The following is a 118,062-nucleotide window of genomic DNA, read 5'->3' as shown; positions in this document are numbered from 1 at the left end:
GAGCTTTTAACAAAAGCCAGTGCAGCCACTGTGCTCATGCTGCTCTGGGCATTCATTGGAGCTGAGATGTCTGAGGGTGTAGGGCTGCAACAGCCCCATCCAGCCTGTCCTCCAGCTGCACCAGGTGCTGCCAAGGACACTGCACAGCTAATTAGCACATCGTCTTGGGCAAAGTAGCTTGACAAAGCCTGTGCTGTGACTAGCTGAGGGTGGATTGTTATTCACTGTTTTCACCTTCCCCTCAGCAGAGTACAATGCTGTACTTGGCACCAGGCTCCTGTTCTGCTTCCTGAGCTTTAAGCCAGAGGGAGTCTTCTAAGGGGAGGTCCAAGGGAGGAGGAGGCAGCTCTCCCAGACCAAATCCTAATGCAGCAGCTGCATCTAATAGGGAAGAGGGCAGTGCCCCATATAGAAGGTTAGACTTTTTCCCAGAGCTGTGCTGCTGTTGTAAGAGCCCTGTCCCACACCCCTGCAAGGATGCAAGGAACCTGCAAGAAAGGCTTTTATGTCTGAAAACTGGTGAAGTTTTTGCTGTGGAAGAAAACAGCTCACCTTTCTCAGACAGACCTTATCTTGCCTCTCTCTTTAGCACACACCCACCCTGCAAAGCTGTGCATTATACACCCCATGAAAATCCCTGAGCATTACTAGAAGGTGAGGGTACTACTGAGTGTCTTCCTTTGGCCCCACACTGTTCTTACTGCCCTGGAGCAAGGAGGAGCAGAGGAAAGAGCTGGGCACTGAGCCAGGCAGGCCCAGGAAATGCTGCCATATACGGTGGGGATTCAGTTGAGAGCAACAGCCCCAAATGACCATGACAGCATGTAAATTACCAAGGGCCACAGCCACCCCATGGAAAGATCTCTGCTAAGGGGAACAATTGGAGGAAGGGAAAGCAGAGCACATGCAGGGAACAGCCCCTTTTAAAAGGCCAAGCAGAAGTAGTTCAAAAGTGTTGTTACTATTTTGGGCAAAAGCAAAGACAGGGCCATGTTTACCAAAAGCCAGCTGAGGGAGGGGAAGGCTTGATGGGAAAAGCTCCATCTTCAGCTGGACTGTCACCTACAGCTCCTGGAGAGGGCTTCTGAGCACCTAACTAGGGTTACACATCCCTTCACCAGGGACCAGAACCAGCGTTCCTGACAGCTCCTGCCCAGAGCAGCAACTGAGACACCACTACACAGTGCAGCAGCCAGACCCAGTTTAAGGCTTCATATGTACAAGAGCACTGAGCCCCTTAAAATGTGGTGATGCCCACATGCAGTTTGGTTTATTTGGTCCCACCAGTTCAGGTCAGTTGATGTCTTCCTATGTTTTGGCGCATGAGTATAGCATATGGTAGCTCAGGCACAGTCAGCAAAGCTTTCCCTCACATCCAGCCCTGCTCTAGGTCCAGCATTGACTGGACAGCCACTAAAGCTCTCCCCCCACCCCAACAAATGTATAGTGAAACTCAGCTTTCCTCCTGGCCACAAGCTACCCACCCCTCTGCCCAGGCTTAACTCAGCACCTAGGTTAGCCTTTCACAACAGCATGGGGAAGGCAGCACTGCACCCCAGCAGCCCTGTGGGGAAGCCAGACTGCCTCAGATGGTAGAAACAAGAGAGCCCAGCGAAGGCATGGTGCACTGCTGTAGCAAGAGGAAGACAGCAGGAACACAAACCTCCCTCTGACTGACCTGAGCTACATTCTGCACAGATCCAAACTGCAGGGGCAGTCACAGCTGGCAGCAGCTTTGGCTTCAGCAGATGCAGAAGGCAAACTGCTTTTTTCCAGGGTCTTTACTCCCCACTCCACCATACCTCAGCTCCCTGTGATGTCTGAAAAGCAGCAGCACCTCCTGGGCCAGTGCCCAGGTCCCAGAACACACCCCTGCTCCACCCCAGCCATTCTTTGACAGGGCAGAGCCACTTTCACAACAGGAGCTTTGACGCATTTCCTGCCATGAGCACTGCTCTACCAGCACACTTGGGAACAATCTGCCATCTGCTTCATCAGCAGACTGCTACCGCCCTCTCCCCCCAACACGAAAACTTGCTACACCAGCTGCTGCTCCCAGCCCAGCCTCAACCCCACTGCGCAGCACCAAGCACCTGGAACAGCTTCTGAGGACAGCAAGCCAGGAAAAAAAAAGGGCTGAGCCATTTCTCCTTCTGTCTGTTTATTTGTGATAGAAGAGCAGCCCAATCTGATAGGGCCTGGCTCCTTCACCTCAACCTCAAGGCCATCAGCACGGTTTTGGTTACAGCCTGAGCAAGTGATGGGCACCAGGAAAAGGAGAGCTGCTGCACTGCCCTGCTGGTAGGGCAGGGCACACCTTCAGATGCACAGGGGCAAGATGTGTTCACATACACCACAGCAGTGCAGGCTACAACAGTCCTGTGCTGTGCTCACACTGGGCCCAAGCAGGAAAGCCCAAGAGCTGATTCTAGGGGCAATTATTGCTCAAATCTTGAGTATGCAGGAATGGAAGTGGTCCAAGGCAAGGCTGAGCTTGACCTCCCCCAGTCTGGAGCAAGGCACCAGCTGCCATACAGGATCACGTAAGTGTGGCTGAAGCACACACCGAGCACCTAGCTCAGGCACAGAAAGGCAAGGCAACCTGGGCTTAGGGTGTGGGAGAGGCTCTTCAGGCCATCGCAACCCCCGCTACATAGTAGGCATAGGGCATGTGTACTGTACTGGGCAGGTCTGGACCCTTGAGTTCCATATACACCACCACGACATTCTCCACCGCTACACCTGAGCACAGCTATGCCAGGGCAGGACTTCCCACCCTGGGCACACAGGGATTAAAAGGGACATGCAGCACTGTGGCATGGAACAAAGTGGCACAAGGCACTGTAGAGCAGGAGCACTCACGCTGGAGCTGGCAGCAGCAAGCAGCCAGGGACAAGCCTGCTCATCCACACAGGCTCTCATGAGACAGGGAAGAAGGGGCACCAGGACAGGGAGCAGTCTCTTCTTTTGGTCCTACTCAGAAGGAAATGGCCCCCAGGCAGAAGGGCCAGATGTAGGCACTTGGGGAAGTTCCTTTGGAAACACTGGAATGGGACAGCAGCCCCACAGCTGTGATGTAGGCAGCTGCTTCTCTGCTCAGCAACACTGAGAAACAGCACAAGCCCTCCAAGGAGAAGTTGCCCATGGCTGCTCAGAGCAGAGGGGCTGGGCATGCAGACAGAGGACAGCAGGGCTTGGGCACAGGGGTACACAGTCTGTAGGCACTTGACTTGGCTAGTGGCACCCAGGAGCAGGGGAAAAGGTCCCAGCTGCCTCTGCCCCGGGGCTCTCATTGGCTCTGGGAGGGCCTTGCCCTCTAGTTGGCTTTGACCTTGCCATTGGTGACAGTGCCATTCTCGTGGATGCTGCTACCGTTGTGCTGGGCTGCTTGCTGAGCCACCCTAGGCAACCGTTTGCCCTTTGTGTAGGACTGGTACCAGAAGTTGGAGAAGAGGATGAAGAAGATGGTCCCATAAATCCAGATGAGGTGGACGAAGATGGGAAACTGGTACTGACAGCTGGGCATGAAGTAATACTGAGAGATGTGGACAGAGACAATCACAAACTGTGCCTGGGAACAAGGTAGAGCAGGGATAAGTTATTCATGGGGCAGGGACACTCCTCACCCCCAACCCCCCAGAGACCTTTCTAAATTAAACCAATAGGCTCCCTTCCCACTCTGCAGTAGAGTGTGTGCCTCCTTATGTTGAGGCACAGTCAGCAGCTGGACAAGGCAGGCACAAGCCTCAAGGCAGCACATGTCTCTCACCCTCCCAGTGTGAATGAATCCAGGGACAGCAGACTGAGCAGCACCCACACCCTAAACAGGTTGGTAGGGTTGTTAGAGGTCTCAGAGCTGTAAGAAACCCAGAGAAGCTACAGAAGAGACAGCTACAGCTGCTGCCTGCACCTTTCACAGGTACAGGGGCTGGCCTGCCCCCCACAGAAGAGGATGAAGGAACATGCTCTCTTCCACAGCAGACTCACCAGCTGGATGGCAGTGATGTGCTTCTTCCACCACAGATACTTTTGGAAGGCAGGTCCCGCTGCTGAGAGCCCATAGTACAGGTACATGACAACATGCACCATGGAATTGATCATGGCATGGAATGAGCCCATTCCCCCTGTTTAGAAAGACTTTCATTAGCATAAGTCAGTCATCTGCAGCAGTCAGTGCTAAAGAAGTTTCTAAGAGCCCAACAGGGCCAAAACCCTTGTCAGCATGCTACGGCTAAATGCAACCTTTCCCCAAGCTGTGCACCCCTACAGTTTCCATCTTACCTGGACCAAATCTTGCTCCCCACCACCAGCTCCAAGGCAGAACAGAATGGTGGAAGAGGTGCAAAAATGTGACCTGTTCATTCTTCTTCCGCAGGACAAAGATCACCTGCAATGAGAATCCAATAACATCAAGGACCTGCAGCCCTGGGAGCTGGGCCAATAATTCAGTGTCTGATCTCAGTGACAGTTCCCCTTCCCCCCCACCCCGTCAAGCTCATTGCCACTACCCACAGGTCATTCCACAGCTTCCAGAGCTATAACATGCCAAGAGTGTTCTCTGCAATAGTCCAGCATGGCTTTTTAGGTAATAAAGCCAGGGAGAAGCACTATCAGGTCAGACTGGAAGGGCTGAAGTACACACCAATCCCAAGTACACTGGGCCCCAAGTCCCTGCCCAGAAAGCAGTGACGAGGCTTTCTCACAGCAACTTACTCACCGTGTCTGTCAGTTCAATGAACTTTGAGAAGACAAAGAGCCAAGCAACACTGACCATCTGTAACAGAACATGTTAATATTAGAGACTCACCTAGAGTTGAAATGCCCATTGACCACAAATGCCCATACTGTAACCCTAGGGTGAAACCAAGAGCCAGAGACTAAGTCCTCTGCCTCAGGAAAGGCAGGTAGCCATGGCCTTGCTGTCCAAACAGAAGTACTAAAGACCATCCTCACTACTGGGAGAGAGACAAGAACTTACCCTGAGGGCCTTGGGGTCCTGTGAGAAGTCCACAGGGTCACATCTCCAGGTGTACCCAGTAAGCCACCCTGCCATCAGGAACTGCAACAAGAACATCACCAGGGTGAGGCCCCACACATCACCCACTGCACTTCCCAAGCCCTGCACAGAAGCACAGGCAATAGCCTGCAGAAGGACTCCCCACCACCTATGCAGCCTGCATGCAGGTTTTCATATGCCAAAGCCTGCCATCAACAACTCACCTCATAGACTATGTAAAGAGAGAGGCCCACCAGAAAGAAGTTGTATAGCACCATGAACTTCTTTAGGTTTAAAGGCTTCCTGTTGGCCATTAGTCGGGGACCCAAGGATAGTACAAAGTAGACATATGCCAGGAGGATGCCCATCACAAGGAACGGGGACTGCATCAGTGGATAATCAGCGATGCGGGGGTCTGCAGAGAAAGCCACAGCGCAGAGTGGTTAGCATCCTCACCCCAGGCTGCTGCCAGCAATGCTGCTGCTGGGGTGGACATAAGGAATGGCAATTCTGTTCCCCTGGAACAGGAGTGCAGGTACAGGTGGGCAGTCTGGGAACGGAGGCTGGTAAAGCCAACCAAACTCAGTAAAGTACAAGGGCACGAGTGCCCCAAAACAGCCTGCACACAGGCCCTGAGGCAAAACAGCCCGACAGGCTGCCCAAAAAAAACCCAGAGCTGCATCTACACAAGGGAAGAGGCAAGATGTAGCCAGACCCAGACTACTTCAGGGGTGACAGCCAACCCCCCACTGCCTGTAGCAGGAAGGCACAAGCTGGACAGAGCTGAACACTTACCTGCTTTCTTCATGAAGTCCTGATACATGGTCACAATCTCCTCCATGGTGGTGGCAGTATCTGTGGAAAGAAGGGCAGATCAGGCAACTGTTTTTCCAGGAGGCTGCCTGTAGAGCACAGGCCTGTGGATCAGAAGATCTCAAGTACAGCTTCAGCGATACAGTCATGTGTATCCGGCCAGCATTGCTCTCAACTGATCATGTACCATCATCTACTTCCCAGTGGAGCCACATGCTCCCCACTTCTCACTAATCCTGGCCCTGCCTCCTGAGCTCTGCTGGGAACACATCATCCCCTACCAGCAGTCCTTCCAAGGCAGATTCTAACCATTTCAAGCTAGCTAGGACAGCTTCCAACCTCAGCACTGTATCTCCAGCCCCTTAGTCTTGCTCCTACTGTACAGGCTCAAGCATTATTGCCCATAACCACAATGTTGCTCCCAGCCTTGCCTCCCATACCCACCTGCACAATGCTCTCTGCCTGACCCTGGTGCAAGGTCTTCAAGGGAGATGCAGAGCTGGCCCACAGCTTCCACAGAGCAGTGCTTTTACAATCAGCTTTGAGCTCCTGACCACTGACTGCTGCCAGAGAAGCCACACAGCATCACTGGCAGACCCATTGCATGAGGAAGGAAAGCCATCAGTTCAGAAGCACACATTTCTGGTGCCAGAGTTCCTGGTTTCACATCCTTGCACAAAACTCTCCTGACATGAACTACCAACCCATAAGCCAGCACTTCAGAGGCGAGGTGCAGCTACTTGGCAACGACATTTCCACTCCCCTTTCCAGACAGGGGACAGTATCTGTGGTGGAAAGGATACAAGGCTGCAGAGAGATAGTCTGGTTCTCCCCATACTTGCTCATCCTCACTCTAAGCACACACCAGTGATCCAGACAGATGCTCTCTATAAAAGCAGGAAAGGCGCAGGCTCTTGCTGCTGCAGGCAGGCTTCAAACACATTCACCCAGCCCCCTGTGCTCCCCAGCACAGAGAGCAGCAGAAGGAAGGTAGAGCACAGGCCTTACCTGACTCACCCTGCTGCAAGGGAGGCATCCCTACAGCTGCTCCCAGACCTCCAAAAGGCTGTACAGGAACCACTGCCCAGACTGGCCCAGGGAAACAGTTCTCAGCCCAGTCCCCTCAGGAAGTTTGTTGCTGCCACCACCAGGAAGCATGGAGCCTCTCCCAGACCAGCAGCCAGAGGAATCTCCTTCCCAGTAAGGTCCCAGCTGGGAGCATCCAGCAGCTATTGCTACCCTCAAGCCCCCATCAGCCAGCACCAGCATCACTCTTTCAGCTTCACTCCAAGAGTAAGACCTCAGTAAAGTCCTCCTTGTTCTAGCTGGGACGCAGACAGCAGCAGCAAACACTACCAAGCACCTACATGACAGGCTTTGCTGGCAGCAGTCTTCACAGGCACCTGGCACACAGCATTCTGCATCACCATTCCCTGCACCTCTCAAGTGCAGCAACAGTGCTAGCTCTGTGCCTGCCCAGTCATATCCTCTGTGCTCCTCAAAATGAGTGCCACCAACCTCTACAACAGCACTGGAGTGGAACAGGTCTTCTCCTTCACACCCACACTTCCCAAAGTACCCATTCTTCCAAGCAAGGCTCCAGAGCAGCCTGCACAGCCACACACCCCAGGGATAGAGCCTAAGAAGTTTTGCTGTGCTTCAAAAACACAGAAAGCGATTCCTCATGTCACCATGGAAGCAGCTGGAACCCTAGGGCAAAGCCCACTCAGAACTGACCCCCACACCTCATGGACATCAGCAGCAGAATAGATGCTCATCTTCCTAGCCCAGTGTTTAAAAGGGTTTAACAGCAAGTAATACTCACTTGTAGTAAGTAATACTTAAGGTCCTGGGCACTGCCAAGGTTATCCACTCTCCAAATGCATCAGGGGCCAGTAAAGTGTAGCAGGAACTACAGCATCCTTGAGAGCCACTCAAAGCTCCAGCTGTGGGAAATGCAATACATACAAGTCCTGAAAGCTGCTGAGCTTTATGTTGCTTTAATAGCTAAGAGCAAGGTCCAAACTTGTCCATCTAGTTTCAGCTTTCAACCACTACATCCAGCTACACCTTTGTTTGCTAGATGGAGGAGCCCTCAAGAGTTAGTTCCCAGCACAGGTACCTGACTACTCAAGCTCATTGTTTATCTTATCAAGCTGAATGAGTCACCTTTACTACAGGTCCAGGGCAGACAGAACTCTTGCAGAGTGCGTGCCTATTTTAGGCAGGCTGGTATAAGAAGATGGTATCAGTCACCCAGGAGCTCAGAGCTACATCTCACTTGAGGGAAGCACCTGAGCTCAGGCACTAGAGGTTACTGTACTGACTGCGATGCCAGCAGGGCTCCAGCACCACTGGCCAATGAAGACCCCAAGTCAAAACAACTCGGGCAGACTTGAATGAGAAGACTCACACCGACAGACCTGCTGAAGGCTGCACAGAGCACACAGCAGACAAGGGTCATCCTGGCAGCAGCCCTGAACCCAGACAAGTATCGCACCCAAGCACACACACCCAGTGCGGAAGCAGCCTGCTTCCACACAGCACTAGCACAGATGTTCCCACCAATATGAACAGAAGCAAGTCTCCCCTACTACTGTTTCATGAAGCGCCTCCAGCACTCTATGCATGCCAGGCAATCAACCTGACCTGACCATGGGCTCTGGGCAAGCACCAGGACCTCTACCAGGGCAGAACTAATAGATTCACACTGCAGGCCCTTATGAAAAGCACCTGTGCATGTTTCACAGCTTCCCTAGGCAGGACACCCTGCTGTATGCAGCTGACAGAGCTGCCACATCTTCAGGGAACCCCCAAGGTTCTTGAGTCTTTGCAGGGGCTGGTGTCCACAATGGCATGCTACACAGTCCTGCATTAGACAGAGGCTGAAGTGTGCCTTGCTCAGTCAGTGGATGCAAATATGTCTCACCCTCCTCTGTCTCCCAAGGGAGAGCCACTGGCCTTGGGGTGTTGGCAGTCAAGCTGCAAAGGGGGAGTTGTAAAGCAGGCCTAAGCATTACCTTCACTAAGCAGAAGGATAAGCCTGCTCGTCTGCCTGAGCCATGATGGCTCCACACCAGCCTTTTTGCTGCAGACAGGGTTTTCCACCACAAGCATTTTGGGAACCTCAACTCACCTCTGCCATTTCCTCTGTGCACATCAGCACTTGATGCCCCTCTGCTCTTGAAGAGGGGTTCACCATCCAGCCAAGCATCAGCTCTTACTGCCCTCCACACTACAGATGTTTACAGCTCAGTGGTTGGCATTTGTCCTCTTTGTACAGGGGAGACACTCTCCTTTGACTCCTCCTGGATCCTGATCCTCTTGGGCAAGGAGTTGGGAAGATATGGGGAAACCAAACCTGAGTCTTGAACAGCTGAACTCAAGCCAACAGGCCCAAGCATCCCAAAGCACCAGGAACCCTTGGGGCCCAAACACACCCTGCACAATACCTAGAGACCTTGCAACACAACTCCTTCCACTTCTTAGCAACAGAGAATCACTTCCCCATCTCACAAGTTCCCACTATTTGCAAACCAGAGCATCAGGCCCTACTCTGCCACAGCAACCAAGGCTTAGATACTTGGTTACACCAAGCAGTGCATACACTGCACATTCCCAACAAGCTATACAGCTATTAGTGCAACCTCAGCAAGAATAACGAGGCCCTTTATAACCAGCCCCAGCAGCCAGACAACATTGAGAGCCATGACAGAAAGCAGAGCTCAACCCAATTAGTTTTGTCAATAGCCCCACAGGGCACATCTCTCCATACAGCAGCTATCAGCAAGCAACACTCAGCCCCAGCCACGCAACACTCCTGCCTCCCCATCAGCTTTCGAGTCCGAAATCAGTCCTCTAATAAGTGTGAAACAAGCACCCTCATCTCCCACTACTTTAATTACAGGCAGCACCAAAACAGTCTGGTAGATGGCCACAGAGCTACCACCGCAGGGTAAGCTGGCACAGGGCCCTTGCTGAACTGGCTAAAGCAGGGCTGGTCCCTGCAGGTGTCCCAAGGGAGTAGCAATCCTCAGAAGTCAAGAGATAAGCAGATATCAAGCTAACTCACATCCCTGACCCACAGGTGGGCAGCAAGGCTTGACACAGCTCTGAGAAAGATGCATCCTCCTCCCCCAGCTCCCCATCACAGCACATTTCTGGAGCTCCAGAACACCACTGTCAGGTCCAGCAAGGCCCACATGCAGCTCCAGGTATCCAGCGAATGTTTCCCAGCAGAGATATGGGGACCTGTGCTTCAGAAGTATCTGCCAGCAGCTGCTGCTGCTGCTGCAGAAGGAATAGGATTGATCAACCCAGGGTCTGATGGCCCCAGACAAGGCACAGACAGGGCTGTGCACAGCACACACTGAGGCCAGCACCTCAAACTATCACCGGGAGCTGTCAGTCACAGCTGCAGGAGACACCTCCTGGAAGCTCATGCACAAATGAATCCAACAAGATGAGGAACAAAAAGCCGTATTGTCCTCAACAAGACACAAGCAGCAAGGCAGTCAGAGCAAGACAAGAGTGAAAACAAGGCCAGCCAAGCAAAACCTTCTCTATCAGCTGCAGTGGGATCACTAAAACTAAAGTTTATCATGAAACAGAAAAGCAGATTTGGCTTTCCTCCTGCTGCTGCTGCTCTGTGCCCAAGTGAAAAGGAGAGGAGACTATAACCAGAGAGTGCATGCTTGCTTCACATCAGGCCACCAGTTCAGGCACATGCAGCAGAGAGCTGTATTGAGGTACACTGAATTACTGCTAACCATTTTGGCCATCTTATTAAAGATTTCATTAAGTTACTGTTGTCCATATAGTACCAAAGTAACATTCCCCCCACACTCCCCAGAGATCACAGCCTAGAGATGCCTGTGCACCAGCCCACAGGGTGCGTAAGACAAGGCTGGAAGGAAAACAGGAGCTTCTGCATTTCAAGTGCAGAACACCATCCCAGCAGAGCAGAGCCAGAAAGTAGCCCCCCTAGCTTGGCACCTTGGCTTTGAGAACTTAGAAAAGAACCTGTTGGAGTTTGAGGACAACCAGCTCCAGAACTCTCAGCCCACAACTGAACTACAAAGCCTACAAGAAAACTTCATGCTAACACCACCAGAGAAGTTTTCCTATTTGAAACACATCCATTTGTTACTTCCTCTGGCTTGGCTACTTCATGCTCAGTATCAAAGGACACAGCTAACAGCCTGGTACCATATGCTCTGCATCAGCATACTTGGAAGCCAGTACAGGAGGACTGTGCTCACAAGACAAGGGATGCAAGCTCTCAAAACCTTGATATGCAACAGCTCTTGCAAGAGCTGCCACTGCAAGTGGTGCAGGAGTTACACTGGCTTGTGCCACTCCCGGCACACAGGCTTCAAGCAGCAGGAAGTGACCTGTCTGAAGCCAAGGAGTTTCTCCATCTTCACCAAGTGTGTGTTAATACCCTACCACTATCTCACACTGTGTCTGTCGAACCCTGAGGCCTTTGGGTAGCATGCTACAAACAGATTAGGCTCTCTGCTTCCCATGGAAAGCTGGAAGCAGGGAGACTCCCAGATTAGCAGGCAAGCTCTGCAGAGCCTGGGCAGTCAGAGTGGCACCTCACAAGCTCTCAGGGGAAGAAAGTCCATTGCAATAGGATATAGTAACCTTGTACAAGAGGCAAGGCAGGTCATCAGACTTCAAGGTCCCACAAGAGCATGCAGTAAAAGATCTGTACACACAGCACAGTGGTTTTCAGGGATAGCACTTCCCCCAGCTGATCAGGCAAGCTCTTAGAGTAGGCTTACTCCTTATCACATTCCACACTGATGGCTGCATGTGCAGGGCACTGGTATCAGTACAGATGAGAGCAGTTGGGGAAAAGGCAATACTAGGCAAGAAGTCCAACATAGCAAGGAACAAAGGATAAAAAAAAAATGAGAAAAGAAACAAAGGGCGAGATACCTGCAGAACAGGAAAATAAGGTACTTCCTTCCTATGCTAACAACACTGAGCTAAGTCAGCTCCCTCATGCTGGGAAGGAGATAGCTGGGCTCCTCTCCGAGGGGATGGCACCCAGCAGCCCCCCAGGGTGCACAGGGGAGTACACCCAGGAAGGACAGAACTATGCAGGCAGGGCTGAGCCAAGCCAGCTCCTAACACCCACTTCAAGAAATAGGTCAAGCCTTCCAAAGCCCTCCAGCACAGGAATACAGAACATCCCTATCTGGAGGTGGAACAGACTGTACCAAAGCATTCATCTCTGGTTTTAATCATTATGCAAGTGTCTCACTACAAGGCTTCACCTCTGTTCCCACAGCAGTGTCTGTAATCATTACAGTGTAATGATTACATTGCTCTGTCCCATCCAGGCCTGTGCATTAATTGGAGAGGCGCACCGAGACAAGATGGATATTAAAAGTCTACAGAGCAAGATGCAGAAAGACTAAATTCCTTCCAACAGCTTTATCCAGATGATTCAAGAAACCCAATTGTGAACCCAGAGCCACTTCTCATTGAGACAATGGACCACTGCCTGGAACTTGCCCTGACATCAGCATTGGGCCACCCATATCCTCCACACCAAGGCAGCAGAACACTCGCACAGCCACCTTCTAACGAAAGAAAGGCATGTTCTCTGACAACACTACATATGTTACACTCCAGGAGCACAGTATATGCACCACAGATTCACCAAAGTGTAAGGCTTAATAGATACCACCTTTAACTGGGTTCAGATCCCTCCACACACAAAGAAAGCAGTACTGGGCCTGATTACCTCCACAAAGTATACATTGACCACTCAAAGCCAGGGCTCTTGTTGCTACTACTGGTCCTATACAGAAAGGGAAAGCCTCTTAGGGTTAAGCAGAAGCAGAACAAAATATAGATCTATACACAGAACAATGCTATAAACAAACTGTGAGAGCAAGTTATGGGATCTGATCCACAGAGTAAGAGCGCTCCTTGCAGCAAGCCTGCAGACTTGCTGCCACAGTGACAGCTTACAACCCCGACCAATCCCACAGGACAGAATCAGCCAGAAATTAAATACCCTGTGAGACTAAGGGAAATCAAGCACCATTAGATTCAGTTACCACCTCCACAATCCCCAAGCCACTTAAGTCTCAGAGCATCCAGACACAGGCCCCCTGATAGGGAGCCAGCTGGGGCAGCTTGTCATCTCTGAGCAACAACAGCCCCACAAGTCCTGCAGGGAAGAACTCTGTCTCCTGGGGACCAGCTCCTCCCTGCAGAGCCCAGGCTGCCTCACCTGTTTGACTGGCAAGAACCAGACTTTCCAGCCCACGTACTCCCACCATCTGACAGCCAGCAGGACACACGCTAGCATAAATCCAATACAAAAGCACAGGAATACAGAAGATCACTTGGGCCATCACAGGCACCACTCCCAGTATCTCCTGTAATCTTCTTCCTAAAGGAAAGATCTCAGCCTGGGTGTTGACTGCCCTGTAACCCCAACAGGAAAGGGGAAAGCATTCACTGCAACCTTCAAGGACAGTGCCAAGCCAAGCATGCAGCAGTGCACCTGCTTCTGATGCCAGCTTCAGGGCTTCCTAGGGATGCAAAGCTTTTTTCCACCAGGAGAAAAAGGAGATACTATGCACCTTGAACAAGCACACTCACCTCCACCTTCAAAAGATAGTATGACGCTTCTAGATCAGAGTGAGTTTCTCCTCCCCTTACTTAGTTTTAACAGTACTTTCATATTACATTTCCACCATCAAGTACCATAAAATCCCTCCCCCACCCCCACCTTTCAGGAAGCAGAGGTGACAATACAGAGGGCAGGACTGCAGAGGCCCAGGCTGTGTGGGTGGCATGGCTTAATCCCCACAGCGAGATGCTGCAAGTAGATGCTGCAACACCTGGCACCATGCTGCTTCCCATAGGAACAGGCTGTCAGGAGCTGCCCACACCCATGAGCTAGAGGGGGGCTTCCTAAGAAACAGACAAGATACAGCAGCCTCAGTCAAACCCGAAGGGTTCTGCCAACTGACTCTCTAAGCCATCCTCAAGAAGCTGCCCAGCAGGTCTGGTGGGAAGGTCAGCTCCATCCAGCTAGGAATCTGCCCTGGCTGCATTCTGGCAGAAGAGAAGAGGGTCAATCTGGGGCAGCACAGGATGGATGCGCTGCTGCACAGGCAATCCTGGACTCCAGGAGGGGAAGAGATGCTCTGAGGGAATGCACTAGCAAGGAAAGCAGCCAGTGTTATCCCACACTATGCCAAATGAGCACAGGAAGGGGTATTTACCCCACTTCTTCCTGTCCTTAGAACTCCAGAGGGAAGGTGGTCTGGAAAGCACCTGACAGTACCACTGCAGGAAACAGCCTGAGCACCAAGGCATACAGACCATCACCCCCAAAGCTTCCCTCCTGTCCCAGTGCTCTCTCATTCAGCCCGTTACAGAGATCAAAAAGCATCAGTTTTACCAGCTGTCACTTTATTACAACAGAAGAACAGGCCCACATAAAATACAGAGAGCAAACCCAGCACTGCCTGAGGAAGAGAAGATGAGCCATTTGACCATGGTTACTAAATCTGCAGTTGCCCAGCAAGCGCAGACCCCATGTACAACCACACACCAGTCCGAGATGAGCTTGCAGCCGGGGCTACTGCTGCCACCAGGAGGGTGACAGCGACCTCCTCCTCCTACCAGCGTTCCAGAGCAAGGGCCAAGCACCTACACGAGCCGGCACTCAAAGCTAACATTGTGTCGCAGCGGCGGGGGAGGCCTGGTACTGCCACCCTGCCCGGAGGAGGAGGGAAGAGCCATCTCAATGGTACATTGATGCTGAGGGATGTGTAGGAGAAAGATCTCCGGCCACCAGCGCCACTGCTGAAGGCTGTGGATAAGTCCTAACGCAGAGAAACCCCAGCAGACCACAGCCCTTCTCAGCTGTTTAACATCCCGCAGCTTTCACACGGCCGAACTCAGTGGCCGCTCCAGGGCGGAGAGTGTCCGAGAGCTGAGCGGGGTCCCAGAACAGCCCTAGGAGGGCGGCTCCGGCACAGGCCCCCGCCCCGCATCCCGCTGCTGTGCCCGGCAGGGAACCCCCACCTGGGAGAGGGAAGCGCTGCCGGCTCCCGGCACGGCCGCGGGGTGTGGCGCCGCCGGGGCCTACCGCCGCTCCGGGCCCCGGAAGCACGGTGCCGCGGCCCGGCCGAGCGCCGGCATCACCGCCAGCGGGGCCTGTGCGGCAGGGGATGGGGAAGGGCCGCTGCGGGGTCCAGGGCGGTGACTGGGGTGAAGCCACCTCCCAGCGAGCCCCGGCCGAGGCCTGCCCGGCTCCTGCAGTCCGGGAGCGAGGACGGCAGCTGCCCCAGCACCACCGCAAGTATCGACTGCGCGATGCCGATCCCCTTCCCCGACGCTGTGCAGCCACCAGACCTCGGCCCGGAGAGGCAACGAGCCCCTGGCACAGGGCCCGCCACCGCCAGCAGAAGAGGGGCAGCCTCGGCACTGCCGGGACCATGACCCCAGTATGGCCGCAGGGCAAAGACCTGCAGGGGCAGAGGCCCGGGTGCTTGTGCCCTGGCACACAACCAGCGGGGAGGGACAATCCTTCCCCCTGGCAGGCTGGGAAGCATCCCAAGCACCGCACCAAGATGGTGCGGAGGAGGCCGCTCTGGCATAGGACTGCCCCAGAGGGCAGCCCAGCTGTGGGAGGGGAATTGCACCCTTCTCCGGGCACCAGGGACCAGACCGTGAGACAGGGACCACCATGAGGACTCAGCTGCTCTTACAAACTTCAACAGCCCCACTTGGACCCCGCTTATCTCCCTCCTCCTGACACAGGCAGGTTTGTACACTGCTGGCCTGCCACACGCACCCACGCTGCTGCTGTGGTTATCTCCCCCTCCAGCAGAGTGACAGCCTCACTAGCGCCTTCCTGCCCGGTGGCCACCGCACCCAGCCTCACCCCCTGCCAAAGGCATGCCACAACACCCATCCCGCCCATCAGGCCATGGTCTCTCCAGACTCATCCCTCTACCCCCTCAGTGAGGGGGGCATCACCCGCCTCCTTCCATGACCCGGTGCATCCCGGGTGACAGGGACACAGGCACACACACGCTAGCCTCCTCCGGCCTCTTCCCCCCTGTTGAGCAGGTGCCAAGCGGGCACATGGCCTCACCAGGGCAGGGCCCACCAGCCTCAGCAAGCAAAGCTTCAACCCCAAAGCAGCTAAACCCCGCTCAGGCAAAACTTCAACCCCAAAGCTGGCCTCAGCACTCCCCTGCTCTGCAACGACCTTCACCGATCAGCCATGGAACACCCCAAAAACCACTTCCCAACCCACCAGCAAGTTCAGACAGCTTTCCGCCTCAAAAAAAAACCCCTGAAAGGGCCCTGGGATCGAAGAGGCACCCCCAGCACAGCCCCACCGGGCAGGGCAGCAGCCAGCACCCACCGCCCCACCGGGGACCCTTCCCCCCACGTGCGCACAGCACGCCCAACCACACACTCACCAATGGCCGCACCCCACTCTGCCCGCCACCACGGCTGCCCCCGCCCTTAAAAAGCGCTGCCCTACCCCCTTAGTCTCTGCTGATTGGTCCCGGGAGCTGAGCTCCGCCCCTCGAGGGCGAATTGAGGGGAGGAGCTCACCCCCTGGACCAATCAGCAGCGACGCCACAGCCCGCCCATGCCATAGCCGAGCCCAGGCCGGCAGCTCCTTGCGGGCTGTGGCTGCGCAGCGCCCTGACATTGGGGGGGCGCTGGGTTTTGGGCGGGTTTAGCTGATTCCTAGGGAAGGGGCAGCTCTCTGGGGAAGCCGAGGGAGCGGAGAGCAGCAAGAGGGAGGAAACGGTGGAAAATGGGCTGGGAAAAGGGTCAGGCAGGGTGGCATGTGGAGAGTTGATGTGAGGGTGGCGGTGAGGGCATGAGGGCGATCAATACAGATCGATAAACAAGTAGCACATATGGTCATGTTTTTTATGAGTGACAGCACAGCAGCTACCACAAGCATACGGAAACAGGGCAGGACACTGCAGAAAGGTTACATGGGTCTGCATTCTATTCCCAGCACCACTTCACCCTATGATATCCTCACAGACTTGAAACGGTCAAAAACGGCTTGATCTGAAGCTGGTTTCAGAACTCACTGCTCTAATTATTAATAATCACCCCATTTCCAGCTTAATTTGATGCACAGCAATCCATTAATATCAATTTTCTTCTGTGCAGCATTGTCTTTTATCTCACATAGGTCCTTGTCTTGGTATTTATGCTCCAATATATCTGTAGACAGCAGTCATCTCCCTCCCAGCTATTACATGGAAGACTAAACAAGTTTTTCCAGCATTTTCCTACTAGCCGGGCTGTCCCTGCTCCTGATGCCCTGGTAACTCTTCTGGCCATGTGGCTGCTCGGGTTCCTCTCCTGAAGGCAGGTGACCAGGAGTGGTCACAGACACTGCTCACCTGGTGAGAATTCCCTGTCTGGATACAGCCCGGGCTGCATTTGCTTCTCTGTCCAGCTTTCCAGTGACAGCTCAGAGTCACTCTGTGGCTGGTTACTCCTTTTCTCCTCTTCTTCAGGTGCTCGCAGCTCACAAAGTCCCCCAAATGAAGTAAGGGAAGAACTGTGCTCCTGGTGACCTAAATGCCTTCTTTTTGGTAGTACAGCATTCCTTAACACTCCCCTACAGTGCTAATGCACCACAACATAATGATTTCAGCAGATCACACCTAATATTTGTGCCAGTCCTTAAGGAGATCAGTTTATAAGAAAATCCACAAAGTACCTTAGTAGTAACCTTCTGCATGTCCTGATATGCTCCCTTTCACCAGGCTCTGCTTTCATCTTGACCTTAACAACTCCTTCCCACATGTAATTCCTGTGTTCATTTCAGCCCCAATATCTACTGAGGTTCCCAATTGGTTCTAAGGTTCCTAGCTGCTTCCCTGAAGCCCACAAAGGGCCTATAGCTTCATAGAATGGGTTTTTTTAATTGCCAGGTTAGTCAGACATACTAAGCTATATTTTACACCACTTTCCATTTCCTGTCCATGTGCTGCATTACTCTTTAACTGAATACTATTAACATCAGACTGGCAGGCCTGCAGCTGTCTGGATCACTCTTTCTCCCTTGTTAAGTGTAGGCATCAGTCTTGTTTGCTATTCTTCCCTTCTTTTTGTCCTCCTTTTATTTTGCTCCATTACTCTATTTTTGTTTCATAGACGCATTCAGTGGAAATCTTGCCATGTTGTTTGTCATGATATGAGAGTTCACCAGTGGATTCCTTTGCACTCCCTACTAGACACTTTTCCACCTTGTATCCACATCTCATATCTTTCTCCGAGCATTCCTTCTCTCCTCTGGATCCACCCTCGCTGGCAGGCATGTCAGGCTCTAACTATAAGCCCCAAATTGCACAGCCCAGATACTTCTTGCTATTGGAATGGTTATCCAGGTCATTCTATTTTCTTCCACTCTGAATTCAATTTGTTTCTCCTCTCTCTCAGTCTTGGACTCTACTTCCCTGTCACATCTGCCATCTCCACCATTAACCCTGTGCAGTATTTTCCTTTCAGTTCTCCCTTGCTACCACATCTTGTGTTTCTCTCTTAATTCTCCAACACATCAAATGTATTTTTCCATTTCATTTCTCCTCTATTAGTTGTTTTTTTCTTTTCACGCTCACTTGTTTTGATGGGTCACCTTTGTCTGTGTGTCTGCCTGGCTTTCACTTCTCACGCTCAGTGGGTGTCTGCAGTTCTGTTCCCCCTTCCCACCATGTCCTGGAAGCAGCAGCAGCCTGGGCAGGAGCTCCAGCAGGTGCAAGGACCTTGGTCTGGTGATGTGATGGAGAGTCCCCTTCTAACCCTGGGGACAGGGCTCCAGCAAGGACTTTATAAATCTCCTGTGTGCTGTGGATCTGGGTTTCTGTCTTCTATTTTCTCCAGAACTTTTTTAGGAGTGGTAAATGCCCCATCCCTGGCAGTGTTCAAGGCCAGGCTGGCAGAGCCTTGGGTGACATAGTCTAGAGTGAGATGTCCCTATCCATGGCAGGGGGGTTGGAACTGGGTGATCCTAAGGTCCTTTCCAACCCAAACCATTCTGTGATTCTTTGGAAGCAGGGTAGCACAAGCATACATAGCAAAGAAAACCCCTCAAAAATAAGGGAGATGGGGGTGTGGAAGACAAGGCCAGAGTGATGTGACCCATTGTGTACAGCCTGATGGTCCCAAAGTGTCTGCAGAGATTATTTTCATAAACAGGTAACATTCTTCATCCATGTTGAACCCTGCCTGTGTGACATGAACTCTGGGACAGAAGCTGTTTGCAGCCAGCCGAGCGTGTCACTCTGACAGCAGCCTGGACTGCTTTCCCAGAGATGATCATGTCACATGCCTGCACAAGGGTGTCTTGCCTGCAACAACCCTTCCTGCAGCGGGCAAAGCCCTGCAAGTCGTTAGCTCTTCACCTGCAGCTCATGAAACAGCCTGGCTGTTGTGCTCTTGGTGGCAGCAGTCTGAGCTGCACCAGGCTCCAGACTGGGAGAACTTAAGTTCCTTCCTCCATTGCTTATTCTGAAGAACAACAGACCATTTCCACCGTAGCTTTGGTGAGGTCTTACTGATCCTTCTCAATGTGGACATCTGACCTGTTGCAGGTGAGTCTCTGCACTCCTCCTTTCTGATGTTCTCTTTATCAGTCTCTCTCTCCTGCTTTCTCCTTGCTTCTTGCAGAGCCAAGTGCACCTCTTTCTCCCTGTTGCTCTGTCTTGGTGCAAAAAGCAGGTGTGCACTAATGGAACTTGCTGAAAGCACAAAGATGGAAGCCATCATAAGCATACAGGATTATCTGCAGACTATCAAATGGGAAGGTCCAGAGAAACTAAGCAATGAAAAAGGTTCAGTGAAAGGTTATGACCTTAGGGATTAGTAATGATCATTTCTTCTGCATGTGATGAGAGATGCTGGTGCAGTTTTCTCAGTGTTGCGTGTGCCTTTTCTAGTGCCATTCTTAGGAATGTCTTGGGATCACCATCAGTGATGGTGATCAAGGGGGGGTTCAGCCTCTCCAGATACCAAGTTTCTCAGTTTTTATGGCAGAGATAGAAATTCTCAAAATTCTGGCTTTCTGGGGAGCTGAAATATCTTTTTGATCACATCTGGTTTGTATTCTCTAATTCACTGAATTTATAACTGTGAAGTTAGTTTTTAAATACTGAAAAATTGAATTGTGGGATTTTTATGTGCCAAAACCACTGACATTGTTCAACTTGAAAAAGCTAAAAGATAATAAAAAGACCAAATTAATTTAGTGAAATTAAACACATGTGCCCTGTAATATTTTAGTAATGTATTTGACATACATAGTTAACAAATTCACCTGCCTTATTATGCTTGGGGTGTGAAAAGATTTCCAGATCCTCCCATGCTTTTCTTTTTAATCCTGGAAAGCCAGCAATTTTGCAGGTGATCAGATAAAAACACCGAATGTAAATTGTCTCTCTAATGTTGTTTATGCCTTTCTCCTGAGATTGGACCTTAAAGCACTATCAACCACACATCACTGCTGCTTCTCTGTGACTCCATGACAAAAAAATGACAAGTTGGTTATGCTGGCAACTGCAAAGCATCCAAGAAATGCTCCTTCACCACCTCTGTCTGTACTGGGAGAATAAAACAAGGCTTTCATAGCCACTAAACGTGGAGACAGATGGCACTACTCAGAGCCTGAAGGAGCATTAAATGCCATAATGCCAAGTTTGTGATTTCAGCAAATGGAGATGGGCAGACAGGCCGTGCCTGAGCGAGCCTGCTTTGGTAAGCTCAGGCTGATGCGCTGCTTCCTTCCATGGCTGGTATCAACATCAAGTGACTCATCTTGTGCATACTTTTGTCTGTTATTTGTGCTGATTACATCACGCTGACAGTAGAGGCCGGTTACCCCATCACTGTCAGTGTTGCTGTCTTCCTCCTCAGCCAGAAGAAATACCTTCACTTCAGTCCTGGAATCTAAAGTCCCTAGAAGCCCCTCAAGCTACCAGGAAACAACTCACAACATTTCTGTAGCCAGCAGGCATGAAGTGACTCCGCTGGAATCCCTGCTGTAACATGAAACTGTAGTTTTACTCTAAAACATGACTTGAAAAAGGCTTATCGTGAGATAAAAGGAAAGGTTGTAGCCTCAGCCAGAAGCTTGGTGGTGGTGCGCTGGAGTGCAGACTTTCACCCTGGTGTGTTTAACTGCTGGACCTTGCTTGCAAGCCAGACTGGGCAGCATCCATGACTGAGGTTTCCTGATGGGATGGGAATCCTTTATCAGCTGCATAAAAGCCAGCGGTCTCTCCAGTGAACCTTGACAGCCACCTCTGCAGGCTGGCAACATCACCCCAGCAATGTGTAACACTCTGGGGTCTCTAGAGACATGTCAGAAGTCTCAGCCCACTCAGGACCTGCTAAACCATCCCTGTTTGTTCCTGTGGCCTATAGGATAACCTTATGGATAATGATGCTTGTTCAAAATACACACAAATATTGGGTGAAGAACAGGCAGCAAGAGGCTGGAGCAAGGTGCGTGAGGAGACTAAAAGCTTGGAGAAGCTGTTCTTCAGTGCCCCTGCATGGCAGCAGGGACAGCAGGGCCAGCTCATGATGTAGAATGGACTGATGGGAGGCTGGAAAGGGTCAGGAGGTTTGAGGGCTTCAACACATGCAGCACAACAGGAGTCCTTGCTACCAGTGCAAGCGTTTGTGACTGTCCATATGCAGCAGGATATGGAAGAAGACCACAGCAGCTTTGTGAGCTCTGTCTCTGGTAGAGGCTTGAAAACTGCCCCTGCTCAGGGAGCTTTCAAGGCTGTTGCATGGGTATGCATGCTGCTGAAGAGAGAAAATGCAGGCGATGGGAAAGGCCTCATCCTACTCATCCCCACAATCTCCCTGAAGCCATTTCATTTATCTCTGTGTTTTAAAGCTCACAGGAGTTGATCAGCTTTGGCAACCTGGCCCAGACTGCCTGGAGCCTGAAGAGAGCAGCTTGGCAAAGCCAGGTGACTTCTCCAACCCATAGCAGGCAGTTGGAATTAGAGTCAGATTTGGTGACCTGACACCCACATGCCACACTCCATAACTGCGTCCCATGGCTGCCCTCCTGGCATGTGGTGCAGCGGCTCCGTGGTGCGAATAAAGCCAGAAGAAAAACCCCTCCCAGGTGCTCCAGGCTTTGCTGGCCTCTTTCCTGGGAAGGCTTTGCCTTGACCTGAAGTGGCCACCAAGTCCCAAGCAGAGGATGCCCAGGGCAGGGCTCTCAGGTGCTACACCTCAGCCATGGGGCAGCAGGGCTGTGGGCAGGCGCTGGTGCGAGCTGCCAGGCATCAGGCTGAGCACACTGCTGGTGGCTCTGCAGGACTAAGCCACAGAAAGGACATTGTCAGAGCAAAGGATTGTTCTGGGAGAACAGGCTGCACAAAGAGGGATTGTTTCACAGTGAAATGAGGCCGTGTTTTAGCTCCATCCGGGGCTGGGCTTTCCCTGCCCATCAGGGCTGCAGGCTGGTGGGAGACCCTGCCTGCTCCCAAGTCACTGCTGTCCTGCCTGGCATCTTCTCTGCTTCTGAGGTTCTTCACCAGTGCAGGTCCTGCTGTGGGCCCACACACCTGCCCATGTCCAAGGAGCTTGGGGGAAAGGGAGAGCAGCAGTGGGGCAGCTCCCACTGTGAGGGGCTGCACTGTTTCTCCTGGATACCTAGGGGCTACTGTCCTCCCTTTAAGGGACAGATATAACCAGGAGGGAAACAGATATGCAGTAAACTGCTCCAAGATGGTGGGCAGAGATAGTGGCCTCCTTTCTGCAAATATTTACCTCTCCAAAAATTGGTTTTGATGGTGAACATCACATCCTCCATGGATGCCCTCATGCCTGCACTCTACTGGGACAAGCATCTCGCACCCAAGCTCCAGCAGGGAACCGCAGGGAGCACAAGACACAAAAAAGCAGCATGCTCGAAATATGGATTGAAGCATTCCTGTTCATTCCTATTTTCTCATTCCCTGTGTCAGTGAATACAAACAGTTAAGAGTGACTGTGGGCACACCCACAGAACCTTCATGTGACTCATCCCTGGTTTGGCAGCTGCTGGGCTTCAGCAACTCAGGGCTTCAGGTCCTGCTGCCTGACTCCTCCTGCTCTCAGACCCGTGCTGCCCAGCTCCATGCCCAGCCCCAATCCTGCGGTGTGAGGCTGACATGATGGGTGCCCCCAAAGAGTCCCATGCAATCAAGTCATGAGCTGTTGCATGGTTCCACTGACTGGAGCAAAACAGATTGCAGTACGATGATGACGACGACTGTGGTTGTTTCTATCGCTGTGATGCCCATGGGAGCCTAAATACACATGGGAGCCAAAATTACGGCTCCTCAGCCCCACTTATGCAGAATGCTTTTCTCAGGGGGGATATAAACTGGTCCTGTGTTAGCTATTGCCATTAGCACTTTGCTTTGAAGTCCCACCATGCTGCTGCAGCGGAGCAGGAGACAAAAGCTGTCTCTCCCATCCCACACAGCAGGATCCCGGCTTCAGAACTGCATCAGTACCAAAAATAAACCCCATGTAAACATCCACCACAAGCTCCAAAGCCCGGTTCCTGCGGAAGCAGCACACCTCTGTGCTGCGTGCTGGGGTGGGCAGAGCCCAGGACTGGCACACGACAGGGGGAGGCAGGCAGGTCCCACCAAGGCCACCTGGCAATAGGCATGGAAGGGGGATGCCTGGGCCCAGGAGAGGAATATACTGGGAAATGCTGCAGCTTCAAAACAGCACCCACAGACAGCAGTGATGCCCAAAGCATGGACAGCAAGCACTCAATGGAAAAAGTGCAAAATAGTGCAAAAGTACCCTGGGGTACGGTCATTGCTCATAGAATCATAGAATGCTTTGGGTTGGAGGGGATCTTAGAGACGACCTAGTTCCAACCCCCTGCTTGGACATGATGGAAGCAAAGGGAGAAGCCTTATGGCAAGCGGGTAAATCAGTGACAGAATCTGAGCAGCAGTGACAAGATAACCACAGCAGGAACCACAGCTCTTGATCCCCTTGGAAAGTATGTGTCTCAGACAAAAAACAGGCAGTAATTTCCTTTCTTTAAAAACACACACCCCAAAAAAATAAACCAAAGAGAAGACAAAAGCTTCTCCTCCTGAGGAGCCAGCCGGCTCACTTTGCATTGCTCCTGTGTGCTTCCTCATGGACAGGCTTACCCCTGAGCAAACTGCAAGAGGTTTTCATTAATTTCTAAGTGCAGGTTTCCACCAAGGCAATGTTCATGGATTGAGCCAGAGAGATGCTGTATCATAAGGACAATAAATGAGCTGTGGAATCCCATCACACTGAACTATTTTTGTGGCATGTATTACAAATACATCCAAACATCCTATCTCTTGAGCATGTACTTTTACTACTGCAGCATCTATGTGAGGTACAAAGTGGTAACATTTTACTTCCAAGACAGATGAAGATTCATTGCACTTGGAAGATTTATTGCTATTGGGAGGAAGAACTCAATGGGATTTTTCCAGAGCACCTGTATATTAATTTGTAGGCACCAGCTGTTGTGTAGACATGTTCTGGCTCTCCTGGAGCCACCAAGCTCATGGGGGGAGCTCAGGGGAAAGCAGAGAGTGACCTAGGGTTTCTGCTTCCATCACTTGGCTGTTTTCCCTCTATTTGTGCCTTAGATTTTCAAGCAGTTTCGGAGCTTTTCAATGGCCAGAGGCACGTTTTGCTGCTGACTCCATGTATTTGTCTCTCCTGTCTGAGCTGCAGGTGAAGCTGCTTTGGGAGTGATGCATATGCAAAACTTACCATCTTTTGGTAGCACACACCCTATAGTGTTGCTTCTTAGCTTATAAAAGCACTCAGGCTCCCTCAACCCAACCACCAGAATGCTTCTCCCTTGGTCCCAGGTGGTTCTGTTGGAAAGGCCCCATCCTAGCAGGAGGATGGAGGACAGCCCCCCAGCCCATGCTGGGGCCCTGCCTTAGCTGTGGTCTGGAGAGTGAAGAAGTGCCTCAGGTGACCCCCTGATCTTTTTCAACCCCACCTCCCCTCACACCTGATGTACTTCACCTCCAGTGTAAGGGCTTAATGACACACACTTCAAAGACCTGCAGCTTAGCAAAACAAACAAAAGTGCTATGTTTTTCTTTTTTAAGCAGAAGAAGACACCTGTGTGCACATCTCCACATGGGGAGAGGACAAGAGAACAAACACATGGCAGATGTTAGCCGTGATGGTCAGTGGATGCAAGAGGGAAGTGGTGGCACCACGCCAAACTTCACCTTCACAGCTTTCAGAGGCAAATCAGCCCAGGGCAGCAGCAGGACAGGCTGTGGGCACCACCCAGCATGGCTGGGAATGGTGGGACTGTGGATAGCTGGGCAGGAAGGAAAGGCAATAAATACCTTGCTCCTGCCTTTGGGAAGAAGCCAGATGAAGCATTCCTGTCACAAAGGTGAAATGTTTTTCAGTCTAACAGTAACTCAGGAAGATGTTTCACAGCAGTTGCATATGGCAAATGTTAAAATCTCAGCAGTGCAGGTATCCTGCATCTCAACATCTTAAAAAGAAAATGAAATTGAAATCTGTTTTTAACGACCCAACAGGATAATGCTGACATTCAGCAAGACAAGGCAGCCTGGAGGAGCTCCAGAAAACAAGCAAGCTGATGCTATGCCAGCATTTTAAAAAGTAAACAGGATGGCCTTGTAAACAGGTGTGTCTGTTCAGCAGTCACCCCATGCAAAATAATGACTGCAAAATATGTGATTGTATCGATACTTGAAGCAGAGAAATATAAATACCAATCATCAGGGATTACAGACGAAAAACCAGTCAAACTAACACATCAATTTTTGTGGTATACTCTTCAGTGTCAGAGTGAGCTGGCCAGTACAGCAGTGTGTGTGATCCGGGAACAGGAGTGCTGGAGACCTGGCCAAGTGTGAGGCAGCAGAGGAGATACTCCCCAGGGGGCTGACACTGAGGATATGTTTCTAGCAGGGAGTGCTAAATAGTGTAAAGCTGACGACCTGGAAGGAAATGAAGTGATGGAGCATGCTGTCCCAAGGAACTGGAGGCATGTCAGTGAGCTGGAGCCCATGGGATCTCTTGGGCAGTGGGGCTGCATGGAGAAAGATGTCCATCCTTTGTACCAGAACCTGACTGGTTCCAAGGGGGATGTTGTGTGCCAAGAACAAACCAGCGCCTGTGCTTGTGCTCTCCATCATATTCCCACACCCCAACTGGGGTCCAGACAGCCCGGCAGCACCTTCTGTGCTGGGACTGAGCCTCCTCCCTGCCAAAATTATATTACTAAGGAGGGACAGGTTCCAAAAGGGGTTGGAAAAGGCAAGGAACAAACCCCTGAGGGCTCAGGGTAGCAGCACAGCCCATGCTCACATGGAGAGTGTGTTTCCCTGATTGCCTGCTTGGTCCCTGCCTCAGCAGGGAACAGACTAAGCCTTTGCCCTGACCCAGCAGGGCTGTGCTTTTATTCTGTCACAGCGCACAGGGAATGGTGAATCCCTGTTGGACTTACAGGCCACAGTGGCAAGCAGTGGACCATGAATTTCCACCTTTATTTTACCGGTAAAAGGCCTGTTCCTGTTTAAACATTCAAGCGCTGGCGGTGACTGGATAAGAGATTATAAAGTCGCTCTGCATTTGAAATTCTCATTCCCACAATTAGAATAACATGTCCTAGTCCAGTGTCCCAAAGGACACAAAAGCACAAGGAGATTTGGATGTGAGCCAAGAGTGAAAAATGGAAAATATGCCTTAAAGCAAAAGGGACTTCCATCAGTTCAGTTTGTGGTGAAAAAAAGTTACCAGGAAAGCTGGATCATCACATCCGACTGCTCTCTCTGGGACTAACAACTCCCTGGCTGAGGAGATCCAGGGACTTGAAGGGAATTAAAGAAATGCAGCCTTGATATAAAGGTACAATAAAAAAATTAACTGTAGGACAACGTCCAGCCACTGTAGCAGAGATGTGTCAGTTCAAGCAATTGTTTTCCTACCAACAGCGCTCTAATTTACACAAGAACTAATTCAGGGCAGCCTGTGTCATGCAGGAAGTTACGCTGGGAGCCGAGCCGGCCTCCCTGGCTCTATAATCTACGGAAAAAAGCCCTGCCTGTATTTCCCTTCCTCCCGTCCAAGTGTGTGAAAGGTCTGGCTCTCCCCATTTTCGGGAGAGCCAGGTTAGCACGGGTAGCAGGCAGCCACGCTGGCCCCAGCGCTGACACATTTTAGCTTTATAAGGAAGCCAGTGAGGGAAGATGCAGTGAAGCAGCATCCTGGAGCTCAGACTCCATGGATGACAGTGCCAGGGATCTGACACACATTCCTCAAACAGCTTTCTGCCTTCCTGTCCAGCCAAAGCAGGAACATGAGATAGAGCAGGGAACAGCAGCCCAGCAGTGCTCAGCCCATTACAGGGCATAGCCCTGCAGGCTCTGACTCCCCAGCTTCAGGCATTGATCAAACCCTTCCCTGCCTCCACACCAGTTCCCCAGCTGCAGTGAGTGGTTCCAGGAGTGATTCCATTAGGAGTAAAACAGGATCCCATCAATCTGGCTGGGCTGGTGTCACTGCAGACACTTCACTGGACTCATTCACAGTGGAGAATGCCTTTGCTTATCAGGGAAGCTGCTTGTGCTTCCAGCTCAACTTTCTGCTTCCCAGCTCAGTGCTTTTCAAAGGCCCATACATGAAAATGGGTCAATAACTGCCCTAGTCACAGCTTTGTGGATTTTGTTTTGGGCCACAGCCTCCACAAATAAGCTGGATCTGATTACCTCACAGGCAAGCAGCACAGGAGCAGCTGCAGGCTCTATCTGCTGAGTGGAGATTTCCTCACCCATAAGATTGCTGGCAGATGCTGTTGAGTAAAATACAGTGCTGCCTTTCACAAGCCAAAAGGGAAGTCCAGGGAAGCACAGCAAGAGGCATGACAGTTGCATTCAGGGAAGCACTGGGTGTACTCACATGCTCTTTGGGAATCTTTCCTTAGGCAGGTTGTATGTTACAGCTCAAGGGCAGAAAGTAAAACAGGGGTATGGTTTCACAATGACCAGTCACAATGAGAAATGGGCCAGACCTCACAGCCTGGCTAATTCAGAAGTACCACAGTCCTGAGCAGATTTAAATACCTCTCTGAAGTGACAAATGAATCCTGAAGTAGCTAAGAAACTCCATAGAAAACAGCAGCAGAGAACTATGGAAGTGAAATCAGATCCAGCTGGGATTTGTAACAGCATCAGAATACCAAAGCTCTGTGCTTCTGTTCCTGAAATGCTGCCTTCTTGCTGCAGGCTTTGTAATAGTCTTCCCTGTAATAGACTTTCCCAGTATTTTGCTTTCTGGGGAATAGTCATAATGGTTTTACAGCAAACAAGATGTTGACTGCTTATGTTTGTACCCTGCTGACTCACTTTATTATAGGTCTTTATGCATAAACCTGCAGCTCCAGCACTTAAGCCTCCAACATTTTCTGTGTATTTTAGACTGGAGCTGCTCTGTAGCCTTACCTAAAGGGTAATCAGAATCCTTATGACCCAAGAGATGGACACCAGTGTCTCACAGTGTACATAACAAGACCTTTATTCAACAAGAGGGAGTAAAGAAATCATTGCAAGTGAACAAGCAGAAACGAGGAGCAGAGTGCTCCATGCAGCTCTTCAGGTTCTGTATCAAGAAAGGGTAGCTGTTCTCCAGGCCAGACCTGAAGAAAATAGGATCAATACCAGAAGCAAAGTCCTCTGCTCTGACTGAACAGAGAAGTAGTTGTATCCAGGAGACATGGCCTCTAGCAGCTCCACACAAGCCAGGTGTGGTGGCTGCAGCAGGAACAATGCTGGTAACGGCTGTTCCCCAGGCCTGGTTCTTCTCAGCTCATCTCTGATACGGATGCATTGAGGCAGATTTGATGTTTGTCTTTATGCCAGTTGGCATTTTTCCTAGAGAGTGAAAAAGCAAAATCAGCTGTATGAGAGGACATGTGCTCAGGAGCATGCAGGACTCACAACAACCCTGTATGGGCTTTTCCTGTTCCACTCCAGGTACCATAATAGGCTTTCCTGCTACAGCATCTTCCAGCTTCTGACCTAACAGTCAAACTCTTCTACAAATTGGCATCTTTCTCCATTAAGAAATCTCCCTGACAATTCCTGTGTCCACCTGCTATCCTCTCAAATTCTATCCTTGTTCCATTTTACACAACTATGTCCTTCTCTTTGTTAGGAAGTTCCTACAGGAGTGTGGGACCTGTTCAGTCTCACAGACGTTGCTAGCGGCAGCACTCTCAGAAGAATCCAGACTGATTTCCACTTCCATTTCAGAGAGGCAAACACAAGAGCCTGTATCCCCTTCCATTTAGCATTATTTATAGTCAGGGTGTGTATTTCAATTACTCAGCCTCTCTCAGATCTGCTATTTCTCTTAACCAGGTCCACCTCTTGGGCATTATTCCTCTTTGCTGATACCAATCACACATGGGAGTGTGTTCAAAGACATCGTGCTAGCCGCTTACAATGAGTGCACAGTGCTAGACAAAACTGAAATGATCAGAAGAATATACAAAAAGGGATTAAAGAGCAGCAAGAGAGATATTCAAAGAATACTCATTCAGAAAGTGGAATGTGTGTTCAAATTAGAACATAAATAAAGGACAGCTTCTGAAAATGAAAACTGTGGTGCAGGAGGACATGGAAAGATTCGATGAGCAAATGGCTAAAAGAATAAAGATTACTAAACTTTCTCAAACGTATCCAAAGAGGGTCATTGCCTGCAATGAACTGGCAGGAGATCCCATGTCACTCCAGTGCTAAAAATTAGCAGATAAATACTGTTGGGACATTACTCCCAAAAGAAGAGTGACCAGGACTGTATGGTTTACCCACACCTGCAATACTGTGAGTGGTTCTGGTGTTCTCAGTCTTGAAAACAACCAGAAAAGGTGCAGGTAAGAGTGACAAGTCCGAGACATAATACAATTTTCACACAAGGACATATTAAACAGAATAGGACTCCATAGCTGGGAAGAAGAATGATGGCCAGAGGGAGGAGGCATGACAGACTTCCAAAAAATGAAAACCACTCTGGAATAATTAAGGAATGATTACTCCCCATTTCTCACAACATAAACAGGAAGGTAAAAAGGAAGCATGCAATAAAATTACCAAGCAAAAGGTTTAAATATAAAAAGGATTTTTTTTTAACAAAATATGCGTAAAGCTGTGGCAGAAATGCTGCAGGTGCTGTAGAAGTCAAAATCATAATTCAAAAAGGAATTGCTGCTACACCCAACAGTCTCAAACCCTGGCTTAAAATCCCTAAACAACAACTGCTGTCAGTATAAGGTTTGTTCTTAAATTCCTTCAGGCTTGGCCATGGGCACTGTCATCAGCAGGACAGCGGGACTGACCTTTGGTGAAATGCAGGATAGCTGCTCTCATCAAAAGGGAACCTCCAGGTAACAGAGGCTGGACAAGTGCTCTTGTTACCAGTGCACTCGGCTTGGTGTACACAAGTGACTGTTGTCCCATCCTGGAGACTGTGTTCATGGGAATGCAGCCAGACATCACAGGGGCTGCCTTTGTTTCCAAATCATAGTGGAAATTGCTTTCTAATTCTTACACAAACACATAATTAACTTAGGATTAATACTGTTGCTCAAGTTCACTTCTGAACAACAGTCATTACCAGTCAAGAAAACACCAATGAGGATACCAATATCCATAATCTCAATTAACATGACCTGGAGGTTCCCCAGGCCAAACCCATTCCTGACAGCAAAGGACATACATGGAAGAATACCAGAACAGGGCAAGCCTACAGTGATACCTCTGCAGAATACCTCTTATACTAACATACTGTGGCTCAGGGACTTGGAGTCAGGGATGGTAACTTCAGGATTAGCAGCTGACTGCTGTGATCTCCCTCCATATTGATTCCTATGCTCACCAAGTCTATTATTAAAATGGTATTGCAGTGTGAATTAAGAAGCTGAAGCTGGATGTCTGGGATCCATTTCAATCTCCAATCCAATTTAAACCAGTGTTATTCCACTCTTATAACCTGACCTGAAGGCCAGAAAGGAACATCTTACTCAGTTTTATCTAAAAGGTGACTCAGGAAGACCCTCTACACCTGCATTTCTCTTTCTTGTTCCCTGCATTTCAACTGATCTCAGATATGCAACTTATTTACCTGGCTGTCCTGTTTGTGCCATCTGCACTCCTGCCAGCATTGGCTGCTGCTGAGCTGGTGCACCTGACATTGGGACCTGCTGCATGCCTGAGGCACCAGCAATGATGGCACCAGCTCCCGGTTGGCCTGACTGGACAGATCCTCCAGAGCCAGGGGGCCTCCGGTTTGACAGTCCTTTCCCAAAGGCCACAGCTGCTACCAGTGCATTGGTATCTGCAGGGTTGAAAGTCTGCTTGTTCTGCCTTAAACCTACAGAAGAAAAAGTTGGTTTGGAGCATTTTTGCAATCAAGCTTAAAAACTTGCATCCTGAATTTACTTTTCTACTATTCTGGTGCATGTAACAGGGATCAGCTTCTAACAAGCTGTCTTACAAGAGTCTCAGCAACGTCAAAAAAGCTGCAAACTCCAAAGACAGTGGTGATCCAAGAGCTTCTCCACTGAGAGCAGAGCATATGCTACCAAGGGAAGAGGGAGCCAACTCCTTCATGCCCATGAGAATGTTCCCACTAAAGGCTTTTCCATGCTGGATCCAATCGCAGGTAACAAGCACTGTGTTTTAGATAAACAATGTCAACATCCTCTTTTGGAGGCTCATAAGCAGCATGGTGTCTGTAACTTTTTCTGCCACACACCTGCCCACTTATACTATTAATCCTGGAAAGCAGACAGAACCTGTGCCTGGATCTCTGCTTACACTGTTTCTGTCAAAGATGACAAAAAAACCCTCACAAAAAACCCAGTACCTTTGAGAGTTGTACACAGCACTCCCAGAAATAGAGAACAGGTGATGGCAGAGACCAATAAAATAAGGATGTCCAGAATCAGAGTCAGAACCAAAAAAGGTTGACTGTGAGTCTGAAGAAGCTATTATCTACAGGACATCACACAAACATATTGTGGATTCCTTCAGAACATAGTTAAGGGGTTTCCCATTCACTGCCAATGTATTTTCACAGTTATTTTTATCAATCCAATTTGATTGGGATATTTTCTTGGTAAACAGTTACCACCTCCTCAAAAGGAGTATCACAAAGGGTTGGAATGACCTCCAGATTTGTCTATTCTGCCATTAGTCTCTCAAGCCTGCTGTTTGGACCCTGCACCCCACTTCCACCTCAGTGACATACCTCCACTTTCAGATTCACGCTCCTCCTTACTGATTTTCTCCAGCAGATTTGAGCACATTTTGTTCAGACTTTGGATCTGTTTCTGCAAAATGAAAACCATCAGAAACCACCAGGACACTCCAACACAGAACAAGTCAGTAAGCTAAGCAAACAAGCTTTCTCCTTCCAGGGTCTGTGTAGCCAAACAAGCATTTTGATGGCAGAGCCTACAGTGATAATGTAGACTGGGCACTATGGGGATGGGATAGCTTTTGCTTTTCTCTGACTGTTCTGATGTGTTCACCTCCTGTGTGACTAGCCAGTGGGCTGAATACCCTCTGTTTGTGAAACTGTGGAGGAAACCAAACTTCAGCCAGGGTGAGCTGGAGAAACCTCAGACAGATAAGGGCACAGCAAAAAAGAACACTGTCAAGTGGAAGGGTGAAGGAAGCAGAGTTACAGGGCATCTTGTGCCCGAGGACTAAGAGGCAAAAGTATTAAACTCTTCTTCACCTACCTGTGCCACATCAGGGCTAATTCGAGCTGCATCTGTGATCAGCTGTTTCTCCTGCTCCTCCACTTCTGGGTCAGGCTTAGTTCGAAGATGGTCAGGCACTACCTCATGGCTGAACACTGGCACACGCCCCTCTGTCTGCCGCTGCAATATTTGGACAAGCCTCAGAGTGAGTGACAAGACACTCAAAGCCTCCTCCTCCAGCTCCACACCAGAGCACAGGCCACGGCGCTGGAACAAGGCTAGGAGCATGCGTTGTGGAAACCTTGATCTGGGCAGAATTAGGAGGTTTTAACAATTTGTGTAAGCATTTGTACTGTGCCTGTTTAGTGAGAGCAAACCATGGGGGTCTGCAGTGCAATGCCACCAGCATGGCCATCATCACTTGAAACGTTTTCTCATTCAAGCAGACAGTAAATGTTGCCAGCACACACATTAGATTATGTAACACATCTCATGTTGGTCAGATTACAAACTGTGCACATTTAGATGTAGATATCTGACAGCAGCACAGCTAGGGCCAAGAAAACCAGGAGCTTGTAAAGAGACATCCCAGTTACACAGCCCCATGATGATGAAAATAACATTTATTAACACGAACACCTCCTGTAAAGTGTATCTAGTACATTTGTAGGTGAAAGCAAAGCAACTCACAGGCAGAACTACTCATCACCTTCTCTTTCTCTACATCCAGAGCTGAAGAATGGCAAACCAGGGCAGATCACAAGTACCTTTTGATACTCCAGGACCAACACTCAGAGGAAAGTTTCTTACCATGATCTCCTCATCACGGTCTGGAGACAGCACCAGGGGTATGATAACCTGGTTTCGCAATAGTGGAGTCTTCTCATGCTTTAGCACTTTGTTCAAGGTGTTCAGCTGCCCAGAGAGCAATGCAAAGCTGTCCAGAACTGAAGGCCTGGGAGAACAAATAAAGAGGACAGAACATGAAAAGGGATGCCACAGATGGCTTTTCTCTCTTCTTTACTCAAATGGTTGCGAAGTGAGGAAATAATGCTATTATTCCTCAAATCAGTTTATTCCAGACAGTATCACCACCCCTACTGCAAATAGCTCAAATGCTACAAATAGCTCAAAGATATCACAAGCAGTACACTGGAAGTCACAGTTTTGGTATTTCAGTAACTTATGTCGTTTGCATGGCAGTGTTTTGGTAGCAGGGGTGCTACAGGGGTGGCTTCTGCGAGCAGCTGCTAAAAGCTTCCCTTATGTCCAATAGGACCAATGCAGCCGGCTCCAAGACAGATCCACTGCTTGCCAAGGCTGAGCCCATCAGTGATAGCGGTAGCATCTCTGGGACAATGTGTTTAAGAGGGGAAAAAAACTATGCAACAGCAATTGCAGCCAGAGAGAGGAATTGGAATATGTGAGAGAAGCAGCTCTGCAGACCCCAAAGTCAGTGAAGGAGGGGAAGAGGTGCTCCAGTTACTGGAGCAGAGATTCCTCTGTAGCTTGTGGTGTAGACCTTGGTGAGGCAGGCTGTGCCCCTGCAGCCCATGGAGGTCCATGCTGGAGCAGATATCAACCTGCAGCCCATGAAGGAGCCCATATCGGAGCAGGGGAATGCCCAAAGAAGACTGTGACCCCATGGGAAGCCCACACTAGAGCAGGCTCCTGGCAGGATCTGTGGCCTTGTGGAGAAGGACCCCATGCCAGAGCAGAGGAAGAGTTTGAGGAATCCTTTCTCTTGAGGATGGAGCAGCAGAGACAACATGTAATGAACTGATCACAACCTTCTGTCCTCCCTTTGCCACTCAGGGGAAAAGTTAAGAGAACTTGGGAGTAAAGGTAAGCCTGGGAAGAAGGAAGGGTTGGGGGAAAGGTGTTCCAAGATTTATTTTTTTCTTGTTAACTTATCTGATTTGACAGGTAATAAATTAAACTAATTTCCCCAAGTTGAGTCTGGTTTGCCTGTGACAGTAATTGGTGAATGATCTCTTCCTGTCCTTATCTTAACCCATGAGCCTTTCATTATATTTCCTTTCCTCTGTCCAGCTGAGGAAGGGAATGGTAAGAGCGGCTTTGGTGGGCATCTGGCATCCAGCCAGGATCAACTCATCCCAGTAACACACAGAAGCAATGCTTTCCTTATCTCTTACTCTCACAGTGCAATTCTAGAGCAAAGTCTGGGAACAATATAACTCCTAAGCAGTACAGCCAAGAGAGACAATATTTATAGCTTGGCTATCCAGACTAAGCAATAATGAAGCAAAATAACTGGTAATCTTGTCAAGGAGGTCCCTCCCCTTCAGCTTTCTCTCTCTGGAATATTCATCCTCTCTCCTGCCTTCTGCAACATTAACTACAAAAACTGATTGCCTGTGAAGCTCTGCTGCAGTGGCAGATCATGTTCAGGATACTGTATAGTTCATTAAGCTGTAGCTATAACACCTTTATGGTCTATCAGGAAGAGAATGCCACCTTGCAAATCTCTCAAACTGTCTGGTAAAACACAGAGAACCAGCAAAAGAGAGCCAGAAAAGGCCAGAAAGGTCACGAAATGCAGAAAGAACCATTGCTCATTTTATAGTGTGCATGTGGGACTCCCAAGATAATTTGTCCAAGAAGTTTCCAGTCACTGCAGATGCAAGTCTAGTTTTCATAAAATGTCTATAGACCAAAAGGTGTTAGCATGACTCTATACACCATGAAACCAGTGGATTTCAACTGCTTTTCTGGTGGAAGATGTGTGGTGGTTCCTCCAGCAAGAATGTGAAAAGCAAATTTAAACTTATTGACAACAGGCTGATGTTTTTTAATTATAGTTTTCATCCTTTGAGCCAAGTCTGGAACAGCTTCAGCAGTGATCAGCAGTGCCCCCTGTTCTGTGGGACGCCTTACTTACCAAGTGAGTCGATCGTACTCGTTCTCCAACTTGTAGATAAAACTGACTAAAGAGTTCTTCAGGTCGGCCACCTGACTGATGAGTGCCTCCAGGGTCAGCTCCAGCTGCTTCTCTTCTCTCTGAAAAAAGGGATGAGAACAAAGCTTTACACCTTCCCCAGGTGCTGTGGATCCAATCTCTCCTATAGAGAACCTTCTTTTCCAGGGCAGCAAACACCAGACTCTGCAGGTAAAAATCCTGTGGTTTCATACTGACCCCTTAGGTCAGAACACTTAGTCAAGAGACTTGTGCTAGCTGTCCTCTTTAAGATCTAGATGAGTGAAGATATTACTGCTTACATCTGCTTTTCACCACATCAGGCAGTCAAAGTTAGCTCATACCACTTTTGTAAGTCACTTAAACTAATGCAGCTCAAAGTACATTCACATCTCTCAGCCTTTACTGACAGTAGATGTGGGCACAGCGATGTCATCATCCAAACCAGCCCTGTGCAGAGCGAGTATCAGGTCCATGGCCTAAAGATTTCAGTTTCTGCGCTTCACCTCCTTTGCTCTCTTCCTGCTCAAGTGCCCCTTCCAGGTGCCAAAGAAACCTGCAGGTCCTCTTCTACTTGTGCCTCACCAGCTGCAGGAGGCCCTGCTGTGACAGCACACACCAACACAAGCACACATCACCCCCTGCCTTTTGCTCTGATTCCATTGTTTAAATAACCTTTTCCACTGACATCTGCAGGTGAGGGAGGACAGTGACAAAGTCTCAGGGCAGGGGATCTGTTGCCAAAGACACCAAGGCAAATCCTCATCTCTTGCAAAAGCCCTCCAAAATCTTATCTATTCTCACTTATTAACACTACAGCATTGCACAAAATATAATTAAAGTTCCAACCCTAATGAACTGTTCATGTCAGTCAAGAACTGTACAATAATCATCCATGAGGAGGGTGGGACAAAGCAATCAAATAACAGAAAGGGAATGCCGACTGGGAAAGCAGATAGCGTGACTCAGGCTGCTGGCATGCTTGCTATTGCATTTGTTGTTGTTCTGTTTAAATACACCAGACAAGTGGGAGCTTCACTGGCGAGATTATCTGGTATCTGCCATGTTCATGAGAACAATAGATTTTTCTATTTTATTTATAGACTGACAAGACTATAAAGGCTTTTTTTAGCAATCATTCATCAGACTTCACTCAACCACCTACAAAGAAATGGCTAAGTCAACTTTGATGAAATCCAATCTCCCATCCATGGAGTGGATGGACAGAGTGGATAGCCGGGTATTCCACCTCCAGATAAGGGCACTCTCCTCCATCTTGCAATGGGACTAAGTCAGTTCCTATGTAATTACGAAATGAGTCTACAACTGTGTGCACACTGTGCTTGTGCAAGATTAATTAATGCCTGCATTACAAGTTAGGCTGGTAGCCAGTGGTCTGCTGCAAGGGTGCCAGGTATATGCACCCAGACAATTCACCTGGCCCGTTGCCTGTGCTTATCCAAGCAGCCCTCAGGAGGGTGAATGAAACCCTGCTGCAGAGGTGTTGCTCTTGCTGCAGCAGCATGCTCCAAGCCTCCTTCTTTTGTTGATTCTCTCCAAAGCCACTAAGAGCTGGAAGCAGATGTCAGCATTGCAAAGCACGCATGCAGTAAGACCAGATGGTGTTTCCAAAGAATACTATGCCTCTCCCAGGCATATGCTATAGATAAACAGTGCTTTATGGACTTTGTTAGCAATACTAAACTGGCCTGAGGTAGTAAAGACAAATTTTATGGGATGGGTTGCTGAAAGACCTCCTGATACAGAGCAACTGAGAGGTAAAGGTGGAATTCAGAATAGGTAAACATAAAACAGCGCACATGGCAAAACAAAGCAGGGGGACATGACCCAATCCTGACTTTCTGTACACAATGACATTCTCTGAGCTGATAATGTTGTCACTCAGAAACAGATCTCGTGATTATCTGAGGTGGACTATAAAAACACCTGCCCAAGGCTCAAAAAGTAGGGGAAGTAAAAGCAGTAATAGGATTTATTAGGAAAGCAAGCGAAAACTAAGCATCATTACATCACTGTATAAACGCATGCCTCACGCATCTCAAATATTATGTGTCACTATTGTCCTTCCAACTGAAAAGCGATATAGGAGGAATACATACAAATAAAGGCAAATAAAGGATGATCATGAATATTCATCAGTTCCATAGATGCAGCAGTTAAAAACAGAAAGGGGACTGGTATATGAGAGTGGCTGAAATGAGGAGAGGCAATACAGCCAGCCCTATAGATGAGGAATTGGCAGGACAATCCACTTTCACTCTCTTTTCTGGGAGGATAACCAGGAGACTTGCATGAAGCCACTAGGTAGTGGTTGCAAGCAAACCAAAGGAGGTGATCTTCACAGCCTGCTAACCTGCCATTAACCTCTGCAATTCCTTTCCAATGGACATTACAGAGGCTAAAAGTTCACAGTACTTCAAAGAATACCTAGAACCTTCTTCCATCAATGAAAATTCATTCAATGCTATTAAACACCAGGGATGTGGTAACAATAGTTTATACAGAATCATAGAATGGTTTGGGTTGGAAAGGACCTCAAGATCATCCAGTTCCAGCCCCTCTGCCATAAGCAGGGACATCTTCCACTAGACCAGGCTGCCCAAAGGCCTTGTCCAACCTGGCCTAAGGTCTCCAGGCAGCCTTCTCTTCTCCAGGCTAAACAGCCTCAGTTTTCTTAGCCTGCCTTTGTATGGGACTCGGTAGCTTAATTTGCCCTCACACCTTCTTTTGGGCATTGGCTTCTTCACTAATGGCAAAGCCAAGCTGCGGGGCAGGTGGACTTCTGGTGTGATAACCCTCATCAAGGGCTGGGTGGAAGCAGTGCACCCAGATACCCCACCCGCAGTCGTGCAGCAAGAGAAGGGTGTTACACAGCAAAGCATTGTACCCGCTGCTCCAGCTCAGTCTGCTCCAGCCCGGGCTGGGTTTAACCCCTGGGGAGCAGGCAGACGGGCCGGGTACAGAGCCGCAGCTGGCGGCCACAGGCCCCTCCAGGGCCAGACCGAAGGCAGCAGCAGCGCTGGTTGCCCAGCCCCAAAGAACTCCGGGCGTCCGCGGCAGGAGGCACCGCAACACAAGGCCCGGCCACGAAGCGGCTCCGTATGCGGCGCTGGCCGCCCGGGCGGGCCTACAGCACGGCCCCGATCCCCGCGGCCCCAGAACCGCCCCACGGCCCAGTGCTCCCGGCCGGGCCGCAGTCGCGCTCAACAGCGACCCGGCCACCCCTCACCTGCATGGCTGTACCGCCCCATGGCACGGGACAGCGGCGCTTCCGGGTCAGAGGACGCGGGGCGGGGCGCGCCGGACATGGCGGCTGCCGAGAGGCCCGACTCGGAGGTGGGATTGCGTTGTGGGAGCCGGGGCTGGGCCGGGGGACAGGGCTGATCTGGGGAGGGGTAGTGGGGAGCTGGCGGCAGGAGTGAGGTGAGGGGTGGCTGCGATGGGGAGCGGAGGGGCTGTCCGGGCCTGTGAGGGAAGGGGAGAGGTGGGAGTGCGGGGCTGAAGCAGCCTGGGGATGAGCGGCAAGGCGGGATGCGGGCTGGGATCCCCTTCTGCGTGCCCTCCTGGGGTGCCCCCGAGCGGCGGCGTGACCTGGACTGCTGTGGTCCTGCTGCAGGTGGAGGAGGCAGGGCATGTCTTCCTCCTGATGAAGAAAGACTATCGCATCTCCCGCAACGTGCGTCTCGCCTGGGTCCTCAGCCGGCTCCACCAGGTCATCTGGGCTGTGCCCGAGCCGGAGCTGGTGAGTTGGTGTCTGGGGCTGGAGGGTGTCACCATGGCCTGATGCAGTGGAGCGGCTCTGTGCCGCTCCTGAGCAGCTGGACCCTGCGGAAGGCTTTAACTCAGTTCCTTTTCCTGATTTTTTTTTCCTTTGGCTTGTCTTGACATTCTGTCATGTGCCCGTTATTTGTTCTTGTAGGTGAAGTCAGAAAATGAGCTTGATGTTCTCAGCATCCTGCCCAACGGGTGGCAGCCTGATGAGCCTGTCCAGCCAAGGCCCTATCTCCTGGTGCCCTCTACACGGGTCACCTTCCTGGCCCGACAGTACCGATTTGTGATTGAACTTGATCTGAGCCCTTCCACAGGGATTGTGGTAAGTGCAGAAACCACCTCCTTCAGGGTGTTAGGTGTGTTAAAAGGCCAGTCCCATTTCGGTTTGATAAGGTTTATTCCACTGTGTTAGTCTTAAATTTGCAGAAGCCTTGCTTTTCCCAGGGGAAAAGTGCTCCCTATGCTCCCAGCTAGGAAGTTTAAGTAAGGGCAGATTGTGCTTGTCCACGAGATGTTCAACATGTGACTTTTGTTACAGGGATTTGTCACTTTAATCCAGTTGCTATTGGAGAAGGGTGTTTGCTGTTGGCTCTGCATGGTGGGGCCGCCAGCCATGAGACACAAAGTCATAGAAGATGAAAAAGCTGTTCCCTTTCTCCATTTCTGTAGGATGACTCAACAGGGGAGATAATCTTTGATGAAGTGTTTCATGCCCTTTCCCGATGCTTGGTGGGGTTGTTAAGACCCTTTCGTATCCCTGGGTCAGACATCATCTACCAGCCAGAGATCTTTGTCACCATCCAGGCGTATTCCTCCATCATCGGCCTGCAGTCCCATCAGGTAAAGTTCAGCTCTTGGAGTGACTCAGTGTGTGAGCAGCTCCCTGGATGGCTTCCTGTGAACACAGAGGAAAACCAGGGCATGGGGTAGCTGTTATCTGTGATGCTGCAGACTTGTGTCATTACAATGTGCAGCCTGGTGTGGTGAGGAAGTGTATGTGAGCAACTTCTCCTTTCTGGGCAGGAAGCAGAGGTTTCTCCTGGGGGTGTGGGGCTCAGCAGAGAACACTACCTGTAGGCATGGTCTCAGAGTTGGGCCACAGGGAGCATTTCTCATGTTAACTTAATTCTTTTTAGCCGGTTATAATTATCTTGAAGCATTCAAGAAGAGCTGATGTGCCCAAAAGCTTGTTTACCTGCTCCAACTGTGTAGCAGTGGTTTATTCAAAGATATTGCCTCTTCCTACAAACTTTGCTGCCTTTTTGCACTGTTTCTTCTTGTTGGAGGGAGCAGCCAGCCCTAGTGTTGAGATTATCAACTAGATTTACTTAAGCCAAGGGAGGTCTGTTTAATAAATTGAAGTTTGGTTTATGGTGGCAGTGTGTTTTTTCTTTTTAAATATATCTTCATTCCCTTCCAAGTGACAGTGTTTTCACATTTCTGAGGGTGACTGCATCCTTTACCTAATACCAGGGAAAGTGGGTGGTGACAAGAAGAGCCTGTTAGTCTATGCCGGTTCCTTCCTTCTCTCCCCAACCTGCCTTTGCCCAAGCCTTCTGGCAGGTTGCAGCTTTTACTTGTCTGCATGGTGTTTGAAGAGTGAAGCACTCACTTTGGTCTGTTCTTGGGTCTTACGAAAGCAAACATAGCAGGAATTTCTCCATCTGACAATGACATTTTGTATGTCATCTTGCCCAGCTATTCTGCAGACACCATCATGCTTTGCCTCAGTATCTTCTGTATTTACACTAATTTGAGCACTCTAAAGTTGCTATGTTTTTCTTCTTTGGAAATCCTTAAAGGTCTGTATGAGGGCAGGAACTGTAGCCTCTGGGTACAGCTGGATAAGCTATGTTCCTTTTATGGAGGGAAAGGCATATATGTTTATCACTTGTCTAGGAAAGCCTGTCTATATTGTAATCATTTACTTTTCCTATGTCACTATGAAGTCTTGCCTATCTGAGGTTGCAGGAACATGGATAACACGCAGCATCCCACCTGGATGTTGAGTTCTTTGTCTACACGTTGTATCTCCTTTGCCTCCTGCTTGTGGATATTGTCTGAGCAATGATGGTGTTTGTAAACATAAGTGTCTTGCCTGTTTGCCTGGGGAGTTTCTGTGGTGGCAGTGTCACTCTGGCACATCACTCAGCCCCTCGTGATGTCTAATACTTTATTTTCTTCATTTCAATTTGTTCTTTTATCCAACCACTTATTGGAAGATAATGAGATCAGTCTGTGGTTGAGTTAGAAAAAATTAGAACAAAGAGGCCTTCCTTAGAAACGTCAGACCAGAGTTAATGGCTTCTAATAAGGATCCTATTGCTTTCTCCTGACAACTGTTTTTTCTGGAAGAAGGAAAATGAAGTAGGAATTTCTTGCACAAGAAGGAGATTTTTTTTTCTAAAGAGTGATGTGAGCATCTGCTGTGGAGTGCACTGCAGACATTGCTGCTCACAAGGCAGTTGGCCCTGAGCACGAGTAGTGAGAACAGGCCTCTGCTGTATCCATGCTTTGTTAGGGACATGTCTGACACCATGCAGAACTCTGTTCCTGTGTACTGTTTTGGGGGCTGGTGCTATAAAACCTGAACTTGAAGACTGACATGCATACCCTTGGGGCAGGTACTGTTCCAGGGCTGTCAGCTGGATGAGACGAAGCGAGAAGCCTTTCTGCACCAGGTTTACACGCAGCTATGTGCTTTTGAGAACAAAGTGGCAGAGATGCTGCAGCAACAGTATGAACCCAAACCACAGGTAAGGAGGGCAGAGGTAACTGGGATCTCTTGGCTCCCTGGAGATTTGCCCTTTTGTGGTGGAGTGGCAAGAGGAACAGTGGTGCAGGTCTGGAGAAGGAATGGCTAATGAGTTTGTAATGTAACTTTGTAGGATCTAGTAATCAGACAAACACTGAGGAGAGCAGAACCAGTAAGTGTTCAGAAGGACTGATAAGAATAGTTACCTGCCCCAATGTTCTCCTGCAATAGAGCACCCAGACTTCTTGCACATGATGGGATGAGCTGTAGGAAGTGGCTTCTCTCTAAACAAGGTGGTGGGATAGGTGATTACACCAATATAATTAATCTATAAATAGCTGTGAATATGCCCTTGACCCTTGTTACATTTCTTGAATGAAAATACTTGACCATGAAACTGAATAAATAGCCAGTGCAGTTTCTGACTCCTTGAAACCTCTGGCAGATGCTGTGTAGTAGCCATGGGTATAGGTATCAGCAAGTTCATGAAAGAACTATAAAACACAGCTTAGGACAAAATTAAAAGTGAGACTCTAGTGATTTAGAATGGATTTCTCATTGAGATCTCTTCTGATCTTGGAAATGAAGCACAGAAAGGTTACATTGTGATACATATGCATGTTGCAGTAACAATTGTATCTATGGGCACCTTTCTTGCAGACAAAGCCATTATTTGACTGGCAGAGGTTGTTTAGTCCTTATTTAGTATTAGTTGATAGAGCTTGGGCAAGAAGAAAAGTCTCAAGATAGCATGAGCAAGAGGCTACTGGTGATCTATTGCAGATCTATATCTTCTATATTTGAAGTGATTCAAATCGCATATTCTAGCTGAAATTTGTATCTTTGAGTGCTAAGACTGTCAGTCCTAGAACAGAAAGAAGATTGCAGGAAGTAAATACCTTTGCCAGTGTGTCCAACTGGTGTTTTTGCAGTGCTTCATATGCATTCCTGCTTGATGTAATATTTCTCTCACTGTAAACTACCCTACACCTTTTTCCATGCAAATGGGGGAAGGAGACGCGCTTGCAGGCTAGAGGGACTGGTGAGTCCTGCCACAGGCCATGGGGTGGATGTGGGAGCCTGCAGGGGAAGGGCAGGGACTGAAACTTTTTTTACTTTTGAAGTTGTATTAGCTGCATCGCTGTTAGCAAGTGTCTGAATGTAAGGCATCTGGCAAATTAAAGTGATGGATACTCAGGGTTTTTGCTCACAGCCACAGACTGCTCCCATTAGTGCAATAACAAAAGTTTAGTTAGTTCTCATTTTCGTTTCCCAGCTCCCAGTCATCTGTAGCTTTGCAGGGGAGGGTTTCACTCAGTTTCTGTATTAGCAGTAAAAATGAAGCAATAGTTTATTACAGGGCTGAACTGTCAGAGCCTCTCAAGATGAGGGGACTATAAATGCAGTAGATTCCTCAAAGTGTAATTATACAAATTTTAGGCTTTGCCTGGGGGATATTTTTCACAGGAGATGGAGGAGAAGCCTACTTGGATTTGCTTATATCAGCACTGCATAATGAGTGCTGTTTGAACAGAGTTGAATGTATAGGCACAAGGCTCCTTACACCCTCTGCTGCAGGGTAAGTGAGATGGGTGTCTTTGCCTCTCCAGCTTTTCTGGGCTTTACTTGAGTAGATGCTGAATAGCTGCAGCTTCTACTAAATGACAAGTTAAAAAATAGGTGGTCACCCTCTCTTTAAGTGGGAACTGCTTTGTTCTGCAGAAGAGCTTTAGTGACCCCAAAGTGTCTCATCTTTCTCCTTCTGTCAGAAATCAGCTTATAAAAAAGCTCTGATCATGTTATCCCCTTCTTCCACCCCTCAGGCAGCTTTGTCTAGCTGTTCTATGAGGGCCCAAGTGACCAGGACTTAGAGATCACATAAAAACTAAAGCTAGAAATTAAATCTGATGAAGTGCTCCAGGACTGTAGTAGCATGGAGCTGCTAAACTTAAGGCTGTTTGGGAGAGTGAGAACTAGAGCTAGGCTGAAGTCTGCCCCATGGGGCCTTGTGGGTTTTCTTTTTTACTTTTCCAGATGGATTTGTCTCCCCTGAGCCAAGAGAGCCCTGGTGATGTGCAGGAGTCATCCGGGCGGAAGCCCAGTGTGTCTGTTGTCACTGCTGATGTTGGCCTGGTCAGCATGGTGCGGCAGGGGATTTTGGCACTGCAGCTGCTGCCCTCCAACTCCAGTGCAGGTTGGCCTCGTCCTTCAGGTTAAGGTTTGCTCAGCTGTTTGCAAAGGGTTGTATTTCTCCTGCCTTAGGCTGAGATTAATTTTATAAGGGCTGGTGCAAGGACCCTTCTGTTAGGGATGAAAGTTCAACAAGAGCTTTTGCTCTGCGCTCTGTGGGTGAACTGGGGAGGTGGGAATGGAGAGAACAAAACTGAGCCACATGCCTTATGTCAGTGTTAGGGAGTTTGTGAAGAAGCACGGCTGTGACTGCTGCTTGAGACAGTCCAGGGTGTGCAGAGCGTGTCCTGCCTTAGTGCTTTGCTATCCTAAATGGGAAGTTTGCCAGCTCCAGAACACCTTGGAAGCTCTAAACCAAGCTTGGGATTTTCCTTTCTGCTTCTGCCCTGCCTGAATTTTCTCTCTGGTGGGTACACTGGGAGAATGGTAGCTGTTTAAGATAGAAGATGCACTGAGATACTGCCTTGTTTGCAGGTATAATAATAATTACAGATGGTGTGACCAGTGTCCCTGATGTGGCTGTGTGCGAGACTTTACTCAACCAGCTCCGCAGTGGCACAGTGGCCTGCTCCTTTGTACAGGTATGTCTGCTGCTAGCAGGAGGGGATGCTGCTGCCAACCAGAGAGGGGAAGGGGGATTGGTGGTGGTGGCATTCATCTCCAGAGGCTGAGAGAGGACTTCTCTACCTGTCTGAGGCCTTTGCCAGTCCTCTGCCTTGTCTTCAGCCCTACTATACTCTCTCAGGTATCTTCTTTATCCATCTTGTAGGTGGGAGGTGTCTACTCGTACGATTGCAGCTTTGGCCACGTTCCCAATGTGGAACTGATGAAATTTATTGCCATGGCCACTTTTGGTGCTTACCTCTCCACATGCCCTGAGCTGGATCCCCTAAGCCTGGATCTGAACGTGTATCACAAGGCATTTCTGCTGTACTCTTTTCTGCGTACTGGGGAGTCCCTGAATCCAGAATACTACTGTGGTGAGGAATGTGAATGCCCTACTTTCAGCAAATGAATGTGTTGCAGCACCTCTCTTTGGGGTGACATTCCCAGGCTTGGTTATGCTGATACTCTTCCCTTGTCCCCTCTGAGTCATGCCTCCTGTAGGCTCTGGGCACTATTGGGCCATGCCACCTCATTGGTAACTCCCCTTCTAGTTCCAGGAGTTGGATGGATCAGGGAAAACTAATGTCCCGTCTTTCACCATTCCCCTTTTTGTGGTCTTCACTCAGCACTTAGGCTGTGTTGGAACTTGGAGGGAATAAGCTTTCGTCCAGCCTTTCCTGCACACTGGGTAGCTCACAGATGGGGACTTGCTGGAGAGCATGTCCTAATCAGGCTTGCAGTAGCAGTTTAGATTGAAAAACTAGATCCCTGAGAACTGTCCCAAATGCCTCTCTTGGTTATTCTTATTTGTAACTGTTAGTGACTGAGAGTATGCCAGGAGAGATTAGTTACCAGTAAAACATGGAAACACCCTTTCATGCCCTGGTGGCATGCTGGTGCCTTCTATGCTTTCTGTAACTTAGCAGAAGAAGCTGCAGACAGTAGCAGGTTTGGAGAGAGGTGGCCTGGGACTTGGAAATGTTGAATCTTAAAAGGATCAGGTATTAGTGGTTTAAACTCAAGGCTTCCACATCCAGATACCTTTTACAAAGCACCTGGGAATTCAGAGTATTGCAGGAAAAGGGGTAAAAGCCAAAAGCTGGCTGTGTGGCTGTTGGAACAGCTGTGCAGTTTCTGCCTGTCTCTGCTAAATGTGTGACTTCAGTGCATGCCTTGTCACAAAGACTGTCCCAGAGGAAGCAGGGCCTTGCACCCCACCCTGCCCCTTTTCTGAGCCTCTTGGCCATGCTAGTGGACCTGTTTGCTGCATTGCAGAATCAGGAGTGGGTGTAAGTGGTGCCTGAAGGATGTACTGTTCTTCAGGCCAGCAAGTGTTTCTGGCAGCTTTTGTGAAGCAATTTGGGAGGGCTGTTGCTGTAGGATGAGGAGCAGGGGACCTGCTCTCTCATGTACCCCATCTCTGCTGTTTGCAGTGTCCCAGCACAGACTATTCAATGAGCACTTGGTGTCTGCAAGCAGCAACCCTGCTCTGGCGATGAGGAGGAAGAAGCACACGGAGAAGGAGGTGCACGCTGACCTTGTGAGCATTGTTTCAGTCCGGCTCCGCGAGGGCTACAGCATCCGTGAGGTCAACATCACGAAAGGTGACTGTGCTGCGATGGGGACTTGGAAAGGGCTCTGTTCTCAACTGTTTAAAGTGAAGGGTCTGCCATCTCAGCAGAATGACTTTACTGGGGAGGAAGGAGACGTTTTCTCTAAACTCTTAAGTTTGTATTTGTGAGTAATTGCCTTCATTATTGGGGTGCTCTTCTCAGACTTATCTATCCTCTGTGTCTTTACATGCCAGGGGTTGGATAGATTGTGACCCTCTGTATCTTGGAAATGAGTCTCCACAATTGCAGGGAAACTAATGGCAGAGCTGATGGTTTTGCAGTTTTCTGCGTTTCCTCTGCATTTCTCTTTTTTTTGCATCCCTTTCTAGTCCTTTTCTAGATGCACTCCAAAATACGCGAAGTTGAGCCCTTTGGTACAATAGATTTAATGCCTCCAAACTGGAGTCTTCCAAAGGAAGAAACTGAGGGAAAGGAGCATATTGTTAGGTGAAAATGCCAGATCAGTCAGGACCATGACCAGTGCTAGAGGAAAATTAAAATAAACTATCCAGTGGTCCTTTTCTCTCATCTGACTTACTAGTGATTATGGCACCTGGATCATGGGAGCTAGCTGCTGACTTGGGTTTTGAGTATCCCAGGGAGTGCCAGTAAACCTTGCCTAACTTTCCATCTCCAGCTGTGACTAGTGGAAGTGCTTTAACTGAAGGGGACATGAAAAAAATCCAAAGGCAAGTTAAGAATTACAAGCAAGAGAAGACATTATTTTTGACTGATAGATATCCTGGAGGGCGGGATTCTTAAAACACGTTGTAAACATTTACAACACATGGTGATCTAGGGTCTTCACTATTCATTTTCAGAGAATCACAGAATCCCAAGGGTTGGAAGGGACCTCGAAAGATCATCCAGTCCAACCCCCCTGCAAGAGCAGGGAAACCTAGAGTACATCACACAGGAACTTGTCCAGGCGGGCCTTGAATATCTCCAACATAGGACACTCCACAACCCCCCTGGGCAACCTGTTTGGGTTATTAGTGCACAGAATATTATCAGAGTCTGTGATATAACTCCAAAATCATTCCAAACTTGCTATATGATGTTTTCTATGTGGTTTGTCTTACAACCATGTAAATATCTTATGCTACTGCTCTGCTTTGAAGATTGTCCCAGAGCTTCACTACTCTTTCCCTTGCTTCCTTTCTAAACTCACTGACACCAAATTAGTCCTTTATTATCCTTAATTAAGTTTATCCTCCTTCTCAGGCATTGCACAAGCTTATTTAAGAACAATGCCTTTCTCCTTGTAACCTCCCTTTTGGCAGGTTAAGCAAGCCAATATTTCAACCTCCTTTTGTAAGGGCAGGCTTTCTGCTCTGTTTATTCATCTTAATAGCACTTCTCTCCCACCCCCCTTCATTTGTTCATTTTTCACAGTTGGTCTTGTATTTCTTTAAACAGTTATAAGGGTGTTGTAAATGTGGTTTTGTTAGTGCCTTGTTCAGTAAGGCTAATACTTCCCTGCTTCTGAAGTAAAAAAAAAGATACCTGATAGACCAGAGCCATATGAGCTTTCTCCACGATTGCATTGCATTGTTAGTACAGAAATCCCTGCGTCTTTCACACACCTTTGCTTCCAGCTGATGAGTCCTTAGGGGTGTTTTATTGGGCTTTCTTTGTTTAGTAGTCCCTGAATGTGCTGTTCTTCATGTAACAGTACTCTTAAGTTCATCTTGCTTAGTTCATCTCGCTATTCCTGTGTCATGACTGAGAACTGCAGTTCTTTTGGCTTGATGCTTCTTACAAACTGAATTAATCTAAACCAACTTTTTGGGGAAGGTTGATAACAACTGTATTAGGTGGGATAGTTTCTGAATCTGGTTTTCCAGGAATATCCCTGATTTCTTGTTTAAGGAGTTTTCTGTTAAAAGTCTGCTAAGGTTTCCTATTGAGACAGCGCTTCTAGTAATGTCTGCAGATTGCTTTCACTAATCTCCTACAGGTGTGGCATGAGATATTTCCTTAAATCCAGGCAGACTAGGTCCATTGCACTCACCTTGACTAGAAATGCCTATTAAACAGTCTGACAAGTCAGTTCCTGTCCCAGCTGGGCTCAGTATGATCTCTTTTATCCTTCTATGCACCAGTTTACTTACAGCTTGAACAGCACTGGAGAAAGAGCCTTTCTTTAATCTGGCAGCAAAGGCAAAGTTCTCTTGGTGACTCTGAAGTCCTATATAGAAATGCTGGAAGATGTAGTATGTGTGGATACTTCAGAAAATAATCAAGCAAGTTTATATTACAGCTTTTTGCACAAAGGTGTAGCTACAACCTCTGGCTCAGGATATCATAAAGTACCAAATTTCTGGACTCGGGAGGAATATATCAGAAATATCACATGTGCACCATGCTCCCTGCACTTTCCTCTAGGTATCTTCCTTTTAGCCCTTGGAATGCTAAATAGATCCATCTTCTGTTTTCACAAAAGCAGATAGCAGAAGAGCAGCTGCACTGAGTTCTGTGGTGAAGAGCTAAGAGCAGGTTCATAGGCAAGAGTTAAGAACAGGGTGAAGGTACATCATACCTCCTTCCTCATTTCCTCTTTTCATGCCCTTTGAGCACTCTCTAGCTCTTTGCAGCTCAGGGGCTCCATGAGCCAGAAATATTTTCTGTGTATTTTGATTAAGTTTTTTCAGAAGGAATTTAAAACATGAAAAGTCTGAGCTATCAAAAATACAGTGTGTATTTCTATGCCAGCCTTCAGAATAGCGGCAGATAATGTTACTTATATATTGCAAAGGCTAAATGCTCTGGCATATTGCTGGCTGTGAGCAGAAAAATTGTTGAACTAACAACTGAAAGTGGAATTTAAAAAAGATCAAGACATTTAGATATTCAGCACTGCCTCTTGCTAAGGAAAAACATGTTTGGCTAATCAGGGCTCTCTAGCCTGTTCTGTAGATAAGTGTATAACAAAGAACAGTTAATTAACCTGGATTGCCAAAAGCTTTTGCCAAAACTTGCAAGCTAAATGGTGTTAAGGAGCCAGCTGGCTGTGAAGCAAGAGGAAAGGGTGCAGTTGTGGACTTTGACACTGTCACTTTTCTGCTTATTTTGCCAAAGGCGAAATAGAATAAATAGTTAGCTTTGTGCGCAGGGTTGCCTGGAGAGGTTGTTTGTGATGTTTATAAGTGCTCTGGTTACCCTCACTGTTTGGTTTTTACCTATTTGGGCATTTAGAAGGCTACTATGGTTAGTTAGGAATGCAGAAGTGCTCACAGAAGGGGAGGATTGAAGAGTATGGAAGGAAGAGAAGCTGTGTTCAGCTGTTTTCCTGTTTCTTTCTGGGACAGTGTCAGAGGATTGCTCTCTGTAACAACAACAAAAAAATCTCGCTGACCATTTTGTGTTGCTGTGTGCTGAGGGAAGCCCAGAGGGCATTTTTCAATACCTTATCTTCCTTTGTGAATCAGTCCAGCACTAAAAGTGGCTGGGCAGGAGCTGGGCAGTGAGAGTGGCTGCTCCCAGTGGCAGGAGCTGGGAAGACAAAGTTAGTGGTTTAAAAACCAGAGCTTTAAGAAAGAAATCAAAGCAAAAAAAAAACCCCTTTCATTAGCTATAAAGCCAAGAACCAGAAATAGATTGTTTTGCAGAAAGAACAAGCTAAAGATTCATCTAGGTATGACTTCAAACTAAGTAAATATTTTTGCCAGTGTTTTTAGTGTTCCTTGTTGGATGGTTGGAGTTGGGTAGTAGGAGTGAGGCCAGGATGACTAATGGAAACAGAGGTGGAAGTAGGAAATATTTTCATTAATGAGCTAGGCAAAAAATGTAGGAATTTACTTATCATGCTTGCTGTTGATGAAATAGAAAGGCTTTGTTATGAGAAACAAATACTGTGTAGAAAGCGGAGGATGAGTACTAAAGCAGTGAGATGACAGTATGAAATGGAAAGAGACACATCTATGCATTCTTACTTAGCCTCTTTGATAAACAATATTTACACGGAAGCAACAGATGGTACAACCCTGGGAAAAGCATTTACAGTAATGCAAAGCACCCATTGTGGAAAGTAGTAGTGACCTGAAATAAAACCCTAGTAATCCTTCAGATGAATTACATCTGAGATACAGTATGCATCTTTGATCATCTTTGTTCAGGAAAGATGAATTCTTGAGGTGCAGGAAGGTCTGGGACTGTTAGGGGAATGGATATTCTGTTGTAGGCTGAAGATCAAGGCTGGTTTAATCTGCACAGTAACAGCTAAAACTGAGGAAGGATTTCTTCCTGTAGTGCACATTCCCTGACAGTGTTATGAAAATGAAGCTTCTCAGAATAAAAATGGTTTAATCAAAAGAAAGACCGAGCATGAATTTGGCATGGACTCTGGGAGGCTTTTCTAAACACTGATGGGGAAGAGTGCTCTGAGGGAGCCTCCCAGCAGGGACTGTGGGAGCGAGAAGCAAGATGGCTTTAAAATGGAGTGTAATCAGCCTGTGAAAGGGATGCCATGATATGCCTATGATAGCAGCAAATGCAGCTCTGCAGGAAACATAGGATCCAGGCTGATGACCTGTTCGGACAGTTTCCAGCACATCCAATCACTTATCTCACAAATGCTACAGGTCTGGCAAACTGTAGAGTAGGCTAGACATCAGAACAGATGATTGAGCAGTCAAAAGAGCAGCGTGGCACTGTTACAGAAAGTCATGTGTTGCCCTGGGTTGTTTTGGTACAGATACACATGCACAGTCAGCAGGAGTGTGACAGTTTTCTGCTCTTCTGGCTCAGTGAGGCTTGCTGTCAGGGTTTGCGTTAATCTTGCTAGAGATGCAATACCTGCTTAAAGAAAAAGGTAAAAACTTGCAGTTTGAAGAACAGGTGAATATTCATTCCTAACTTTGGGAACAGAAGAGGGTGAGAATATGGTGAGAACCTTTTGTTATTTAAAATTCTAGATTGCATCAAATACTGTCTGTGCAGGAGGAACATGGAGTTTAATTCGAGAATTGGACCTCACCTTCCAGGTTGTTTATGATTTGGGCCCATCGTGTCCAAATGCCTGTATTTCTGCACCAGGATAAATTAACTCTGTAGAATGGAGATGAGAAAGTTTCAGAGCTTAAAGGCTCTGCTCATCTGTGCAAAGGGACAGTTTTATTAAAAACAAATACGAGGTTGTGAAGAAGAGTGGCCCCTGCAAATGTTAGCACCTCCTCTGAGTTTCAGTTGCCTTCTCTAGTATACATACTACATGTATGTTTGAAGAACTGTTCACTGAATGCTACTGTGTGAGCAAAGCTTTCCTGTTTTGAGGAGGAGAGAGAATGACTTCATCTAGAGCAAACAGTTGTTAGAAAACTTTGTCCTCCTCATAGGGATCAAACAGTCTCTTCGTACTCATGAGTCCCTGCTCAGAGATAAAGCTCAGATGTGTACTAAACAAGCACTTAAACTTATTCCTCTGTTCCCACACAGGTGGGTCTCAGCTGGAGGTGAAATTAGTGCTGCTTTGGAAGCATAACATGAGGATAGAGTACTTAGCTGTGACACCCTGGCCTCTGGACCCATCAAAGCGCAGCACATGGGTGGAGGTGACGATGGAGGGAAGCTATGACATCTTGCACGACATCAGTTGCACCATGAGGAAGCCTATCACCAGTCTGTACCGCACTACAGTCATCCGACGCTTCTGGAACACCTTACAGAGGTGAGCTGAACCATTCCCAGCAATTCCCACTGTCTGATGTAATGAAGGAATTCCTTCCTTAGCATGCTGGGGCATAGATTATGCAGGTGACCATCTTAATCCAGGGTCCCAAATGGATAAGAGGCATGACTGGCAGCAGACTTGCCATCTTGCCAAGGAAAAGACTCAAACTGGCCTGTGACCTAGTTTGTAAGATTGCTTCATGGTGAAGGTGTTGCTGCCCCTGAGCCCTGATCCTGTGATGCAAACCCTAACTCTGACTGCCATCCCATGGAGGTGCTATGTTCTTACAGGACAACATTGCAGCTATGCTGCATGGTCACGCTAGGAGCAACACCTCATGTCTCTACGGGTTGAAGTCCCTGTGGGTTATAACCACTTCCTGGCCAGGGTGACCGTTAGTCCCTGCTATTTGTCCTATTCCTTTTCTAGCATTTCATTCCCAACTCTGGTTATCTTCCTTATATACACTTGAACTCCCTTAATGTGTCCTTTGCAATCAGGCATTGAATCCCAGTGTTGCCCTAGGGACCTATATTAATGCAGATGGACTCCCAGTAGAGAGGGAGTGCTATGTGTGCAGGCATTGGGTGACTGTGGGGCAGTAAAGGGCTTTGGTGGCTAACTGCCTCTTCTATTTCAGCATCAACCAGACAGATCAGATGTTGGTTCATCTGCAGTCTTTTGACACAGTCCCAGAACACTTCACCATTCCTGAAAGCACCAAGAATGGGGTGCCCCTCTTCTATATCCCACCAGGCTCCACCACTCCGGTATGTTCCCTCTTTCTCCCACTTAATGTGGGAAAGGATGTCCTTCTTGCCTGTTCTGTCTTGAACCAGAGGATGCGGAGTCCTAGCAGGCAGTCAGGATCATCTGTAGCTCTCAGACTTCATCTCTTGTTCTTTGTTTTGCTCAGTAACAAGAGTTCAGATGCAATGCAGTGCCTGTGAACATCCCATCTCATAGTTCTTCCCCTCTGAGACATCACCCTATGTTTTTATTGCTGCAGCTACACCTCTGAGCCCCACAGCAAGTCTCCTAAGTGTGCTGTGAAGTCTTCTCCTGTAGCAGTGTGTGACTGATGGGGAGGATCTCATTTTTGCTATGCTTTTTCAGTGAATACTTCATATGTGTGGAGTTGCTGCTGGCAGTCTTGTGCCCCAATGATGTAGCTGAGCACCATCAGGTGAAGATATAGGATGTGCTGAATAGTTATTTAATGGGCTCATTGCTCTGAGCACTCATGTGGAAGGTGCAAGAGAGACACTTGTCCTCTGCACAGCAGAAACTAAACAAAGTATGAGGTAGTAGTTTTCACAGCAGAATCCAGACTCATTGGAGCTCACTGAGCAGAAGTGCTAGCATATTATCTGTTCCTTGACAGCAGTGTCCTTGGCATTGGTAGAAGATGACTAGCAGATACCAAAGCTAGGGGATCTGTAATTAAAAAGAGCTATCTATTTATTTTTACTGCTTAAGCCCTTCTTTAGGTTTGCCTGGTAAATTTCCACTCTATATGGTTATGTATCCCACAATATATCTGGAGCATCCTATCTTACAGCTGACCACCACTTTATTTCTGTGTCAGCAGAGTTGCTGTAGGTGGTGGAATCATAGTGTTGCCATACAAACATGTTAGAGTTGCCCAATGCCACCCATTGCTGGTACCCTATTTGCATGAGCACTCTCAGATGAGTTATCTCAGTGTTTAATTGCTCTGCTGACACAAGCCATATATCCCTCTCTTAATCAGAAAGCGCACCATTACATATGCTATCTTTTCCATGGTTGATTTACATGATGATAAGTAGTTAGATTCTTAATTAACTTGACATTTCAGGAACCTATTTTACTTTTGCTTACATCGTACTGCCTGTTTCAGTGTGAATGCACTTACTTTCTCTGCTGAGAGGCAGCTACCAAAAGCAAGGGATGTGGCTAGTCTCCTAGGCCCACACAGGTCAGCCGCTTGCTGCATATTGTCCTATCATTTTCTCAGGTGCTGTCACTGCAGCACAGTGGGTCTGACTCCAGCCATTCCCAGTTTGCCTCTTACTGGAAGCCTATTCTTTCCATGGATGCCAACTTCTGGCAGAGGTGGCTGCACATGCATCGTATAGTCCTCCTTCTGGAGCATGACACGTATGTATCTAACGGAGATGGGCAGTGTGGGCCAGCATGGGAAAGCAGTGTCCAGTTCAGCTGAACTGCAGGGTTGCAGCTGTCTTACAGATGCCTGTGGCCAAGAGAAGGGCCTCGCTAGTGGGACCTGATGCATAGTGATGGCTCATTTATCTGAGAGGGACTGAGGGTTGGGAAGTCATCTTTGTCAAAAGGGGGCCTGTTCTCAGGAGCATGAATTTTTTCTCAAGTCCCTCTTGGGTTTGGGTTTCTTAATTGCAGGGGATGTGGACCATCCAGTTGAAGCTATCCCTGGTTTTGTTTGCTGTTGGAAAACATCTTTCCCAAAAGCATTGTTTTCCTGAGGCTGGTCCTAATTGCAGAGTTATGTGAATAATAGCCATTAGTTGCATGTAGGGAGCTAGAAATAATCCAAGTCTGTGTGCACTCAGGGAGTATGGCCCTCACTAACAGCCATAGGCAGGGGATATGCTTGGGTGTTGGCTGTTGTGGAGCAGCAAGTATATTGTAAAATCTCTGGGCTTTGGGGGAAGAGAAACTGTGGTTCTAAAACGACTTTCTGCCACATCCTGCAGGCCTGTGCCTAAGCACTTGCACACGCCAGGCAACAACGGCCGCTACAGCACCATCCAGTGCCGCATCTCTCACTCAGCGCTTACCTCCCTGCTGCGGGACTGGAGCAGCTTCGTGCTGGTGGAGGGTTACTCCTACGTCAAACTGATCCATGGGTGAGTGGCTCTGAAGCAGCCCTGTGTGGGGAATTGGGCATGTGGCCAGGCCAGAGATCCAGTTAGACCAGTATGTTGTGATGGGCCAGAAGCAGATGTCTATAGGAGAGGATAAGAGCAAGACAAGTGGACGTGAAACCCTGCGTATGTGAACTGCTGTCGTTGTGTTCCAGGAACAGCTCAGAGGGAGAGGGAAGCCATCTGGGAGGTTTCTGCATGCTAAAACCAACATGTGTTGCCAGGTTTTGTGGGCACATGGGCTCTGCAAAGTAGGCCTTCACTTGGTCCAACATAACAGCTAGATCCACACTATTTCAGCCCTGTCTTAATCCCTCCTCCCTAGGTCTGAGGATCCCACTCCTTCCTCATTTTATGTGGTGCGGATCATCTCCAAAGCTCCCTGCATGGTTCTCCGGCTGGGGTTCCCAATTGGCACACCTGCACAGGCCAGGAACAAGGTGAGAGCTGGCTGGCTGCTTCCTGGGGTAGAATCAGAGCAAGGAGTTCTGCATGTGAAAACGGTGGGTAGATCACAGGTGACACTATAGGCAGATGTCCTTTAATAACTAACTGCTATGTTAAGGCTTAGGTGGTTATGAATTTACTGTAACAGAAAGGGACAGTTTGGGCAAAGCTTTCTGTGTTGAGGCTATGGAAGATATAAACCCAGAGACTCGAAGATCAATAAAATACCTAGTCACATGAATGTTTTTCCCACTGCTTAATTCAACTGTGGGGCTTGAAATGCCTCAAAGGTTATCTAGTCTATCCTTGTGACCAAAGCACAATCAATACAGCCTGTCGGGAACAGCAGTACTTGTCTGACTGATCTGTGAAGACCTCTGTAATGGATGTACTACATGTTCCCTAGGCTATCTTGCTTCAGTAGGTGATGAATTGCATATATATGTTGTATCATTGAGGCAAGGAGGAGTTAGAGTTAAAATGCAAACAATGCCTTGCTGTACATTTTTTATCTCCCTGAGCAGTACAGGGAGAGAAAACATGTAATACCCAGGAAATGTTTGAAAGAGGTGCAAGTCTGCTGGATAGACTTTTAATAACCTTTTTGTGTTAAAATAAATGGGCTGCCCTAGTCAGATGCAGAAGGTGGAGTTACTGCATGAACTGTTTCTCTAGCTCTAATGGCTGAGACAAGTCTAAGTGTTCCTGGGTAAATCAGTAACTATGGGAAACATGTCCTCCTATTAAGCTGCATGAACCTTTTGTTATCAACAAGAGGTTTATCATTAAACCTTGATCTTTTGTCTTCATGAAAGAAATCTTTGATTTGCCTCACTTAGCTTTAGTGTTAGATTAGTCTGAGGAGAAGCTGACAAACATGGGAAGGACCATTTCATTCTGACATAATGAATCCAGGTAACACTAAATATGCTCCAACACTGGAAGATCTGCCATTTCATGTCTTTAGGGGATCCAGGATTTGGGCACTGGTTGCTGGGCCAACACATGGGCTGGTAATGTCAAGTGACAGGTTTTCTGAAGGAGTTTCCTCTGGACAGTGGAAGTTAATGCCTGTCTCATGAAGAAGGTGTAAGACAGGCACCATACCCTGCAGCTCTGGGCAAGCTCCAGCTCATTGCAGCAGGAGCTGTGTGTAGATAATAGATTGTATAACGCACACCATTTTCTTCTTTTACTTATTTTTTTGCCTGCCATAGGGCTGATGAGCTACTACCCAGTGTGGAGGATGACAGCAGAACTCAGCCCTCCTTGTTCAAGGGGAAGGCATTTTCGTGTTGAGCTATTAAGATTTCCAGTGTTTAAGTGAGGGAGAGCACCTGGTACAGTCTGACTTTCAGAAAGCTTTTAGTGAGACTCCATAGGGCACTGTAGAACTAGAGTAGGAACAGGATGTCAGAAACTGTCTTGGGGAACAAATCAAGGAAATTGTGGGAAAAGTGCTCTGCTCTCATTAATGCAGAAGCTGGGGTTTTTTTCCCCGAGTCTTTTTACTAGTCAAAGGTTTGGGAACTCATCTGTGGAAAGGTAGGAGATAGTGAGCTGGGAAAATCTGCAGGTGACACAAAGCTATTTGGTTTTTCTGTGCCCTTACAACCTGTGTGCTTTGTGGACACCTAAGCAGCATCGTGGTAACTGGAAGCCAGTATTGATAACTGCAGAACAGTGCACCTTGGATTTTGGAGCTTTAACACCCATCAGCAATTCTGTGTTATTGGTATGAAACCATGAAGGGAACCCAAGTGGCATTGTGGTGCAGAAAAGAGCTCTGCTTAATATTTTGGCCTGGGGGCACTTGTTTCCTTGAAAAAGGCATAATAATAATGAGAAAAGTTGCTGAAATAGTGTTGAGAAGAGAGATGGAGAACTGCTGTTCTACTGTTTGCCTATGATGGTAATGGAAATTAAAATGAGTTGAACAAAGATCATCAAAAGAAACCTACTAGAACCATATTCAGAGCTGCGAGAAGCTAAAAAGAGTAATTGGGAAGTAATTTTTAAAGTATTTTGGAAAATATTAACCTAAAAAATAACCTAAGCCCTTGAAACCTCTTACCATAAAGGTTTAGCACATGAATGTGATAGTGAGGGAACGCATCAGCTGTGGGAACAGTCTGGCTCTGTCTTGTATGTACTAGTTTACATTTACTGAAGGCTCTTGAGGAGAGGAGGAGGGGAGGAATGAGGGTGGCTACTCAGACTGCTTCTGTGGAGGAGCTGGCATGCAATTAATTTGTTTTTCATCAGAGTTATAGAAGGCAACTTCTTCAGCCTTGAAATCATCTTTGAGGTTTTTATAGTCCTTTTGTTTGCTTTTAGAAATATCTGTAGTTGTTAAAATGTCTTAATGACCCAAGAGCTTTGTATTGTCTTGATCTTGGCCTTGCTGGTGCCTCAGAAGTATAATGACCTTTAACTCCTGCCTATCTGTATATTTAAGGAGTGTTTTCTTTCTTCTAGCCAGGCTATTGTTCTGAAAGCTTATTTTGACTATCTTATGTCTCCAGACAAAGGTGGTCACATTTACTTTTTTCTTTTGCCATGACAGATAGTGGAGGAGTTACGGGACCGAATCTTGCAGCTGCGCTTTCCCCACAGGGTCCAGAGCAAGGAGGCAACTCCAAAAGCAAAGAGGAAAACATTTGGCAGCAGTTCTCCCTCCAAGTCTCCACCAGTGGCTGGGGCCCAGTCAGCCCTCTCAGACAGACCCTGCCTTGTTGTGCTTCACAAACCTCTGGAGAAGCTACTCATCAGGTAGTGATGGAGATGCAGGCCATCAGCATAGCCTCCTTGCCCTGGGAAGTGGGAGAGAGGAGGGTCTGTGTTTGGTGCTGCCAACTGCAAGATGAGAGTGCCATGAATCCGGTGCTTGTTGGCGTGGGTTTGGGTTGTGTGGCTGGGAATGGCAGCTGTGGTCTGGGAGGGCTGTGACAGGCAATTTGTTACTCCTAACTAATATGATGCAAAAGTAAGTTTAGTTGCTGCTGTCTGAGCAGGATCCTGTGCTGGGCTAGTCATGTTCTGCTGCTGCAGGGCTGTGTCCTAGGCCCAGCAAGTGGGCTGTGAATCTAGAGACCTTTGAGCAGAGCTTTCTTTTCACCCCAGTGAACTGCACTTCTGCCCTCTCCTAGGTATGAGAAGCTGCCTTCTGACTATCGAGCCCCGTTCATTCTCAACCTGGAGCATCCCCCAGTGTCTGGCCCGCTCACAATGGTGGCAAATCGTACTGCCTCTTCCACCCTGGCCTCACTGTCCCGCTACTTCTATCACCAGCGTTGGATCTGGAGTGTCCAGTCAGGGCTGGCACCAGCTGTGCCCATTACTGCTGTAGCCCAGCTCCTTTCTACACTCACAGAGTAAGTTGTACACCTGAATGGGGGTGCTTTCTCCAGCTAAACCTGGGGATGCAGAGAAAGCAGGGTGAATCTGAGGCCTTACTCTAAGTAACAGTTGAATCTGCCATGCAGAGGGTTTTGGTCCTTTACACAGCTTCTAGAGCTACTTGGGACACTGCTTTACCGAGTTCTACAGCCAAAGCTGAGAAAAAGGAGAGTCCTGGAAATCATACAAAAGGGCAAGAGGTGTTACTGTGTCTGGAGTATGCTGGTCTTCACACAGGCTGTCCTGTGCAAAGAGTCTCATCTCCCCATTCTCTGTATAGCTCCCTGTCTTGGGAAGGAGGGTGTTTTGGGGTGAAGGGTACAGTCATTCCTGCATTTTAAGCTTGCAGTATGGGTAGAGAAGCCCTCCATGTCTCTGTTGCCAGGGTTCGTCTGTCGGAGGGTTTCCACTTTGCATCCAGTGGGGATGGAATTATCAACATGGTACTGGAGCTGCCCATACAGGTGAGCCTGGGTGCTGTAGTGTGGACACAATCCTTCATTGTTTCTGAGGTGGATCCACCTTCCTGTGATGGGGTTTCCCATCCACTTCTAGCACACACCCTTGACATGTGCAGGGAGACCTGCCTCCTCCCTTGAAGTAAAGCAGCTTGTGGGTTGGTTATTTTCCTGTCTCCATCTGTGGTTAAAGAGCTGCTCTGCTGGTACGGCCATGCTGTGCTGGAGGGGTTCTTGGCGCTGGGACTGCTGTTAGTGGAGCTGGGTGGTGGGCTGTGTTGTGCAAGGGAGCACTGGGTACATGTAGGCTGTTGCTGCTGGCCAGGCTAATGCAATATCTCCCCTCCAGATTGACGGCACAAGCGAGAGCAGCAGTAGCAGGGAGAAGCACACCTGTGTTGTCCAGTACATCCTCTTCCCACCCCACTCCACCTCCACCAAGGACAGGTGAAGTTGTTGCCCTGCTCCCAGGGAGGGTTGGCAGTGGAGTCAGGGCTTCAGACTTGCCCTTTGCAAGCAGTGTGGGGAGTACAAACAACAAGCTATCGTGCGTTGATTACCAGTTAGCTGGGGCTTTCCCCACGAGCCCAGGGTTTGTGTGGCTGATCTCACAGCTCTGAGAGAAGCTACAGTGGGCTGATGGCTCTGTGCCATCTTGCAGGACTTGCCTTATGTCTTTCCTCCAGCTTTTCCACAGATGATGACAACGATACAGAGGTAGAGGCCATTGAGGTGGACACAGAACTGAACCTGGTCACTGAGTGCTGGGTAGAGCCACAGAGTGGCTATGTCCACAGTACTGCTGAGAACTGGAAGCACCTCAATGGCTTGCCTTACCAGAAAATACCTAAGGCGGTGAGTCTCTGAAGGGGTAGAGGCATGGACTGTTTTGTGGAGGGAGAAGGGTGTATTGCAAGTGCATTGCAACACTGCAGGTCAGTTATTGAGGGCCAAAAGTGATGAGAATGCTGTTAACAAAATTGGCCTACTGTCAGAAAAGGTTTCTGGATTGCAGGACTGTAGATGTAGTGCTGCTCTGGGATAGGTAGGAACATACAAATTACTTTGTCAAAAGTGAATTCCATTGGAGGAAGCAAGCTGTACCAAAGCTGGGATTGCAGACAGCACTGCCAATGCACCATGTGAACAAGGCAAAAGAGAGGCTAAAGGAGAAGGAGGGAGCAATGAGACAGGTCAAATCAGGGGATGGGATTATGGGTGCATCCTCTCCTTGCTTCTAGACTGTTTTCTCCTGCATTTTGGGGTGATAATTCTTCTTCATACAGCTGAGCCTTGACTGCTTATTGCAGCTCTATCCCCGGGACCTTGCGTGCATTGCCACCATGCTGACCTTCGAGTACATCAGCCAGTTGTGCCAGAACAAGGAATGGGTCTGCCCTCCTTCAGAGACCAAAACTACTGAAGGTGAGTCCAGCGTGTATGTCCTAGCAGGTTTGATGGAGCAGCAAGCAGCTAGGCTCTGAGTGTCTCGGGGTCCATTAGAGTTTTCTGGAAAGTGGAACAGATATTCTGACCACAACTTTCTAGAGTTTGATGGCTGTGGGTCACTGTTGCACTTGTGCTCAGCTGCCAGAGAAATGGCTTCATTTTTGGAAGGCCAAAAGAGCACTGAGACTTTGTGCCAAGGCTGGAGGGATGCCCCTCAATGAGTAGGAAGGTTCGACCAGATGACCTGCAGAGGTCCTTTGCAACTTCAGTAGTTCTGTAATTGTGTGAGAGGGGCTGACTTCTGAAGCAGATGGAATCATCTGATCTGACATGATTAACATAGTTCACTGGGACCTCCAAGAGTCCTAACCCCTGTCAGGGAACCTCTTCCAGAACCTCACTGGTTTTGCTTTCTTGTCACTAGTTCACCTCATCCTAGATCTTTCATTTGCTTGCCTTGCAGTGAATAACACAGCAGATACTGGGTGGGTTTGAGAGAGTTGGTGTCAACCCAGAAACTGAGGACAGGACCTGAGGGAACTGTATTGGGTTGTATCACTGGCCCTGTGGGAGAGGGCCAGGAAAGCTCAAGGCCTGAACAGCAGAGACTCTTTCCTGAGGAAGAGGACAGGAGATGCCTGCAGGGATGTGCAGAGCCTGTCAGATGGAAGATCTCCCCCAAAGCGGGGGCATCCTTGTCCCTGACTATGCTGGTAATTTGGGCTACCTCTGGCTCCCAGGGTAGTCACTGCTCTCCAGCCATGTTACCTGCAACACTGATGTTCTGGTTTTGTCCTCTGGCAGCTCTGTGCTCAAGCTATGTAAAGTCTTGGGGTGTCTCCCTGTCCTTTCTTGTGTGAAGGTGGAAATAAGGCCAGGCAACTCTAACAGTGAGGTACCTCACTGTGGGTAGTTCACAACCTGCTGAAGCCTCCATCAGGCTTTGCTTTTCACCCACTTTCATTATTTATATCCCTTTGCCCTCCTGAGCAGAGGAAGTTGGGGTGGTGCTGATGTGTACCTTCACTTGTGCTGACTGCACTGCATTTAGGGCTGGTACCTCTCATTTGGAGGTGGCCTGGGCGACAGAGCTATGTGGTGCCCACTGGCATGTTACATTCCCAGTTCTTGTTGCAGATCCAGACATGGGGGCAGGTTTTGGAGTGCATGAAATCCCATTTCAGTTCAACCTCATGAAGCTGTTGCCCAGGTGCCAGCAGGTTGAAATGTTCTTCCTGATGCTGACAAAAGGTAGGTACTTCTTCACCACCTTCCTCCTTCCATTCTCTCTTCATGGCTATGAGCACCCTGCTTTGTGTGCTTGTCTTCCTGGGTAGCAGGCATGTGAGAGCTGCCATGCCTCTTGCAGTAGCTCAGTGCTGTTCTCCCTATCTCTGCAGCCCCAGAGCTGTCTGGGGTTATTGCTGTCTGTCTTGGGATTGTAGTTTTGGAAAAGTTTCTTTTGAGAATATTGAATTTAGACTGTTGCTCTGGGGTAGTGGCTTCTTGTCTGTAGCCCCGAACATCTCCAGAACAGTTACAAGTGGCAGGGTGAGTCAGTGCAAGGTAGCCAGTGATGATGAAGCTGGAGCTCCAGGGCTTCCTCAACACCCTCCAAGTCAGCCTTGCAGAGGTGTGGGGGGAAACTCCTGGCTGTGTGGAAGTGCCACTTTGTAAAGAGCTGTCTGCTGGGGGCCTGGGCCGGTGGTGGCTGGGGAGATGCTGTTGCTGAACATGGTTCTGTTTTGGAGCAGAGAATGAGGAGGTGACCAAGGACTCTTCGTTTGTGCCCAATGAAATGCTACTAAACCTCTTCCATGGCTGCCTGCAGCATGACCTCAGTGACCGGGAGATCCCCATGGCTGATGCTGATCATGTGGCTTTCATGGAGCAGGTTCTGCAACGGGATCGTGATGGCCATCAACCCCCCTTCACCCTCCCTGTGATCAGAGGTAAGGGCCAGGAGCATGGCCTTGCTTTCTCAACCCTTTTCCTCAGTTGGTATTTCTCAGGTTGTTTTCTCTGTGCTCCCTTTCAGAAGAAAGCCTGAAAGCCTCTGCAATTCTGGAGCAGCAGGATGCTTCTGCATCCTATCATCTTGTTGGCAGCAATGGTACTAGGGATATGACTGGCTCCACAAGTACTCTGCAGGTACTGCTGTGCTGCTTTCCCTCTCCTGAGCCTCCTCTGAAGGCAGGGCAGCAGCTGTTGAAGAGCAGGAGAGTTAGTGGAAGGGTTGAAAACAGACAAAGGCTGTCGTTTGACTTGTGCCTGGCAGTAGTTTGAGCTGTAGCCTGCGGCTGAAGTCAAGGAAGAATCTTGTAGGTGTTTGGATAGTTGCAGTCACCATGGGCCTAGCCTGTTACAGCAGCACTGATGCTGTGAGGCAGATTGCTCAAAAACCGTGGGCAATCACTGCTTGTAGGTAAGAACTGGCTCCAGCAAAGCTGGCTAAACATCTCCTGACTGTGCTGTGTTTCCTGGAGCCAGGCTGCTCTCAGAATGGTGCAGGGTGATTTCTGTGCTGTGCCAGCTATCAATCGTAAAGAAACCTCTTCTGTATGTTGCTACCTGCCTCAAGGTAATCCTGTGCTATGAGTTTATCCAACTTCTGCTCTTTCATCAGAGCCTTGGCAACACAGACCTGCCTGAGGATGATGTGACCCTGAGTGATGCAACGGGGCCCTTTCCCCCACAGTGGCGATGTTATGCCAAGCTGGTCAACACACAGCATGTCTTCCTCACCTTCCTGCCAGCCACCTTCTCAGGTGAGCCTGCCTGCTGTATGGAGTGAGAGGAGGAGCAGTCCTCAGTGCCTCCTCAGGAAGACAGCAAAAGCAGAATCGGCTCTGGTAGGATGGACAGATTATTGAGCAGCGGAGTCTTTTTGCACTATATGAACAGTAATAGAGTAGTGCCAAGTGCTGCATGCAGTGCTCTTCTCTCCTTGGACATGGTGCTGGCAACATAGCGTTTTCAGGCAGGGGATGTAGCTTTGGGTTGTTTGCTAGCTGCAGCCATTGGGCAATTTTCCCAGTAGGGCTGTTAATGAATAGAGTACAGAGACTGCTCATGGGATGGTCTGGGAGAGTCCCTGCTTCTGGGCACTGGCACTGGCCTGGCTTCCGCTGAGCTGCTGGTGAAGGCTGCTAGGCTTTGCTGGAAGTACTCTCTGGAGCTGCTCATACACATAAAGAGGTAGCAGGGACATTTGCCCTCTTGGGAATGTAGAAGGGTTAAACTGTTCTCACTGGACAGAGAGTGATTTTAGTTTGTTTTCTTCCAGATGTACAGAAGCTGATGGCTTGCGGATTAGACAAACCTCCAAAAGATGAGAGTCAGTCTGGGGAGGACACCCTGGGTCCTGTCTGTGCAGAGCAAGTCAAGGATGAGGCTGAAGAAGGGGATGCTGCAGTGCCATTACCTACCCTCAGCATAACACCAGCCCACGGTACAACTCTCAGAGTAGCACCTTGCTAAAGTATCAGTATCCTTGCTATTCCTGAGCACACTGCTGAACAGATTGAGGTAGGAAGAATAATAGGCTGCTGCAGCCTGTGAGCATCTGCCGTGCAGTCAGCAGTGTCAATCAGGACAAGGGGCACAGTGAAGCCTCAACCAACTTTCATGATATTCGAGGGGAGGGGGGATTAAGGGGTATAATGTGAGCTGAATGTCCATGGCCCAAGGCTGTCTACTTCTGGGCAAGGAGGTTGCAGGTAAATAGAAGCTACTAGGAATAGCAGTAGTGGACTGCACTGGAAAGTCAGTGACTCTTGTATCATGATCCAGACTGGCACTATGAGTAACACATTATCCTAGGGAGGGGGGCACAGGTCTAAAGGTATATGGGATTTGATTGTACAGCCCCTAGTGCAGTCAGCCAGGCCTGCAGTGAGGATGAAGGGTTGTGCTGCTGCAGAAAGTGGTGGTGCCAGTGGTGAACAGTCATGGCTGCACAACTAGAGGATCAGAGTGGCCAAAGGACTGGATTGAGTGGTTGAGTGCTGAGTGAGGAGAATAATCCATGAGGTTTGAGTGTAAAACAAATACCTGCCTGTGGGTGCTGCTGTGAGGGCTGTGACATCTCAACAGGAGCGAGGAGCCCATCAAAAGCCTTTATCTCAGGATTGTTTCTTTTGCAGAAGGGAGTTGTGATCCTGGAGAGCAAGGTGGCTCCTCTCGCAGAGATGTGCATATCTCCTTCTGCCACCAGAACTCGCAGTCTGAGCTAGGTGAATGCCGCCGATTTCGCTGCCCCATTTACATCTACAGCTGCTCTTTGGAGTTGTTAAGAGAGCAGCTTGTCAGCCCACGGGCACATCGTCCTCCTCGGGACATCTTTTTCAGGTAATACCAACCATATTGATTCCAAGACAGCAAACAGGAGCTTCCTTGACATGAGGCTGGCTCTAGCCCTGACTTATTCTCTTGGCTTGGCCTCTCTGCCTAACAGCAGCCATTGCTTTGTGCGTGCCCTACAGCCCTGTTTTACTGGTGTCAGAGCCATTTATAGTGTGAAATACACTTCATGGGAGTTGAAGGCTGTGGTTCCTCTTTTCCAGGTCCCAGTCTCTGGAGCGTCCTCCTGCTACTGCTTGGCTGGACCACAAGCATAAGGAGTTAGTGAGTTACTGCACGCTGCTGCAGGAGCACTCCCACCAGTGCTATGTGAAAGGTGAGGAGCAGTGCAATGGGAGCTGAGGCAGGGTTGGGGCTGGGGTTGGGGCTAGACCCTGGATCTTCTTTTAAGAAAACAATGTCTTGTTTTTGTGATCTTACACTGAGCAAAGGGAGGAGCTGTGGGACTGCTGTCCTACCAGGAGAGATTTAGAGATACGTCTGCACATTCCCTATAGGTCTTGCATAGGCTGTTCCTGGACATGTGGAGTGCTGTGAGGGGATGTCCCTTCTTTGAGCTTTTCCTCTCACCTTCAAGGTCCCTGGGGTACCCTGGTGCAGTACAAGCTCAGGTTAACGTGTAGCATTAGGCATCCTGGCCGAGCCTTCCCTGCTAGCACCTGCACTAACTACAGCTCTGTATTGGGACTTGGTGGAAATCATATGTGGCTATTGCCTGAATTCCATGATGCATCCTTGTGGTGGAGCACTCAAGCTCTGTGTTTGATCTGTAGGGCTGTTCAAGAGCCTTCAGCAGTCTCACAGCATCAGCTCGCAGGACCTACTTACAGCCATGGACTACTGTGAAGAGCTGCTTCAAGAGATTGATATCACTAACTTCCTGCTGACGGTGTGCAGCCATGTCCGCTCATTCCGAGAGAGTCACCAGCATTTCCATACGCACACCAGGACAGCCAGCTTCCAAGTGGGTAGCATAGAGCATGAAGAGGAACAGAGCTCTAGGGAGAGAGGTGTCTTGGTCTCTGAATCAAGGTAGGGGCCCATCTTGGTTTTGCTTCTGTTCTTAGCATTGGGTCCAGGCAGATCTTTCTTCAAGCATCTTCTGCTGCCTGCTAGAAGAAATGTTGTAGGGTAGGGTCTAACAGAGCCACATGTGAGAAATATTTCCAGTGGGATAACCACCTGTTACGATACCCATCAGGATCTTTATAATCTCTGGTGATATCCATCCTTTTGCTTTCTCTTCTAGTCTTAGCTCATTGCTGTCCCATCTGGCTTGAGCTGGAGGCCAGTTTGTCTGCAAGTAACTCTCAGACTTGTTGTTTCTCACACTCATTTGAAGTTGCTATTGCCTCTGGAGAAAATTACAGGCTTGTTATCTTTTTCTAGTGCACAAAGTGGTTTGGGTTTATTATATTAATTGAAACTGGAAAAAAAAGTTACAAGAGAAATATCAAGGCAGAATTGGAATATGCTTGATGCTAAACTTCTGTCCTGTTCCTTAGGGTATTTATAAGGTTTGTATTACCTCTGTAAACTTAAAGAGGGGAAAATATACTCTATAGTATCTTAGTGTAAGTAAATCATTGAGATGAGGCTGTGGTTTTGAACAACATTTAGTGTTTAGAAATTCAGATGCCTTCCTCAAGTGCTACTTTCCCAAAAAAGAAACTGTGGGAACTTTTCTGTGTTTGTAAGATATTATGGATCACCTATCCCAATGCATATTGTGTTATCTGTGCTGAAGGATTTACAGCTTTTGACACATTGCACCCAGATCTGCCATCTGTATTACTAGTTCGAGTACCTGGGAAGTACTTTGACCAACCAACATCCCACTCCCCAAATTGCTTTTTCTGAGTTTCAGGGACTGATTCTGTCATGGAGCTGTTAAATGAGCCTGGGCCTGAGCTTTGACTGTGCTCTGTGCTCCAAGACACTAGGGGTGCTGGCACGGTGGTGTTTGCTGTGACATGCCCTGGACTGGGTGTCAGTAATTCAGATTGCTCCAGGCCTGTCACTGTACTCAGCCACGTGTGTCTCTTTCCCAGGGAGGGTGTGTAGCATACCTGGTAGTGGGATCAGCATGGTTAACCTACTTCTGGCCTGGCTTCAGACAGCCCAAGTGCTTATCTGGGTTACTGGGTAGCAGGAGGGTTTCTGGGGCTGTAGAGGTGGGGGCTGTGTCTTATCATGTTTACACCAGTGAGGTGTGGGGAGCTGTGAGGTGGGATGCAGGCAGGGTAGATAATACATGTAACGACTGTTGTTTTTCAACCTACCTGTCTTACCTGTCCACAAACCTGCCAGTGCGGAAATGGAGGACTACAGCGAGCAGGACTCCCATAACATTGCTAGCCCCACAGAGGAGCCAAAGAGCAGTGTGGGCACCAGCTGCTGCTCAGAGTTTCCCCTCTCGCTACTGGAAATTGGGCAGCCCTGCCAGGCTCACCCTGACCTACATAAAATAATCCAGGTGAGGAATATGGAAGTTCACATTGCTGCTGCAGGAGAGTAGAGTGGAAATTCTGCTTCACAGTTGGGATTTCTCTTTTAGGAAAAATTCCTGGAAATTGGAAGTTTACATTTCAAGCCAGTGCCATCAAATCCTCACTATTTCTTCTATTGCCCACCATCAGCCAAGAAAGAGGTAGGCATGGTATTGCTCTGGTAGGCACCTAGTCCTTGTGAAGGGAAGTAGCTTTGCTTGGTTTCAGATCTGGATTTGGGACTGGCAGACCCATGAGTAGACTGAGCCCCTCAGGGGTCCAATAACAGCCTGCTTCACTGCCTGGCATTGTTGTAATATCTGCCCTTCCTCTCTCCATCTCAGGAAGAGGCACCTCGGGATCAGGCAGACAGAAAAGGCAGTGAGGACATGGAGGGATCAGAGCTAGAATTGGCAGCTGAAGAAGGTAAAAATTGCTGCTTTGTCCTGGAGAAGGAACTGTCTGTATTACCACTGTGGTGATACCTTTCAGAGCTTGGCTGTCTCTGGGGATGTGGGCCTGACTTGCTAACAGGGAAATCTGTATCAACAGGAGCTGTGTCTGGGTGCTGCATTGCCACTGAGAGTGACCCAGAGCTGGAGGTGGAGTACCGTGAGAAGCTGGAGCATGAGTTCCCAGACACGGATTCCTTGTCGGACTCCAACACAGTGAATCAGGATGATGACTCCTTCAGCGTCCTGGGAGGGGATTCGCTCAATGAGCAGGAGTTCCTGGAGCAGGAGATGCCCCCACTTTTTGTGCACCTTACCTGCTCAGTGAAGCTGCGTAGCCAGCACAGCTCCATGCCTGTGCAGTCCCTCCCAACTTGTCTAGGTAAGAGCAAGCCTTGCTGTGAGGCTGAAGGGCAGTAGGGCTTCTGTCAGGTTCCTTTTGGGTGTGCAGGCCTTGGAACAAACATGCTGTGTCCTAAACTGCGGTCTCTCTGGACCAGCCTTTCCTGTATAGAGCCCCTCCAGGTCTCCCAGAACCAGACACAGACTTTTTCAGTGTGTCTTCCACTTGCTGTGGGATTGGTCCTGGAAAGTTGAAAGGATCATGGGGAATGATGGCCTTCTTGAGCCTGTCCAGAGGTGTGGGACAGCCACCTCTTGCTACCAGGCTGTGTGTATGTGTAAGCAGAACTGTTTGTTGCTTGATCTGTGATCTCTGATCTCTCCTCAGGGGAAGTTCTGGGCTGCCTGGAAAGCTGCCAGGGCTTGAGCACCATTGACCTGGGGGACCTCTGTGTGACCCTGGACATCTTCGTGCTGACACTGCCCCTAGAGATAGAAGTTGTGAATGCAGACATTCTTCACAACAGGTAAGTGGAAAGAGTCACTCACTCACCCTCTGCCTGCCCTTCCCAACCAGTCTTGGGTTCTCTTCATGTTCTGAGACTCAGGATTGTCTTTCTCACAGAGCTTGCCACAGCCCTAAGAAAACTAAGATTTTTCACAAGATAGGCTCATCTTGTCTAGAGATCCCTTTTCTGCTCTCTGGAGCTTGTGTCTGTTTATCCTCTCTGGCTCAAAAGCTGGTGCTCAGCCTGCTCTCCCCTCCTGTGACAGATGCACTTCAGAGAGCAGCGTGTCCTTTACACGCTCTCCAGGGCAGCCATCCTCTTTCCGCTCAGATGAGGATATCATGCACAACTTGGAACGGCTCCCATCCACAGGAGATGAAAGGTATGGCATTGCAGATTGCAGGTGAAGCAAGCCTCTCATGGGTTCCTTTTGCTGCCTAGGAGCCCAGCTGTGGTGGCTGCTTGAATGAGAATTACTGGTTGATTTTTTTGTTCCTTCTCTTTCTTAGGCACCCTGCGCTTTCCAACCTCCCTGGAGTGCACAGGCAGGCTATTGAAGCCACTATGAATGAGGTAAGCCACCCTTGCCTACTTTTTGCTTCCAGCTGGAACAGCATGGCTATAGTACACAACTGCTGTTTCACATTTCCTAGCCTGTTCTCAGCTATAACCTCTATCAACTGAACTGACTATCTGACCATGCTGGTATCACACAGGCCATTGGCCTTGTACTCCCAAAAGTGTGGGATTGCCCTGACTAAATTCTTACTGCAGTTGGGATGGGACAGGCAGAGCTATCTTCCAAAGTCCTCTTCTTAGGTACTTTCAGAAGGACATGAGGGATATAAGTAATGAGAGGAGTTGCCCTCAGGTGTTGTGACTTGGATTAGAACTGGGGCAGGTCATGTAGGTCTTGCTCTGCGTCCTTTCTCTGCTCAGATTCGCTGGCTCCTGGACGATGAGATTGTGTCTGCACTACGCCACTCCCAGGTCATCAGCACCTCCATCCTGCACCGGGTGGCCACCCATATCTACAACTCCAAGGGGCGGCCCAGCTGCCACAGTGAGGTGGTGCTACTCCAGTTTGTCTTTGGACCTGAGCACTCTCTGGAGAAGTTCAAGGAGGTAAAGAGAAAGTCCTGAGGCAGCTTCATATACTTAGCTAGCAGGATGCTTATTCTTTGTTGTATTGCAGGAATTCAGAAGAATGGTGGTGCCAGGCTACATGCTTAATGCAGAAGGCAGTGACTACCACTACATCTCCATCAGCCGCCTGCACTCCAGGCAGGCAGCTCCAAACCCTTCAGGGACACCCTCCTTGCAGCAGCCAGCTGGAGGGGGCACCAGAACAACCCTAGGCCAGGCAGGCCAAGAGGGGAGCAGTGAAGCAGAGGCAGAGGGCTCTGAGCTACACCACACAACCTGTGCCCTCGCAGAAGAAGCCCGGAGTCTCTGGGGGTGGCCAGAGAGTGAGACACACATTGTGCCAGACACAGGAAACCCCCCCATAGACAGCCACATGCGGGATGAGGTGAGAGATGCTGAGGTGGTCTGTTGGTGGGAAGGTGTGGGACACTGGTAACAGAAGGTAGAAGGATACAGGAGGATGATGGAACCAGTTTTTTGGTGCCTGTTTTTCTGGTCCTTTTTGCAACCTTGACTTGTGTGCAGGTCCCAGGAGAAGCACTGAGCCTTGAGCAGAGCAGAGCACCTGGCCATGACTCCCTGGAGGAGGCAGCTCCAGAGGCAGCCGTACAGTCACTACCATCCTCATCATCTGAAAAGGGCAACAGCGAGAAATCACCATTGGTGACACCAACTGCAGCAAGCCTGGCTGACTCCGTAACACAGGGCAGGGAAGGTAGGAGCTGCAAATGTGGGCAGGATGTACCTCAGCCGTGGGAACTTTCAAGGGAAGAGCCTGGTTCCATTTGTGGCATACAAAATATGACAGCTATTCCTGTTCTGGTCCCTAAACACCAGAGCTGGTACCCAGCACTGTTGCTGTTTTCCTTGCCAGGGTGTTGGCAGTTCACTGCTTGCCAGTACTCAGGATACTGAGCTGTGCTGCTACACCGGTATCCCTAATGGCATGAAGTTCCTGGTGACTCCAGGAATGGCTGTGAGAGCTCCGTTTCCCAGCACTACCTCCCAGTGGCCAGCACTGCCTGGTTGTCCTGTGGTGTAATTCTTCTCCAGCACATGGGGTATGTGAAGAAGTTTAACAGATGGTTTCCTGATCAGACCCCTCTGCTCTTCTCTTGCAGGCTCCAGTAAGCAGCGTCCCAGCCGTGTGCAGAGCCTGGTGTCAAGCCAGGGCAGCATGGACTCTGACCACCTGGGTGAGTCTGCTGGGATGGGGTGCCTGACAGCATGCACCCAGGCACTGGCAGTGGTACAGTAGTGCAGGTGTATGGGGGGACAGAGTGCCTGGGCTGGGGTGATCTCTGAGCCCTGAGGGTAGGTCTTGTGAGTGGCTCTGATCTGCCAGAGCCTGCCATGCCCAGGGAGGAGGCTGGCTTGCCAAACCTGGGGCTGAAGTGAGGGTATATTGCAGGTTACGATGGTGGAAGCAGTGATTCGGAGTATGAGGAGGCACTAATGAGCGACCAGGAACCCAGGTGTCCCCTCATGCCGGATTTCTGGCTCATCATAAAAATCCAGCAGGACCGAGTAGAGGTCTATTACCACACACGGTAAGGAAGGTCCCCTGTCCAGCCACTGCTTCTCTGTACAAGACCTTATTGCCACTCACTCATCTCTGGACAGGGTCTCCTCCCTGCCCAGTGTGGGTGGGGAGCTGCAGGACTACACTGGTGCTCCATAAGAGGAAAGCTGCCATCTTTCTCCAGTGCATTCCTGTTCCCAGCAAACAGGGACAGGCACTATCCAGGTGCTCTGCTGACTGTTTTCTCCCATTCCCCGTAAAGCAGCCTGAGTGTGGAGACAGCAGCATCAGCAGAGACGGAAGAGGAGCAGCCAGGGGAGTGCCAGAGTCTCAACCAAGTGGTGGTGAAGAAGATCAGTGAAATCTGCAGGGTTGTCAATCAGGTAATAGATCTGCAGAGGGGAGGGACAGAGCTGCCAGTCATGAGGTGGCTTAGATGAGAAAGGACCTCTGGAGGTTGTCTGGTCTGAGCACAGCTCAGGTGGGTCTGGGAGCTACTTCAGCTGATGGAGTCTCAGCTTAGGGGTCACAGGAAAAGAGACTCAGTCTGGCCCTAAGCCCTTCTCCTTGTTACCTTCTGTGGGCTGTGCAAGCAACAGAACCAGTCTTTTTGCACTCTTTGCAGCGCTTGCTGCTGCAGGACCTGCATGACAGTCACATATGCAACTCATTACTGGTGGCAGAAAGTGAGGAGGACATCTGGAAGAGTGAGACACCCTATACTTCATACAGGCAGCGTGTTATGCCCACAGACGGTACGAACACTGCTTTGAGCATCCCTTAGCGGCAGTGTGATTGCCTGCCCATGAGTGACTAAAGATGGTTACTTCCATGCTATGGACCCAACTATATCATATGTTCTTTGTAGATTACTCTGTAGAGGAGAGCTACCAGCCCCGGGACTACCTGGCTGCCACCATGCAGTTCATGCCAGGGCACTTTGCTTGTGATGTTGTGTGGAGCACACTCATCCATGTGCATTCACGCCTCAAGATGGGCCCCAACATGGGGGTCTCACGAGGTGAGTATGGCCCAGTACTCTCATTTTATGTGTCAAGAGTCTGGCTTCTGGCTGGATTGGTGCACCAGAGGAAGGTACATGGGATAGCTAACATCCCACCTTGCCCACAGCTATCCAGGCTCTTCGCTCGGTGCTCAATGCCTTCTCAGTGGTGAACAGGAAGAATATGTTTGTCTACCAAGAACGTGCCACTAAATCTGTTTTCTACCTCCGGTAAGAAGCCAGTGTGACTTGTTGGCCTAGCCTTGCTATATGTGTTATACCAGACTGAGAGCTCCTTGGGGCAGGAAGTGTCTGCCCAGCCTCAGGGACGCTGCTGTGATCCAAGCAGCAAATACCTTATTCCTGATGAGTAAGAGTCACATCAAGACATTCCCCTTCTGCTCTCCCCTTGCCAAGTCTTTATGTGAGAGGGAAAAGGATTTTTTGAAGGGAGCCAGAGAGCAATTTTTCCACAAGCTCCATATCGTAAGGTCTAATACTCAGAAAGTGCACAGGGGAGAGCAGGGAAGGATGTGTAGAGGTATGATGCTGTCATCCTTGTGAATGGAGGCTGACATGTCTTTTTCCTGTATTCAGGCTGACTGAAACTACCTACAGTGGGAAGGTGTGGGAAGCAGAGAGTGTCCTTAGTCCAGCATCTCGCTCGCTGGCACTGACACGCAGCCAGGAGCCCATTTACACTGAGGACCTAATGGTGAGTCTGCTGTTCTCTAAGAGTGGATGTGGGTGCTCTTGGCCACTGGAGTGGAGGAAACTCAGTAGTTCCAGCAACCTGGGTTTCATATGGGACAAAACATATGTTGCAGGGATGTTGAGTGGGGCAGCAGCGGGTGGGTTCTGCTGACCTTGCTGATAGCTCAGGGCAATGACAGATCTTGAATTTACATGGAAACTGTTTCTGTGTGGCTGATTTTGCTTCTCCAGGGTTCTCGTTCATCTCTGGACTCAGCTTCATGCCGTAGTGTGGACTCTGCCCGTCCTGTGGGACAGATAGACAGGCACATCCAGCTGATGGTCCATGGCGTTGCCCCAGCAGGTAAGTGTTACAGCATCTGGCAGCAGAAGGGCTGTGCTGATGTAAGGCAGAGTAGTAGAGCTCTGTTGTCTGTCCTCTTTACTTGAAGAGCAGAGAAGGTATCTCCCTCCTGAGCAAGCTGATCTTCCTTGGTCCAAAGCTGCTTTCCATTGTGTCTGCATGGAATGTGAGGAAAGGATCCATGGCCCACAGTGAAACTTCCTGCAGACAAGGAAGTTGGCTTGTGCCAACTTTCTTTATGCAGAAGTGCATTTGTCTTTACCTGTTGTACCAGTAGTCCTTTATGATCATGAAAGGGTAGAAAAAGATGCCTGAAGAAATTAATTCCCTGTAGGAAGTGAGTGTGAGGGTGGTACACTTGGAAAAGGCAGGAAGGGATGACTGTGGTCATTCTTACTGGATAGGGTGAAAAAGCTTTTTGTCTATCTGCTTACTTGTCAGGGCCTGAGATCACAGATGAGCTGGTGAAGGTGCTGCGCAGACGCCTGGATGAGGCAACTCTGGATATCATCACTGTGATGCTGGTGCGGAACTGCAAGCTGACACCAGCAGATGTGGAGGTACCTCACTGCTCCACTCATCACAGAGCCTATAACACTCTCCTGATTTTTACCTAGTTTAGCCTTTCTTGCACCAGGGCAGGGAAGGCCAAGGTAGTTTATTGTATCCCATTCCCTGCTCCACTGCTTGCTCAGACTAGCATTCACTGAGGCACATGCTGTGTGGGTGCCAAGATAGGTGGGAGATCCTCTTTTCTGGGATTTGCAGCAGGGCCTCCCTGTCGATACCCCTGGAATATCTGCCCACATCTGTCTGAGAGTGCTATCTATGGGCCAGGGTTTTGCAGTATCACACTCTGCTACAGCATAGCCACCTGGCTTGATTTGGATCAGCATTGGAGCCCCAGGGTATCCTGCTGGTCTCACCTGAGTTTGAAACCCTTCTGTCTGCAGTTTATCCAGCCCCCTGGAATGCCACCCACAGAGGTCCTGCACTTTGCGCTGCCGCCCTCTGCCCTGCCTTGGCTCCATGCGGTGGCTTACTACCTGCGCCAGAACCTGCTCATCTTCCTGCACACCCCGAAGTACACAGACAGCAATGTGGAGCACCACTTCAAGGTGAGGAGGGCTGTGAGCCCGGGCAGCAGTCCGCCCAAATTCTACCTGCTGCTGGGGGTGTTTGTTGGGGCAGCTCAACCACCATGTTCCCAGCTCTGCCATGTAGTGTTAGGGAGGAACAAACACCTGAAACCTGGAGGCATTTATCAGGACTGTCAGTAGTTACTGGACAAGCCTTGCTTTCATACAAGCAGTCACTGTGTAAAAAGTAGCAACCACAAAGCTCAGGCCTACAGTCATCTCCTGAGAGGACTGAAGAAGACCCTGTTGCAAGCTGAGCTTGGTTCCTTGCACAACTTCCTCAGATCTAAGGACCAAAACATCACAATTAAGAAAAGTCAGCATAGCCATAGCAAAGATAGAGGGTGAAGCCAGATGTGTAGTATCATGTAACTGTATAGAGCTCTAGGGTCTTACTTCAACCCAACAGTGATGAAGGCTGTGCTGCCAAGTGATTTAAGATCCAGATTGCTTGCTACAGGTCTGGGGATGAGCTCTGCGCACATGTGGGTCTTTGCTTCTGGTTAAGGCAAGTTCTCTAATCTGTCACTATTATTCCTTGCTCTCCTTAGCACTACTTCAACCACAGTGGGAGCATCCCAGACCAGGATCTCTACCTGTACAACAAGCCGGGTGGCCAAGGCACTGGTGGAAAAGGTATGCTTAACTCATTTCTGAAAGAGAGTATGTATAGGGTTGTGTGTTGGGGAGCTGCTTCCAGTGTTGGAGAGCTCTGGGTGACTGAGGAGGGCCAGTGCTGGGGTAGTGTGTTCCTCCAGTGGCTGGGAAGTGGGCAGGGTGTGTGCCTGGGGAACCACACACTCTAGCACATGTGGTGGAGCAAGCTAATGCCTTCCACAGAGCAACTTGCTAAGATTTGCCTGTTGCTGTAGGAAGCAACTCTAGGTTGCAGTACCTGTGGGGCAAAACACAGCGAGGCCTCAGCAGCATGGGGCACAGAGACTCAGTGGGGCTGGAGATGGGAGCAGGGACAGTTGTTTCAGGAGTCTTGCTGCGACGGGGTAGCTGGATGCTGTGTGTAACTGAGCACAGGCAGTGGGGGCAGTGTCCTTGCTCTTTTCTCTGGACTGCTAGAGGAGGGATTGGCTAGGGCCCATTGGGCAGCTGGCTGTCATGTCATGTCATGTTTTGTCCAGGCCATGTGGTCTGACGCCTGGCCATCGTGTGTCTTGTGCCCCTCGTGCACCATCTGAATGTTCTTCTGTTGTGTAGGTACCATGTCGGACCTTGTGCAGCACCTCTTTCCACTCTCCCACTTCCAAGGTAGCACCTGTGGCTCCAAGTATTAATCCAGTTCCCTTGTTCTCTTTCCTGTGCAGCCCCTCTGGTCCCTGCTGTTCTTGTTTTCCTTGTGTTGTGGCTTCAGCTCTGACTCCTCTGTGTGTTTATGTATGTATGTCCATTTAGCTGAGCCTCCTTTTTCTTTTTGGCTGGATAAATGAGCAAACAGAACCTGCTGTCCTGGAATGGCAACTCTGCAGTCCCTAGCTGCTGAGGGTCCGTGTGCTGCCCTGTTAGCTTGCAAGCAGTGAACTCCAAAATCCTGCACCCTTTTTCCCACAGGTCCAAACAGGCCTCTCCTCCCTGAGGAAGACAGGAATCGTGATGTTTCAGCTGCGGTTTCATGCTGCAGGGTGTAGCATCATCACTCTCCCTGTGGCTATGTCCTGGGGTGGGATGTTTCCTTGTATACCATGGGGCTAGAGTGGCTGAGCACAGTTGATGTGTACTTTGTATTGCAGTGAGCCTGGGTCAGAAGGGTCTCAAGAGTCCCTCACAGATGGGAGGTAATAGCTCCTTTGTACCTCACCTCTCCATGGAGTGCAATGGTGACTGTGTAGCCAAACTGCAGTGCATCGGGCAGTAAGGTTCTTGTCAGCTGTTGCAAACTTACCTCTTGCTGTATAGCTCAGGTCTTGAGTTTCTTACCTGTTTCTTACTTGTGATCTAGTGATTACATTTTGGCTTCTCTGCTCCTGTAACAGGTCTGGAAGCCTTGTTCCATGTGGCAGGGAGGTGAGAATTCCTGCTGGTGGGACAGGGGTGCCACCAGCATCACTGTGTCATCCCTGTGAGTGCCACATCATCTCTGCCCCAAGAAACTGAGCCTGTGCAGGGTACTGAGTGCTTGGTACTTGCTTGGAAAACCAGCTCTGTCTCAGGGAGCACCTACAAATGAGGAGTCTGCTCCAGTGGTTGCTGACCTGGCCTGCTTGAAAGCACTGCCATGGGAGCACATGTCCCAGAATGAAGAGGACATGGGACATGGTGGTTAGTTGCTCTTATGTCCTCCCTTCAGATAGACCAAAGCAGAGCAAAGGCACAGGAATGGATGTGTTAGTGAAACGTGCCAGAGAGGGAGAAGGCTGAGGGGTAATTCCTTCAGGAGAAGAGGGGAGTAACTACATCTTGGTCTACAATTAGGACATGAGCATCCACTGTCATTTTGGTGGGCCTGGGGCTGTCAAGCCAGACAAATGAGGAGTGTGTGCCCTTTACTGTTTAAAGAAAGAAAGTCTGCTTGGTAGAGCTCATGTTCATTGCCATGTGGGGTGGATTTGTTGCTCTTGATACCTCTGTATTGGCACACACATCCTGGAGAGTTGCCCTGCTGCAGCCAGAGGCTGTGTGAGGTGGGAGACCCCCTGTCTGAGGCTCCATGCCCTGCTCTGAAGGGGGCTAGGGCTGAGTAAAGACCTGGTCCCCTCTACCTTTGATAGTTACGAAATTATGATCTTTACCATTGTTTGCTGGATAAGCTGTTGTTTTTCTGCCTGTCTGGGGAGAGACATGCTGTAGGCTGTTGCAGAGCACCTCTGACACAAGGCAGCTCCTGTACTTCAGGTGGAGGGGTGTTCATAGACGCCATTTCATTTCCTCTTTGTGAGTGCAAGTGAACTGCCCTCTGACTTCAGTGCCCAACTCTGTACTTTGGGAGCAGCTCTTTCCATCCTGCTGCTCTCCCACTTGTATCTGGCACGTGTGTGGTTGCTGCAGCGTTTATGTTTCATTAGGAATGATGGAGAGCAGGTGGTTGTTTTGCTGATTAGACCTTGGCACAGTCTGCTGGGGCTGGATTTGCCTCAGCACAAGGAGGGCACCATCCTCCGTGCAGGGCTGTGGATCCAGTGAGGTGAAGTTTGATTGCTCTGTGGTAGCAGAGTCCGGTGTCACTCCTGTCCTTGCTGGGATGGAGAGGGACAGAATATGGGCTCAGCAACGCTGTGAAGTTGAGGTTTCTGTCTGTGATTTGGACCCGTCACCCTTTGGCAGTGTTGGCGAGGCTGTGAAGTGAACATCTTGCTGCTGCCCTGCATCTGAACTGTCCCATTGTGAGTGCACAGGGCTCAATGTAGAGAGGCTACCAGCACAGCCTGTATTTTACTCTGCAGCAACTCTAGGCTAGTACTAGGTGTCAGCCTGCTTTATCTCTAGTCCTGCTGGTTGGAGTATACAGGGAAGGCACTGGATCTTGTATGGGTGTACAGTGAGGAGGGTGCTGTGAGTGTGATCTGCAACAGGTGTCATGTGTACAGTCTTCCTCTGCAGGCACTTGAGGTCTTTCGCAGCTTGGAGAGGGCTCCTGCGAAGTATTTGGGCTCTGTACTCTGTCTCTGAAGAGGATAGGGTTGGTGAGCCCCATCCTGGATCTCTCTGCATAAAGGCCCACCTGGGGCAAATGGAGATACTTTCTCCTTGCATATGGGGGTGAGCAACCCCGGAAGCTCCTGCAGGGCAAGGCAAAACCTGCTGTGACTTTGCAGGAGAGAGATTCTTGGAGTGATGGAGACACCCTGTGCCAAACACCACTCTTCTTACCCTGGCTATCCACAGGCACCTTAGCCCCTGCTCCCCTGGCTGCATCCCGTTCTGTGGGCCCTGCCTGCCATGTGGCACTGTGCAACCCAAGTAGTGACATGACAGTATCAGGTGTGGGGTGGCAGGTTGTAGGCAGGACTTGGGGAGCTGTACTTGGTGCTGGGCTGACAGAGACTGTCCGGGGCTCTCCCCTGCAGGAATCGCATGCATCGCCCTGACATTTGTGGATGAGCACGGCAGCCCCACCTTGCTGCCACATGGCGAGAGGCCTGACCCTCTGAAGCTGCCTTCCTTCTCACCTATCGTGGGCCTGCTACAGGACACTGACTTCGAAAGCCTCACAGCTGTCAGCAAGCACCAGCCAGAGACTGGCACCCTGCCTTCAGGTATGGAGTGAAACAGGGTACAAACTGCCAATTCCCTGCTGCCTCCACATCCCCTGAGGATGGGGAAGGTGGGAGTGTGGAGCCATGCAAGACTGCCCTTTCCCACAGAGCCCCGTGTGCTGGTGCGTCTGGATATCTGGGAAAAGGGCAACATCAGCCTGCTGCAGCTGTCGGAGAAGCTGCGCGGGGCCCTGCGCCACGCGCTCTGTGATGCTGTCATGGAGTTCCTTGTGCTGCCAGCCCCGCTCTGCGTGGAGGCTGCCTGTCCCCTGGGTGCTGCTGACCTGGAGGACCTGAGCTCTGCAGGTGAGAGCCCGTCCAGCACAGCCACCTCGAGCTCCTGGCCCACAGGATCTGGGCTGTGCTGGGGGACTCAGGTTTTGGGGGCTGGGAGGGAGGAAGCTGCTCTCTCCTCTGCAAGATGTGCTGTGGGATGTCTCAGAAAAGAAGCATCATGGAAATAAGGGTTGGAAAAGGCATTTGGAGCTCTGTATGCTCTCCAAGACTGAATGCATTTTGCTAGATGTTACTGAGGGCTCTCTCTTCTCTCCAGCCAAGCTCTGGCCAGCCACAGTGGGATACACAGGGACACCAGCACTGTCACAGTGGGAGGTTCTGGAGAGTCTGATTTGCTCTCTCTTCACAGGAGGCTTAAGGAGGACCATGTCAGAGACCAAGGGCCTGGCCCTGGCCACCAGTGGGGCTAGCAGGAGCTGTCCTCCACCCCTGCATTTCACCTCTGCCCCTTCATCCAGCTCTGGGGAGCCAGTGACACCCACAAGCAAGCTGGGACGCCGCAGCTTCTGGGACATGCTGGTAATGTTGCTGAGGGACCAGGGGGCAGCAGGGTCTGTGTATCCTCATGGTGTTAGGCCAGGAGGAATGGAGAGGAAGAATTTAGCTGGGGTTGGGAGACCAGGCTGGTAGCAGGAACTTTGGGATCAAGGTACTACTTAGGTGTGCATGAGCGCAGCATTAACTTAGCCCCTTCTCCCTAGAGCAAGGCAGAGTCCTCAGAGCTGGGCAGCCCCAAGACTACTGATGACATTGTGCTGGAGAGGCCAGAAGAGGCTCGCACGAGGCGGCGGCACAAGACTGAGAGTGTCAAGCAGCACCAGAGCCAGGATCGAGCCACAGCCACAGCAGAACTGGAACAGGCACAGAGGCAAGCACAGCCTACAGGCGAGGCAGCCAGGCTGTTGTTCCCCTCCATCTGCTGTACATCACTCCACAGCTTGACATCCTGCTGGCTCTGTGTGTCTCAACCCTCTGGACCACATCCCCTTTCGTTCTAGTTTCTCCCTTACACAGCCAGTTAGGGGAGCTGCTTTCCACACACAAAGCCTCAATCCTTATTGCTGGAGTGCTGCTGGCAGCACTGCTGTTTCTGCCTGCCAGAGATCTCTTCTTTGCATTGTGGGGCCCTGTGCAGCACCTGACACCCCTGTGGCTACTGACAGAGGGACGTGGCTCAAGGGCTGTAACAGCCCAAAAAGGAGTCTCCCCAGGCTCTGCTCTGGACACTTTTGTACCTTTATCGTTGTCAACTGATGTGGTGTAACTGTGCTTCTCTTCCCAGGCGCCGAGCCTGCCAGTTGGAAGAAGGGGATGTAGGTACCATGCACCCAATCTTCAATCAAACCTGCCAGCAGTGGATGGCGTTCATGAACCATTTGGGTATGTGTCTCAGGCACCAGCTCCTCCAGTTGAGCTGGGAATGGGCCTTTCTATCCAGAGCTCTGAGAGCAAGACCTCATATGGCCTCAAGCCATCTATGTTTATCTCTTGCTGATCTCTAGTTAGCTATGCACCCCATCTCTCCCCAAACCTCACTGGAGTCCAGTTGGTCTCATAGCCAGCATCAGCATTACAAAGCTGTGGCTGGCAGGAGTGCTGGCGTGTGTCTCTGCATCTGAACAAACCCACTAAGGCCTGTAGTAGCATCTGCCATCCTCCAAATCCAGGGCTTGCTGGACTTGGCTGCAGTTGCTTTGGAGAGACCTGGACTCCAACAGCAGCTGGGGTAGGGATTTAGCTCCCAGATGTAGCAGGGAGGGAGGATGTGAGCCTCTGCAACATGCTCTGGGGCTGTGAAGCTGCACGAGAGACCCCAGTCTTGCAGGGAAAGAGAGTAGGAGGAATGCCCTTCATATGGTGGGATTTGGGTCTGTGTATCTGCCCTGTTGCTGCTTTTTGGATACTTCTCACTTCAGTGTTTGTACATCCTCACACCTCCAGCTGGCAATGTGCAGCTGTCCTCCTCCTCCTATGAGGAGTAAGCCAGGGAACAAGGGAGGAATAAAGGGCTGTAGTCAGGGTATGCAGGGAGTTCGGTTCACGTCCCACTTCAGACCAGAGCCTGAAACCAGGGCTTATTTCAGCCTTTGTCTTCTTCTTCATATAAGATCCTTGCTCTCCAGCTCTGCCTGTGCTGGCAAGGCAGGAATTTGGCCTGTTTGGCCAGCAGCATGGAATGGGGCTCCCTCAGTCCTCTCTGCTTCCCAGGTGCACAGGGGTTGGCTCTGGGTCACGTTGGCAGGTTGTCCTACACTACTTCTTGCATGTAGGGTGCCCATCGGTGCAGCAGTGCTCGGTGGAGATTGTGTCCCGTTTCCTCCTGTCCTCCATCCTGGTGGAAGTGGTGAGCCTGGTCACTACCCTGGCAAGTGATACCACTGTCAAGGTGTTTGAGCAGATCTGGTGAGTTACATGGGTCACGGGGTGGTTTGGCACCAGCAAATGCCCATCAGCTGTGCTACCCTCTACTCCATGGCTCTACTTGTCAGCCATCTCTGGTGCTCTTCTCTGCAGCTGCCATGGTGGCTCTGCCTTCCTGCCCTATAAGCCTGGACAGAGTGCCAGCCCTCGCCCTGCAGCCGTTAGGCACTTCATCCTGCTGGGACGCAACTTCCAGCAGTGGCGGTGCAGCACGGAACAGGGTGAGTGCCCAGATGGGGTCCACCAGATGATGTGCTGGGGACTCTTTGAGTGTGAGAGATGTATGAGCAGGGTTCCCCTCCTTGCTGGGACAGGCTGCTTGTGCCTGGGGGTGGGCAGTGGGTTGTCTGTTTTCAGCTCCTGAGACCTTACTCTCAAATGTAACTGCTTATTTCAAAATGAATTGAGCAGTACTGTGCCACATTAATGATGTGGGATGGAAGAGCAGGATGAACTGGTACTGTGGATCATAACTCTACCTTCCTGCAGCTCACAAAGGGCTCCAGCGCTTTGAGGCCATGGAATTCAGTTCAGCAGAGAGAGGCTCTGATCCCAGCCTTGTTGGACGAGATCTGGTGCCGCGGCAAAGATTCCTTTTTATGGAGATCATTGACAAAAAGGTAGCAGTGGTGTCTGTGTGGTGTCTCCTAAAAGGCAGCTTGTTCCAAACTGGCCCAGGGATAGAAAGCAGAGAGGAAGAGTGCCATTACAGGCACTCCAAAGGACCTGTGCAGGATGTTTCTGTGTTCCACATACAGAGCTTGAGGTTCCCTGCAGCACTCAGGAGTGCAGGGAGCAGCAGCCTTTGCTGTTTCTGACTTTAGCTGCTCCACTGTTGGACTGTAATTGCTCTTTCCCTACCCTCAGCAAGGCCCACATCAGGCTGGGCACTTGCACTGAGAGCACAAGTACCACCACACTGCTGTGGCTGTTAACAGTGGGACTCTGAATAAGGTGTTGCCATTCTTCCTGTCCCAGCCTTGTCGCCTGAAAGTGGCTACAAGTGCCATGCAGAGCACCTGAGGTAGCCTGTGTCACTATGCAGGCCCTTTCTGAGTGGATTCTTCAGCCTTCCTCCTCCTCTTCTCTCTCCAGCTGACTCTCTATACCTACAACTGGTCCCCAGACCTGGGGGCCAACCTGAACTGCTCCCTTACTCGCCTGCTGCAGTGGCAGAATGCCCGGTCCCACATTGTGCACTGTCTGATCAGCCAGAAGCTGGGACTTTTCCACCACCACTGCTTCATGGACACGCCATGGCATGAGGACAGCAAGCAGGTAGGGCACCCTGCTGGGCAGGCAGTTCTTTCCTCTTCAGGAGGGACCTTGTCAGTGCAGGGTCTGAGGAAGGTTGTAGGCACTTTTGTGCTTTTGTGTGCTGCTTGGCAAGGCATTCCCAGATGCTCACATGTCCTGACTGTGGCTGTGTCCAGTCAGGCTGTTGCTGTCTGCTCTTGGAGACAGACAGAGGTGGAAAGGGAAGCCAGGTCTTGTGGCTGGCAGCACTTGGTTGTGAGTTAATTATTTAGGGTGGAGAAGTCTGGGGAATGGGCTTCCCTCTGCACAGTGGGGCCATATTGGGCCCAGACCTGCTCTCCTTGGGACTGGTGATGGAGAAGGTTAACAGAGATGTCTGCAGATGGACAAAATTGTGTTTCCTCTGTTCTTATGAGTCCTTGGTCCAAAGCTGGCAGTAAGGAGTCTTTCATGTCTGTGTTTGCTTGCTTAGGAGCCAAATCCTTTCCTGAACTCCACTTTGGAGGTGGATGCACTGATCCGGAGCTCCAGTCCCCCACCTAGCAAGGAGCAAGGCCGGCTGAGCAGCTCTGCCCGCAGCCTGCCATCTCTGCACTTCCATCCTGATGTGGTACCCTTTGATGAAGCTCTGCGGGATGTTACCACCATCAAGAGAATTCCCCATGGGCCTGAGTCGGGACCTTTTGACCCCGTGTCTTGGCATGGGGCCCAGTTCCTGGAAATCAAGAGCATGGAGAGGAAAGGTACAACAAGGGGGCTGTCACAGAGTCTGCCTAATCATCTTGTTCCTGAAAAAGTTGCTCAGAAAGAGCAGAACAAGAGTTCTCAGCTCCTCCTGTCAGGATGCTGTGAAAGAATGGTTTATGGCCTATGTAGGGTGGGATTGAACGGGGGTGGCAGTACTTAGGGCTGTGGCTTGATACTCTTGTGGTTGCTCTCTTTCCTTTAGAACTGGAGAAGCAGATGAAGATTGAAAATCTCTTTGTTACCTGGCAGCAGAGATCAGCACAGTCCAACATGCCTATCAGTGTGAGTGCAGCCCTGGCAAGCAGCAGGCTGGGCCTTCTTACTGTGCACTGGGAACACCAGTTTCCCCATAGCAGAGGGGAGCACTGGGACTCAAGAGCAGGCTCGTATGCTGGGGATGGCATTTAACATCAAGCTCTCTGCTTGAACTTCTGGAGTTGCTGGTGTCTAAGCACCACAGCTTGCTCCCAGGCTTGATGAGGGATGTGTTCTATAGCTGTGTTCTTCTTGTGCTGTGCAGCTGGCAGACCTGGAGACCCTAAAGCAGTCCTCACGCCTGGTTCACTACTGTGCCACCCCCTTACTCTTTGACCCAGCCTTCCGGCAGCAAATCCAAACTGACCAGCAGGGCAAGGTGGAGGGGAAGGTGAGTGTCAGCAAGTGCCGGTGGGGTTGGGCTTTGTCTGCTGGAGCAAAGGATGGCTTTGTAATCTTTTCCCAAGATAGGGCTCCTCTGAACTCACCGGTGTATTACAGGATGAATTTGCACCCTCTAAGATGGAAACTGAGATCCTTAGGTCCTCAAAGCCTTTCTTCAGCAGCCACACTATCGCTGAGGAAGGCTGACTTGCTTTTTCTACCCAGAGAATTCAGGGCTGAGCTTAGCAGAGACATCAGAGAACACAGTCTGGTATTGACCCATTGGGGAAGCAAAACTTCCCCTTATGCAGTCAGCAGCCAGACATGGTAAGCCTTTCCTGGACCCAGCAAATAGCTGGAACAATTGATAGCAAACCAGCTGAATCCTGAGCAGGTTGCAGCCTGACAGACTCTACCTGGTGCAGATCCTGTACTGGCTGTTCACGGTCTCTGTGTGTGTCAGAAGGGAAGAACAGGCTGTTGTAATTAATCACAATGTCAAAAGGATTCTGACAGGGTCTTTAAGCAGAGGTTGCTACAGAAATTGAGTACCTGCAAGTGAAAGGAAAAGTATCATTACAGAATGAAAACTTCACTTTGTTTTTGCAACAGGGCAAAATGAAAATTGGTTATTCAATTTGAAGAGTCTGGCAGCAGGGGTTTCAAGGTTGTGTAGTGGGTTCTGTATCTCCACATCATTTATCGCAGTACATATAAGAAGCCAGGCTTTGCAATGCTGTATGTCTGTTCAGTTAGGTCAGAACAGAAAAAGACTGCAAGAAACTCGAGAGGGACTTGAGTAGCCTGTGAAATGAGAACAATTGTGGGAGCTGGGACCTGGTTACCAGTAAGACAGAGCACAATGGGGAGAGAAATTTGAACTCCTGCTGTATTGTACTCTGACAGCACAGCCTGTACAGAGCAGACAGCTCAGTGGGTTTCTTCAGTTCATGAACAGTTGGATACAAAAAGCAAACCATTTAGAATACAGCAGAAAAGGTGTTAGTATTGTGGGTGATATTGCAATACATTCCTAAAATACTTGGGTTTTAGTGTCTTCATCTGAACAGTAAATGTGAGACTAGACAGACTTGGAGAAGGTCAGACAGTAGCTGCAAGTAAAGACTGCTCCTGGAGTAGGTGAATGAAAGGCCAGATAGGAATATGTAAAAGAGCCACAGATTTGAAGTAGATCAAGAAAAGAAACCTCAGAGATAGCACAAAGACAATGATTATTCAGCACATCAAGAGGAGAACTGGAAATGGTTAAAAGAAAGCACTGTTCCTTTTCAGTGCTACTAAACTACTAGTAAATCCTGAGAAGTCAGCAGAATTCATAAGGGGATTGGAGTCTTACCATGACAGTAAGAGCTGAGGCTCTGTTGAACCTTGCGTGAACCAGCTGTGAGCCATTAACACTTTGTGGAGGCCATTCTGTGTGAGAAGATGTGAATTTTCCCCTTCTGCCAGGGCACCTTTTCCTGCAGTCTGTTGCAGTGCTGTTAGGTCAGTCCATGGCTGGGTATATCTTGGACCTTGTGTTTCGGCATATGCACTAAGGCAGTGTTTGAGTAACCAGCTGTTAGTGCTCTCTTCTCAACCAGGGTACTTGGTGGTGTCCCAGCAAGTGCCACCTCGGGGCCAGTCACCACAGGTCTCCTTAGGAAACTTTTCTCTTCCAGAAACGCCACCGCTCCAATGACTCCACAGCTTCAGGGAGAGACCGCAGCCACAGCTGTGACTCTGCAGAGGCGCTGCCTTGCAAGGTGAAGGAGGAGCCCTGGCTGCAGGAGATGTGCAATGCCTTCCTGCAGCAATACATCCAATACCTGCAGAGCATGGGCTTCATTTTGGTCCAGGTGCGGCCACCCTCGCCCACCACTCGCAGGTCAGTGATGTTCTGGGAAGCCTGTTGTTGGAGAAGGGCCCACACACTGAGCCATGCCCTGGTTTGACACAACAGGAGATGTTGGCTCCCCTGCTCAAGGCTGGTTTTGCTGTCATTTCCAGTAGCACAAGCCGGATCCGAGCTCTGGCAGCAATGGGTGTAGAGGGAAGAGGGTCCTTTTCCTACACAAAGCCAAAAACAGAAGGGAGTCCAAAGGTGAGTATGTGTCTGTTAGAGGGATGGAATGGGATGGAAGTCAGGCTGTGGAGTGGAGCTGTGGTTCTGGTTGGGTTTTGAATCAGTTTCAGGCAGAAGGATGTCAACAGAGATGCCCAGTTCAAAAGAAGTCTGTCTAGACCAGTGCTGTCTTTGGGATGCTGGGTCACATGAGACCTCCTTTCCCTTCTGTGTCCACCTGCAGCTCTCAGAGCCCTCACCTGGGACTGGGTAGAACCAGGAAAGCAACAACGTAGAGGGGGCTCCGAAGCAGAACAGGATGACCTGAGACCAGGACAACTGCCTTTGAGTGTGGTTCTAGAGGTTTACCTATCAGAGAAGCCTCAGCATCTATGGTTAAGGGCAACTCTGAGGCAAAAGGATCTTTAGTTAGAGTGAGATAAATGCTGCAGTTAAAGAAGTCAGAGAAGATAAAGCTGGAATGGCTCTAATGTGAGAGCAGGCTGAGGGTTCTGATGTCTAAAGAAGTAGCAACTAGAGAAGAAAAGGACAGCTCTACCAAATTGCAGCTAATCTGGAAAGGGATTGACTTCTTGCTGTCTTGATGTAATACTTAAGACACCATCAATTGAAAGTATTGGGAGCCAGTTTCAAAGCTGAAGGGAGGGTTTTCTTTATGCAGCAGGTAACAGTGGTCATTATCGAAATGTTTTGTGAGCACTCAGAGCTTACTGAGTTTTGTGAATGTGAGCTTACAAGAATAGGCAAATACCTGGAAAAATGAATCAATCTGAGACCGTAGATAGGCAGAAACCACCTGTGGCTCATGAAATCACCCAGGGATGATAGAGTAAATAGCATTTGCTCACCCTTTTCTGACACTTTCCTGGATTTTGTGCAAGACGCCTTACAGTTAAAACAAGAGAACAATCTACTGGGATTACTGAACAGCGGACAAATGAATTTGCAGGCAGCTAAGCCCTGAGTCCAAACTGGATGCCTGTGATTCCTGCTGTGTCAGGCAGATGTGATGGTGCGGGGAGAGCTCATCAGGGAGAGGTGGGAGCAAGGTTTTATGGGCAGCATCACCCCTCTGCTCACAATATCCTCGAACTCTAAAGATACCCTGTCGTGAGCAAGCAGGAGGTGAAGGGAACAGTGTTCCTGCCTGGTGTGCTCTCTCAAAGGCTGTTTATTAGGTTAGTTAGAATTCTTTTCACAGTCAGCTCTGGCATGTCTGCCTTCCTCTCTCCAGTGAGGGTGCTCAGCTGCAAGGCTCCACTATTTCTACCTATGCCACAGAGCCTCATGGCAGCCTCACACCCTGGTATGTGGGCTGCTCTCCTGTGCCAGATAGCTTCTTCAGCTTTGTCCTTCTCTTCCCAGAGCACAAATCCTGCTGTTGCCACTTATCATCTACAGAGAGCCCTTCCAGGTGGGATTGTGCTGATGGAGTTGGCCTTTCAGGTAAGAAAGAACAAGAAACAAAGTATGATCTCTGTGGGTTCAGGGACAGTCTCCAGAGCAGTAAGAGTTGCCTGGAGGGGGGGCTAATAAAAGATGCAAGCGCTCAACACTGGGTAGGATGCTCTGTGCTCAGCCATGTATTAGTCAGGATGGCTTAGTTCAGACAAGAGGGGAAGCAAAACATGGAGCAAGAGAGTGTGAGATCCAGCCCAGAGGGTGAAGCATGGGGGCTGTTCTCCTTTCCTGGAGGGGCCCAAGGCCTGTGCTGTGCTCATGTTCTCTCTCCTCCAGGGCTATTACTTCTGTGTGAAGCAGTATGCACTGGAGTGCTCGCGGATCCCCATGGGCCAGTCTGTCAACTCTCAGGTAATGGCTTTGCAGGCACAGCTAAGGAACAGGGGCTGCTTTGGGGGAGCAGTGATCTCTGCGACAGAGTGGGCATTTCAGGTGTAGCAAGTTCTGAAGAGCTCTGCTTCCTCCTCATGGAAAAGCAGAACTGCACAGAGCCTTCTGCAACCACATGCCCTCCATGGCATGCTGCTTGAGCAGATCTGCACTGGAGTGCAGTGAAAGGGGTGGGAGGTTTGGCAAGAGGATGACTCTTGTCCTGGCTTGGGGAGAAAGATAGAGCAGACTGGGGAGGAATAGGAGCAATGCTGGCAAAGATGACTGCTCCAGGGAAAGTTCATGCATGGAAAGCCAGAAGTTCTCTGCTTCTCTTGGAATGGGAACAGGGATGTGTGAACATGCATGGCTGCCACTTGCCAGAGATCACTTTCTGCACTATGAGCCCTGGTTCTTGATTCCTCTGTGCCTTACTTGCAACACCATGGGGTTGCCTGCTCCCTTCTCTTTTGGTGTGTCAGGGTGCTTCATGCCTGTCACCAGGGCACTGTGTGGCTGCCTCAAGGTTGGTCAGACCCAGCCTGTCTGAGGCAGGAAGCACACATGACCATACTGTCCTTTCCAAGGTGGCTCCATGGCAAGGCTGCATCTTACATATGCTAAGAGTGGCTTCTCCAAAGTTTAGTGGCTCGCCTGAAGGTTTGCTGAGCTTTTCCTGGGAAGCCTGCACATGCACGGGGCAGGGTTACCAAGCTGCCGCTGGCATTGCAGGGCACATCCACTCTGCCTGACTTGGGAAATGACTTTGCCTGGTTTTGCAGTGGGAGGGGATGGTCCTGGGAGCAGCGGGCAAGAGGTGTGGGGCTTGCTGCAGAGGCCTGGCCAGGCTTCCCACATGCTGGGACTAGCCCAGAGTTCCCCCAGGTGGAGCAGCTGAGCTTCTTTACCCCTTCTCTTGTTTCACCCTGAGCCTGTGCAGGACAGGCTGGATGCAGGAACAGGGCTGGGCAGTGCCTTGTCTCTCTTCCCACTGGCTGTGCATCTCTCTCCATCAGGGCACTCTTACAGCCAGAGCTCGCAGCAAGAGCTGCATGGGACCCAGCTCCGTCTCTGAGTCTGCGGTACGTCCTCTCCTCCCACCGCCATGCTGAGCACGGCAGGACCTGCCAGTGCAAGGCTGAACCTCCCACTGGCTGTGCTTCCACCCTTCCTGCCCAATGCCTGGCTGCAGGAGCTGCCTCTTGCCTCCTGTGCCAGTGCCTTCCATAACAATACTGACCACAGCGGACAGCACAGCTTGGGAGGAGGATGGGGTGGGCCCCAGGTGCTGGCATGGGGGCAGCACCTTGTGTTTCTTGCTTTTTGTCCTGCTTTTCCTGGGGCAGAGGGATAGGTTCCTCTCAGGGCTCATCCTGACTGTGTGGGATGTCCTCTGGCTCATGTCAGCAGCAATGCAGGTGGTGCAGAGAGTGAGGACAGCCTGTTCTCTTGACAATGACTCCTGCCTGCTGGTTTTCCCTGCTGGCTCCCTTCTTAAACTAAGGGATTATGATTGCGATCAACTGCCCGAAGGTGTCAGAGAGCCAAAAGATATAATCGTGTGCCTGTGGCATGTGGGCAAGGTTGAGGCCTTCACCAGTGCTGTTCACTGGCACAGTAGCTGCATTTGTGCTGGGATTTTGGCCAGGAGTGAATGTGTGAAGGCTGGTACTGCATCGGTGAACAACCAGTGTGCTGTGCAGAGATGATGGCCATGTGCTGGAGGGAGCCTCTCACAGCTGTGACACACCAGCCTCCACTGGATCTGGCTGTCCAGCAGCCAGCCTGAGTCCATGTTAGATACTGAGCACAGGGCATTAGCAACATTGCTGTAGCCCATCTCTTGGTCCAGCTACTCCCCACAGGCTGCCTTCTGCTCTTAAGGGACATTCAGAGAGTCAGTCTTTGCCTGTACATCCAGAACGTGCTGGGGCTCCAGCCCCAGTGTGTACTGTGCATGCTCAGGCACTAAGCAGTTCACAGCAGCACTCAGCCGAAAGGAGGCCATGTCTTCCTTCACAGCCATGTGGCTTTCAGCTCAGGACAGGGGGTGAACCTCATGCCAAAAGGGGAGGTAGTGCTGATCAGTCTGAGCTGCTACTGGAGACCAGGAGTGGGGTCAAGTATGGAAGGAGCCATCAAGCTGCATCCCCTGGGGCCAGGCCTGCAGGTCTTCTATTTGCACTGTGCACACAGCTTCTCAGCTGCATCCTGCTCTGGTGTTGGGGCAGGGGTGGCTGCACGTGGCTCTGCTGTGCCTTGCTGTCAGTAGGGCTTTGCAGAAGGTTGTGAGGTACCTGGTAACATTCCTGCCTTGACTCCCTGTCCCTCCACAGCTCTCTATGCTCTTCACAGAGGAGTGTGACAAGGTGCGGGATCTCATGCACGTGCATTCATTCAGCTACGACTTCCACTTGCGTATAGTCCACCAGTACCTGCTGGGTTCCCACATGACTCTCCGCCAGGGCTACCACCTCACCAGCTTCCTGGAGGATTTCATTGCCCACCACACTGACATCCCCAAATTTGGCCGCAACCACGTTTTCCAAGGTGTGTAGCTCAATGTGTGATCAGTCTGGGGCTGATCGCCAGCAAAACTTGGCAAAAGGTTTTCAAATGCTTTACAAATAAACCTGACCTTTGAAGTATCCAAGGAGGTGACAGGGAGAGGGTGACATAAGGGGCCCAGCTCTAGGGGAAGTCCTTGCTGCCCTGTTGTGGAAGGGAGGTGGATTGCTCTGTCCCCCAGAATAGCTTGTAGGACACTGCTCTGCCCAGGTGAGAGGCACTGGGTGTCTCCTATGATAGCAATGTGTCTGCTTCCACCAGGCACGCTGGCCCTGCCCACCAACATGATCACTGCACACCAACTGTACAACTACATCGCTGACCACGCCAACACCTACCACATGAAACCATTGCGCATGGCCCGGCCAGCCGCAGGCAGTGACAACAAGAAGGGGACACCAGGCACAGAGCAGAATGAATATGCACTGGTCTCCATTTGGAACAGGTGAGTGCACCTGCTGGAGCTGCTCAGGATAGGTGGGCACCCCCCACTCCTGGGGACGCTGCCCCAAGGCACCAGCAAAGCTGACTTGCTCATAGTGCCAGGCAGCAGTTCTGCCCAGCTTCTCCGAGATGGCCAACAGGGTGGTGAGCCTGTGTGTGTATGTACACATGCATTTGACATCTCCCATAGTATTTCTGAGGAGTCCTGCTGTGCTGAATTCTCCATGCCCAACAGTTTTGTTGTGACCAAGAGCTCTTGAGGAACCAGGTGAGGTTCCCTTCATACTGATGTGCTTTTGCTCCCAGCTCTGGCTCCTACAAGGACTCTGAAGGTCTGCGTCATCATGATGACTTTGATGTGTCCCTCCTGGTGTGTCACAGTGCAGCACCGTTTGAGGAGCAGAGTGAGGCAGAGAGACGCATGCTCCGGTGAGTGCTGGGTGTCCAGAGACGTGATGCCAAAGCTTCCTGGTTGGGGAAGAGGGCCTTGGGAAGGAGTGGTTCTGTCTGGGACATCACAGGCAGGTTTGGTGCTTCACAGGGAACTGGGCAGTGTCCTTTGTCTGGGCAGAGAAGGACCCTTATTGGCAGGGACAGAGGCCCACGGTCCACTTGCAGCCCAGGTGGGAAGGGAGCAGCCTTTCCCCATCTCACCAGTGTCTCCTTGCTCTCAGCTTGCGTTTCTATGTCATCATGACAAGCCAGCGGGAGCTCTTTCCCCGGCTCACGGCTGACATGCGGCGCTTCAAGAAGCTGCCGCGCCTGCAGCGGGAGGTGCTGGAACCTGTGGTGGGCCGGGCATCCTGGGAGGCAGCAGAGCCGGAGACCAGCCTGGGGCGGCAGCAGCCAGCGGAGCGGGAGCTGTGGCAGGACGTGGAGGACAGCAGCGAGTTCTACGCAGGGGGCACGCAAGTCAAACTGGGGCCGGGACTCTTCTACACCTCACCACTCTTCCCCTTGTTGGCCTCTGAGGTGGCCTCAGCCCAGAAGCAGCTCAGCAGCATGGTGCAGCTGGCCAAATGCCACTGCCGCAGGGACAACCTCTGGAAGCGCCTCTTCCTTCTGGAGCCCCTGGCTTCTGACAAGCTGAAGCTGGGCAAGCTCTCACTGGTGGAGCTGGAGGAGCTGCTTGAAGCCGTGCATGGGAAATCCATTGCTGATGTCGACCCCCAGCTGGTGAGCAGCAGGGATGGAGTCATGATGAACAGCAGCCGCTGTTCTGCTCTGGGGATGGAGTGGGGCACCAGGTGAACAGGGCACATCTCTTCCTCCTTGGTGGGAAGATAGAGGTAGGACCATAGCTCCTAGCTGGCAGGGAAAGGGGGAGACTTGGATGGACCTGTCTGGAGAGTCAGCATGCCTCAGTGGGATGCATCTGATTTGAGGGATGAAGGCTGCTGTAGTATTATGGCTGCTGGTGCCATGGCTAGAGGGAAGCTGAAATCAGCCCTTTTCTGTGCCTGCAGGAATGCTTCCTCACCATGACAGTGTCCTGGTACCAGAGCCTCATCAAAGTGCTGCTGAGCCGCTTCCCCCAGAGCTGCCGGCACTTCCACAACACTGAGACTGGCACCCAGTATCTGGTAAGACATAGCCCATGACCTGTCTGCAGCTTCTCTCCCCTGTCCAGAGCCCCTGCCTCCTGTGTGAGCCTGGCATGTGCTGTTAGGGTGACATGCATGTTGCTCTCTACTCTGCTACTGGTGCAGCATGAAGTGTGTGCTCCTGTGGTACAGCAGTGTCTGTTTGCCTGGCTCCAGGCAGATGGAACACTGCACCTGCAGAGCCTCATGCCATGTGTATCCCCATGTCACAGGCAGTATCACCTGTGAGCCAGGCAGTCTTGCATCTTCAAGGTTCTATCATGCCACTCATCCTGCATGTTAGCATGTCCCTGGGTGTGTGTTTGTATCATGTCCTGGAGATACAGGACAGTTTGTAGTGCTGTCTTCTTTTCAACCTGTGCTGTGGCCCTCCTGACAGGTCGTGCTCAACCAGAAGTTCACGGATTGCTTCGTTCTTGTGTTTCTCGATTCCCATTCAGGAAAGACGGTAAGAATTTTGGAGCATAAAAGCAGTTATATTGGCTCAGGACAGGGATCTGTCTAGATTCATCCAGCAGTAGCCAACAGCAGGTGCACATGAGGAGAATAAGAGCAGGTCAGGAAGTCTGGAATACCTCTCCTAAATACTGTCCTAACATCTGACAATCTGTGGCTCAGGCTCATCCTGAGATAGAAATGGCTTTTCCATTTATTTAATATTCTTCAATGGATTTGTTTCCTTTGGTTAATTTCTGACATCCATGATTTCCCCTGACTTGCAGCTCCAAGAACAGTTACAGTCTAGATTAAGTCCTTGGGCTGTTTTTGAAGCTCCTTCTGCTCTTTTCATGTAATGCCCCTTTGTTCTTATGTTGGAAAACAGTAAGCAATTGATCCTGTTTATTTCACAAGGTTGCTTTTGGATCATGCTCTCAGCTGCCTCCCTGTCCAGATTAAAGAGTCCTCCTGTATCCAGTACAAAGCCAGATCACACTGGGTCTGGCTGGGAGGGGTTGCCAGAGCTGTGGGCTGCACCTACCTGGGCAGAAGGGAAGAGGACCTGCACTGTAAGGGTTCCAGCAAATCTGCATGGGCCTTGGTCTTCACTGGAGCTGAGGGAAAAAACACTCTGCTTTCAGCTATGGTGCCAGGCAGGGTGCAGGATGGGTCCCAGGGTGTGCAGCTCCACGGGAGTGCAGGGGATCTACAGACACCTGAGTTCACAGCGAGGCTTGTGCAGAGATTGCAGCGAAACTGATCTCTTTGTAAATAAATCACACTCAAAAGCAGGAAGGGGTGACAGGAGGTGGTGGCTGCTGGAAGGCTGCTTGGTGCCTCCTGGCACCTGGTAGTGAAGAGCTCTTCCCATCTTTTGCTGGAGCTTTTTGTCTTGGCTAGTTCTATCCTCTGTGCCAGTGGTACCTCAGAGCTGAAACTGTTCTTCACTGTGCAGGTACCAGCTTCTTCCCTGGTCCCTGAGGTTCATCTCCACATCTAAGGGTGGAATTTTTGCTAACTGCATGTTGCTGTATTAAGCAAGATGAGCTCTTAAGCCTCCCTTCCCCAGTGGCATTGTTGTCATTCAGAGCCTGTCATGGCTCAGGACAGCCTTCATAAATACAGGTATCTGGAACTGCACCCAGTATTCCTGAGGAATCTCAGCAGAGCCCTCAGCGATTGCACTGAGGCTTTTCTGTCCCTGCTCAGTGCTTCTGGTAAATCCTAGAGTGGTATTTGCCTTTTCATGGTCATGTCTCACAGGTCAGTGTCATTTTATGCTTACTGATGTGATACACCACACCTTCCATCACCTCTCCCAGTGACTTCCATTTTACAGCAGAAATCCTTTGTGTTCCTTACCTTGCATTTAATATTCGTCCCATTCCTGTTGCCTCTAGGGCTTTTCTTGCATCATCCCAATCTTCTTTTGTATTAGTGCCTCAAACTTTATCAGCACACACCTCCTCTTTGTGCCAGACTCATTAAAGTACTAGGCAGCATGAGTCCCAAAACGTGTTCTGGAAGAGCTCCCATTTGTAACCTCTCTCCAACCTCCTCTCCCCCCTTTAAATGCTACCATCTTCACCTTATAATTTTTGTGTTAATTCCTATCTTTGCAGCTTACCTAAATTTCCCATGTGGCACCACATCAAATTCTTCCTGAAGTTCAGATAAGATATACCATGATTCCTTTGTCCAGAAATACTACCTTATCAAAGAGAACTCTAGTGTTAGCTCATCACTTTGGTGAAACAGAGCTGCATTTTCATCATGGTTCTTTGAGCCTTGCACAATGTTGCAGTTAGGCTCACAAATCACCTTCTCTTCCCTTTTAAATGATGGTGGTGCATTTGCTGTTCTGCAGTTACGTAGCTGTTCTTGTGGCTTTATGAGTTTGTCAGGGGATCCTGGCTACTTGGGAAGAGCAGGGGCCGCCATGAGGGGAGATCCTAAAGAAAATAGGAGGGGTAGTCATGAGGGATTGTGAGAGAGAGCAGGGTCAGTCTTGAGGGAAGTTCATGAGGAGAGATCAGGGGTGGCCATGAGGAGTGAGGGAAGTTCATGAGGGGAGAGGTGGGATGGTTGTGAGGGGAGATCCTGAGAAGATAGGAGGGACAGCTGTGAGGGTTGAGGAGAGATCATGAGGGGAGAGGAGAGCTGGCCAAGAGGGGAACGGGGGCAGCCATGAGGGGAGATTGTGAGGCAAGAGCAGGGGCAGATGAGCGGTGGCTATGAGTGGAGATCAGGAGTAGGACATCTTGAGGGGAGATCAGTTTGCTCTTAGTGACATGGTTTAGTGGTGGGCTTGGCAGTCCTGAGGTAATGGTTGGACTTGGTGATCTTAAAGGTCTTTTCCAAGCTAGCTGATTCTGTGTGCTGTGTTTCAGCTCTGGAGAACATCCAGTCTGTGTCTTGCCTCCATGCTGCTGATCTGAGCACACCACATCACTCATGTTCTTCTTCTGCTTCGGCTCCTGCAGCCTTCTGAACCCTGCTCCCCTCTGCCCTTGCCCTGCCTTGTCAGTACAGTCACTGATCAGAATGGAGCAGCCAGCATTTATTTTTAGGATTGCAGTTATTATGTTTAATCTCCTCCCCCTCCCCATTTGTTGCACTCCTACTCTTTGCCTTAGGAGAAGAAATTTCCCTCTGATTTCCCTGGAAGCCCCTATTATTGTGGAGGCAGTAGGATCCCCTCTTCTCCCAAGGCTGCTGCTGGGGGTGGAATAACTGTAGATGCATGGGGGCTGGGAGAGATGAGTGGGCAAGTCCTTGCATCTAATTTCTCCAGAATATTTGGGAAGAGGCTCAAGCATGCTGTCACAGGAAGAGGCGCTAGCTCAGTGCCATTGGCATTTGGGGATTTATCCTAGTACCTGCCTGGCACTGCCAAAAGAGTGCCCTTGCACGTGGGGTACGGACTGCACAGTGCTTGTCTGAATCCTTCTCCTGACCTGTTCCTCCCTCTCAGCAGAGTCTCACCGTGGTTTTCCGGGAGCCGTTCCCAGTGCAGCCCCAGAACAGTGAGAGCCCCCTGCCACAGCTTGTGTCCACATACCACCACCTGGAGTCGGTTATCAACACCGCCTGCTTCAACCTCTGGACAGGCCTGCTCTAGCACTGGCACCCACATCCTCGAGCAACACGTGTAGCACACCTCCTGGTGTGGCTGTGCCATGGGTCACCATGGGGAAGAGCAGGCTCCGGCACCGCAGGCAGGGATGCTGGTGGCGTGCAAGGGTGCTGAGCTGAGGAGCCTGGGGATATGCACCTCCATGCGTCCCTGGCTGGCTGGTGTGACCCTCAGTGCACTGTTGTCAGTGGACTTGATACTGAATGACCTTGAACTGAACTGCAAGGGCAGGAGCTTGGCTGCTGTAGCTTGGCTGAAGTGGAGCAATTCTCAGGGACACAGCTTTGGCATCTGCAGATGAGTTCTGCCTGCTGGGAAGCCATGGAGGAGAACATAGAGCACCAGTTCTGCACAGGGCAGCACTGCACACTGCTCTGGCTTGAGGTGGAAAGGCTTCAGGGCTCTGAGCAGTGAGGCTGCCCACTTCTGTCCCTTTGCTTTCATCAGGAGAGCACTAAAGGGGATAGGAAGGGTGAACTGGACCAGGGGAAAGTTTGATGGAGATGTACATTAAAGCCATTGACGTCTCTGTGAAATAAACTGAAGCAGATTCCCACTCTTGTGCTGTAGGCTAGGATGTGGAAAGCCTCCCATAGGGAATGCAGAGGCAACTCTGGCTGCAGGACTGACTGGGTTTGCTCTAGAGTCTCATACTTGCTCTGGAGCAGGAGCAGCAGGGCAGGCAGCTCCCAGCCTGTTACCTTGGTTCAGGCAGCCTTGGAGGAAGCTACTTGCTTCTCTTTCCCTGTCTGCTGCAGGGTCAGTGCTGGGCACTGGCAGCAGCCTTGAGAACTGCAGGACTTGGAAGCCCAGAGTTTTTCCCACAACTCGAGGTACCAGCTGGAACTGGGCTGGGAAAACTTGCATGTTTCCCTAGGAGTGAATGCTCCCCTCAGCAGGGGAGACTGGAAACCTCTCCCTGGATACCCCTGCAGCCTGCAAGTGAGAGTTCTGCTGTGTACCTGAAGTCACCTACAGTGGTGCCCAAGCCCCCCACAGATATGACATTCTGCAGATGGTACTTGTGTAGATGAAGGTCCAGCTGCTCGGGCTGGCCCAGTAGGGCCTGGGGAAGGGAAATAGGATGCTCCAAACATTGCCCTAGTGATCATTCTACCTACCACTACCGCCTAATCAGAAGACACATGCTCCTCTGCCAAGCCATTGCTTTGACTTTTATTCCAGAAGTTTCCATTTACTCTGTTGCCTTGCTGGTCCCACCATGCTGCAGCCCTCGACTCTCCCAGTATGACCGCAGCCAGCCCAGACCTTCCAAGGTGTCTCCTGAGGTGGCAGACAAGGTCTCCTGCTGGCATCCCCAGGCAAGCTGGTGCAGCTTATGCTCTGGGGAGGGCTCTCATCCCCAGGCAGGGACTCTGATGCCCACAACTTGCATGTCTTTGCACAGTACCCAGCCAGCTGGTCCATACTGGGACCTGCCCATGGGGCTCAAACCACCTGCAGGTCCACTCACCTTTCGGAGCATACTCGCACCCCACATAGCCAGTGTAGCCAAGGGACTCCAGGAGCTGGAAGATGTAGGAGAAATTCAGCTCCCCAGGACTGTCAGGCTCATGCCTCCCTGGCACCTGTGCAATCTGGATATGACCTAGGGAGGGAATGGGAGATGCTCTGTCCAAGGCAGCCCTGCCTGCAGCCTTCCCTTAGGCACGCAACGAGGTGATCCAAGAGCAGTCCAGTGCCTGCAGCCAGCTGTAGCAAAGTTTGGGGCAGGAGGGCCCCATCTCCAAGCCACTCCTGCCCCATGGACACAGAGGAGCTGGTTTGGGCATTACCAATGAGTGGGAAGAATGTCTCCAGGTTACGTGACAAATTCCCATCCATGATCTGGCAGTGAAAGAGATCCTGTGGAAAAGAGAGAAGACAAATGGTACAGCTGTTCAGTAGTTAGCAGTCAAGGATGGCTATCTTATGGTCCTTGTCGCTCCCCATATGCCTTGGAGGGGATAACAAGCCCATATCCCTTAGGACTCCCCAGTGGGTTCATGTAAGGTTCTGTGGTGGAGGATGGACCCTGGAGATCTTCAATGCTGACTCACCAGCTGCAGCTTCAGGTTGGGCCGTCCCACTTTCTCCAGGATGGCAGCAGCTAAGGGTGCAAGAAATGAGAGACCATCATCCCTAGGCTGGAAACTTCATGGTGAAGCCCTGAGACCTTCCCCTCCTTCGTTAACTGTGCTCCCCCAGCATCCCCCTGAAGGTGAGGCAGCCGCCTGCCTTTCAGACTTGGGGGATCCTTCTCTTCCCTTGAAAGAGACTTTGGGGAAAGATGTACCTTGGTGCGGGGTGTTCAGATAGTAACGAGGGTCAGTGATGCGGTTGTTAATAGGCTCCACCAGTCCAATCATGTCTTCCTGTAACACAGCAATGTCCCACTGTAGTGTGTTCTGTAGAACACCTGTCACTTCGGCAGCAGTGAGAGCTCCTTCCCCATGCCAGGCAGGTGGGCGATTCTCCATCTTGGTGCCCTAAGAGCTGCACCCATGGCGCAGGACCTGTTCCCGCTTACCTGGGCCAGGAGGTCAGCAGCATATCTGAGATTCTCAACAAAGGTGGTTTCCATCTCCACTGCCACTGCTGCCCGGTCTGCACCCTGGGGAACCCGCCCAGCCATCAGGTGGATCCTGCAGACACAGAGATCAGCCACAGGCAGCAGCTCCAGTATCCAGGCAGCCGGTTGGGCCTAGTACACCTTCCTCTGACAATGGAAAACAGGGCCAGGCTGAGAGGGCAGACACAGAGGGGGTAAGAGGAGCCATGTCCCATGCAAGGTGCACAACAGGCAGCCAGTAAACTGCAGGGACACAAACACAAACCATCCCACCTCAGAATGCAGAGGGCCCTCTTTGAAACTTTCGCCTGACACATCGTAGATGTTGGTTCTTCCCTCTTTTGCCAGCTGCCTCCAACTCTTTCAGCCTCAGACTGGAGCTTACTTCGGGTCTTGCTCCTGGGGGTGCCCTGAGGCCACTGTGATGGGCAGCAAGCATACATCAGGGATGGGATAGGGGCCAGTGCTGGGCTATGCCAGGCTGTGTGCAGGATCCACGCCTGGGGGGAGCAAGGCTCTTCAGCACCATTTGGGCAAGGAATATACTGCAAACAAAAGCCTTTTCAAACTGCCTGTTACCAGAGAACGTAAATGGGTCTGAGCAACCCCTTGCCTGCTGGCCCAGGCCAGCTTTGGACTGTGTTTCTAAGAGAAAGAATGATGCAAAGTAAATGGAATCAAAGGGCCACGTTGGTTCTCTGGAGGGGGTTGTGCCAGGCTAATTGCATCTCTTACAGTGTCTCTGCTGTGCAGTAATCCATAAAGCAACTCTTGTGTCTTGGGGGAAAGGACTGGTATGACTGGGGAGAAAAAAGGGAGGATTATCACGGGGACTGCACAGGGTCAGCCAAGCGCGCTTGGCAGTTTTGGGTCAGCTCCCAGAGAGCACATTTAAGACTGTGTCACTGCAACCAGAGGTCTGCAATAAAAAGGCCTCAGCAGAGGCTCGGTGACCCGGCGGGCTGTAGGCACAGCGGTGCAAAGGGCGAGCCCCGCTCGGGAGCAGGAAGGTTGCAGAGCAGGGCTGCAGGGGAGAGCTCCGGTGCCGCGGGTCGGAGCAGCCGAGGCGCCGCAGCAGCGGGGTCCCCCTGGCACCTACCTGGGGCAGCCAACCGCCTTGGCGTACTGCAGGGCCGCGGCCAGCCCCTGCCGGAAGGCAGCCTGCCGCCCGGGCACGGCCGCCAGCCCCATCTCGCCCGCCTCCTGGTCCCCTAGGAGAGAGCGGGCAAGGGATCAGCGGCACCGCGGCACTCCCGCGACCCCCGTGTCCCCGCCTCCCGCAGCGGTACCCGGCGGGGTGTTGAGGAGGACGATCCGCACCCCCGCCCGCTCCGCCGCGTCCCGCAGCGCCTGGGCCGGGCAGTCCGCGGGCCAGGCTGTCTCCGCCGCCCCGAACCCCGCGGCCGCCGCCGCCTCCAGCCGCGCCGGGAGCGCCGGGAGCGCCGGGAACAGCCACGACAGGTTGGCGGAGAAGCGCAGTGCCATGGCGGGCGGCGGGACGGGGGGAGGGCGGGGCTACCCTGGAAGGGGCGTGGCCATGTCGCGATGGGCGGGGCTAAGCGGGGTATGGGCGGGGTCGGCTGGGTGTGGGCGGGGTTATGCAGTGGCGGAGCGGGGCCGAGCTGGCGGGTTCCCGCCGCCGCGTGGAGGATGTCACCGGGGCAGCAGAGCCCATCGCCCGTGGCTTCGGAGTAGGGCTGGAGGTGAGCACCTCACGGCTCACACACACTGCCCTGCCAGCCTGCAGCGCCGGATGGCTCCGCGGGGTCGTACCGCAGCAGGCAGAGGCGGCCCCGCGCTGCCTGTGACACCGGTTGGGCTGCTGTCCTCGTCGGGGGAGGTGTGTGTGGTTGTCGCACGGCGCTGCTGGTGTCCTCCCTGGGAAAGGTGTTTTTGCCAGGTGTTGGCCTGACATCCACAAAGCACCGTATTAATTGGTTTCCTGGGGAGACTGTGTCTGACAGTGTCTCATTATGCAGGAAACGCTTTCTCTTTCGTCCCATGCACTGCATATTTTACCATAAAACATTCATCTCCACTTCTGCAGAGCTGTGGCTCCAGTGTGTGGGAGTCCGGCCTCTGCAGTGCCTGTCCCCAGCCCCTGTCCCATGTGCTCTGTGCACCTCCAGCCACAGCTCACAGGCTGCAGGGCTGGCATGTGTGTTCTGTCCAGCCGTGGGTGCACAGGGGCTGTGCTGCAGCTGACAGAGGTAACACCATGAGCTGTGGATCTTATGGGCCTCTTGTGCTGAGCCTGTCCTGGGGGCTCTCATGGGAGTCTTGCATAGTGCAGCTCCCCTGTAACTGCAGCAGAACAGCTCCCTGGCCCCCTGCGAACCCCAGGAATTGGCTTTGGGAGAGCCTGATAGCAGCACCACCTTGGCAGACGTCAGCTGAAGCACTGAGGTTTTGGTGGGAGGTCATGGCAGTGCCAGCGAGGGGGAGAGCAGTGCTGAAGCTATCTGTTAGAGAGTTTCAACTCAATTAAAGCTATTGATTAATCAATTAAGAGAAGCTTGACTCAACTTCTTCAGAATTATCCAAACTGCTCCCTGTGATGGACAGTTGTGCAGGGAGTTGTGTTCATGCCCCCAGCACACTTATCCCCCAGTGCACATGTCCCCACCCATCATTCCAGGGCATGTCCCCAGCACTCATGTCCCCAGCATGTGCCCCGAGGACACTGAAAGAAGGTAGGTTTAGATTAGATATAAGGAGGAAGTTCTTTACTGTGAGGGTGGTGAGGCACTGGAACAGGCTGCCCAAGGAAGCTCTGAATGCTCCATCCCTGGCAGTGTTAAAGGCCAGTTTGGACAGGGCTTTGAGCAACCTGGTCTAGTGTGAGGTGTCCCTGCTCATGGCAGGGGATTGGAACTGGATCATCTTGAAGGTCCCTTCCAACCCAAACCATGCTATGATTCTATGACACATACCGCTTCCTGCCCACAGCTGCCCTGCCAGGGGAGCACTGCTCCTTCCATACCTCCTTCTGCAGCCTCACTCCCTGGTACATGGGGGTTGTCATCCTCTTCAATGACACCCAGGAGATGCTGGAGTGCTCTGGACTCAGCACTGGCAGTCCAGTGGGTGGATGAAGGAGTCCCAGAAGGAGGGGTGGCCCCTGCCTGTCCTGGAGCTGCATCCTTGCTGGATCCTTGCACTGCTCTGTCCCTGGCAGCACTGTCCATGCACTGCTCTGACCCTGGCAGCCCTGGCCACATCCCCAGCTGGAGGCCAGGCACTGCACAGGGGCAAAGCCCACGGGGCAGCCGGTGGGAGCAGTGAGTAAACACAGAGCTGATCCCCATGTGGGTGACCCAGGCAGTCAGAGGGGAACACGGGGAGCCCTCACAGCACTGATGGCAGGTGAATCTGCTGGGCTGCACACTGGAGCATTAATGGTGTCTTTATATACCTGGTAATATATTGCGTTGATTTTCTCTTGTTATAACTGCAGTTCCTGCATTGCAGGCTGGTGTTTTCTCACTTTACCTTGACAGGCACAGGAGATTTACACCCCGCTCTGGAGCTGTGTGCCCAGCTGTGCTGGGGCCCACTCCAAACATCCTCTGTTAGGGGGAGATGGCAGGAGTGTGGGGTCAGACCGGCCCCTGTGTCTCCCCAGGGTGGTGGGGAGGGCGCTGAGCAGGAGGGAGCTCTCTGCATCCCTGCTGCCACCAGGGAGTTTTATTGGCCCACAGAAAACGTAGCTCCTGCTCATTTTATTAGTGAGCTGACATTTCAGTGCAGACACAGCTCTGGCCTCTGTGGCAGGAGGGGGGAGATGGTGGGTGCCCCCCACAGCCAGGCAAGTGCCTGGGTGCCCTGTGTCACCAGCAGCATCAGCTGAGGCAGTTCTTGCCCTGCTCTCCCTGAGCCCACTGCAGTGGGGCACTGGTCCTCCCAGGACCCCATAAATCCCCCAGCTCCTTGCGCTGCAGGGAAGGTTTTATCTCTCTCCTTTCTGAAACACGGTTTAATTTAAATTGACATTTCTGAATTTTAACTACCTGTCCCTGGGCTCCCAGCTGGCTCCGCTGGCACCCAGCAGAGCTGCTGTGGCTGGGGTGGATGGGTGGCACTGTCCCACTGGGGTTTGTCACTTTCTGTCCATCCTGGGCACCCCCCAGTTCTGTCCCAGTCCCCCTGTGCCTCACAGCTGTGCAAGGTGCTACAGGACTGGGGCTGAGAGGGAGCACCCTGGGCCTCCCTCCTGCCCTGGGTTTTCTTCTCTATGCTGAAGCACCCCAATATTTTGCAACTATGTTTGGGTTTTGGCTTTTATAGGGAAGAAAATTCTAGCATTTTTATGTGTGGAAAAAGGGTGGGAAAATGATCCACATGTGACCTGGGGCCTGGCAGGAGGAGCTGCAGGAGCTTTGCTTGTGATAAATCTCATGATTTTTCACCAAAGACAGTCTTCCTCAAGCCCATCCCCTCTGGGTGCAAAGGGACCAAGAGATAATAAGCCAAAAGCCTCTCCAGCAGGACCCAGAACCAACCCAGCACCCCATCCCTGCCTGTATCCCTGAGGCCAGTGTGACCCCACAATGGCCATGCTCCCTGCTCCGTCACGCAGCCCCAGCCTGGGCATCCCTCCCAGCTCCCCTGTGTTGGGAGAGGCTTTGCAGAGTGGTGCAACCTTGCTGGCTGCATGTGTATCCCCACCTCTCCTCCTTGCCCAGAATCCTACCAACTGGTCCAGTTTTTTGGACCTCAGAGTTTTCATGGCCCTGGGATCTTGCACTAAAGGGATGTGCCATCCCCAGTGCCCACTGTGCACTCTTTGGTGGGATCCATCACTCCACCAGGTCCCTCTCTGCTCACCACAGCCGACGCATACTGTGCAGAGCGAGCTTGTTAATCAGCATCTTCCTGCTATGGAGCCACCTGCTTTAAAGATGCTGGCTCCTCCCAAAGCTGTGACGAAGATTTCTGTGGGATTCCTTAATGAGCACTCGCTTTCTTACAGCCTCCAAAAACACTTGGGTAAAAGAAAATCTATAAATCACATTATGGGAAACAAATGCCCAACCTTTGCCAGTTTATGGCTATTCTTCATCAGGGAGAAACACAGAATCAACTAGATAGAGCCAGGTGGGAATGTGACATAAATCCCAGTGTGGCCAAGACATGGAAGCGAGGAGCGATCACCCCAGTGTCCCCGCGGCTCCCGGCATGGATGGGCTCTCCATCACCCAGCTGGGATTTTCTTGCTATTCCAAGATTTCATGGGAAATTAATGAGGAGGCCAAATTCTCCTCCAGCTCCTGGAGGAGGCCGGGGCAGGCGGTGCCTGGGCCTGCTGAGCTGGCAGATGTTGTTTAACATTCCCAGCAGTAATTAATAGATGGCTTCATCACTCTTGTATGATTCAAGCGTGTTGTCCTGCGTCTCTCCAAATACAGAGCAGAAATGTTTGTTAAACGTGGCTGGTGTTTGTGTCTCATCATTAGCGCTCGGGCAGCTCCAGCGGCTGCAGGATTTATCGCCTTGCCAAGATTTCTTTTGGCCTCACGATGCCACTGCCATGCCTCCCTCTGCTGCCAGCCCCTCCTGGCAAGAGGCTCCCTTTATCACTTTCCCTCTGATTTATGTCCTGCCAGTTGCTGCCTCTCCTTTACACCCTTTTCCATTCATTGTGCTGCAGCGGGATGGGCTTTGACTGAACCACCCCCCTGAGCAGGGACACCCAGTGAAATCCAACCCAGCAAGGCTCTGCAGTGGGATGCAGGGGAAGGATCCCTCTGGGATGTTTCACCCCACAGTGCTTGCTGGTCTGGTGAGGCTGCACTGAGCAGCGAGTGACCTGTGTGCGGACACAGCCCGGTGACAGAAAGCGATGGCTCAGGGAGCAGGGTGGATCTGGCTTGAGGGAGGTGGCAGCTCATTACCCGGAGGAATCACTGCAGAGACAAATTAATTCGAGCCTCCCAGCTCATCCTCGCTTGCAAACAAAAGCAAGCAGGGACTCCCTGGAGCACCCCACTCATGGTGGTGGCACAGCATGGTGTCAGTCCCTGTGCCCACAGCATGGACATGGTGGTAACAGAGGGAACAGGCACTCAGCAGTGCCTCATGGCCACCCTGATGAAGGACAGCAGGGCCTGGAGAGGGAAGGGGATGCTCCCACTGCTACCTGCCCAGCTGAGCCATGGTTGCCAAGCTGCCCTGGGTCTGGGATCTTGGGAGCAGCATTTCCAGGACACAGCCTGGCCCTGGCTCCCATCCACAGCCTCTTGGGGCTCAGGGACCAGCCTCATCTCTGCCATTCCCATCACATTCCAGCCTTGTGCACTGTGTCATGGGGTAGAGGAGCCCAGCAAGCATTGCACCCCTCCCCAGCATGGCCCTGTGCAGCCCGGTCACCATGTTAAGCCATCTCTTAATTAATCAGGCTGATTGTAATGTGTTTTTAGGGCATTAAAATTCAATTGTGGAATTCTCCGCTGGCTGGGCTTGCAATGAATACAGAAGTTTGCCTAATTAGAGCTGACATGCAGCCGGCGGGAGAACCAGACAAACGGTCCCACCAGGGCTGCTGGCCTCACGCCCCTTGCCTGGCCCTAGCATCCCCATCCCTGCTGCTGTGGGGACCAGCACCCACACCCTTGCCGTGGGCACCCTGGCCCAGCCGTGGGCACAGGAAGGGCAGCACTGCCCAGCCATGGTGGCCCTGGGGACTTCCCCAGCCGTGCACTGTGCCAGCCCTCTGGCCAGGCACCAGCCAAGAGCAGCTGAAATGTTTCCTTATCGGCAGCATCAGGTCTTCACTGTCATTACCACAGCAATTATCATCTCATTTGGAGTCTTTAGCTGCCATAATCTGTCTCTTGCACTGATTTATTCCACAGGCCTCTTCCCCAGCAGTGCAGAAGGGAAGGAGCCATCAATAAGGATGCAACAAGCTCCATCTCATGGGGAAGCCTCTCCCAGGTTGAAGCAGAGTAGAGGTGCCCTGTGATTGGAGCATCCTCCCATCCGGAGCAGGCACACAGCTACAGCCAAACTGAAACCTGCTACCTCCCAGCACTGGTTTGGAGCCAGTTCCCCCAAATCTGGTCCGTGTTTATTATTTCAGCTGCTGTTGGCACCAGCACAAGTGGGGCTGAACCAACCATGCACACAGGTGGGAAGCAGAGCAAGGTGTTCACTCTCCAGGGACAGAGGGATGCCAAAGTTGTAGCTTCCTTGTCTTAATCCTGTCTCCAGATGGGGCTGTTACTTGGAGGTGGTTTTCTCCGTTTGTGTCAGTCAGTACCTGCTGTCACTGCCACCAAGAACTTCGCAGAGACTTTTCTCACCTGCATTTCCCCACTGCCAAGTCACGCTCACTGCTCCTGCTTTCCCATTTCCCTGGGCTCTGTGCAGCTCTTGCCTTCTCTTTCACGTCCCCTCACAACCAGGATGTCTGGGGCTTTGCCAGAGAGCAGTTTGGTGGCAGCCCTGGGGACGGTGACAGTCGCTGGGCAGAGCTCCCCAGGCACCACAGTCTGCCCCACGGGAGAGGCAGTGATGGGATGGAGACCATAGGCGAGTGCCAGGTGACTGAGAGCCTGAAGTGGGCTTATGCCATGGCCAGAGTCACCCGGGGGCTGCTGCATGTGATTGTCACAGCTCCTTGGGCTGCAGCATCGTGCCTGCCTGGCTCTGGCCCTGGGGCAAGAGGGGTCCCCTTGCTGCTGGTGAGCTGCCAGCCCAGCTGCCCCCATCCATGGGATGACCCCAGGCATGGGTGCTGGTGGCAGCAGTCACCCTCGCTGCATGCATGGAGCAGGATGCCATCCCTACGGTGCCTGTGGGAGGAACTCTCTGTGCCCCACAGCCTCACTGACACCCTGAACAAGACAAACCCAACACTGCAGCAGCCCTGGTGCCCAACCTTGCTCCCACCCTCACCTCGATGTCTGTGGTGGGCTACCACAGCAGGACAAGGGGAAGCCACAGCAGGGCACGGGCAGGAAGCCACCAAGTCCCCACACCTCGGCTGAGCCCGGCTGTGGGGTACAGTGGATTGGGACAGGGAGGTTGGCAGGGGTGCCAATGGTCCTCATGGCTCAGTCCCAGTCCAGCAACACAGCTCCTGTCCTGTCCCAGCAGCTGCAGCAGCACAACCTGCCTAATGGAATCCATTTATATGCAAAATCCCTAGAAAAAAGCGGTAATTAATGAAGTCCCTTTCATTACCATTATGCAAATGCGATTAATTTCAGCTGTTATGAATATGCAAATATAACAATTATGATCTAATTGCCAATGTGTGTAGGGGAGCAGGCAGAATATCAAGTCTCAGACCAAGCCCCAGGAGCTTTGGGGTGCAGAGCCACTCCGGAATGTCATAGGTGGGAGGAGGGGTGCCCAGCTGGGGGGGCTCTGCATGCTCTGTGTGTGGGGCCAGGCAGCAGGGACATGCCTCAGCCACCGTCTGCCCATGCTATGGGTCCTGCGTGGGCCCCTTCTACCTACCCCATAGTGCTCCAGGCAGGCTCCCCACTGTGCCATAACCCCTAACCCCTGTGCCAGGAAAGCCTGCACCAGGGCTGGTGCTGAAGAGCTTGTGGACAACATTGTCCATCCCTCTTCAGCCTTATAACACATCCCTGGGCTGCAGGGAGGAGGAGGAAGAGGGTTACCAGGCAACTCAGTGCTGCAGCGCTGGAGGACAAGGAGGCTAATGGCAGCAAGAGACATAGACCTGCCCTGACCCTGCTCCCTTGCAGCACGGGAGGTGGTGGCCCTGTGCCCGCACATGGTGCCTGTGGGGTGCTACCACTGTTAGTAAACCCCAGCTGTGTGTCATCAGCCGTGCTGCAATCTCAGGAAGGGACCACTATCATCCTTGATGCAGCTGGGGCTCTAACCCTTCACCCACCATCTTGTGGGGGTTTTGGCATTCCCCACTGCTGGTGGTGCTCTGGGCTCATGAGGAGCTCGGGGGAGACAAGTAGAGCAGCTGCTCTGGCAACAGACAGGTCCTGGTGCAGAGTGAGCTTGCAGCAGGTAAGTTGGGCTGTGGGGATGCCTCACATGCAGATGCCTTATGTGGGGCCATGGGGATGCTCTGTGTGGGGCTATAAGGATGTTATGCACGGCGCCGGGAGGATGTCCTGCTTGAGACCATGGGGATGCTCTGTCTGGGGCTATGGTGATGCTCTGTGCGGGAACATGGTGATGCTCTGTGTGGGGCCAGGAGGATGCCCTGGTGGGGCCACGCTCCTGCAGGAAGGCAGGCAGCAGGCTGTGCTCCTATACCCTGCAGCACACAGATGTTACCCAAGGAACGGCCAGCAGCAGGGCCAGTGCTCCCGGAGCCAGCGCCGGGTCCCGTGGGGTCAGCATCCCTCAGGGATGCCTCTTGGAGGATGCTCTCTCTCCCGCACCACTGCGCTGAGCCCTCACTCTCGCTCCAGCGCACAGCCCCTCCTGGGCCTGGTGGCAGCCAAGGCTGTGCACAAGGCAGCGCAGCAGCTGGTCCCAGCTGTGCTTGCAGCAGGCGAGAGACCTTCCCCAGGGGCAGAGCTGCTCAATTCTGCCCCAGTGCACCCCAACCCCAGCCTACCTTTCCTCCAGGGTGACAGTCCCTTCCCAGCCCTCACCACGGCCCCCACATACCCTGGAGAGCAGAGCAGGGGGCCCTGCCTAGCACTGGGTGCAGGCTCACAGTTCCCCACAGGGAAGCTGGGGGTGATGTAAGGACACTGTCACCCCCTGGGGACCCCGGCACCTCCTCCCCACAGGGGCAGCAGCCAGCCCCATCTTTGCATCCCAGTGAGATCATCAGTCCTGCTCTGGGGCTGGAGAGGATTTCCTCACCCACCACCACAACCCTTCTCTCCACAGCAGCAGGGACCAGCTAAAATCTGTATCTCCTGCCTGTGTCCCTGACATGGGGATAGAGGAGATCTCCCATTGCTCACACTAATCTGAGCATCATGTGCTTTAACCGGGGACTTTTCCTTGCAACAAGGGAGGAGGAACTGAGCAATGCAGCAGGCAGACTGGTGGCTGGCATGGTCGGGCAGCCCCCATGCCTACACCAAACAGCACAGCCTCGCATCCCCTCCAGCTTGTCCATGGTCCAAAACTCAAAAATCCCCCAGCCTCTTCCCATGGGGAAGCTAGGAAGAGGAGGAGAAGTAAGAGGAGGAGGTGGAGAGGCTTCTCAGAGCTACTCCTCCGTTTCCAAGGCAATGAGACGTAATGGCTGTTCATCCCGGCAGGGTCATCCCTCTGTGCTGGAGCCTGGAAAAGGGCTGGGGAGCAGCCACAGACCCCAGCCCCAGCATGCCAGCTTCCCACCCCATTGGGGATTGCTGAGCACCCACAGCCTCATCCCCACTGGGGTTTGTCCTGCTCCATGCAGGTCAGCACGGGCCAGGCAGCGCTCGGGGACACAGGGAGTTTAGCACAAGCTGTTCCCTGTCAGTTGCCATCAGTGTTGGGGATGGAGCCGGACGTTCAATCCCTGGCACAGCTGCTGCTGTGTCCTGCAGATGCTGGTGGGGTGCCAGAGCAGGGGTGACCCCAGGGGTTTCAAACCAAGAGAAGCACCAATGCCCGGCATTTCTCCCCCATCTCTCCAGGGCGGTGTGAGCACCCATGGGTGCCATCACTACTGCGTTCAGCAGCCCTCTGGCAACTCGCAGCGGTCCCTGGGTGCTCCATCCCCATGGATGCGATGAAGGCACACAGCCCGGCCCTGCTCCCCACACCACCCCTTGTGTTTTCCCAACTAATTGAATTCTGAGAGATTTCTTCTCAGCAGCACCAATCGATGACCCCCGTGTTATCAGCCCCCCCAGCCCTCAGGGCAGATATGGGTGAGGGGAAAAATTGGATTTGCGGCCATTTTCATTGGGATTTAATTGGGCAGTCTCAGCTCGTTGCCTTGATCCCGGGCACTGATGCGCGCAGCCGAGGCAGCAGCTCCCCTTATTTATCACTTTTCAAATATTCGCCTCTTCGCAGTTGTGTGAAATCGATGCTCCCGCCTGTGGCATGCCGGGAGCGACCCGGCCGGGCGGCCGGATGGCTGGGGATCCATCAGCCGCTGCCATCACTATCGACAGGGTGATTGGGGTTTAAGAGGCACTTTGATAGCAGAACCGGCACACATTAAGTGCTCGTCATCAGGGGATGATCATGACTTATTACTGCTAATTCTCCCTGTGCAGCGGCAGGGCCGCAGGGCTCTTCCTTGCTACCGCCACATGGCTCTGTGCCGAGGCGCCGGCGTGAGGCTCCAGCCGTGCTCCCAGTGCTGAGCTCCCAGCTCAGCCCTCAGTGTATTTGGGATCCCTGTCCCCTGCGTGTTGCTGGAGGGCTGGGAGCTTTCTCTGCCCCTCACCGCACGTCCAGCCTGGGGGGAGACTGAGTCCCTGCTGATGTCCTGGCTGGGCTGGCAGAGGGGCTGCAAAGCTCTGGTTGCAGCTACAGCCAGCACAGGCACCTGTGGAGGGGTCAGATGCCTGCGCTGTCCCTCTCACCCTGCTCTGGGCATCCCCAGGCCCAGCACTACTTCCAGCCCCCCTATCTTGCACCTTCACCTGCCTCAAGCCATCAGCATCCTGGTCTCTGGAAGTCTCAGCTGGACAGGAGACAGGACCAGCACTTGTGAGAATGGCAGCACTGTCAGGGTGACCCTGTACTCATTCCAGGTGGATCTCAGAGCTGGTGGCTCTGGCCATGACATCTTGGCTCTGGCCACATGGTTGCCTCCCTGGGTCCTCCCTCCATGGGATGCCCCAGGATCCCCAACCTCCAGCCCTGGCAGCCCCATTCCCTGGTGGAGCTATGGTAGGGCAGCCACCAAGCCCTTCACCAACATGGGTTCTCGCTGTGAAACCAGCTGGATTAGTGTCATCCAGCCCTGTTGCTTGGAAGGCATCCGGTAATGAGCAGCCAGAGAGAGAGATCCTTGGTGGCAGCAAACAGACGCTGCTGTCACTCTGCAGCAGCTCTGGCACACATGGGCTGCCAGCTCAGCGCTGGGACCAGGACCATGGCAGTGCTTCCAGACAGCCCTGTGCAACGGATAGGAGCTGGAGGTGACCCCATCCTGACCTGTCTGTGTGTGGAAGGGGATGCCAGCCCCCTTGCAGCAGCACAGGGGCAGACGGGGAATACTCCCAGGTCACACAGACGTTCCCCAGCCATGGTGTGAAGGACAAAGGTTTTGGCAGCTGGATGCCAGAGTCTTGGAAGAAGAGCACATGGATCTGGGAACAGTGCTGTGCCTGGCTGCTGTGATCTCCCTGGCACCCATCCATCCCTCAGCTCCATCTCCAGCCCAGCCTGAGCTTGTGCCCTGGTCAGTCCCACCTTAGGGCCGTACCAAGCACCAGCTGCTCTGGCAGTGAGGACCCTGCTTCTAATTTCCAGCCCAAATTTATTCATGGCCAGGTCAAACCCATCATCCCTGTGCCACAGCTGTGCCCTGGGTGCTCACTCTCAGTGTGCTACGAGAGAGAGCCTGTCCCTTCCAACTCCCAGGGGACACGGGTCTCCATATGGATCTCCTCAGATGGACAGCAGGATTTGTGCCAGGGGGGCTGAGCCCTGCCCTCTTCCCCAGCCCCTTGCCCGTGTCCATGCATCCCAGCCAGTTCAGTTCCCTGCTGCCTGCCCCAGGGTTGCAGGTGTCTCCTGTCCCCAGAGCCACCATGCAGGGTGACATGCTTCACCTGCTTGTACCTATTGCCATGGCAATGGGTGCTCTGTGCCCTTCACCCCACAGGTTAGCCCTTAACAAGGGGCTAACAAAATAAAGAGGTCAAACCAGGCCCAAGGGGGCTGGTGACAGGCTGCTGACCCCCAACTCATATGGGCTCAGTGCTACTGCCACCAGTGACCCCAGCAGGGCTCCCTGGGGCTGTGCTGCCCCTTCCAGCATGAGGAGCAGGTACCCGGTTGTCCTGTGGGAACCCCTTTATGGAGATGAAAGATGGAGCAGAGGCTGAGCCGGGACCAGGGGCTTTGCAGGATGGGAATTGGTTTCCTTGTTAAGCGCTGGGTTTGGTTTTTTTAGCAGGCTGTTTATGGGAATGGAACCTCCCTGTGTGAATTATTCATGGCCCCTCACAAGCTCATTCTCAAAATATCAATTTCTCCCAGTCACGCCAAGCAGCACTTAAGCCTAAAAGCTTTGTTAAAGTGAACCACTGGCCCAGGGAGCCAGGGAGGGAATGGGAGCAGCCGGGAGCAAGGCTCTGCAGGGGCAGCCCTGCACCTGCCTTGCTGGTCCTGGAGCTGTGGGGCAGGACATGGTGGGAATTGCAGGAAGGGACCCAGTATGGGGTTGAGGGTGGGCATGGGGATGATGGGCATCACCCCAGCAGGTCACTGTAGCACCCTGGAACTCTCCCTCAGGTTCTCTCCTGAGCAAGCTAATTCCCAGCAGGGGGATCTTCCCATTCTAGACATCAGCAGCATTTAAGGAGCCACCTGAGGAATTAATCAGGTGGAGGAGCAGGGATGAGCTCAGGCATTAGCAGGGGGCGATGCAGGAATCGGTGGGAGGGAGAGAACCACTGAGGAACAAACCAGCCCAGCTGTGGCTGCAGATGGCACAGTGATGCTGCTCTCCCTCAGTGATGCAGCCAGGACACTGGGATCCCCATGCATTTGCACGGAGCACTGCTCAGCAAGTCACCCATGCCTACTGGGGACCATCAGTGCATTCTGCTTTGCTGCTGGCACAGGGAGGAGGACAGGGGCAGCAGGATGAGAGCATCTCCAGCTCGAGGGCCAATGAGAAGCACCCCAGGCAGGGCATCACAACAGCACCCACACCAGGGCCACGCTGGCACTTACCAGGGATACCTGACAGGAGACAGAGGCAATACCACATCTCTGACCCTGTTTCATCAGGGGCAGTCCCGAGAGGCAGTCGGAACCCTGCAGGCAACAGCTGGTCCGGAGCAGCACTGCTGGTAATTACTAATTAAAATGCAGATGCTCCTGAAACTGCAACTTGGAGTTTCTCGAGCAATTGCTAAATCAAAAGCAATGAGGCAGGGAAATGCCGAGTCACACAGTGGGTGCAACTGTGCGGTGCCAGTGTGGGCAGGGGGATGCTGCTCCTACCCCAGCACCCCCAGCATGACCCTGCCTCCCCCCTGCTTCACCCCAGAGCAACTGCCACAGCCCCTGGGCAAAAGGGGCTCAACTCCCAGCAAGGCCAGATTGACTCCTTCTCCTCCAGCACAGTCTGCCTTTTACCCTGCATTCACCATGGTGTTGGGTGAGTGGGGGGCAGCATCCAGACCATGGACTGGGCATCCTAAAACAGGGATAAGGGCTATTTCCCCCCCAGACCATCCTCTCTTGTCTATGAGAGCAACCACTCACAGGAAGGCAAAAACCCCAAACAAATAGAAAACTCAGAGGTTAATGTGCCCTGTTCACAGAGCTGTTAAAATGCGTTTTAGGAGGGAGGACACACCATTTCTCCTTAAACCTCCACCTAAGCACCTTCATGATGTCACCCCTTGTGTGTGTCTCACTGCTGAGCTTGTCCTGGCACCTCAGGCTGTGATGCTGCAGCAAACCCTCTTCTTCATCACTACTATTTCACAAGTCTTCCTCACAGCAGAGGAGTTTTTGCATCCTCACACTGCCTGTTGATGCAAATAGTAAATAGTTTTGGTCCCCAGGGCTTCTCCTTTGCACGGCCTTTCCCTGATGCCTCCCCATTAACAAGGCCATGTAAGGAATCTGTCCATGAGTCAGTTTTTAATCCATCTTCTGTGCCCTCTTAATTCCTCTTAAAACAAGTTTTTAATCAAAATGTCATTTTGTGGCAATAAGGGAAGCGCTGGAGAGAAATGAGTGGTGCTCTGCTGGTGCTGCTGCCCAGGCTCTGCTCCTGCCCAAAGACACAGCGGGTGTGCTGTACATCAGCTCTTTGACATGACCCCACATGAACCCTCCGCTGTTTTGCTGAGCTCAACATCTCACATTTGGTCTTTGCTTTTTGTACCTTCCCTTTTTAATTTGCCATCCCAGTCCAGGGGAAACTCTGGAAGCTCTGCCTCCAGCACGTGGTTCAGGCCAGGCTCCAGGCTTTTGGGCATGGCTTCACTTGTCCATCATTTATCCAATTAGGAGGACTCGTCAGGAAGACCCCTCAGCAATGGGTGGGTTACCTGCACTCAGGGACCTGCCCTGCTGTACCCATGCAGCCCCTGTTACACCCTCTCCCACTGCAGGACTACAGGCTGGCTGCCCACAGGCATCTCCAACCCAAGAGCAGGTGCCAGGGGGGGCACCCTGGTACCCAGGTGCCCTGGATGGGAGGATGTCAGCATGTGACAATGTGATCATTTCCATGGCAACAGTGTGTGACAGCACAAGCACCGGCATCTCCACAGTGATGCTGGGGTTCCCTGTTGGCATGTTTCTCCTGGAAGGAACCAGTAGCGTATGGGTACCCACTGCTGATGATGGGATGCAAGCAGCTGCCATGAGCCTGAGCTCCATTTGAGTAAACTCATGGCTGGTCCCTGTCTGCTGCTCCGTGAGAGTGGGGCAGAGCTGTGCCCACGGCTGGTTTGGCAGAGATAGTGTGGGGAGCAGGGGACCACATTACCAGGTCCCCCTGCCCCACAGTGAGGGAAGAAGTCACTCAGGAGCACAATACAACAGTGCTGCAGCATGAGTCCCCATCCCTGGCAGGCACAGAGCAAGGCAGCATCCCCATGTGCCCTGTATCCTTCCCCACAATGGATGCACCAACCCACAGGTACTGAGCACAGTGTCCCTGCTCCAAGCAGAGCTGGGAGGAGCCCACACTGAGCCCTGACGTGCAGGAGCCCAACATCTCTCACTTTCCTCGTGCAGGTGATGCTGCAGCTTGCACTGTGGCCAGGGTGAGCACCCATGGGGCAAGGGCTGGCACTGAGCACAGTGGGGGCTGCATGGTGGCTGGAGACAGAGCAGGGAAGGAAGGAGGGAAGGAGGGAAAAAGGATGGAAGGCAAGTGACCCACACGTGAGTGCTCAACCTTGCTCTGGTCCCCAGCACGCCTGTTGGTTGGAGAGAGCTGCCAGGGAGAATAGAGTGGGCACTTAATCTCCCCTTGTAAGTTTAATTAATGGGCTGCAGCGCTCATTCTGTGCTGCTGCCTTAATTGGTACAAGCTGCAAATGCTCTGGAGCCTGGAAAAAAAACATTTGGAAATGAAAAATATATTAAGCAGGAAACAGATCAATGGCTCTTAATGAAGCTGATTCGGGGCTGCCTGTCGTCCAGCAGCCAGGGGCCAGGAGACGACATCGACGCCCAGACTCCATGGCCCTGGCACCTGCCCTCATTAGTGCAATGAGCAGCCCTCAGGACAAGAGCAGTAGATCTGCTCCTGGCCTCAGGAGAATGGTCTGGGGCTGTGTCCCCTCTGTGTAGGGCTTCAAGGTTCTCCCCCTATGATTTTGGGGGCAGCTTGTGCTCTCCTTGCACAGCTGGAGAACTGCAGGTGAGCACAGCTGGAAAAGCCAGCCCTGCACATCTGGTGCCCCCTTTCACCCTGAGCAGCTGGGGAGACATCCCCAGGTACAGCTGAAAAACCATCTCTACACATCTGCAGCCCCTGGCACAGCTGGAAGGGTTGTGGTCCATGTGGGGCTGCCCCAAGAGCACCTCCATCCCTATAGGGCTGCGGCGGGGTGGGCAAGGGCTGTGGGCAGCATTGGCTGTGTTTCTTGCTGGTGGTTTAATTTTCCCTTTACACAGGGATGGGGCAAGGTGGGGCCAGGCTGGTTTGCATGAGGAGGCCGGGGGGCTGTGCTGAGGGCTGTAATTGCCTTGGCTGTGCACAGAACATTAGCTGTGCTTCCCAGATATTTACACAGGAGAAAACAAAGTCATAACTCACCAATAAATAATCTCCCAGGCAGAAGCTCAGGGAGCAGGTGCCCCCCCACACTCACACAGCAGCCCCAGCATAGAGCATCCTCCTCCATCCCTAGTGCTGGGGGGGCAGAGGGGACACCCAGTGAGCTGAGGCAGTGGGGTCATGGTGCTGCAGTGCAGCAATGCAACCCTCTAGGGACAGAGGGGTGAGATACCAGGGAACGGGTGCAGGCAGATGTCCCAGCTCCTGTGCAGAGTGAGGCAACCCCAGAACCCCCCAGGCCAGTGGGGCCAGGGGAGTTCTGCAAGTGTCCTACATGCTAATGCACACCCCAAGAGCACCCATCACCTGGAGCCCAGGCCTGTGAGACCTATAAATCACCCTGAGCCCTGCATGGGAGCGGGATACTGCACAGGAAACAGAGACCTTGGCACTGGTCTGTTTCACACAATACATTTTATTTAATATTTGGCATTTCTCTTGGTCTGCTTGACAGCAGTTAACACGTTAGCAGGGCATGGTATCAATAGCTCCAGACTGCATAGATTAAAATCTGTTTAACAAACACATCCCAAGAATAAAACAGCAAATGAGGGCAGTGCGACCATGAGGGCTGGGACTCTGCAGAGGCTTCACCACAGCTGGGAGCACAGCAAACCGTGTTTGGGTGACACCCAAGGAGGCTCAGCCACCAAGTGACCAAGCAGGAAGACTCCGTGGCTCTCAGTGCTGGCAGGAGCAGAGAGAACCCAGCACAGCCCAGTCCAGATGGGAGCAGGGAGCATGTGGAGCAAGCAGCCCCTTCACATCCCTGGTCTGCTCAGCAATGGGCTGGGGTCTGCTGGGACCACTTTGATTTCCTGCTGCTAAATCCCAGCCCCGCTAATGTGATTGCTAGAAGCATGTGGCCCCTAATGGAGAAAGTACACTGCAGCCTGCTGCCTCCCTGGGACAAATTGCAAATCCCATTATGGGTTATGTCCAGATTTTAACGTGATAACAGCTCCCCAGCTCAATTACAGCTTTGGCTCAGTCCCCTGATGATCCCCAAGAAAGGGTTAAGCAGCTGCCATCAGCCATGCTCCGGGTGCAGGAGGGGACAGGGGTTGTGTATGGAATCTCTTTATGATGCTCAGGGTCCCCAGAGCTGCCCTTCAGGGGCCCCACATCACCCCCTATGATGCCTGGCCCTAGATGAACTTGTGCCATCCACACTGCCCCACACACAGGCCCCTGCCCCATGGGCCTGGCTCCTTGTGCTAATCCCAGTGCTGGGCAGCAGCAGCAGAAACCCATCCCGGATCTGTTTCCCTCCCACCACACAGGGGCACTCGGGCCCCACTGGGCTCTAGCATGTCTGCTGCTCCTGTTTGGCCGGGCACAGGCTGCTCCCCAGGGTGCCTTGTTAGAGAAAGAGAGAAAAATAAATGGATAAATAATTTAGAACATGCAATCCTTTGCACCTCTTCAGTGCTCTGCACTTTCAAAGCCCTGTGTGCCCATTAACTAATGAACCACATCAAACGTGCTCTCGCCTTAGACCTCCCTGTCCTGTTCGCCTCTACTAACCTCTCCTCATCCTCTGTTCTTGCAGTCCACAAACCCCCCCAGGCCCTCGGGCATGTCACAACCAACCTTTTCTGGCAGCCTGGGCTCTATGGCAGCAGCCCTGGTCCAGGCAGTGAGCCCCAGTGCAGCACCAGGGGCTCAGGGAACTGGGCTTGTTTAGTCTGGAGAAGGGAAGGTTCAGGGGGGACCTTATCTCTCTGTACAGCTACCTGAAAGGAGGATGGAGAGAGGAGGGGGTCAGTCTCTTCTCCCAAGTAACAAGTGATAGGACAAGAGGAAACAGCCTCAAGCTGCACCAGGGGAGGTTAGACTGGATATTAGGAACAATTTCTTCACTAAGAGGGTGGTCAGGCATTGGAACAGGCTGCCCAGGGAAGTGGTGGTATCATTGCTCCTTGAACTGTGCAAAACCCATGTAGATGAGGCCCTCAGTGACATGGTTTAGTGTCGGACTTCACAGACTTGGGGTAAAAGTTGAACTTGATGATCTTAAAGTTCTTTTCCAACTCAGCTGATTCCATGATTCTATTCTATGACTCCCCCGTTGCT

At 51.1% G+C, this 118,062-nt stretch overlaps 4 protein-coding genes across 17 annotated transcripts; 1 reads left to right on the top strand and 3 right to left on the bottom strand.

Annotated features, from left to right (window-relative positions):
• Positions 1 to 2,142: 2,142 nt before the first annotated feature.
• On the bottom strand, positions 2,143 to 16,314 carry ELOVL1 (ELOVL fatty acid elongase 1). Of its 3 annotated transcripts, none has more exons than XM_031050638.2 (8): positions 16,285 to 16,314; positions 5,792 to 5,851; positions 5,221 to 5,411; positions 4,979 to 5,059; positions 4,718 to 4,774; positions 4,282 to 4,387; positions 3,988 to 4,124; positions 2,143 to 3,571 (listed from the first exon to the last, which is right to left on the bottom strand). In XM_031050638.2, exons 2-8 carry the CDS (start codon positions 5,835 to 5,837, stop codon positions 3,317 to 3,319), a joined length of 873 nt encoding a protein of 290 aa, XP_030906498.1. In that variant the 5' UTR covers positions 5,838 to 5,851; positions 16,285 to 16,314; the 3' UTR covers positions 2,143 to 3,316. The 3 variants fall into 3 exon arrangements, with proteins under 3 accessions (XP_030906498.1, XP_012984990.1, XP_030906499.1); XM_013129536.3 differs by lacking the exon at positions 16,285 to 16,314 and adding an exon at positions 7,635 to 7,771; XM_031050639.1 differs by lacking the exons at positions 5,221 to 5,411; positions 16,285 to 16,314 and having other exon boundaries at positions 2,145 to 3,571; positions 5,792 to 5,857.
• Positions 16,315 to 28,408: 12,094 nt separating this feature from the next.
• On the bottom strand, positions 28,409 to 38,959 carry MED8 (mediator complex subunit 8). Of its 2 annotated transcripts, none has more exons than XM_005151059.3 (7): positions 38,813 to 38,959; positions 35,527 to 35,645; positions 33,435 to 33,579; positions 32,664 to 32,804; positions 32,168 to 32,249; positions 31,040 to 31,288; positions 28,409 to 28,788 (listed from the first exon to the last, which is right to left on the bottom strand). In XM_005151059.3, exons 1-7 carry the CDS (start codon positions 38,816 to 38,818, stop codon positions 28,724 to 28,726), a joined length of 807 nt encoding a protein of 268 aa, XP_005151116.1. In that variant the 5' UTR covers positions 38,819 to 38,959; the 3' UTR covers positions 28,409 to 28,723. The 2 variants fall into 2 exon arrangements, with proteins under 2 accessions (XP_005151116.1, XP_030906568.1); XM_031050708.2 differs by lacking the exon at positions 38,813 to 38,959 and adding an exon at positions 35,973 to 36,053.
• On the top strand, positions 38,874 to 97,079 carry SZT2 (SZT2 subunit of KICSTOR complex). 11 transcript variants are annotated; one of them, XM_031050697.2, is made up of 73 exons: positions 38,874 to 38,919; positions 39,200 to 39,325; positions 39,503 to 39,676; positions 40,024 to 40,194; positions 41,979 to 42,110; positions 44,144 to 44,303; positions 44,774 to 44,880; positions 45,069 to 45,279; positions 46,339 to 46,509; positions 51,955 to 52,186; positions 52,830 to 52,959; positions 54,189 to 54,331; positions 54,907 to 55,059; positions 55,403 to 55,517; positions 58,091 to 58,296; positions 58,674 to 58,898; positions 59,309 to 59,387; positions 59,731 to 59,828; positions 60,068 to 60,236; positions 60,692 to 60,806; positions 61,968 to 62,081; positions 62,585 to 62,782; positions 62,872 to 62,981; positions 63,457 to 63,598; positions 64,117 to 64,281; positions 64,976 to 65,180; positions 65,396 to 65,508; positions 65,966 to 66,224; positions 67,503 to 67,668; positions 67,750 to 67,842; positions 68,026 to 68,107; positions 68,234 to 68,515; positions 68,864 to 69,002; positions 69,250 to 69,366; positions 69,494 to 69,557; positions 69,924 to 70,109; positions 70,180 to 70,515; positions 70,656 to 70,845; positions 71,252 to 71,326; positions 71,542 to 71,680; positions 71,915 to 72,035; positions 72,278 to 72,407; positions 72,521 to 72,673; positions 72,784 to 72,886; positions 73,253 to 73,370; positions 73,601 to 73,712; positions 74,154 to 74,272; positions 74,666 to 74,830; positions 75,403 to 75,487; positions 78,868 to 79,056; positions 79,165 to 79,362; positions 79,703 to 79,872; positions 80,055 to 80,221; positions 80,636 to 80,733; positions 81,624 to 81,756; positions 81,868 to 81,995; positions 82,264 to 82,394; positions 82,870 to 83,052; positions 83,504 to 83,774; positions 83,981 to 84,060; positions 84,299 to 84,424; positions 86,100 to 86,305; positions 86,428 to 86,521; positions 87,869 to 87,949; positions 88,241 to 88,315; positions 89,350 to 89,415; positions 90,670 to 90,883; positions 91,163 to 91,346; positions 91,652 to 91,774; positions 92,020 to 92,521; positions 92,812 to 92,928; positions 93,329 to 93,397; positions 96,362 to 97,079. In XM_031050697.2, the coding sequence occupies exons 1-73, from the start codon at positions 38,890 to 38,892 to the stop codon at positions 96,506 to 96,508; spliced, it is 10,980 nt and encodes a 3,659-aa protein (XP_030906557.2). In that variant the 5' UTR covers positions 38,874 to 38,889; the 3' UTR covers positions 96,509 to 97,079. The 11 variants fall into 11 exon arrangements, with proteins under 11 accessions (XP_030906557.2, XP_030906558.2, XP_030906566.2 ...); XM_031050698.2 differs by having other exon boundaries at positions 62,869 to 62,981; positions 71,918 to 72,035; XM_031050706.2 differs by having other exon boundaries at positions 62,869 to 62,981; positions 86,431 to 86,521; positions 96,365 to 97,079.
• Positions 97,080 to 97,679: 600 nt separating this feature from the next.
• HYI (hydroxypyruvate isomerase (putative)) lies at positions 97,680 to 100,584 on the bottom strand. Its single transcript, XM_005151061.3, has 8 exons — positions 100,385 to 100,584; positions 100,195 to 100,306; positions 99,054 to 99,168; positions 98,820 to 98,898; positions 98,584 to 98,633; positions 98,320 to 98,389; positions 97,998 to 98,132; positions 97,680 to 97,807 (listed from the first exon to the last, which is right to left on the bottom strand). The coding sequence occupies exons 1-8, from the start codon at positions 100,578 to 100,580 to the stop codon at positions 97,719 to 97,721; spliced, it is 846 nt and encodes a 281-aa protein (XP_005151118.2). The 5' UTR covers positions 100,581 to 100,584; the 3' UTR covers positions 97,680 to 97,718.
• Between the last annotated feature and the right edge of the window lie 17,478 nt (positions 100,585 to 118,062).

This window comes from Melopsittacus undulatus, chromosome 6 (genome assembly GCF_012275295.1).
Source record: "Melopsittacus undulatus isolate bMelUnd1 chromosome 6, bMelUnd1.mat.Z, whole genome shotgun sequence".
Classification (NCBI taxonomy): Eukaryota; Metazoa; Chordata; class Aves; order Psittaciformes; family Psittaculidae; genus Melopsittacus; species Melopsittacus undulatus.
Note: the sequence above shows the minus strand (reverse complement) of the source record. Positions and strands in the feature narration are given on the sequence as shown.

Coding starts and splice junctions, on each gene's coding strand:
- MED8 (XM_031050708.2), bottom strand. CDS start 36,038: ATGGACCTGATACTCGCTCTGCACAGGGCTGGTTTGGATGATGACATC. Junction 32,805..33,434: donor ACCGTGATGAGGAGATCATG/GTAAGAAACTTT, acceptor CAAATATTGCAG/CGGCAGACAGAGGGGCGTGT. Junction 28,789..31,039: donor GGCACAAACAGGACAGCCAG/GTAAATAAGTTG, acceptor TTCACTCTCTAG/GAAAAATGCCAACTGGCATA.
- SZT2 (XM_031050695.2), top strand. CDS start 38,890: ATGGCGGCTGCCGAGAGGCCCGACTCGGAG. Junction 39,677..40,023: donor GCCCTTCCACAGGGATTGTG/GTAAGTGCAGAA, acceptor CCATTTCTGTAG/GATGACTCAACAGGGGAGAT. Junction 89,416..90,669: donor GCTCCGTCTCTGAGTCTGCG/GTACGTCCTCTC, acceptor GTCCCTCCACAG/CTCTCTATGCTCTTCACAGA.
- ELOVL1 (XM_031050638.2), bottom strand. CDS start 5,837: ATGGAGGAGATTGTGACCATGTATCAGGACTTCATGAAGAAAGCAG. Junction 5,412..5,791: donor GGACTTCATGAAGAAAGCAG/GTAAGTGTTCAG, acceptor CTTTCTCTGCAG/ACCCCCGCATCGCTGATTAT. Junction 4,125..4,281: donor GGGAGCAAGATTTGGTCCAG/GTAAGATGGAAA, acceptor CTTTCTAAACAG/GGGGAATGGGCTCATTCCAT.
- HYI (XM_005151061.3), bottom strand. CDS start 100,580: ATGGCACTGCGCTTCTCCGCCAACCTGTCGTGGCTGTTCCCGGCGCTC. Junction 100,307..100,384: donor CCTCCTCAACACCCCGCCGG/GTACCGCTGCGG, acceptor GCTCTCTCCTAG/GGGACCAGGAGGCGGGCGAG. Junction 98,634..98,819: donor TCTGAACACCCCGCACCAAG/GTACATCTTTCC, acceptor TTGCACCCTTAG/CTGCTGCCATCCTGGAGAAA.